The 116,058-nt window shown below is 35.4% G+C and overlaps 7 protein-coding genes and 1 long non-coding RNA gene across 21 annotated transcripts; 3 read left to right on the top strand and 5 right to left on the bottom strand.

Moving 5' to 3' along the window:
* Window positions 1-7,370: 7,370 nt before the first annotated feature.
* On the bottom strand, window positions 7,371-14,499 carry LOC147564387 (GATA transcription factor 24-like). Of its 3 annotated transcripts, none has more exons than XM_086645563.1 (8): window positions 13,951-14,499; window positions 13,459-13,778; window positions 12,476-12,565; window positions 12,256-12,389; window positions 10,767-10,880; window positions 9,846-9,951; window positions 9,391-9,465; window positions 7,371-7,743 (listed from the first exon to the last, which is right to left on the bottom strand). In XM_086645563.1, exons 2-8 carry the CDS (start codon window positions 13,774-13,776, stop codon window positions 7,678-7,680), a joined length of 903 nt encoding a protein of 300 aa, XP_086501689.1. In that variant the 5' UTR covers window positions 13,777-13,778; window positions 13,951-14,499; the 3' UTR covers window positions 7,371-7,677. The 3 variants fall into 3 exon arrangements, with proteins under 3 accessions (XP_086501689.1, XP_086501682.1, XP_086501697.1); XM_086645556.1 differs by having other exon boundaries at window positions 13,966-14,431; XM_086645571.1 differs by having other exon boundaries at window positions 13,459-13,805; window positions 13,966-14,309.
* Window positions 14,500-15,846: 1,347 nt separating this feature from the next.
* LOC147564386 (CLEC16A-like protein) lies at window positions 15,847-27,264 on the bottom strand. The gene is made up of 21 exons (XM_086645543.1): window positions 26,873-27,264; window positions 23,761-23,812; window positions 23,603-23,679; window positions 23,388-23,521; window positions 23,192-23,288; window positions 22,874-22,931; window positions 22,440-22,548; window positions 22,211-22,334; window positions 21,900-22,086; window positions 21,477-21,805; window positions 20,915-21,003; window positions 20,759-20,829; window positions 19,979-20,089; window positions 19,761-19,826; window positions 18,853-18,990; window positions 17,908-18,013; window positions 17,756-17,827; window positions 17,622-17,668; window positions 17,369-17,528; window positions 17,086-17,252; window positions 15,847-16,510 (listed from the first exon to the last, which is right to left on the bottom strand). Exons 1-21 carry the CDS (start codon window positions 26,923-26,925, stop codon window positions 16,136-16,138), a joined length of 2,622 nt encoding a protein of 873 aa, XP_086501669.1. The 5' UTR covers window positions 26,926-27,264; the 3' UTR covers window positions 15,847-16,135.
* A 1,681-nt stretch (window positions 27,265-28,945) lies between these two features.
* On the top strand, window positions 28,946-29,578 carry LOC147564385 (uncharacterized). Its single transcript, XM_086645529.1, has one exon. It carries the CDS (start codon window positions 29,126-29,128, stop codon window positions 29,333-29,335), a length of 210 nt encoding a protein of 69 aa, XP_086501655.1. The 5' UTR covers window positions 28,946-29,125; the 3' UTR covers window positions 29,336-29,578.
* A 2,044-nt stretch (window positions 29,579-31,622) lies between these two features.
* On the bottom strand, window positions 31,623-34,271 carry LOC147564384 (large ribosomal subunit protein uL30y-like). The gene is made up of 7 exons (XM_086645520.1): window positions 33,993-34,271; window positions 33,128-33,317; window positions 32,921-33,018; window positions 32,762-32,819; window positions 32,320-32,399; window positions 32,134-32,236; window positions 31,623-32,044 (listed from the first exon to the last, which is right to left on the bottom strand). Exons 2-7 carry the CDS (start codon window positions 33,308-33,310, stop codon window positions 31,829-31,831), a joined length of 738 nt encoding a protein of 245 aa, XP_086501646.1. The 5' UTR covers window positions 33,311-33,317; window positions 33,993-34,271; the 3' UTR covers window positions 31,623-31,828.
* A 27,464-nt stretch (window positions 34,272-61,735) lies between these two features.
* LOC147564383 (uncharacterized) lies at window positions 61,736-65,122 on the bottom strand. The gene is made up of 4 exons (XM_086673083.1): window positions 64,463-65,122; window positions 63,532-64,245; window positions 63,330-63,395; window positions 61,736-62,041 (listed from the first exon to the last, which is right to left on the bottom strand). The coding sequence occupies exons 1-4, from the start codon at window positions 65,120-65,122 to the stop codon at window positions 61,736-61,738; spliced, it is 1,746 nt and encodes a 581-aa protein (XP_086529209.1).
* Window positions 65,123-67,871: 2,749 nt separating this feature from the next.
* LOC147564382 (uncharacterized) lies at window positions 67,872-80,557 on the top strand. 12 transcript variants are annotated; one of them, XR_015227216.1, is made up of 8 exons: window positions 67,872-69,486; window positions 69,564-69,714; window positions 78,591-78,973; window positions 79,076-79,169; window positions 79,313-79,386; window positions 79,613-79,794; window positions 79,921-80,115; window positions 80,204-80,557. It is a non-coding gene; the product is annotated as an uncharacterized LOC147564382 (long non-coding RNA). The 12 variants fall into 12 exon arrangements; XR_015227213.1 differs by having other exon boundaries at window positions 68,438-68,609; window positions 68,731-69,714; XR_015227217.1 differs by having other exon boundaries at window positions 68,438-69,486; window positions 69,620-69,714.
* A 13,078-nt stretch (window positions 80,558-93,635) lies between these two features.
* Window positions 93,636-97,807, bottom strand: LOC147564381 (protein MANNAN SYNTHESIS-RELATED 1-like). Its single transcript, XM_086645505.1, has 6 exons — window positions 97,293-97,807; window positions 96,139-96,277; window positions 95,949-96,016; window positions 95,317-95,402; window positions 94,435-95,008; window positions 93,636-94,174 (listed from the first exon to the last, which is right to left on the bottom strand). Exons 1-6 carry the CDS (start codon window positions 97,392-97,394, stop codon window positions 93,878-93,880), a joined length of 1,266 nt encoding a protein of 421 aa, XP_086501631.1. The 5' UTR covers window positions 97,395-97,807; the 3' UTR covers window positions 93,636-93,877.
* Window positions 97,808-106,960: 9,153 nt separating this feature from the next.
* Window positions 106,961-112,909, top strand: LOC147564380 (coatomer subunit beta-1-like). Its single transcript, XM_086645494.1, has 5 exons — window positions 106,961-107,385; window positions 107,542-109,644; window positions 110,563-111,072; window positions 111,567-111,652; window positions 112,422-112,909. Exons 2-5 carry the CDS (start codon window positions 107,596-107,598, stop codon window positions 112,627-112,629), a joined length of 2,853 nt encoding a protein of 950 aa, XP_086501620.1. The 5' UTR covers window positions 106,961-107,385; window positions 107,542-107,595; the 3' UTR covers window positions 112,630-112,909.
* The last annotated feature ends 3,149 nt before the right edge of the window (window positions 112,910-116,058 follow it).

Raw genomic sequence — 116,058 nt, 5'->3', positions numbered from 1 at the left:
ATTATTGTAATAAAGTAATAATATACACATGTTATTGAATTATTAATAGATTTTTATTAAAAGAAGATAGATGTTAAACATTTTTATTTTATAAAAATCTAGATAAACTTTACAGATGAATTTAGTATTTACTATTATCCAATACATGTATGTGATTTGTTATTTAAAGAATTAACTTGATGAACATCTCCCACTCATACGGTACACATGGAATTATTGGGTCGTGAGAGTAATATACAGTTCATTGGTATCTATCTTCCAAACAATAAAACCTTATCTAATTTACAAAAATTAAAATAACTAAAAATTAGAAGATGAATTCAGAGAGAGAAAGATGTGGGGGTGGGTCGTTTGAGAAAAAAATGCAGAGAGAGAAAAACAGAAGGTTTACCATATAGTGTATAAGTTGTTATTTATTAATTAATCTCTAAATTAATTTTTTATTTGGTCAAAATAACATTTTAATAGGGGGTGGTAATTTCTTATTAACCAATTTTTAATTTTCTCCAAATAAAAGGTATCAATTATTAAATAATTTTTTATTTAGTTAAAAAACATTTTAATAGGGACTAATACTTTGTTTTGTTAACCAATTCTTAATTTTCTCTTAATATGTAAATGATTTTTTATTTAGTCAACAAACATTTCAATGGAGAGTGCTACTTTCTTTTGTTAACCAAGTCTTAATTTTCTCTAAAAAAAGGTATTAATTAACATGTAAATAATTTTTATTTAGTCAAAAAACATTTAAATAGGAAGTAAATAATTTTTTATTTACTCAAAAAACACTTTAATAAAGAGTTAAACAATTCTTAATTTTCTCTATAAAAAAGTATTAATTAGTATCTAAATAATTGCTTTGAATAAATAAATATCTTTTAACAGTGAGTGATACTTTTTTTGTTAACCAATTCTTAATTTTCTCTATAAAAGGTATCAATTAGTATCCAAAATAATTTTATATTTACTCAAAAAATATTTTAATGAGGAGTGATACCTTCTTTTGTTAACCAAATCGTTTATTTTCTCTATAAAGAACGAAATTAGAGATAATAGTTAAGATTAGTTATGATAAAAAATTCCTTAATTATCTCTATACATCTCTGCAACAAAGACCATGTACCACAAAAAAAGAGTATTAAGAAATCAATAGATAATAAAATAAGAGTAAGAAATACTAAAGAATGAGAATTTCAAAGAAAAAAAATATCTTTTTCGTGGATTCATGCAAATTAAATCTTCTTGTTACGAAATAAAGAACTAAGATTCTCATTTCAAAAAGAGAGGAGATTTATGGGTGGACAACTAAGTGTTGTTTCTGTGGTTAGAAGTCGATAAGCCGATCTCTCTCTGTCTTGGCTTGTCTTGTCTTGATTAAGACAGAGTTTTCTGTCTCTAATTTGTAGAGAGATGGACGATAAGCGAATAATGATGTATCAATGTTTCTTCTTTCGGATTAACCGAGTTAGACAAAAATTAATAGAGTCGAGGCAAGAATAAATTCTCTTTCCTAAGACATGTTGCACCCCCGTATCAGTACTAACAGTTAGGGTGTATGCCTTCAAGATACAACGACCATCCTTTCAGAATTTAAGATGGTACTTCTATATTCTGAAAGCGGCCGAACCTTCGTAAATAATATGAGCTCTTGGGCCGATGCGAGTGGGTCTTCTAGACGCTTGAACGTTATAAATTCACTCAGTTCTTCTCTCTTCAGAATTTCAGACACACACCGGAATACTTCTAAAATCAGATTTATATTTTAGACACATACCAGAATAATTATTTTAGAAGAGAAGAGAAGAGAAAAAGAGAACGAATTGAATGGTTTTTGGAATGAATTTGGGTTATTTATATAGGAATCGAATACACTTTCATTTAGGACACATCTTTTGATTTTTGGGACATATCACTTCACTTTTGGGACAAAACTCCTTGAGAAGAGTTGGTTATCTAATTGGTTTCGTCGGCAGCCTTCTGGGACGTCTGATTTTGCTGAAAATCTCGGAGAGAATGTGATCCATTGGATTAGTCCCAAAGTTTTCCCAACGCGCGAAACAGAGTTGTTAGATGAGATCTAGGGCGATCTCGAAGGTGTCCAACACGGAGCAGACGCGCAAGGATCCACTCCTGGTTGCGTCCCAACGCGGCCCCGAGAGGATCAACGCGCGTCTGTTGGATGCGCTCGGGTAGAGCGCGAGCCATCAAGTTTTGGATGTGCTCGTTCCGCCTAGATCTGGACATGCTCGCTCTGCCCAGATGGCTCCCAATCTAACTTGTCCTTTTGAAGTTTTAGTCCTTAACCAATTTTCGTTCAAACTTTAAACTAAAATTTCTCAATCACCCGGAATCGGAGTTGGGTGGCCAAAATCGGCTTTGGGACCCTTCATTGGGAAACCCGATACAGGCAAAACAACCTCGTCTGAAAAACAGGACGAGGGTTTCGGCGAAGGGGCCTCCCCTTTTACAAGAACCTAGGAGAGAGCGGAAAGAGAGAGAGAGAGTACGCATCATCGCTAGGAGCGTTAGAGCCTTAATTTTTATTTTTAGATGGATTAGCACCCGACGGACGAGATTACATCAAGTATGGTTGTAGGGATCTTTTCCTTGGTTAAAGCATAAATCAACATCCAACGACCTTGGGTGGTCCGTGGACCAACCATCATTGTGATTGTTTCCTCCAATAGCTACTGTGATTGTTCCCTCAATAGTCACAAGTTCAAAACTGTAGCTATTCCCGTCTCTAAAAACAATAAAAAAAACAAGCTGAAAAAGTTACTTGGAAATTATCAGATTTTTCCAGAAAGAAATCACTCAAGAGTTTATACTATTTACTTAACGTTCGAACAATGTCTGATTAGAAGTACCTATGATCAGAAAGCTAAAACCAGTTTACCTTGGGACGCACTTGGCCTACACTATTGGTACATAAAACATGGTGATTGACGTCTTAAGGGAAAAAGATCACTTGCCTCGGTTAAAAGATCTCATTATATATTTCGTTTTTCCTCTTCTTTCAACTTTCGATGGAATTGTTACTGATCGTTTATTCTTTTAGAAGGAATTCATAAACCTACTCTGTTTTTATAAAACATAAGCTAAATTGTCTATCTTTATTTTTACCAGAAAGAATTGTTAAGTCTATTTCTATAATTATAGAAAGAATGATAACGATTATTTCTCATTTGTATACTAACGAATAACAAATATTTTTGAAATCCTTGGTGAGAGGTCAGAATCCTCCACGAGGGCTTGAAACCATCCATATAAGGTTCACATAAAATTGTGAAATCATCCCCACATGATAAAAGTGAAGAGTAATCAAGAAAATAATGTTTAAGTCTTTTTCACCCATGTGGGGATGATTTACTTAAAGGCCACTTAAATCTTTACCCCACAAGTCAAATCTAAGTAACCAATTCAAACAAAAGTTACCAACTTCTACCCCCAGAACTTGCGCAACAAACTTAGTAGGAACTATCTGTCCTACTTAAATTCTTGTTTTATAAACACTTAAATGATCTTAAGTTACCAACTTCCACCACCAAGACCCAGTAATGACTTAAATTTGAATGATCTTAAGTTTCGCTACCCATCTATTTAGTTGTAAATTTCTATGATTTAGTGTTTCAATTGTCAACTTCAATTTATTTTTTAATTGATAATTTATATCGATTCCAGTCGTAAACAAAGATCAATTTAAGTCATCCAAACTTTGATTTTTTTACATTGAAAAAGAAATTGCTAAGAAGTTTAGCACAAAATTCATCATAAATGATTTTAGAGATTTGAATGAGCGACGGGTTCCATTTTGATACATTAAATTGAAAAAACTATCAGGCGTAGTAGTCCCATGTTATTTTTCTTTGTGTAATTTTGAATCGAATCGCTATATATTAAAATGGTTCGGCCGCCTCCTACCAAAAATCCTGGTTCCGTCCCTGACGTGATCGTAGGGAGATGAAGGCGATCGTAAGGAGACCAAGGAGAGAAGAATCTGGCCAGCAACACCCCTGTCCACTATCTATTTTCTAATTCGTTTGTCTTCCATGGAAGGAGAATCCTACGGCTACAAAAACGAAATCTGTGTTTTATTTGCTGAATTGGATGAGTTGTCAAATTATGTGAGAACTCGTGTGGAAAGAGGACGCCTCTAGCAATATGGGTTGCTCCCATAGAACTTTTCAAGGAGGTAAGCTCATCAATTGAAGCTGCCACATGTATTAACTTTCACTAATTTGGTCTAAATATCGTACGTAATTTATGTTTTCTTATCGAAGAAGACTATGGGTAGTAAAAACAGGAACGAGATTACTACAAAATGAGGATTTGAAATGATAAATATCTTTTCTTTCCCTAAGATGATGGGGACTTCATGGACGGTTTCCAGCTAAACCTTTCTCGAGGTCTGGTTCCGTTGAAAGGAACACTTCCATTCGCTGAAAACCCTCTTCTATGTCTAGTTCCGAAGAAGGGAACACTTCCATTCCGCGAACTAAGAGAAAGAGAGCAGGGGAGACTGAAACCGAAAGAGAATGACGGGAGAGAATGACAGGAGAGAATGACAGGAGAGAGAGGGAGAGAATGAAAGAGAAATGGAGATGAAAATCAATTCTTGAACTCAAAATGAAGTTGCCTCTAGGTAAAACCTAATTGACTGAAGTCTTTATTATTCGTTGACTTTTCAAAATGCCCCAAGATCGCGGCTTTTATTTTTCAACAACAAACCCCACTCTCCTCCCCAAAACAATTTTTATTGATATTGAATAATGTCGATGAACCTCCATTAACTGAAGACTAGAAGTCAATCGTTAAAGATTAGTTACAGGAACCGGATGAGGGACCAAAAAATGTTGTGTCAAAGCAGAAGCATGCACTACGAGCTCTTTGCTAGATTAATCGATGTTTAATGAAGGTTAGGGAGTTGTGGTAATAATCATAAGAGGAGTTAAAGAAAGAGCACAAGTCTTCTCACACAGAAAATGTATATAAACACACAAGAGGTTAAAAATAAAGAGGCGGTAATTATAAGGCCCAAAATGGGGAAGTTAAAGAGAATCAAGCCCAATACTAAATAATAATGAGGAAAACACCCAGTAGGTAAAAATATAATTTTACCCTCCAAAATGAAATTTTCTGCCCAAATCAAAGTCAAAAAACAATTTTGAACATTTCTGAACAATTCTTGGTTTGCTCTGAACAATCTTGTGAATTTCTGAACAAATCTTAGTTTGTCTCAATAATTTGTAAACTTCTGAACAAATTCGTTTTTTCTTAGACATTGTTTTGCCAAAATATTTCACATTTTTTTCTTTTGCATTTCACATATAGACAAACTGACAGGAACATTTTGGCTACAACATTTTTCAATTTGTCTTGTGAAAAAATAAATAGTTTCCGCATTTTTTGTTTTGTTTTCGACATAAATATTAAGACAAAAGCTTTTTTTTATTTGTCCTTTACAAAAATTAAATTGTTATGCATATTATCCTTTGTATTTAACAAATCCGTTAACGAACAAATAATATTTTGACTAATACATTATATATGTTGTTAAGAACATAATTATATATGTCGCCAACATTTTATAATAATTCGGTACATTATTATAGATATTGTCAACATTTTATAACAACACAATAATATATGTTGTCAACATATAAGGGTAAAAATAGAATTATGAAAAAAAATATGTTATCAACATTTTGAAAAATGTTCAAAAATGGGTTTTTTTTGGATTATTATTTTTGAGTAGGTTTTTTTTTCCTATTAGGGTCTAGAATTTTGGGTTTTTCACTCATTCTTTCAAAAAAAAAATTCTTCTACTCATAAATTTGCTTCTGAAACTTTGAACAAATAACCTTAAAAAAAAAAAAAACAAGTGTAATCTATTATGTCCCTTCACTTAAAAGACTTAGGTGGTGTTTGTTTTTTTATTTATGTCTGAATCTGAAATGGTTGAATCTGAATTGGCTGAACTGAATTGGCTGGATCTGAATTGATAGGATTATTCTCCTAGTTAGATGTTTGTTTTTTAAAATCTGAATCATAATGTCTGAATTAAAAATTTGACAATTATGCCCTTTTTAAAAATTTTGACAAACTAAACCTTAAAAAGAAAACCCTAAAACTTTCATTTCTCCTTCCTCCCCAGACTAGAAACCAAAGAAAACCTAAAATCTTTTCTCTCTATCTCCATCTCCATCTCCATCTCCATACAACCTCTCTCTCTCTCCCTATCAAAGATCCAGTACAAGGTTCAGACCCTTCCAAAGATCCGGCACTAAGGTTCAGTCTCTATCCGGCGGCAAGGTTCGGCCTAAATCCGGTGGCAAGGTTCTCTGTAAAGTTCGGCAAAGTAATCCCTCGCCAGATCCGGCGAGGGTTTCGTCTTTCTTTCACTCTGAAAAACTTGGACAAAAGGTTTCCTCTCAATCTCTTTGTCTTTCTTTCTCTATCTTTCTCTGTGAAGATTGACAAAGCAAACCTTCGCCGATCTGTCTCTTTTTTTGTCTTTCGATCTTGATCTCTGTCAGTTTTTGGTGGTTCGGTGGTGGTTATCTAATGGTCTGATTGTGGCGGTTTGTTGATTCGGTGGTCCACTTTGGTGGTCCGGTGGTGGTGATTTGGTGGGCTGGTGGTGGTGGTGGTGATTTGGTGGGCTGGTGGTGGTGGTGGTGATTTGGTGGGCTGGTGGTGGTGGTGGTCTGCTGGTCCGGTGGTGGTGGTGGTGGTGGTGGTGGTCTGCTGGTCCGGTGGTGGTGGTGGTCTGCTGGTCCGGTGGTGGTCTGCTGGTCCGGTGGTGGTGGTTGTGGTGGTGGTGGTGGTGGTGGTAAAAGTCCATAAGATTTGACATGAGGATATTTTTAATTGATGGGGGCATAAATGTCACTTAACACATTTCAGATTTTGAGCCCTTGTTTCAGATACATTTTGAAGTCTGAAAAATGTGGGTTAATTTTCAGCCTATTCAGACATTGACACAATTCAGCTCACATTTCAGATTTTATTAATGAAAAAAACCAAACATCTGAAATCTGAATTAGTCCCAATTCAGATTTCAGATCTGAAAAAATAAAAAAACAAACAGCACCTTAGAAGGAAATCTCTTCACTTTCTTTTATGGTTCATCTCTAGAACAAACCATCTCCATTTTCTTTCTAATGGTCATTATGGTTACAAATAGAACTTCACAAGCTAAACCATAGAAAAATTGCAATTATGTTTTCAATTTAGTGTACACTCAGCTGCCTAAGAAGTTAGAACCTCTAAATTTTGAAGTTCCTACAGTCTGGAGATGGAATTATCTTCAAAAGGATCAGTGTGCGCAACCAAAATCAGCAGAAAAAGGACTGAAAACCTAAAAATGATTTATAAGCGAACCAATGCATAAAGATACCTATAAATTATATATCCTTCTTTCTATGTCAAACTAAGAGAATAACATGAAACTCAACATTCTCAAACAGATATGCAAATATGGCCATATAATTTGGTTCACAACCACAACTTTTTTTTATGGGATGCCATTTCTCGCATGAAAAAAGAAATGTAAAATGGAAGACACGTGAAAGAAGAGAGATGCTAATTGAGCTATACCCACAGAACTCATCGTCTAACACGATTCATCATCTTCATCATGTAAATTCCTGAACCAAAGTAGCAAAAGACGTTCGTTCATGAAGAGTGATTGTCCTTTGCAGCAGGAGTGTTCTCAAGAACCGCAGCAGCAGCTCTGTTGTTCTACAATCCAAAAGGAAAACAAAAAATGATTTTTGTGAGAATGCTACGTTAGTATCTAGACTAACCTCAAAAAGAAAATCAAGAACTCAAAAAAATTGCTACTTGATATTAAGTAAAAAATTTAGGATCCATTGAAATCTTAAAGTTTTAGAGTTAACTCTATCTTGGGCCCCCTAAAGATGACCAATTCACCAAAATGGCACCCAAATCACCTATATGACAGTCCTTTATCTGCACGAGAGAGAGAGATAGAAAGAGGCAACTGGGTTCTCAATGGTGGTGAAGATGAAGACTGAAGGGATGGTGATGGAGATGTAGATGATGAAGATAAAGATATGTTCCCGCAGCAGCCACCCTTCCATCTCTCTTACTCCACCAACATCTCTATATCATCATCTCTCCACCATCATCTCTTCACCATCATCTTCATCTCCACCATCATCAGAAAAAATCTCAAGAACAACAACAAAATGAGCAAACACTACTTGTTTGAACCCTACCACTTTATAACGACTCAAATCCTTCAATTATTAATTACCAGTCTTAAATCAACCACCTGAACCAGAAACCCATAAAATCTAATGATTCACAGTTAGTTGGTGGTGACGATGACAAGTTGACTCATAGAATCAAAGGAATGCCGAAGCGTTAAAGATGTGGAGACTTGATTCTATTTTGTGTCTAAGAGATAAAGTGATGATGGTGGAGATGAAGAAGAGATGGTTGTGGAAGAAGAGAGATGGAGAGGGACTGCCCTCCCGCCGGAACGGGAGTCTAATCTTGCACCCTGCAACATCCAAGACAAAACAAGAACCAAAGGGATAACCCCCTACAAAGGAAAGCAAACCAGACTCTAAGCCACACAAACAACATCACTCACCAGCTTTCTATCTCTAGAAAGACCTGCAGCCCAGGCCAGACCAAGAAAAAGACAAACCCTAAAATCAAGTCTACATTAGCTGGAAAGAGGCATCAAACCGCCAATAACCCAATGACCCAAAAGACCAAAAACATCAAGGAAGAAGAATACCAGACCCTAATATCCCCCCGCACTGTATGAGGTTCTCTTTACAGTGGATTGCGTCTTGGAATTTTCAACAAGGGTATGTTTCTCTCATTTACTTTAGTTATTTTTTACTCTTCTCTGCTGATTTTATTCTTCAACAATCTCGTTCTTACTTTATTATTGTCTTGATCAGTTTTTTTTCAAATATATGTTTGAAGAATCTCTCTCTCTCTCTCTCTCTCTCTCTCTCTCTCTCTCTCTCTCTCTCTCTCTCTCTCTCTCTTCCTTCTATTATGACAAAACTTGACAAAAATAAGAAAAGGAGCAAAACTGGAAATGAGAAGTGGAAATGAAGTTACATGTCATCGGAAAGTCTGACAAAAAGGTGGTTCAGAGGGCCATTTAGGAAGCTTGTCATCTTTAGGGGCTATTTTGGTGAGTTGGACATCTTTAAGGGGCCAAATTGAATCACAAGTTTTACTATTTGCTATTGTGAGGATTATGCTACAAAACAAAAAGTTTATCCACGAACATATGTCGAGAGAGTCAGATAACCACGCAAGTGTTGTTTCAACAATTCCACATCACATAGTAATACAAAAAAAGAATTATTTGAAGAATAATATCGATAGATTGCTAACCTCCTCGGTCGAGTCTAATGAAGGAACATTCTGCACTGGCAAGCCCGGACCCTTAGAAAGGTCCCTCAGAGCCCCCTGCAGTTCACAAAGGTGTTAGGGAGTACAATCAAACTGCAAAAATTGATCTCGGTGCAGGAAGTAAAATGGGTAAATCGTAAGATAATGAAATTGGTTAAAACGCTCCAAATGACTCGAATGCGTTGCCTTTTACGACAAGCTTAGAATATTACAAAACAAAGTTACATGATGAAACACCCAAGTCCACTATGGTCACTCAAAAAAACACTAAATTAGAGAGGCAGCTGATGAAAAGACAAAATAGAACCTTTTAAAGTCTTGTTGGAGCCGTTGACATTTGACAACATAACCATATGTCAGACACACATGCATATATCCATGACACACGTGTTCACGTAATCTTGATCTTATAGAGTAGAAAAGTATAATAATCTTACCTTATTTGCCCACATGAGTCCACAGGCATTGCAAAGAGTTCTAGGTCCTTCAGGCCCTCGCCTCATCATTGGAGTAGCTTTCCCACTTGTGCCACAATGACGACAACTGTAAAGGAAGTGATTCAATAAACCTATCGAACTATAAATCAGAAGCAAGGAATGATGGAATTTTCAACGACTCCCCTAGACACCTTGATTTTATTTCGAATTGGGTGGACATCATGAAGTAACAGTGTCGCTGTGATTCCCCCTTTTTGCTGTATAGTCTCCCTTTTCTTATATTAATTCAAAATTTTCAAAAAAAATAAAAATAAATCAGATAAAGAGGAATGGTACATGAGGTGTTAAACTGTTAATGGCGATATTCTTCCCCTAATATGTGCCACCATATACCTTACCTATAAACAACCAGAAGAGTGCTAAGAGGGCAATAAAATTGCTGTAGATTACAATGTAATCATTTCTTACTGTATATTAACTATTTAGCTCTAGACACGAGATAGGTTGCATCGGTAGAAACTGTCTTGCATAGTTATTTATGTACAATATAGAACAATTTAATGCAAGATAAATATTAAGGTAAATGTTCATTTGTAACCATCAGTTGCTCAGGATAGCACCATTAATCCAAATAAAGAGCTCGTATAGTTTACAAGAGCATAATACTCGAGCATGATAAACAAACCCCACAAACAGTAAATGAATAATGTAGAATAAAATATAAAATCACTCTAGCCAGAAACAGTTCAAGATCATGAAGGAACAAGAACAATAATTTAAACAGTTACACACTGAGCTGACAACCTATTTGACTGATAAAAGTTGCCTAATCCACATATGAGGAAATATCGTTTGCCTCGAAAGAAGGCAAAAGCATTTGAATAGAATGATAATTATAATGACAAACCATATTAAGCTTACGTTGCTTCTTGTCCATTTTCACCCCAACGGCCAGAATCCAAATTTGTCAGTGCTGATCCAGATTCATCATGTGTATTTTTTGAAGAGGTGAATTGACCCTTGTGCCTTTGCATCCTACAAGAATAAATATCATGTATGTAAATACTTTGTTGTCATAGACGCGCTAGGAGAGAAAGGTACAAGGTGAGCAAGGTGGTCAATTCGCTTGGCTGTGATTTCCCCTTGTTTCCCCACGTCCCACCTAGGTGCGCCTAGGCAAGCGCTTCAGGTCGACAAGGGGAAGCCCCAGTCGGTTTTAGGCGACGGGGGTGCCTAAACTAATATTATATTTAAAAAACACAAGGCCAACTTAACAAACCCGACCTAACATCAACTGGGGTTAAAAACAAACAAAAGATTGTTTTTCACTCTAGTTTCAGCAGACACTGGAGAAGAAATGTGAAAACCGAGTCACTTTTTCTCATCTTCGAAGTTCAAAATCCAACAAGTACGTTTTTTTTACTTTTTTCTCTAATTGTTGAATGTTCAATTTTCCGTTGCTTAAATGTTGAGTTTGAGGTATTGTAAGTGATCAACCGAGTGTATAGATAAAAGATACAAGTAAAGTTAGGTATTCATAAATCTATTACATGGTATATCACTTGGGTTCATGGGGTCGGAAGAAAATGAAAGAATGAAGTATTAAAACTACAGTTGTCCTAATTGATGGCACGTGCCGCTTTTCAGAGGGGCACAAATGGATTTGTTCTCAAACATTAAAGAGCATATACAGGAAGATGGAATAGAGTACGATGAGGGTCAACTCCAAGTTATTTTCCAAAGGGGCACTATAGATGCAACTGCAGGGACTGAATTTAAGCAAAAAAACAAGATGAATCTGAACCTCATGCAAGTGTTTGTTTGAGACTGAAGCAGCAATACCTTCAGAAACGGGAACTCGTAAATATAGAGTAACTAAATATGAAGCACAGAAACAAACGATGGCTATAGCATACATTAAGTTGCTGAAACAGCAGGTCGAAAAGGTCAGATGCTAAGCATTAAAAATCACCACATAGCCTATCGACTAGGACTCTTACCCTAGTCAAATTGGGAAGTCAACTTAGTCAACGCCCAGGAGCCGCCTAGCGCCAAAATGGCTAGGCGCCGACTAAGACGGTGGGCTCAACAACTCTATATTTTTTCAAAATCGACTTTTTCTCAGATCTAGGTTTCTTACTTCTCCCTCTCAATCAAACTTCTCTCTCTACCCCTTCTTCACTTACTTTCTTAAAGTTTGAATGTTTCAACCTCCATTACCACTTGCTTGTAAAGTTTTCTTACTAACTCACTCACTCCCTCTAACTCGTTTTCTTCTCTCTTTAACTCGTGTTTCCTCTCACTCTCTAGTCTAGTGGTTAGTAACTTGTTTTTTGTCTCTCTTATGGTTTAATTTCTTTGTTCTTCTTCTTTATATCTTCTTCACCACAAAATGTAAATAATTTGTTACCTTAGTGCTACTTCTTTACGAACAGTATATCGAATTTTCTTATCAAAATTTCGCTCCTTTCTCTTCTCACGGAATCTGATCAAAGATGCCAATCTTTGAGGAACATTTAACCGTTGTGGGACATCAGATATGGCCTGCACCGAGACTCAGTTAGCGAGGCAGAAGAGGCGTCATAACCATAAAATTTAGAGTTTATCCACATGGACATAAAAGGAAATACCCTATTGTTATTATGTTGAGGTGGAACTGGAATAGCTGGCACGCTAGGATGTATTTCACGTCCCCCCAACAATAAAAGCACAGCTTGAACCTGTGAACATTATGCAAACCAAAATTAGACTAATCTTCATGCCTCAATCACTTGGCAAGCTTACTACTATCTACCGGAAAGTAATATGTTGGTTCTTTACAAGCTCTGGATAGTAGAGTTGATGAAACTATGTGCATGAATTTCGTGCCTACTCAAACCTCACCCCACTTCTACAGGAACTGAAGAAAAATTCATCAATTGCAACAATTGGTGAAAGTAAAGGACTCTATCAATACAAGTTCTAAAATCTTATTCTAAAAATAATTGTTTCTACAAAATACTAGAAACAGCTCAATTAACTCTGTGCACCAGGTTTCGATTCAGTTGCAACTGCCAGCCCATCATTGTTATTTCAGAAGAAATAGTTTCTCTACAGTTTCTTGTGATCCTTATTGAAGAGTGCACATCTAAACATAGACAAATAATTAATGGATCTCTCTATTCTTAAGAAGAGAACCCACTAAAGAAATTAGTGTTTTAGTTCATCTAGCATTTAAATCCTTGAGTCATGGAATCATGGATGTAAAACTATGTAGTATGCTAGAGCATAAAAATCTGCAATGATTCTAAATAGAAACAAGAAACAACCAGCCGTACATTAATCCTTGTCTTTTTCTTATCCGAAAGACACGTAAGGGGATTATTAAGTTCCTTCCTATGTAAGCTAATATTCGGGAGAGCGGTTCAAGACTATAAGGAATTCAATCTTCAAACTTGGCAATCAATTACCCATTAATCTATACCACTTCTAATCTAGACAAAACATAAATCAAGCTATGCCTCTTTTTGGTAGGTTAACCAATATACAATGATAACAAGTTCTCTTAGGTCATGTGGTTAGAAAATTTAAATATCATAAGAGATTTATATGGAAAGACAAAAAAAGGAGTTACCTTTTCGGGTGAGACAGCATCGAATACGTAAACTTCGCCCTGAAATGAAAGGGTTAGTTGATTCCTGCTCTGATCACCCCGAGTTATGATAGCTCCGGGAAGATCATTTCCATGATCAGAAGGAAAATCTCCTTCCATTCCCTCACTACCACCACCCTCATCCTGATCATCATCCATTCCACTACCATTATCGTTATGATGGACTACTAGTTCTTGATCTTCCTGCATGTAATGCCCCTGGTAAGTTTGAGCACTGTTGGCAAGTGGAATCGGTTGATCCCCATCATCAACTTCATCAACATGTCCCTGCTGACGCATTTCTGCACTTACACAGATAAACTTTATTCCTTCAGAAAAATAATAATAATCATTAGTACATTACCCTTTTTAACTGTTCAATCAACGCAAAATTTTCTTTTTCTCAATTTTCTCCATGAACAATAAAAATCCCAAAACATAAACCCTAAATATTTAAACATGAAAGAAATCTACCTCTCAAGAATTTACCTCTCAAGGTATAAATCTCAGAAAACACGATCACGATGGAACAATTGGAGTATTGATAACACAAATTAAGAGAGGTAAGTTCCAACAATTAACCTAAAGGCCCGATCTTTTTTTCTTTTCTGATCGGAGACTGGATAGGAGTTTGAGAACTTTGAGGGAGTTAAAGGTTTTGTAGGGTTCCGGCGATCTCCGAATGGGAAAACTCCAGCTTCGTGAAGATTGAATGCTGGTTTTTCAGGGTTTCGATGGAATTGTTTCTAGGTTACAGAAACAAACTGCGAATAGAGAGAGAGAGAGAGAGAGAGAGAGAGAGGGAAGATTGATCAGATCTCGATAAAAGAAACGAATGTAAAATTAAGGGCCAAGATGTTTCTATATATTACGAAGTTGTCCTTCAACCATTCTTCTGCTGATCACCTGATCTGCTGGGCGAAGTGCCATGCTCACGTGAGTCATGGCGTTGGTCAAGAAAAATATGTGACCTAGATTTTGATCAACTTCGGTTATTTCCCGTTTGGTCCCTTAGTTGTGATTATTTTTCCGCCTGACATCCTAGTTTATGCTAAATAGCCAGATGGCTCCCCCTATCTATTTTTAATACATTAACTGCAAAGTTAATATTCCACTTTCGTAAAGAGGGCTACTTAAGGAAAGTGAAATGTCGATTTTCTATTCACCACATTGAAAATATAAAAAAGATGTCATGTGGATATATAGGAAAAATTAAGAGGTCGGACAAGAAACTAGGTGTTAGTAGTTGGCTAACGAAAGTCAACATATATTTAAGGAACATGACTTTGTGTTTCGCACACGGTGTTCAGAAGGTAGAAGCTAACTTCATAACCACTTTATTGTTGACATTTTTCTTACTTTATTTCTCGTTACTGGTTTGTCAAATTTTCTTCCTAAATAATGGGATAAATTCTCGATTAGTCTAATTTTAAGCGACAAACTAAACAAAAAATAAGTTTGACGGCACTACATATTGAGAAAAAAGGGTCATTGAGTCCCAATGTGCCCTTAGAACCAGACTTAAGCGTCCAAAAATATTACATATAATGGTAAAAAAAAAAGATAAATTTGTTAAAAGATGATGCAAACGAGCCTTCTGGGATGCTACTGATACTGTTTGTTTTGGCACTTTTGCTCCTCACTATTTTAAAAGGCCTTAGTAACAAAGAATGTTTAACCTCTGGAAAAAGGATCACCACATTTTGTTTCTCACCGACGTGAGTTTTTACTTTTACAATACACCCTTCATTGTTCACACTACATCATAGTAGAGCAAATCGTTATGGTAACGTGTCATAAGATGATGCAGACTAGCCTCCTAGGCTGCGGGGAATATTGTCGTTTTGGAACTTATGGGCGTCACAATTTTAGAAATGCCTCAATAGGGAAAGATGATTAACCTCTTAAGAAGAGCTTCACACTTTGTCTTTCACCCGATGTGTTTCCACAACACACTATCCCAAAACAACAGAGCAAATCGTGATGATAACATTTTAGGGATGATGCATGATGCATACCAGACTTCTAGACTGCTAGTAATATCGTCTGCTTTGACACTTCTAAACCTCACGATTTTAAAGAGTCTCAGTAAGGAAGGATGCTCAACCATCTTATTGACAAACACAAAATCTTGCTTAAAAGCTTAACCCCATTAAGGTTGGTTACACCAATGAAGCTTAAGATAACCCTCTGATGACCCTACAAATCTTCAATTCTTTTTTTTGTTTGTTTTATGATTCCATGGTTTCGCCATGAGAAGAAAAATGAACAATGCAGCAAAAAAAGATTTAAGGACAAAATCACATCTCGTTTACGGAGGTGCTAAGATACGTTCGCTGTCATACAACATGCAAGAGTAGAAACGGGCAATTAAGAAAAAGTAATCGAATTGTTCTCTATGAACTGTCAAAGAATGATCAATAAATGACAAAACACTCACTGGTGAAAGAACATAAGAAAAAGGATTGAGAGAGAGAGAGAAAGCTAATGAACAAAGAATTGCATTGAATCATTTTCAGCAGGCTGAAACTACTCTACATTTATGTGCATCTAAAATGCTGCAGTTATGGAACATGTAATATACAGGAGGGTGAAAACTGACACGTGCACCCCTAAGCAAACTATTATTTCACAACTCACCATGAAGAAGAGCCGACACCTAAGAAGAATTGATTGAAGAAGCTTCAGTTAGTGTTGTTGTAGAGACGTCTGTTTGTGTTGTTGAAGAATCTTCCTTCTGTGTTTCTGAAGATGCTTTGGGAGGACTTGCTAATTCATCAAATACAGGTTGATTATGATTGACTAATGGCTGTAGTCTCTTTTCGACATCTTTGCTTTGTAAATCCATCTCCTCGAGTATCATAGACAAAGCAGATTTGCAAGAACCCTCGTCCCTAAATGCGAGGGTCCATCTTCCATCAATCAAAGCTTTTGTCTTTGATTTATAAAAGGGATCTGATTTGTCCATTGAAGGTAAAGTGGACGGGCGGATTCGTAAATGCAACCATTTCAAATGCTTTTCATCTATTCTTGGCTGAAAGAGAAAGAAAGTCACACATGAGCTCAGATCATGTTAAACGAAGTGAATGTCGAAGCTTATGGAGACAGTATAAAAGGGATCTAGTCTAACGTAAAAGATACACAGCAATCTTGTTGCATATTCAGTCACTTCGATGTGTCTAATGTGAGATATTATATGTGCATCTTAGGTGTATGTGTACTTGCACAAAATAGCAGCCGCAAAATACGACTCTAGGTTAATGTGGTTTGTGCATATAACAATGGTTAGTGGAAAAGCAAAAAAGCACAAGTAAAACAATAAAAGGCCTAATAGCTAAGACAAGAAACTAGATGTACGTTCTATTTTGGGATTTTTCTGTAGTCCCTTCCCTGTATTCACAACTTCGTACAGTCGAATATTTATAACTATACTGTGTTTTCCATGTTAAATAAGTGTACACTTTAAAACGAACGGGAAGAAAATGACGCCTAGAAGTAATTATTGAGTAATAGTCATCACGGAAGAAAAATATTGAAACGGGTACCAGATTAAGATTTTTTTCTTAAATAAAAAGGAAAATAATAACAATTTGATAAAGCTAAACATACATTAGATCCAGCCAAGGGTGCTGTAACACGCACAACTCCACTTTGATTCTTAAAGGGTTGGTCTTCTGCAAGCAGAACCCACCCTGACGTTCCCTTAGAGATTGCCAAAAAGCAAAAATGGCGTTCTTTCCCCTTCTCAAATGCAATTCTACAAGGCACTGCATCAACTGCCATATCGCAGTTAATGACGTTGATTATCAGCATTTTCCTTCAAGAATAAAATTGAACACCAAAATCCATACAGTGTTTCACATGATAAAATCAGAACTAAAGCAAAACCAACCTATGCTTATCTCCGTGCCAGGCTTTGGATCTAAGACATGTAGCCCAGCAGTTTTTGAACGGGCATGCACCGGGAGATCGGTTGGAAAGTCGATTGGAGGTTGATCAGGCAAAACCCCTCCCGAGGAGAAAAGTTGAAGCTGATGACGAAGTACATATACCTGTATAATACAAAGGAGGCACAAGTTAGTTAAAGAATAACTTCACAAAGAGCCAAGAGTACAAGCAGAGACGAGGTTAAGATCAGAGAACACCTTCACCATCTCGTACATTCTTTCACCCGCAGACAAAGATGATTCGCCTGTGATAAAGTAATTTTGAGGCGTATTAGATATATAACAGGTAAAGAAAAATAAATATCTCAGTAAGCTAAGTAAATTGATCAAACCATCAAAAGAGCATTTTGGTGGTGGTAATAGTATGCATTTCGGCTCTTTCAGAGGAGAAGAAGCCTCAATTGCTGCATTAAGAAAGTAGATCATATCAGACATATGTAATCATTGTACAAAATACTATTATATACACCAAAAGTATGGTTACCTCTTTTGCACTTCTTCCACTCATCAGTAAGGACTGTAATAAGAAAATCAGGCCAGACCCCTCTGACTTCTTGGAGAAGGGCATTGATGCAATTTTTGTATGAATCCTGTGCGCGAAGATGTTAACATGTCATCAAATAGCAGCATGCACCAAGGCACCAAGAATAGCAGAAACATTTTCTTTGACATGAATAACACACAGCTTCTTTATTCAAGATCATCTGGAATAGCATATATGACATGTGCTAGATTTGCAGTTGTAAAATAAACTTGGTCGTTGTTATTAGATTTGAATATAGTTCTGGTGCACATATATAAAAAGAACAATAATAATAAGCAACCAAGAAAGCAGCAGGCTCAGGTCTCCAGCAACTTTGGTACATAAGTAACCCTTCTTAGCTTTTCGAAATTTTCATCATAAAAGTTCATGGTAGTTTTGTAATTTTGTTTACAAAGGCATTTGGAGGCGGTACCCTGAGGCACACCTGCAGTAATTGATCATATTTTATAATTTGGTTGGTTATTGAATAGTTTGTTTGATATCTTTTAGTACTAACCTCACTGAAGTTAATGGAAAGCAATATGCCAACTTTAGTTGGAAATAAAAATGTTACCATATGCATACACAACTTCTTAACAGAGAGTTACGCCTCACTTAAACCACAAATGCCAATAGACATGCTTTTTTTGCATGTGGAAATTAAATTTTAGAAATTACATATCTGAAGTTATTAGTTTATTACATATTTCCAGTTATTTATTAGGCCTGCCATATAAAAAAATTATTAGTTTATTACTACCAGATCTCTTCATTAATCACTCGCAAATTCATGATGAACCATGGATTTTGGCATCTGTAAATTTTAACAGCATATCAAGCTTAGAAATATCTTACTCCATCCTTTACCATCTTGGTTCCATTTTATTGTTTAGATAAGGTACTTACTTTAAGCAATTTGAGATGTCGATTGTTAAACTCTGCTTCACTGTACGGTAGTAACTGACGCAAAAGCCAACCCCCATCCCACAATGTTTCCGCAGAGATATTTGACCGGCAGAATAGACCAACCAATGCATCAAGCACCTACAAGAGAAAATTATGCACTCTCATGACATGATAGCCCTATTTATAGAAACTACAGATGTTTGCACTCTATCCTCTTTACAAGCTGCATTTACCTAAAAATAAAAAAATTGACTGCAAAATGATTTCAAGAACAATGTTTGGAGTCCTAAAATATAATATGTTTCATCATGTACCTAATAAATATGATGAAATGAAACATAAGGTGATGTGAACTCAGTACCTAGAATCCTCCGGGGCACCAGCTAAGGGCCGGCTGCAAGTTTGGTTGGAGGTGTTCCTGTTTTATTAGTATTCAGGATCTCTTTATTTTTGTTTCTTCATTTGTTTTTAGGAGTGTTTCAAGTCCATGCAAGTTTTACTTCAAGTTCCTTGTGTTTAATTGTTTACTCAAGACTTCTACCTGTTTCTAGTTGAAAATTCAAGTCTACTTCAAATTTATGCAAGTTTTACGTCAAGTTCCTTGTGTTTAATTGTTTATTCAAGACTTCTACCTGTTTCTAGTTGAAAATTCAAGTCTACTTCAAATTTATGCAAGTTATTTCAACGTTATTTCAGACAGATTCATTTCAAATACTTCAGTTATTTTCATTATTTCTTCTAGCTTAGTTGAGAACTTCTGTTTATTTCGAGGTATAAACCCACATAGAAGCATCTGACTACGAGTTTACATGATAATAATGCTTGGTAAAGTCCTAGACATATTTTGGAGATTACGCTTGAAAGTCTTAATATAGTAATTGTTCAAGTAAAACCAAGTAGAGGAGAACCTGGAATCTATTTGTGCGAGGGCTTTCTCTCATCTCACTGCAAGAACACGACCATCCATACTTATCCTAGAGAACAAGTGAACAGCGTTAGGAGTGAGAAAAAATGATGGAAAATACAACAAAATAATGTGGTTTAAACTCTGAACTTGATAAGCAGTATGAGTTTATGAAGGTCTGCACGATGCCAATCACTTTGGTCTGCCTAATTGGAGAGATACCTTGATAGTTTGGAGATAGCTATCGATTTCACTATTGCCACCACATTCCAGCATGCTACTTCCTGAAGAAAAAAGCTGCTCTTCATCTGGACCCTCCCCCATCAAAGCTTGCTTCACACAACAAAATGTTCAGTATAGTATAACATCATGGACTTTAACTTTTCAAGTAAAAAAGCACCAAAAACAATCAGGGTTCCATTATTTATACATACTTGACCTTCAAAACATGGCATTAAATAGGAAAAAACAGTACAGCACTTAAAATCGTTCAGTTTTGTGAAATAGATTCTTTTTGTTTAGGTAATACAAACAATGTTTGGAAATGTATTCATTTTGAAACATGGGGAGCTACGATCACTTACTGTTCGACTCAGAGTTTCAGTCAGTGCATTGATGGGTAATCAGTACATTTGATTTTAAATCATTGAGAACTCAATTTTCAAAAGACTGTCTCGAAAGTATGTGGTTAAGAAGATGCCACGTCAACATCTGAGACAAATTCTGAGTAAAACTCTAAGGTAAAGAAGCATTTCTATTTTGAAATTCTGAGTATAGGTTGATAGTTTGCTAATTGAGTTCATTTGTTTTTGTTCTAAGTATAGCTCAAAAACAAAATTAATGTAAAAGCTCGTGAATTCCATTTCAGGATGATTGGAAATGCGATAATGTAGTTTAGCAATTCGATACAGAAAACAAACATTTTTTACTTATAATAGAAAAACCGAAATTCTAAAAGCAGGTAAGAATGCATTATAAACCTGAAACGGCAGTTACACCTACCAGCAGAAGTTTCTTATGCTGTTTCCTTTGGGGAAGAATTCCAAGAGCATCTAGCATTGATTCATCCAATTCTAGAAAAGAAAATGGGGTTTTTGTATAAGATATCAATGGACACAAGCAAGTCAGAGCTAAATTCGATGATTCAAGAAATATTACCCTTTGTTTGCAACAGTGTAGCCAACACACTCAAAGAACCGAAAACTTGTATTTCAGCCCCATGAATAATGTACGAGAGCAAAACCTCCCTACACAAAATTTTAAATGACTTAATAGTCAATACCCTTGAAAAAGATAAAAAGAAAACATTATAGAAGAATAAATTTGTCATTCATTACCTAACTCAGTTATGTGATCGTTAAAAGGGAAAAAGAGAAAGGGGAAGGGTCCTAAATCATAACTTGCTGAAACTTTTAGACATTATATGATTTGTATTAGATAACCATGGCTCAAATTCTCAGAATTGTTCACCCATTTTCAATAGCCAGTCAAATATTTCAGTTTTTAGTTATATTCAGTTTGACACTTCTAAACTGAACTTGAGAGCATGTTTAATATCACCATGAGTTCTGCAAATAACTGAACTATCTAGAAGAATTGACTTGCTGGCCCAGACAAGTTATTGTAGAACCGAAGACAAAAATTTCCAATGCATCAGATAGAAAGCTGAAAAGAGGAAAGAGAACAATTTAAAAATCTATCAGAACTACTATCAGCTTACCTCAAAGCAAGATGCTGACCGTTACAGTTATGTTGTAACGAGAAATCTTCTGCCGGCGATTGAGAAGAACTAGGTGAACTTGGTAAGGTAACTCTTAAAGGTTGAGTACATGTCTCTGTATCAAGGGCCCCGTTGTCCAAAGAATGGTTTTCATGAATTGAGCTATCAGCAGCTACATTCCCATTAGGTTTAATATCATACTTCGGAACAAAGTCCTCCAGCAAACAGAGCAAAGAGACGGAAATGGTATTTGCCATGTTTTTGGTCTTAAGGATGCGTAATATGCAACAAAGTAAATACAGCGAAGTAGTAGAGCCTATCTGTGTTTCCTGGAATTGCAAGTTACAGAATGTTCAGCAAAACATCAACAGTCTAGGAACATAAACAAAACAAAAGGCAGAAAAGGCACACGAAAAATCTCACATTTGTAGGCTTTGTTCTCAGAGATGGAAAAAGCAATGGAAATATCAAAAGCTGCAAAATGTTCTCCGTTATTAGTCTTTCAAGATTGGGAATGCCAGACGATATGACGTCACTAAAATAATATAGCTGGTCCTCAATTTCATCTACAGCAGCAAGAATGCATGAGGTTGATTCGGAGGATGGGTTCCTATCTCAGAAAGAGCAAATTATTTGTTAGCCACTACGAGATGATAACAACTCTCGCGAAAATAAGTTGTAAACGTAACATGGTAACTAAAATTTAGTAATGACTTAAAGTTTTGTTTCATTACTTTGCACATTCAGAGACCCATTCATCCAAGGTTATACACTGTTTGCGGAAGTATGTAACCAAATTGGAAAAATAATCTGCCAGAGATGTACTGGTCACGTATCTATTAACACATTCATCTCCAACTACAAGATCCATAAGAAACAGAAAAAAATTAGAGCACCAGGAAAAGTAACGTAATTAGCGAACAACTGCAATTCAAACAAGTAAAAAAGAAGCATCTAATTTACCATGGTAAACATTAAGTGTCAAAGCACGTACAGCAATGCGGACCATGTTTTCTTCATGGAAAGCAAACTGTATTGCCTCAGTGTACAACGGAAAGGAGACTACTTCATCCTGGATGAAAAATAAACATAATGTTCCTCCACATGATTAACAGAAAACAAAACAATGCAATATTTCTTCATTAATGTATTTTATAGGAATCAAGTATAACATGCAAACAGAAGTATCCTGATTATAGAAACCGTGGTGAAATTAGAACATCACACTGGACAACCACGCAAACTACTCGTCAATTTCTTTATCTGTAACACTATCAACTAAGACGCAGTAATCTAAGACGTCATACAGTGCTCATGTAAAGCTTCTGATACGAAACAGGGATATGACACATGTTATGATGAAGTAAACTAAAATAAATTCATATGTATTAACATACATTTTGAGTCTTGAAGAGCAGAGAAATTGTGCTTTTGTTCAGCTTCCCGCTTATTGCCCTGAGATAGTGACAAATTTGTTCAGATTAAAATTTGCTGAAAAGTACAGAGACGAAAAAGAATAATAAAAAGAGAAGTTAGCACATTGCGACTCAGCCCCAAAGTCATAAGTACCGATTCCTTGAGTCAAAATGATGTGGCAACATCTTGAAGTAGAACACCTAAAAAATTGTCGGTACATCACTTGGGACAAGGACTTGGTACATAATATTCGTGCGAGTAGACTAAGCAAAAAAAGTCAAGTTTAACATTTCACAGACCTTAAAAATGATATATAGTAAGACAGTAACTCCTCATTACGGAAGTCAAACGGATAAGTTATGAGGTCATTAATGTGTTCATTGCTGAAGATGTAATCTGCAACAAGAAGAACAATGAGAACCATCCAATACTGTTGAACTAAAGAAAACCCAAGAGACAAGCTTCAACAACGACCACCTAATATAATTGACTTACAGATAGCATTTTCATTTTTAAGATTCTGGATCATAATGCTCATTGTTTGTAATAACTGAAGAGCAACACTCGGAGTTCGACTAACTTTTAGTATACGCGCGAACTCTCCCATAACTTGCTTCTCCATGAAAAAACTGCAAAATGTCCTCAATTTCCTAAAGAACATTACAACTAAAAAAGAATATCAAAAAACAGAAGGTAGTGAGAATTCTCACTCAAAAAAGGTACGATCATGTTGGTCACCATATGTAACTATCTCAGAAATTGATCTCAAAGCCTCAATTACAATATCCTGCATTCCAGAACAAGAACACAATCAGAACTTCTAATACACAAGCAAACTCCCATAACTTGTCTCACACTAAGAAATTACCTTGTTAACTTCATTGACAATTTGAATTTTTTGTAGCTGATCTGTTAAATACCTGTAATCCATATAAATTAGAATTAAACAAATATAAATGTCCTCGGGAAAAAGAATATTGACATGCCCAAGAATGTTCCTTCAAAGTTACGACATGAACACTCCTTTTTAGTATTGTTCGCATACATAATTGTGTTAGAGCAATAAATACCCTCTAGGCTAACATTTTTTTGTTAAATAACAACCCAAACACACTTTCAGAAGATAAAATAATGAGAATAGGCATCAATCTTTTCTGGAAATATATAGCTGTATCCATTTTAGTTTTCTCAGCTTGTCGTCTCTGAAATGCCAATACACAGTACCCATGTTGGTGTAATATTAAATAGCTTGAGATGTAGGGAGGCGTAATGAGTAAAAAACCAAAAGTAATGCACATGTATTGCCAAAAGAAAATTATAGTTAACTATCTAAAATGGATATGAAACCTTTTCTATTGAAACTTGTTTATAGTTTGCCAATTGTAAAGATATAGTTTATAACCAAAATAATTCGCACACCAGAATATTTCTGTTCACTCCTACAGTTAAATATTTGTTGTCATAGACACCATTTACCTTCATCCACAGTATGAAAAATAGATAAATAAGCTTTACCTCCATTTTGAGAAGTAAGAAAATCCTTGAATAAAAAGTGTTATCATTTATTTATTTACTAGTATAAAAGATTAGGATCTCTAACGCCCTCAATCTTGGTTCATCCAGAGTTTCTAAAGCATCATCATTTATTCTCAACTTCTTCTGGAAGAAGAATCAGGTGATAATCGCTTACGCTAGGAGCCTAGGAATGAGATTGGGAGTTGATTTTAGATCGTTTTCAGCACTTCCTCTCATCTTTTCTTATTTAAATCAATAAAAGTATTTTCTTCATAGTTCTACTTCACCAATTAGAAAATGAGCAAGTGCAAATAAATTCCAAGCAAACCGGTAACTCTATTGTTTTGTTTTCGGGAAAAAGACAATTCTATTGATTTTTTGCACTTGAATAGAATTATTTGGAGGTAAGTGACTTGACTATATAGATTTAGTCTGGATACTTAGTGTAACTAGGTGGTCGTGTTGTACTTTAATTTTGACACACTAAACTCAAGTTGTTTTGTCATTTTTATGAAAACTCTTTCTTATAATGGCATACACACTTTACGTACATATATACAAATATTATACTATATCTACACATAAATATGTGCCTAACCCATTCTGACTAGTCCCCAGCTACTTAAACCTAGTTGTTACTCCCCCAGGCAACTGACTAGCCTTTGGTTCCTACTAAACAAAGTAAAATCCCTTCAAAAATTGCTCCTTCATATGCATCAAGAGAAGAGGAAATTTTAGCGCAACACACAACTTTCTTTGTACAATAGGCAGTCCAGAAAAAAGACAACTTCTGGTAATGAATATTATTTGCATATGGATAATGCTACTCAGACTCCCAAAGTACAGAGGAAGTCAAGAAAGTAGGCACCAGAAGTCACCAAATTTGTAAATCACTTTTACTTTGGGTGAAATGACATAAAACCCAGACTCCGATATGCGTACTTTCTTGACTTTTTCTGTACTTTGGGAGTCTGAGTAGCATTATCCTTATGAGCATCCATCTTTAATAAGCTACCTCATGCCCAACATGGCACATCAAGGCTTGGCCCCTTGAATAGCTCAATCCTCCTTATGGAATATGCTAGCACGGCGCACGCCTCGTCATGGCATGAGAACATGTAACATCCGTTCCAAAGGAACCCGCAGTAACCTATCTCCAGGTACTGTCCCAAGCCATCACTAGGACCAGAGCAACATACTCGTTTGCCTATCACATAGGCTATGATACCAATTGTTAAATGGGTATCAGAGTGTAATACATTTTCATCATGTTGCTCAGGCTCTGATAACCAATTCTCATAATGCTACTCAGACTCCCAAAGTACAGAAGAAGTCAAGAAAGTAGGCACTAGAAGTCACCAAATTTGTAAATCACTTTTACTTTGGGTGAAATGACATAAAACCCAGACTCCAATATGGCAGACAGATAATTCAACGGAACTTAATCCTCATTATAAATATTCTTCACATATATCATTCATTTTCAATTAAGGTTTTCTTATAATTTTCCACTTCTCAACGTAACTCAACCTTGCAGGAACCAACTTTCATGAAAATACGCCATGGAGCGAAAAATCTCAATAAAAACATTATAAAGATTGTGTATTGTCTATGTGAATAAGGGTCCAGCTAACCTCCTAGAATTGTGGATAGACATATATAACATGAATTCCCCCATTGATTTACACAGGAGAGTGTGTAGTTATCACCCTAGATCCTTAATAAATCAGCACTTCAGCAGAATATACAGCCATTGCTGCTGAAATACCAAATATGCTACCAAACTCACAGCTTTCACCAAGTATAAAGATCTTACGAGTAGTCGAGTACCCCGGCCTCTAGACCCGCTAACTCATCATACTTGACCAGTCTCCAAAGGTTTTAGATGTAAGTGAAAGGTATCCTTCACACCGTTTCAAAGCAAGAGTTACAAATTTTAATTTGGGCTTGTATTCGACTACCAATAACAAACTCTCAATTCACCCAAAAAGATAATGTTGTTGGAATCTTGGGATATTTCCCACTACCTAGTTCTTGAAGTTTTAGATTAATGTAGTCCGATACCCATTAAGCAGATGGGTCATTGGGTCATGCGACATCTCTCCTCTCTCCCTTTCTCTAACACTTAACGGTTTGAGTTTTGAGAGCAAACTGGCACAGACGTCAACTGGAAAAAATCATTAATTTCCAGCTGATTATGATACCATTGAAACTTGAAAACCCTATGATTCCACTTCTGGGCATTCTAAAGTTCACATAGCAAACTGGCATAGACATCAACTGGAAAAATCATTAATTTCCTATAAATTCAACCCGATAACTTAAATTCAACCCGATAACTTAATCTAATGGCTAGGAAAGCTCACCACTTAAAAATTATTCATCACATAATTCAACATTTTCCCTAATTCACATGAATTACGTAACCCTAAACAAACAAGAAAAAAGAAAAAAAAAAAACGAACCTGAGTTCTTCCAATGAGAATCGATTTCTGGGTCTCAAGAAAGAAAGCCACATCTTTAAACAATCAGATCTATAAAATTAACATGGCTGGCTTATCCCAAAAAAACCCCACAGATTGAAGCTCTAAACTTGTTCAATTTCTTCACCAAGTACAATCAAATTTCGAAGATTTTGAGATCAAAATTAAGATCGAATCAAAATAAATACCAAATTTTGTTGATGATTGATTTGAACGTTATCGGAAACACCAAAAATAATTAGTAACTTCTTTTTCACCATAATAATCCCTTTTAACTTTCTCTCTCTAAACTTTCTCCAATTTCTGCAAACCTCTGTTGTTCATTGGGTTCTTGCCGCTAACCGGAAAAGAATACTTTTTTTCTCTCTCTGTTTGGTTTTCATCGTCTCTCTTTGCTGGACTTAATTGACCAAATTTCAGCTTCGTTGGTTAATCTTAAGCCGTTGATTTATATTACCATCAAAATTGACTACTTTAAACGGTAACCATCTATGGGAGATTCTGTATTTTTGATCTAACGGTGGAAAATAGTTAATTAAAACTGTAATTTATTTGTGGGTACATGTTTAGGGGGGTCACATAAGTTTCAAAAGAATAGTGAGTGGTTTATAGGGCTACAATCATTCTAATTTACTAGATGTAATGGTGCTTTAAGCAATTTGACCCTTATCCTTACAAATTTTAGATGCGTCAAATGGTATGGGCACCCTGAGGACAACTAGGGCATGGTCTTCTTGAGAAGCGTTCGGCCCCAAGCCTAGAAATTTTTAATAGATTCGGTTATCAGAGGTCATCAAGTGGAAACCTGTATAGGGTTGGACTGACTTCAGAACATGTCCAACATAGGCCGAAGAACAAGAGAGGTGAAAGAGGCGGACAGAAGAAATGGTTAGGAGGTGGGGAAAGAGACTTAATGTACACATAGAGCGCGAGCTAGACATAGGAAATGGGCAGGGGACTGAGCTACCAGAAAGGGGAATATGAAACTTTTGTGAGAAAAAAATACACAGAGACACCGAGAAGAGTGGAGGAGAGAGAGAGAGAAACAACTAGTGGTGATGTTTAATGAGATAGAGAAAGAGTAGAGTTAATGAGAGAGAAATCTAAAATGGTTTGAAGATCTGTAAGATCTAGTATTCTAGTTATAGCTTACTCAGGCTGTGAGTTTGCATGCTCAAAGTCTGAGCCAACCAAGGTTACTAGTATGGGTGGGTATGAGTTAGGTTGCCCATCATTTTTGAGTTGGCTGGAAATGAACCAATTAAGTCGTCGGCTAATTAAGTTCGGTCAAGTTTGGTTTGGTTCGATTGGTCGGTTCAATCAATTCAAAATATTAATTATTACAAACTTTTAATTTCAGTATTGCTAATTTCATACTCTTATCTCAACGTATATTATTATTACATAATGATAAATTCGTAAAATGAGTAAACAACTTAATTTCATTCGGAAATGTCAAAAATTGCATCACACATAAATGTTATAAACTAGACAAAACATTATTTTGAGCGGTTTCAAATGCTCAAGCTGAAGTCAAACCAAGTCAATGAACTTCAATTTGGTTAAGCAGAAAGGGAGTTCGTTTTTAATTGGTCTGGTTTAGTTCGACCAATTCGGCCCAGTTGTGCTGCCCCTGGTGATTAGTCGTAGAAAACCCAGCCTCATGCAAGGCTGGCTTTGGGTGCGCCTAAATTGGCCCACCTGTTATACTACCCAACCGCTAGCTCGATCAAGGGTAGTATAGGGATCAGGGGGCATAGTTGGTTAAGGTGCAGCTCCCCGCTAGCTCCATCAAGGGTTCATTCTCTAAACGTGTGTGTGAAGCTGGCACGCGTTACTCGTGTCAGTTCGCTGACATCTTTTTGTGGTCATAAAAACTCTTATTTGTACAAGAAATGGAATCAAACCTTATTAATTTGTACCAGAAATATCTAGATGTTCCTTTTTTTTTTGCTGCAAAGAAATATCTAGATGTTGGGGAATGAAAACTCTTGGTCCTACTTGCAACAAAAAAAGAAATACTCTTGGTGCCCTTAAATTAAACAGTCCAACAGAAATCTCCCTCTCTCTGTCTCTCTCTTTCTATATAAGTACTGAATAACCTTTTCAAAGCTTATGCCAGATAGACTCATCTTCAATCTTTGTTCAATTTACAGATAACACCAACAAATCCCAAGTCTTCTACCATACCAAAAGAGGTTCTAGAGAGAGGTAATTTAGTGAGAGAGAAGAGAGATGTGTCTAGTGATGTTTTTGTGTGGTCATGAGGAAAAAATATTAGGGAAACAACAAGCAGGAGGAGCTTGTCCTTTCTGTGGAGGGAAAGTTGAAGCCATGGATGTTGAAACACAATGGAGACTCTGTTTTTTAACTCTATGTTTTAAAACAAAAAGGAAATTCTACTGTTTACACTGTTCAAGACGTTTAGTTGCCATCTACCCATGAAATAAGAACTACGAAGATTAATCAACTTCTAAAAATACAACAAATTCCTCAAGTGATTGAATAATTTCTTATAAGTTGGATGAGTTAGTGTAGATATAAGAAATGAACCAGATTTTATTAGTTATGGAAATTGATCTTATAGTTTGGGTTTTCTGTCAATGGTGATGAGTTTATCTTTGTATTTTTTTATTTATTTTTAAATTTCTCTTTGTTTAATTTAATCGAAGTTATAATGTTATAGGTTTAATCCCACTACAATACATATTGCCCATGAACTCCTTCACTTAGATGACAGGTGAGTTTGCCTGGCCGGAAGACGGTTATTGATTCAAGGATGCAAGGTAACCTTGCTGGTTCAGAATAAGGAGTAAATATACGTCTGAAGCCAACTTCTAAATACCCGTTAAAAGTGTGTAAATGGATCTAAAATCGACACGGGTTGATAAATAGAGAATACCTCCGCACACAAGAAAAGAACTAACAACCAAGTGACCAAAGAGCAAATATTTAACCTTCCAAGCTGAAAAGGAAAACTAAAGGATCTCCATTCATTCAAACAAGCTTAAAACTTTCCAAATTTTGACAATTTTTTTCTCAAATTCGCATCACAGTTACAAAGGCATATGAAACCAGAGGTAGCTAGCAAGTACTCATAATTGGCCCATGGTAGCCAACCAGCAACACTGCAACAGTAGTGGATCAAGTTCCTCAATTTGTTGACTTACTAAATCAACCCAACAAAAATAATATCTAAAATTGCTCTCCATTTGGGTAGACAAAGTGGGCTCACGGTGACTAAGATGCCATCACGTATTCAAAATAGGATAATACCCACATGACCAAATATCTTACTAATTAGTATTTTATCAATTTTAATATGCCTATTTTGCCTAAGATAAAACCATTTCCAATTTTTTGCTTACGAAAAAGCCATTTCCAATTTGAGTGGTTTATAAACCATATTTTCTTCTCTCTCATTATCCTTATCCATTCAAAATCTTTTGGATTCAGCATATCCAAAAAACTAATACATTATTTCAACTGGAGCTGCAAATTTTAAATCCAGATAAAGACTACATTATATAGAAAGACTTGAAGACATTAAAAATTCAACACTTATCTCGTAAACATAGAGTATTATATATACGTGTATATCTATTATATAAAACAGAAGGGAAAACGATGACTGGGACAAACATCCTTTTTTAATATGGGATATTGTCTAGAGGCTCTTCTCAAAATTTATAATATAGTCCTTTGTAGAGATAAAGTTACCTATTTAAAAAAACAATAATCGTTTCCTTCTTAGAAATAAAATAACTAATTTAAGAAAAAAAGAAACAAAATAAATTTCAAGGGTTAACAAAAGAAATTAAAATCTGTCTCACTCAATAAAATAATAACTAATTTAAGAGTGAATAAACAAAAGAATAATACAAAAAATAATACCTAATAAAAATCTCTCCCACTCAATAAAATATAACATAAATTTCGTAACATTTGATTAATACAAGTGTCCGTGCCCTAGGGCACGGGATGTACCCTAGTATATATATATGAAAAGGCAGATACAAATCAGTCTTATAGAGCTCATTATGTTTTCTCCCGGCCATATCTGTTTTTCGAGCAATGATAAAATGTACAAAACTTACTCATCTGTCTAGTTTGTGTTTCTGCTCCAAAAAAGAAGGCTAGTTCTTTAAATAGATACACCCGAAAACATAGTTTAACGGTGAAAGATAATAACACCCGTAAAACGGTTTAAGAGAAAAAGAAGCCAAACAATTTTTATGGTCGTTCTATATGACAATAACGTGCGGCTCCTAGAGAAGTTTTTTGTCATAATTCTCCTAATCAGACGAACCTCAGAATAATCTCAATTACAAAAACTTCAAGTTCATTAAATATTTCTAAGATTTAAGAAGCACAGGATCACCGGAATATTAAAAACAAAACACGAGCCAGAAACAAAATATACTCGAGTGGCACAAAACACCAGCCAGAAACAAAATATACTTGAGTGGTAGGGGACTCGATTACTTTGAATAAACTTAAAATAGGATGGATGCAAGCAGGTTAGGCCAGTTCACACAATTGCAGATAAGTCGATGCATTCAGCTATCTGGGAAATATCGTGGTAAGTTGGTAGACTACAAACAACTAAGGGCTCTTTATTTCGCTATTTCCTAGCGTCTAAAACAACAAGAGAATAGTTTCTAGAAAAACACACTAGGTAACAACTAAGCAGAAGAGGTAGAAAGATCATCAAGAGAAAGTAGTCACAAACTTAACAATAAATATTCTGAATAGAAAGAAATGGTATCAAATGAAAATGAATTTCTGTAACAGTATATAACAGGTGGGTTCAAAGCTTGAAAAAAGAAAAATCCGATGTTCAGGACAAAAACAATGGCTGGGAGAATGACTAACATTGCCTTAATCTACTATGAGTAAGAAGCAGAAATAAACTTAACTTCTTAAGTTTGGAAGTCACTAGTTCATCCTCCTGATGAGCTCGTTGATGTAATCTTCACGGTTACCAGCGTCACCTCCTTCCACGTAATGATTCCTCTTCTTCTTTAGGCCACCTGATGGTGCTGAGAGTTTAAAAGGCCATAGGAAGTTGTTTGCCTGCTTGAAGTGAGGTCCAACGGTCAAGATTTCGTGCACGAGATCTTCAATGCATATGATGCCATACTTGCCGAGAGCCTGAAATAACATAATAGCACCTTAAGAACTCCAAACTCATGATATAAAATGTAATACTACAAAACTAGTAGCACCAGTATAGCGTGAACCTGTTCGATGATTGAATTGTCAGTCAAAGCTGTTCTCTGCTTGTTCAGCTTTCCGTAACCTCTTTTGTAGATCAATTCCTTGACACTCTTCAAATTGGGGTATCTGAAATATAAAAAGGACCCGATCAAAATGGGCGTCGCTAAAGCATTCAAAGGACTTGTTTGAGAGAGATTTAATATACATACCCGTAGGTAACATATGGCTCTACCCTCTGCAACATGTTCATTGTTGCTTTGTTTACTTTAAGAAACACGCCATTAAATATCTGTAGTCAAATAATTTGCTTTTAGTTCATCAAGTTCTCATATGATAAGTAATAAAACTGGACTACGTTTTAACAAACTTATGTGCACATTTCGTATAAATTATTATAAATATAAAGTCGACATCCGAATGACATTATTGGGGTTAATATATACCAGGTTTATCATAACAGGCTACATCTTGAAGGGTTATGGTTACCATCATATATCATAGCAGGATACACGAGAAAAATTGGACTTTGACAAGGTAGAGGAAGCACAACCAGGTAAATCTATTCTTACAAAAAATGAAGTATGCAATCCCACATTTCACATCTACAGGAGTAAAAAACATCAATCCTAATTTAAAAAGAAGAAAAGTAACCTGTCTTAAACGCAAAAGCTGCAATATCTTTTTAGACTTTGGGTCCATTGCGTTGATACTATAAAACACCAAAGAAAAAAAAAATCAGAGTGACGAATTTAAATTTCAAATAGTAAAATAGAACTTCACAACAGTCACATGGTAGATGAGATATCATACCCTCGGATTCTAACAATGAAGAGTAGCTTAGCTTCTGGGTTAACGTAAAACCCTCCCTTCAACTTAGCCTCACGCTTCAAACGAATGAGCTCCTTTTGCTAAACAATATAAACTCATATCCTTAGTGTACTTAACGAATATAACTCCATAATACATATATATTTCTTTAGAGAAAATAACACTAATATTTGATCAAGTGTGTTAAACCTGCTCATCGTATTCCTGTGCATACTGTTTAGCTCTGTTAAAAATGAGCTTCCTGTTCTCTGAGTTCTTCTTCTTTGCGGATTCAAGTGCTTGCTTCTTTGCTAGCTCCCATTCCTCGCTCCTCTTCCTCTTCTTCAAAACTGATTCTGGAACCACCGGCCCAGCCTTAACTTCCTCAACCATCTCTTCTCTGCAAGCCATTCACACAATACTCAGGAAAAACATAAACAAAAATCGCAACAAGCAAACAAAAAGTTCCCTTTTCAAGAGATTTTGCCGTACGCCTAAATCAAGCTCAGCTTTGTTTCTTAATTTTTGTCTATTTCATAGATATTCATATTGTCTCTATTCAAGAACTCCGGCAAATACCTAATGAGACCCCATAAATAGAGAAACAGCCTAATCTCCGTTGGAAACATAACATTTTAGCTAATTGATACTCATTAGGCCTATATTTTCTTGAAAATTTATGCCCACCAGTCTATAGATCATTGGAAGCTTAAACCCTAGATTACCAAAGAATCCTAGTTTTACAATGAAATTTATTCATTTACGTTGATTTTCTGAAAAAGATGAATTTGTCATTTTTAGTGTGATTGAATTCAGAACCAAATACTAGAAACTTTAAGATAATTTAAAAATCCAATGCACTACTTCACTGATCAATTCAACCAAAACCCTAGAACTGATTTGAACCATCAAATAGTGAAAATAAACAAAAATACGATTATTACAATCGGCAAACAAAAAGAGTACCAACTAAAATCAGAAATGCAAGTCACAAGCTTCTTGATAAGATCTAGGTTTTCCAAACTGAGTTGTATTACGACAAGATTGATAGAAACCAAACAAGATAATCGCTTACCTCTCTGCAAATTCCGGTCCGATTTAGGGTTTTCGAAGTAGATGAGTCGGCTTTGTCTCTCTGAAGCTCCGTGAGTATACACAAAATAAGGTTTTTGTAGGGTTTGTAAGATCTGACCTAAATTATCTAACGGTAGTTATTCTCGTGAGAACATTAAGAGCGAATCTGGCCGTTCAAGTAACTAAGGACTATCAAAAACGAAAGTATTGGTGGAAGGTCCAAAATATGGACCCTAATAGCACAATAAGTCCACTATTAACATAAAATATGTTAAAACTCCAAAAAATACTATTTTTTTAAATGTACCAAACAAATCATTTTTCCATATACCACTCATGAGATTCAACAAAAAAAAACATTTGTACATGACATCGTTACCTTATTGCATCAAACAAAACGTAAATAACTTTATACATTTTATTGTTGAAATTCACGCAATTTAGTTTGTGTAGCGTGCACAATAAACCTATTCCTACACACATCTACATATTCATTAAACAACCAACGCATTATGATACATTTGTGTATTCGTACGAGACAAAATTAAATATTAAAAAAAATGTACTTTTTGCCTATTTTATATTAAGTTTGAACCTTAAACTCAATTTATTTTTTATTTTGGATTTTTTGCCCACGGACTCTATAAAAAATGTCTACAATGGGCTTCTAATATAAATTTCTTCTTTTTTTTCTGAAAAATAAAATTACAGTAATATTGTTCACCCTAGTGAAGAAATAACCACTATAGTAGCATTTTGTAAAAAATAGCCCTGAGATCCGTCGCCTGTAGGTATAACAGTCGGACCATGGGTCGACAATTGGTTGTCCAAGTAGTTCAATGTGTTGACATAAACTCCTAAATCCTAGAGGTCCCAGGTTCGATTCCCATACGAGGTGGTTTTCATGGTTTATCGAACTTGGGTTATTAAGGTATAAATAATGTTGTTGGGCTACAGGCCATAGTTTAGTTGGGCTATAGGCCCGTTCTTTGTAAGAGTTTCTTTATAAGAGTTTGAATTCAGTAGTTATCGTGTTTAACACATCATTGATGCATCAATATCATTGTAATGACTATCGTAGATCGTAGTCAATTTTCAAAAAAAAACCAGTCACATCATGGGCGGAGCCATGATTCTAAGTTTGCTAGGATTATAAATAATTATTTAAAGGGCAAAATTTCTAGTTGCAGCGTATATGCAATCACAAGTAGTATTTTAGAAGCAATGTTTTGCCAAATATGCTACTTTTCGAATTGTTATTGTCACAAATATCTCAACTCAAAACAAATGATTCTAGAACTTCCAATTAGAATAAACAAGATTTACTTAAAAGTTTCGTGAATAGTTCAAATATTAATAAGTTAATAAAAATTAGCCATTACGAGTTTATAATGTGTGGGATCATTGATAATTTGAGGACAAATAAATAACAAGAACATAATATGGATAGAACCCAACAAAAGGCGTAAAACTTAATTTAGCGAACACAAAAGGGTAATAAAGAAATTCAGATAAGAAATTGGCACCAAAGGTGAAAATATAAGGGGCTAATACGGAATTCACTCAAAACTTTGATAAAAAAACATGAAATTGACGGATGAGGGATTCGAACTTGAGATGCCAAGAGCATTGAACTTGCCAACAATGAGTAGCCCAGTTGCTAAATGCATATATTCCGCAATGCGGAGGTCCTAGCTCAATCTCATGGAAGTGTAAATCCAGGAATATTGAACTTTGGTATAAATAAAGTAGTTTCTATAGGCTTTAAGTCACTAATTTCGCCAGATTTTAGGCCATTTAATTTGTCGGCCTTTAGGCCATTGATATTTCGGCAGTTATCGTACTTATCACCATGCAAGGGCGAGCCCACATAGGAGCCTGTGGGGGTTCATCCCCCCACGACCCTAATGTGACTTGTATGTATTAAATTACACTTGTCGCTATATTATGTATCTATAGTTCCATATTTTAAACAAAATTCTTCTCTAGCTCAAGTGGTGAAATGCTTGGATTACAAACTGGGGGTCTTGGGAACGACCCACACACAACACTTTTTTTTCTTGAATTTCCACTACTTACACTTTTTTCGTAAAATGTCTATTATTTACGTTAGTTGAAAGTATTATTTGGTTTAAGATGACTGCTTATTGAAAATACTTTATAAAGTACATGTTTGGTCTAAAATTGGTTCTTATTAATTGAACTAATTCAATTTTGGTATCCTCAAAGTGACACTTAATAAAACGACTTCGTAGAGATGATGAATTTTCTAAATAACTCCCTTAATTTTGATTCTGTCTGATTTTTCAGTGACTTGTATTTTGGACTTCAAGATTGTTTTTTACACGTTTGTTATAGTAAACATGTTATTAGAAAGAAAAGTTTATCTTTATTTTTTTTCCATTACGATCACTCGCTCTTCATCATCTCCACCATCGTTTTCTTTATCCTCACCACTATCTCTTCATCCATTTCCTTTGTTTTTTATTTTAATATTTTTTGGGAATGCAGTTGGGGGAAAGATCCCCAAACGATATTGATGAGAAAATTATTACTTGTTGTACATCAAATTACCATGGAATATCAAAACTATAAATAAAATTTTGTTCAAATTTTGTTTTATGATTCTAGCTTGATCGTATATCATGGAATTCTTTCACTAACTATAACAAAAAAGTGTCCCCACTCATAAAATTTTCTGGCCTCGCCACTGTCACCACATATAATGTATCAATGCATTTGTAATGACTATTGTAGTCAATATTCAAAACAAAAAAACATTGAACTTGGGACCTACCCACCTGAGCTATCACTCACATTTGTTAAACTTCCAACTATAAAATAGAAATACTAAATTGACCCCTGGCTGCAGCCAGGGACCGCCCCACCCTGGCTCCGCCCTTGAGTCAGACACCAACTCAAGTCCGTCTGGGGAGTACGTATGACATGTGCATGTGTACTAGCCCCCACCACTAGGGACATATTTTTTCTTATATCTACCAGCGTATTCGGCACGAAAATTTGTTAAGTACTTTAATTGAATTGATTTAATAGAGTTGCATCATCATTCTAGATTGATAAAATTATTTTAAAAATCAATTTCGAACTACACACTTTTCTCTAAATAAAGCCACAAAAACAACAATTTACGAAGTTTAAATACATCAGAGATTGTCGAGGAAATCGATTTAGCAAAAGATGGCCGAAACGAGGTCGATTTAGGAAAGTTCAACTTAATCTGGACTGTACATTGATGGGTTAAGGAAAGAAAACCAATTGGGTAGGAAAGAAATTTTTGATGGGCTAGGGAAAGAAATCAATTGGGTAGGGAAGGAAAATTAACTTAATTTGGACCGTACATTGATTTCCCTACAATTTTAAAATCGAAGAAAAACTATATTGTAAATTTTGGGAAGGGCCGCTAGACAATATCCTTTATTAAATAAGAGGATTTGTCCCAGTCAACATAAATCCCTTCTATTTTATTATATAGACTAGGCATAACCCCCGCCCTACGGTAGCTGCATTCTTCTTCAACTGGAACACTGCCATTCGTTGCTTATATTCCTCAGAGCAATCAAATGCCACGAACATCCTCTCTATCTCCTTAAACCATTCATATGCCTCTACCGGTCCTCCAGTCCCATCAAATATTGGCGGTCCCATTTTCTTAAACTCATGGTAGTACTTCAACCATGTCATCTCAGTCGGTGGCCTCAGATTCACCACAGGACCCCCCGTCTCTGGTGTCGGATTTTACGCCTCTGTTTGTTCCCTTGTTTTAGCCTCTGCTGCAATGTTAATCAAGTTTTGCAACGTGGCTGCATCAATGGTCACTGTTGCTCCTCCGTTCAGATTAAGATTTGTGGTTTCATGACCCCCCTGACTGTGCCTGTGAACCTTGGGGTCCTCTAGACCCCCCTTCCTCACTAATAACACCTCGACCTCGACCTCTACCACCTCCTCGGGTGCGAGCACTGCGACGTCCTCTGCCATGACCAGTAGCCCCTCCGCTTTCCATAACTCTATTCACATCCAAAAGAGAAACTAAATTAAAACTCAAACAGTGAATAGCTCTGTATGGAAAATTACCATATACTATGCGCTTAACGGGGTTGAACCCTATCACACTGACCCTAGGATTTATGAACCTAGAGTTCTGATACCACTTTGTAACGTCCCAAATTTAGATTTCCACATCGACCGCCATGAAAACCTAAACTCAAAGCGTTTCTCCGCAGAACAGTAAACATAGTTGATATATCCATCAAAAGAGACAAATAATATCAAATGTGAAGCTCATAAGAATAAATAAATCATGTAAAAGAAATCCATTAAACTTTCTTAACTCAAGCAATTTTACTAAATCATCGACACGTAGGTCAGATAAGAATGAATGAAAGAAATAACTGTCTAGGAGGCGAAACTCCAAATAACTACCGAATCTCAAAAACGAAAACTAAGAAAGAAACTCCGAGCTGACGAACTGAGATCAAATGGCGAAAATCCCCTGTCCCTGTCATCTGAACAATAGTAGGCTGGGTCAGAACCCAGCTAGTAGATTTCTAATTACCTAAGGTCTAAATAGACCAATTCAACAACAAAACCAAGTATCGAACAGAAAAAAACAATAACAGTTTATTGTGTTACACCTTTCGTGTCAACACCACTAAAGTCAACCTGATTTACAGTTGAAGAGATTCAAACAATACAACTTTCCTTTTGGAGGGGCATAACCAATTTTGAAGTCCACGAGATAGCTTCACTTAGCATCCGTGTTTGCATCGACTTAAACCTCTCAATAAACCATGGATACCTCCCAAAAAGGGGATCCGTGCAACACGAGCACTTCTCATATGAGCAGGAGGCGAGCCAACCTCTAGTTGGTAAATTACTTCTCAAACTAGAAGTATGTGGTCCACAAGAATGAACTTGTGTTTGCATCGATCATCCTTTTGAGCCAACCACCTATGGATTACAACCGTCAATCCATATTAGAACTTGATGAGACATGAAACTGTCTCATCTGGATCTCTTAACTAAGGCTAGTTAGTCCAATTCGAGCAGTTACTCTGATGAATTATGTGTTTCTTTTGTCCAGGTGTCTTTTACAGAATTGAATGCGGAAAACAGATAAAAATCAAGGGAAAGACGCACTTGAGGGCATTTTGGTCCTCTGGAGGTTAGGGTATTCTGGAAATTTTAGTGCTCGAATGAAATTTAGAGTCAAAGACGGATCCGTAGTTGAAAACGGGAGTCGATTCGGAGTCCAGATGGGGAAGTTAGTACGAGTCAAAGTTGAGTCAAGATCATTTGACTAAAAGAGAACCAAAAACGTCTAGCAACACATGGCAAGCATTTGACGGGCGCGGGAAGTTTTCGGTACACTCGTGGGCGTCAGTGGTACACATTCGGGATAGAGAAATAGAGCTGATATGATACTTTGTGTGCAACTAACATTCGGTGCTCCCGCCCGAGTTCGAGAAATCCCTGATGAACACATGCATATCAGCCAGATCCAACGACCATTCCACCACGTCGTAAGTTATTCTCGCTAGCCCGCAATGCACAATATCAGCCCTACCTTGAGAGCCAGTACGTCAACAACTCACGTATTCCCTCTTTCCCTCTTTATCTCCTCAATATTTTCTGTGTTAGAAACTAAAACAGTAGAGAGAGAGAGAGAGAGAGAGAGAGAGAGAGAGAGAGAGAGAGAGAGAGAGAGAGAGTATGAAACAGATTTAAAGAGGGATCTTGAAAAGAAATAAATCTTGAGAGAGATTGTGAAGTGAAGATTGGAGGAGATTAAACCGAGAGAGAAGGAAAGAAAAGGATAGTTGTGATTTGATTCACTTTAGAGAGAGTATATACAGAGATGATTGGAGAGAGAGCTCGGTTGGAAGAGATAGAGAGAGAAGATTTGGAAATCATAAACAGTTAATGAGAATTTGAATCAAAGAGAATAAAATGAGAGAAACAGAGAGTTGTAGAAGGAAAGAGATGAACCGAGATTCATTCGAATTAGAGAGAGAGGGTCGGCTAGATTGATTTTTTTTATACTTCACTCGGCTGGAACATAGCTGGAGATTTGAAAACAAAGATAGAAGATTGATTTTCTCCCATTAATAGAAACTTTTAAAGAGATTTGATTGTGTTAATCTTAGAGAAATAAATCAGGGACTGAATTGGATTGGATTTTACTCTTCTGCTTCTATAAAACAGGGAGGACATCTCTAATCATAGGCATCTCGATTTGGAGGGGAAGATCATCATCTCAAGCTCAACCTATAGAGAAAATCAAAGAGAGAGAGAGAGAGAAACACCATTATCATCTACTTCTTTTCATTGTATTTATTGTTCTTATTTTAGTGAGAGAAAGTGATAAACAGAGAGAGTTTTGAGAAATTTATTTTGGTTTATTATCAACATCAAGATTGGTTTATATTCATTCTCTCTGTTATCTCATTAGTATTAAAGACAGAGTTAATTATCATTGTTAATTTGAGAAGAGAGAGAGATTTCAGAAAGTTAGAGAGACAAAAAGAGTTGGAGAAGATGAGAAAATCTGTGGGAAAATAATTTTCCCACAGGGAATCCATTTCCGGGAAGATGAGAAAATCGTGTTCCTTTAGGGTCTGTTTGGTTTGTCAATAAAATTATTTTCCCATCTGCTGGAAAATACTTCCCTAAGGCCCTGTTTGGTTGCAAATCAGCAAGAAAGTTAATTCTCTTCCCACTTTACTCTCGTACTTTAAATTGTTTAAATATTTATCTCTCCCACCATGAATAGCTAAAATATCTTGCTAGGATTTGTGATGAAGTTTTGACATATAATTTTGATATCTTCTTTATGCTTTAATATCTTGATGTGGTTTAAATGTAGAAATACTGAATTCTTAGTTTCGATAGAGGATGATTTCTTCATTGACCATGCTTTCGATTTGATACACTATACTTAGGTTTAGTTCTTTGATAGTGTATGCTTATAGATTGATAGTCAATAGTTGAAACTTTAATATATCAAGGTTTTAGAATTTAGACTTTAATTATTTTCGGCGTTAATTAGACTATTTTCCGGGGATTGGTACATTCGGTTACCGAAACTCGAGTGATAAAAAGATGTGCATGATTAGGTTTTCATGAGAATGTGTTAAAATGGTTTCTAAAATCCTAGGCTCTCTTCCCATTTGACTTCTCCCTATTTGAGTTCACCTTTTTAATCGTTTTAATATTTTATTTATTTTATTTTAAAACCAAAAAATCAAAATCAAAACAAAAAACCGTACCAATTCTGAGTTTAGAATAAGTTTAACTAGTCTCTGAGGAACGAACCGGTCTTACCGGAATTTATTACAACTTGACACCCGTGCACTTGCGGGTGTAGACCTATTTAGGGTAACCTTTTAGGCCCATCAGAACTCAAGCCCCTGGTCCACTGGGTTGTCCAATATCAAATTGACAAGCCCGTGTTTGCAATCGACCCACATGTCGAGCCAACTAGTCTTAGTTCAATCCATTAACGAAACTCAAGATCATGGTCCACCAAGTTATCTAATATCATACCAGTAAGTAGTGTTTGCAATCGACCCACATGTCGAGCCAACCATTCTTGGTTCCGACTAGCCTATGCTTTCTAGGTTAACAACCTAAAGCAATTTATCACACACAACTATTGATGGCACTTATGCTCCAATATCATACACATCATCACATACAATCAATTATCAACATCAATAACATAAACACAAACAATTCTTAATATTTAGGCTGTTGTCCGGGTGTATATATATACCATATTTATATAACCTAAATAACCTAGGTTGCTGTCCGGGTATATGTATACTCCATTAATATAACTATAATGGTCTAGGGTTACTATGTTGTTTTTGTAATTAGTTTCTAATCATAATATATCTCTATGGTATCACTAATTGGTACTAATATGATGGTAACCTAACAAAAATTCATGGTTTAAAGTTGTTATTGTTCTAACCATTCAAATCTAGGTTTGAAATTAAAGAGGGCTATGTAAACCCTAGGGAAGAAGAAACCTATTTGATAATGAAGCACAAAGATGAAGAAACCAAACCCTAGCAAAGCTTTTTGATCTTCTTCACTTTCTCTCTCTAAACTTTACTCTCTCTCTAAACCTTTTCCCACTCAATCACCTCCCCACTTCAAACTCTCGGGGTAAAGGAACAGAGAAAAGAAGATAAAAGGGTGGGAAGGGTTAAAGTGATTTAAGGGTTTATAAAGGTGCTGCTATTTGCACCCTCGTTTTGGCTAGCAGCACCCCTATAAAGTAAGGGTGCTACACTTAGGATCACATGCACAAATCTAGTATGAATAAACTTATAGGTTATACTAGAGAACATATACTTTTCAACGCTTCCTTACTATTTACTCGAGCAAGAACTCGCAAATCGCTCCTCAGGTAAGATATGTGAGAGCTCTAATAAAGATGCAAGAGCTCGATTGTAGTTCCTCTACTAGAGACGCACAAGCTCGAATCATGATTACCTCCAATTAGTTACGTAGGACTTTACGCAAGTCGTAATCCTCCTTTGATAGCAAGAATCTCAACTTAAGAAATAATTTTCTAGATCTAGGGTGATTTCCCGAATCCCTTTATAGCCCTAAAATATCCAAGACTAACTCTAAGGATAGGAAGAGAACACAACCTTGCATATGAACACTAAGAGAGTGAAAAAAGAGAAAAATTCAAAATCTCTAAGAGAAGAGAGGGTGAGAGAGTTGTGATTTGCAAGAGATGTTTGAACTTGGCATTTCCATTTATAGGGAAGTTAACGCCTCTCTTACTATGGGAAGTCGGTTAGTCGCGTCCTAGGCCCCTAGGCCTCGTCCTAGGATCATCCCGGGACTCATCCTTCGACTAGCACAAGGCGCATCCTGAGCCCGACCCTTGCCCGACCCTTGCCCTAAGCCTTGCCCGACCGACTATGACCCTTGTTAGGTCGGACTTTGTTCCAACCCAAGTCCTAGCCCCAAGGATCATGGTCTGACCCATGGACTTCTCTACCTTATGTTTCTCTCCTTATCCGTTCCATCATTTGAGACACTTAATTGTGGCCGACACTCTAAGTGTGTAACACGTTGTAGGATTTAGTCGTCTTTTTTAGCGAGTCTTCCAATATCTCTCGACGATCGTAGTCAATTTCTAACTAAACACTATGATCCCTAAATCGAGTGAAATCCATGATATTTATCATGTAATCCTTTTTACTACTTGGTCACATTGCCACCTTGACCCAATGACATTTCTTTCAAAAACGGCCCACCATGCATGACCCATGCCACAACCACACTAACCTGTTAAAAACAAGTTATCTTTATTAAATTTTTTCGGTAACAAGTTATTTTTATTAATTAAAAACTATTACACACTTTATTTGAATTAATACAATATAATTAATTATAACCAATGAAAGTGCGCTTGAAGTTTAATCCAATTCAACCTTAATAAGTTTTACTTGGCGTATACATCAAGTTATGGATAAATGTTCTTATGAAGGTTTCTTTTGTAATTTATTATCTAGGTCTCATCTTTACCCATTTTTTATGAGGGATTATATCTTTCATGTATCAAGTCACAATCATCTTCTTCAATATTGACCCAACTACTATAAAAAAAAACACTAATTTTTCCATCACCAAATATTAGTGGTGCTTAATTATCGATCTGGGCCAACCCGAAACAAACATGTTTAGGGAGTCACAATCGTCTTCTTCAATATCCCATAAATAATATAATATTCCATACGATCGTTTCTTTTTATATTTGTTATCTTTTACTTTTAGCTAAGGTTCATAAGGTATAAATAATATTCTAGGGAAGTTTCATAGGGTATAAATTAGATTCTATAAAATCTTTTCTTTTATATTTGTTATCTTTTGTGCTTAAATTTTTAGGTAAGTTTCATATGATATATATAATATTCTATAAGATCTTTTCCTTTTATATTTGTGATCTTTTACCTATAGGTATATTTCATATGATACAGATAATATTCCAATAGATTTCTTTTTTCCTTTTATAACTGTAAAATCTAACTGGTTGAGATCATATGCCTCTTCAATATTGTATCTCAGTCGTTGGATTAACCCCTAAAGCTTCCTTTCGTCTATAAATAAACCCCAGAACCAACGAAGCCACTCTTTCATCCTCTCTTCTCTTCTCACACCTTTTTCTCCAATCTCTATCATCTTATTCGCTCTCTGACTTAAATATTCATATCTTGTGCAAAGTAAGCAAGATCTCTCATCTCACCGGTTATTATTCTTTGTTGCCTGAAGCTCTAAACCGACGACGTTAAATAAATCTAAATCAAAGTCAAAATGGTATATATCTCTAAACTTATCTCTCATCTTGTAATTGTGATGTTCTTTTGAGATTATAATTAGAAGAGATGTGTCACTAATATGTTTGATCGAGCACATCTCAACCTTCTAATGTGCTCGATCAAACAAATTTGACTATATTTGATCTTCTAAATACAAATACTATATTTTTTTTGTTTAAAATAACAATTATGTCTTTGATATATTTGATCGAGCACATCTCAACCTTCTAATGTGCCTGCTCAAATAGATGAGGCTCGATTTGATCTCTTTGACCAAATTGACTCATATTTAGGGTATGTTTGATAAAAGAGATCAAAGTAGCATCTGTTTATTACCAAATCATGTCTGATTTTTTCTTTTTTAAGATAACAGTTGTATCTCTGATCCGTTTGATCGAGCACACTTCAACTTTCTAATGTACCCGAACAAACATATCCAACTATATATGATCTTATAAAAAAAAATCCAACGTTTATTTTTAGTTAAGATTACAGTTATGTTTCTAATCTATTTGATCGAACATATCTCAACTTTCTAATGTGTCCGATCAAACATCTCTAATATGTTTGACCGAGCACATCTCTAATATGTTTGACCGAGCACATCTCAACCTTCTAATGTGCCCGATCAAATAAATTTGACTATATTTCATCTTTAAATGCAAATCTTATATTTTTATTAAGATCACAATTATGTGTCTGATTGGTTTCTTCGAGCACATCTCAAACTTTTAATGTGCGCGATAAAACATCTCTAGACTGTATGATCGAGCACATATCAACCTCTTAATGTGCCCGATCAAATAGATCCAGCTATATTTGATCTTTTGAGTGAAAAAACTAATCTGTTTGATAGAGCACATCTCAACCTTTTAATGTGCCCGATCAAATAGATCCGACTATATTTGTTATTTTCAATGAAAATCTTATGTTTTCTTTAAGATCACAGTTATGTCTCTGATTGGTTTTTTCGAGTACATCTCAACTTCTAATGTGCCCGATCAAACATCTCTGATCTTTTTGATCGAGCACATCTCAACCATTTTTATGTGCCCGATCAAATATATCTGACATATTAGATCTTTTAACTGCAAATCTTATGTTTTTTTAAGATAACAAGTATGTGTGTGATTAGTTTCTTCGAGCACATCTCAACCTTCTAATGTGTCTGATCCAACATCTTTGATCTTTTTGATCGAGCACATCTCAACCATTTAATGTGCCCGATCAAATATATCTGACATATTAAATCTTTGAAATGCAAATCTTATGTTTTTTTAAGATAACAAGCATATGTCTGATTAGTTTCTTCGAGCACATCTCAACCTTTTAATGTGCCCGATAAAACATCTCTAGTCTGTTTGATCGAGCACATCTCAACCTTATAATGTGCCCAATCAAATAGATCCGACTATATTTGATCTTTTAAATGAAAATCTTATATATTTTTTAAGATCACAGTTATGTCTCTGATTTGTTTTTTAGATCACATCTCAACCTTCTAATGTGCCCGATCAAACATATTTGACTATATATGATCTTTTAAATAAAAATCTATTATTTTAAATGAAAATCTTATGTTTTATCGAGCATATCTAATCTGCCCGATCAAATAGATCCAACTATATTTGTTAGTTTAAATGAAAATCTTATGTTTTATCTTTTAAATGCAAATCTAATCTGTTTGATCGAGCACATCTCAACCTTTTAATGTGCCCGATCAAATAGATCCGACTATATTAGTTATTTTAAATGAAAATCTTATGTTTTATTTAAGATCACAGTTATGTCTCTGATTTGTTTCTTCGAGCACATCTCAACCTTCTAATGTGCTTGATCCAACATCTCTGATATTTTTGATCGAGCACATCTCAACAATTTAATGTGCCCGTTCAAATATATCTGACATATTAGATCTTTTAAATGTTTTACGATATTTTCGAAAAGATGATAATATAAACATTGATGTTTCGACATTATGAGAAATGATCACATAATAAAGATTGATGTTCTCACATTGACCAGAACCATAAAGAGTTAAAACACTTACTTTTCACCCTGTGAAGGGAATGTCGACGCCCTATAAATTCTGCCGTACTTTCTATTGCTACCAAACGTTGTAAACCCTGTCTTTTCCATGACATTTTCAACGTAAGCTGCAAATTCTTTTGCATTATACATCATGTTTGAGGAACAATTTCTGCAATTCTTAAACATTCTTGTAAATGTGCCAACATTATCAATAATGCTTTAACATTATTCGAATTGTTTGAGAAGCAATTGTTGTTATTACCTTGCACACCTAAACATTATTTAAAATGCTAGAACACTGTCAATAGTGCGAGATCATTTTCCAAACTGTGTACCAAAGAAATCAAATATCACTGGTTTCCATAACTTAACACAGAACCCTAGGAATAATGCCGCTTTTATCCCCAAATTTTAACTTTTTTCACAGACCCTTATGTCATTTCGTATGCATTCCTAAACATTATGCAAAATGTTAGAAAATTAGATAAAATGCCGAACATTATGCAAAATGTTTGAGAAACATCTTATGTCATTTCATATGCAGTCCTAAACATTCTTCAAAATGCCAAAACACATACATTAATGCAGGAACATTCATGAAACATACTCCAAAATATTTTGAAATTATGTAAAATTCTTAAACATTGTTTGAATGTTTAGAGAATATCTTACCTTGGTATGTGATTCAGTCACCTTTAATACTTTTTTTGCCTTTTTTAGTAGGCCCTGCATTGTTGTCTCTTCACTAGCCCTCTTTCTAGGGCTAGCTCTTTGTACAACCTGTTGTCTTGCTGATGCTTCTCCTTTTTTGTTGTTGTTGTTGTTGCTTTCACCATCGTTTTAAATGTTCTGCACAAAATGATATGTTTGTAAGAGACTCAACATGTTGATAACAAAACCAAAATGTTTCTACACAACCCAAAATGTCTACAATATACCAATTTTTACTCAGTAAAAACCACAAAATCTATCAACACCCCACTAAATGTTCACAGAACCCTAAAACCACAAAACCACAAAATCCATCTATTCATAACTTTTCATAGAACCCTAAGAATAAGGGTAAGAATAAGTGAAGTAACATTTTACAGAATCACAACACACTAGCAATTATGGGCAAAAATTATACGAAATGAGAGACCACAAACAATAACGAGAGGACATTCTCACAGATGTGTAGAAACTGTTATCCCCAAATTTGTTAAAATGTTTGAGATCTAGATAAAATGCTAAAACACACTCCAAAATGTTTTGAAATTATGTGTCATGTTTAAACATTGTTTGAAATGTTTATATAATATCATACCTTTGTCTGTGATGAGCTTACATTCATCATTTTCTTGCCTTTTTTACTAGGCCCAGCTGTGGTTGGCTCTTCACTAGCCCTCTTTCTAGGGCTAGCTCAGTAAAAACCACAAAATGCATCAACACCCAACTAAAGTTAAAAAAAAATGTCTCCAATATTGACCAAGAACAGAACCCAAAATGTCTCAACACAACCCTAATTTCTTTAACACAACCCAGAATTTTAAAACAAACCATTCATTTCATCAACAAACACAAACACCTAAAAATCGAAAACAAAGTACTAAATGTCTCCACAGAAACCTAATTTTCTGATCACAACCCAAAATGTTACAACAAACCCATAATATCATCAACAACCCTAACCTAAAAACTTGATGAAGAACCATAAACCCCAAAATTACCTTCTGTGAAGATGCATGCTTCCGAAATCAAAAACAAAATCCATAAATGTTTTATCACAAACCAAATTGTCGGCAACAATCACGAAGAACAACAACTTAAGAGCAAGTTAAACCCCAAAAAATCAAAATCAAAGTCCTAAATGTGTGAAACGAAACCCTAATTTTTTGAAAACAACCCAAAATGTTAAAACAAACCTAAAACTTGACCAACAACAGAGAGAGGAAGAAGATTTAGAGGAAGAACAGAGACGTACCTGTGTGTTAAACTCTGACGAACATAAATTAGGGTTTGATGATGCTCGAACAAGAGAGAGAACCATAAACCCCAAAATTACCTTCTGTGAAGATGCATGATTCTGAAATCACAAACAAAATCCATAAATGTTTTATCAACGACAGCAATCACGAAAAACAACAACTTAAGAGCAAGTTAAATCCCAAAAATCAAGATCAAAGTTCTAAATCTGAAAGACGAAACCCTAATTTTTTTAAAACAACCCAAAATGTTTAAACAACCCTAAAACTTGACTAACAACAGAGAAAGGAAGAAGATTTAGAGGAAGAACAGAGACGTACCTGTGTGTTAAACTCTGACGAACAGAAATTAGGGTTTGATGATGCTCGAACAAGAGAGAGAAGCACCGAATTTGTTGAAAGAGAGCGAAATAGAGAGAGAGAGATGAGAAGATCAAGTTGCTTTTGAAGGTTTAATAGAGAGAGATAGTAGCCGGTAACGTTTCGATTCTGAGAGTAAATAACCGAAATGGTTTCGTTTGATCGAGATAGATAGAGAGAGAGAGAGAGAGAGAGAGAGAGAGAGACACTAAAACATTTTGAATGAAGAGATAGAGAGGGTTTTAGTGTCTAATCAAGGCTGTAGAGAGAGAGAGCGTTTTGAGGGAGAGGAGTCTAATCACTCAGACTAGAGAGAGAAAAAGAGAGAGGCATGTGTTCGGCTGGCGCAATGACAGAGAGAAAGGACGTTTGGGCGGGAAATGGGTGAGGGACATAAGAGGTAAGTATTTCTTTTGGGGGGATAGGAAGGTAACATCACTTTTTGGGTTTTTTGAGATATTATTCCCTATTGGGTTGGATTTCGTATTTGAGCTCCTTTTTTGGGCCTTAGATTTTTCCTCTCATAAATAAAGTACATCCAGATTACATCGGATTTAAGCCCCTTGCGATGACCTTTAGAGATATATATATATATATATAATATATATATGTATACGCCGATGATGTCTTAAAAATTCTAGTGATTCGTGAATCTTGATACATTTTTACATTATTTCTTCATAATGTATCAATGTCTTGTAATGACTCTTGTAATCCTGGTAAAATAAAACAACCTAGTTGTGGTAAAATAAAATATCCAGAGGTAATTCCAGTTTGGCATCTAATTTATGTCTAATTATAAAACTCGAATCCATATTTATTGACGGTTCTAATTTTGCTCATAACATCGTATTTTCATTAATTAAATGTAGTAGTCAAATATCTTTCCCTTTTCATTTTTAAGTCAATGTCCTTCAACAAAAATAAAATGAAAATAAATACATTTCTCGTTTCTATTCACTGATTATTGACACCTGACATTTGATTGGTTTTATGTCAATGTCCTTCAAAAAAAATAAAATGAAAATAATTCTCTACTACTCTCTAATACTTTTACTTTTACATTTTTATCCTAATCCCATTTTGTAGTTTTTGTTTGATTCTTATTTATCCACCTCATCATTGAAAAATCCATTTTTGAGTTTTAGATTCTCAATATTTCTTTTGGTTTTCTCCAATATCTCCAAGTGTTCTTTTAAAGTTCACTAGGATTCCCAATTTTTCCTACATAACTACAATAGAACCCCTTTTTGAAAAGAAAATGGGAAGAAAATTTTGTTAACATTGAGTCTGAGGAGACTTCACACTTCCATGGTATCTTAAAGATGGGTGTTCATGAATATAATGGTTCAATGCATCAATTATGTTCATACTTGTTTTACTTTAAACATGAGGAATATAATGGTCCACATATCAATTTCTTAATGAGAATATTTTAGAAAATTCTATGCAAATAGTTTGGTTCTTATTACTTCTAGAATTATATAGAAACTGTAAAACTTGGTTGGCACATAATTAACACACATGTTATAGAGGCAGTACACCTATTTCATAGAAAGACAGACTTAAAGCATCTCTAACAGAAGACTCCATCTCTATCACATAGAGTACCACATAGAATTTTCAGAGTTCTTTTTATTTCACCCATCTCCTTTGGGGAGACTCTATTTGAACCTCAAGAGGTTCACATTGGGTCGTGCCAACTTGATTTGGGTTAGAGTCGAATAATATACATCGGTTCGAATAACATATTAAGTCATTCTACATTGGGCTGAACCTCAAATATAAGTTCATATAGTGAAACTGAATAACCACTTAACAAATATTCTTCCCAACATATAACATAATAAGCTTGTTATTTTCTATTAGAGTTAATTCTTATTTGACCCCTTAGTTTGTGACCAACTTCCTTTATGCCATTCTATTTTTCATAAATTCAAATATGGCCTTCTATTTTAGTGTAAATGTCATAAGTAACCTTCTTATATATATATTTTTTCGAAATAAAACTAATTATAATACATGAAATTTCACCTCACATCTCTCTCCACCTCACCTCTCTCTTCAACTCACCTCTCTCTTTCTCCAACTCACCTCTCTTTCTCTAACTCACCTCTCTCTTTCTCCAACTCACCTCTCTTTCTCTAACTCACCTCTCTCTCTCTCTCTCAAACTCACCTTTTTCTTCTCTGGCAAAGGTTGTTGGTCGGAAAATTTTCCGGCCGGCGACCCTAAACATTAAAAAAAAACTCTCATCTCTCTCTCTATAAACACTCCAGCGAAGGGGTTTTCCTTCGCCGGGGTCGGTATGTTCAAGAACAACTTTCAACTCATGCGCACATAGGGGTGCATTCATGTTCATAGTAGGAAAATTAGTAGGTTATTCGCTTGGGAATATTTAACGCAAACTTGCATGATTTCTGCAAGCCTAAATTGCCCTTATTTTAGGGTTCAAATTCCATGTTTAATAGTGAGAGAGAGAAGGAGACACTGAGTGTGAGAGGAAGGAAGAGAGATAAAGGCAACGAGATTGGGATAGACAGTAAGAGAGTGAGGCACATGATGGTGGAGGTGGTTGGAAAAGGTGGTCGAAGTTGGTGATGGGAACGGGAGAAATGAGAGAGAAAGATTTGAGAAAAAATTGTCAACTAAAATTGTTTCAATTAAAATTAAATAGGTCCATTTTAATCTACATAAAAAGGACAGTAAGCAGAAACAATGAGGAAAGATTTACCAACATAAGGATTTAAGGTTCGTCGTCCCATTTGTGCATAAAAGTAGATATAATAGCAAGAACAGTAATGTTCAGAACTTCATAAGATTTATTGTTAGCTCAACTATCAATTTAGAACTTAAGATACATATATTTCATACCATATGATGATGTTGATATGTCATTCCAAAGTATTTCGTTTGTGAATGGAGGTGCAAAATGACACTAGAAGTACTGCAAAATTTTTTTAAAAAGTTTTTACCCTCTGAAAAATATTTTTATTTTAGTCTGAAAAGGGGGTGAGTAAACAAAATTAAGAATAGAGTTAATGAGTCAACACATAAGTAATGGAGATCAAGAAAATATGGATACTGACTGACCATATTCCTCATAGTTATCATTGAAATAGCCATTTTTGTTTCTTAGATACTCAGTGATGTTTTTTCTTTTTCTCTAATATCTCAAAATGTTGAGATCTTTTTTCGTTTTCTCCAATATCTCAAAATGTTGTTTTAAATTCAGTAGTATTTCCATTTTTTCGTTCATCTACATTAGAATGACTTTTTCAAAAGAAAAATTAGAAGATAATAGTGTTAACACCGAGTCTAAAAAGACTCAAGACTTCCATCATATATTAAAGGGTGGGGATTCATGAATATAATGGCTCCTTGCATCAATTGTGTTCATATTAGTTAAGCATGATGAATGTAATGGTTCTGTACATCAATTTCTTGACAAGAATATTTTAGAAAACTGTATGCAAATAATATGGTTCTACTTCTACAATTGTATGGAAACAGTAAAATTTGATTGTCACATAAAAAACAAACTCAGTAAAGAATCCATCTAGGTCTGAGTTTTACGGGTACACTTGTTAAATTGTAACATGAATATGCGAAGTGGTTCTTCTACGTGACGTAAGTAGAGATGAAATTAGATGCAAGACTACGAGAAGCTAGTTTTCCATCTAATAAATTTTTTTTCTGTTAGTAACAATTTATGTGTTTATTTATTTGAAAGTGAGGTTGTGCATTTTGTCAAATACAAGGGTATAAAATTTTATAAAGAATTATAACATCTTATTTCTTCCACATCTCTGACCACTAAATCTGACCACCAACTTCGGCCACCACCTCCGACCACCACGACTATTTTTCTCTTATTTTTTTGCTCCTTTCTCTCAGACACAGTTCTGGCACCAGAAACGAACAAAAAAGAAAACAGTAACTCATATTTTGCTTCAGGTAGATATAAAGACTCTGCAACCAGAAATTAACAAAAAAGAACACTACTTCGTATTTTGCTTCAAGTATATATAAGACAGACAGTTTAGTCCGTGAACATGTTCGAAAATGACCCTTTCATTTATTCATTGTCCTGCACTGCCGCTTATCTGAACTACATTATTAGAGTGACTGATTGTTGTCAGACTCCCATTTTGACCTTTTTGGGATGTTTTTTTTAAAATAAATAGAATTTGGTCTATTGATCTAATGATATATTGTGTCTGTTATGATTGTGATGTAGAGGAATTGGCCGAGAAATACATGGATGAGATCGAAGCGGCCAAATACAAGGGTGACAGACTAAAACGGCCAAAATCGAAGCTACGGGTGTCGGAATTGGACGAAATTTTGAGGGATGGTCCGAAATAGCGTTCCGGTCATTCGTTGTAGCTTCGCCACAACGGACCCACTTTGAGGGGCAAATTCCATCGTTTAGGGCCTCAAAACGGACTTTTACTAGTTTTTTTTTCTATTTTTGGTAATTATTTTCAGTTTAGGATTACTACTATTCTAGTATTTTATTTTTAGGACTTTCTATTGGAGTTTGACCAAGATTAGGAAACCCTAAGTCTATATAATGAGGGCTTAGAAGTTGTTTCAGTCATTCATTCAATCAATAAAATTCAGTATTTTAGTATTCTTGTTATCAATTTCGGTTCAATAGTCTTTAGACGGAGTTCTAAGGCTTTTTATCAGTTTTTCCGCTGCGTCAGTTTGCTTGCTCAACTGTGATATTGCTGGTTATGCAGTTTATCATGGAATAACAGGAAGCGTTTTGCCACAGAAATGTGTTCAGTAAAACAACTTCCAACTTGTGGGCATGTACTGCTGCATTCATGTTCATAGTAGGAAAATAGGTAGGTTATTCACTTTGAAATATTCAATGCAAACTTTGGCATGATTAAAATTCCCTTATTTTAGGGTTTCGAACTCCATGTTTGACACAGGGAGTATGAGAGAGCGAGAGAGTGAGATAGACAGCGAGAGAGAAGCATATGATGGTGAACGGTCGGAAGTGGTGGCCGTAGTTGGTGATCGAAAGAGGAGACACGAGAGATAAAAATAAAAGTAGCCCCTTGCCGGAATAGACAAAAATTGTTAAAATTAAATTGGTCAATTTTTAATTATTACAGTCTTTCTACTCTTTACGTTTCAACAGGCTGGCCAAGATTTTTGTAGAACACACAACTCCACGAAGTTATTCCTCTGCTATTCTTCTTGTTTCATTATTTTGGCTTGGCTGGTGAGTTAACATGAAACAAAGTAAGAATTTGTCTTTCATTAACTTTTATCAATCTCTCATTACAATAATTGTTCTTTATATATTACAAAGATTGAAGCTAGAGAAAGAAAGAGAAAAACGATAGAGAGATAAAATCAGTTAGAGAGTTTGTTAGTTGTTAATCTGAGTTTAACAACTAACTAACTTCTAATTACCACACAAGTGACCAGCACATGTATGTGAGGTGCCTATAGACATCAGCAGAGTAAGGTACTCCAGTTAATGTATATAATAGATGACTAGAAATATGGATATGGTTAAGTTCCTCCTCCGTTTGACAACTAGAAACATAGATATACAGACATGTATCCGGTTGAAATAATCTATTATAGCTTTGAAATCCAACCATTTTTGGCTACCTATATTTCTCAGAATTATCATTGAAATATTCATTTTTGTATCTTTGATACTCAACATTCTTTTTTCGTTTTCCCCAATATCTCAAAATGTTGTTTTAAATTCAATAGTATTTCCAATTTTTCCTAGATCTACATTGAAGCAGTTTTTCAAAAGAAAAATGAGAAGACAATATTGTTAGTACTGAGTGTAAGAAGACTTCAGCCTTCCATTATATATTAACTTTGACTTCCATCATATATTAAAGGGTGGGGGTTCATGAATATAGTGGCTCCGTGCATCAATTATGTTCATATTCGTTTTATTTTAAGCATGAGAAATGTATGGTTCTATACATCAATTTTTTTAATAACAATATTTTAGAAAACTCTATGCAAATAATTCAGTTCTACTTCTACAATTATATAGAAACAATAAAATGTGACTGTCACATGAAAAACACACTGTTAAAGAATTTTACACAGAAAGGAAGACTAGAGTGCCTCCAATAGGTGACTCAATCTCAAACATATAGAGTGTCACACAGAATTTTTTTGAGTTTTGTAGTTTCATCTCTAGCGACTCTATTTGAACCTAGGTTCACATTGGGATGTGCCAACTTGATTTGGGTTAGTGTCGATAGTGTATATTCGTTCCAATATCATATCAAGTCATTCTACATTGGACTGAACGTCTGAACCTTAAATATTAGTTCTTACAATGGAACTAAATAACCACTTGACAAATATAACATAACCTTGTTCTTTTCTAATATATTTGAAATCATAATATAAGTACACTCAAAACATTTGGAAAATCAAAATCAATGCCAATCTTGAAGAACATAAATAGAGAACCCAGATTCAAGAAGAAGAAGAAATCTCAGTTTTTTGATAAGATTATACCTTATTATCTTTCGATATTCAATATTAATCTTGTTGCCCTCGTGTTGCTAATAACGTGGCCCATGATCTGGCTTCAAATTTTTTCCATCAACCACTTTAATTTGTCATAGTTTGTGTTGTTCATGTACTGTTTGCATTTTCGTTTTCTTTTTTGGAACGAATTGTAACTTATTTGTTTTTAGTGTTATTTCTGTTGGACTAATTAGTTTAATTGTCCTTCTCGAATACACAATTCGATAATGATTCCGTTCGACAAGTTATGTTACGAAATTAATAACAATATAAAGTATAAGTTTTATGACCGAGTCGAGTATTGGATACTCTCTCCTTAAGACGTTATTCGTCCCGCAATGGTGCTAAGCCGGGTTGTATATACGAATCGTCTCCCAGGATAAAACAGTCTTACCTTCTTGAAGCGCAGCACTTCGTTCTTCAAGAAACTTCGAACCAAATACGTAGAGAACTCTCTTAACTTCTTTGACTTCTAATGCAAACTCTTAACTTAAAAAACTAATTGATTTTTCTATATTTAAAATGAAATCTGATTATGTATATATAGAGATGATTGTGACTATATGGAGAGACATCTATATGGAAAGACATGATCCTAGGGATGTGTCTCTTTTAATTTTAATTCAACCAAGGCAATGGTTGAACCAAGGCAATGGTTCAAATTGCCAACAATCCCCCACATGAATTAAAATTTATTCTATATGAAGACTATGCAAACTGACAATGCATACAGACTAAGAGAGTTCAAATGGAAGTTGTTGCATCAGGAGAGGTGGCTTTTGGCTTTGAACCTTCCTTAGTGTATGACTACCGGACCTACTAATTGATTAGTGAACATGATGTCTTGAACTATTCAATTTTCGCAGTAAGTCGATACAATAGCCAACACACAACTTCTTCCGTACATATTTGATTCTTTGGTTGTGTCCTTTTCGGCCCTGGACAGCTCCTGGATTCATGAGTGCTTTAGAGAATTCCGCCTTAAGACATTCTCATAGAACCGGCATCAGTTCTACACTCACATAGGTGATGTCCTATGAAGAGTACCCTGACGTACCCCACTTGTTTACACAAGAATATAGGCATCATTAAAAGCATCGCTTATCCTATCACCTGACAGGCAACACTGATACTTAGGAATGGGTAAGAGAATGACTCTTTCAGTGTTACTGGCGAGTATTTCACATTTATGTTGTCCCTTTTGAACCTAGATCTTGGGATCTCCAGTCAACTAGGTTGGGTTTCTATTGCGATCTACTCATTTACTTTAGGCTTTAAGCCCATTCCCCTTGATAGTTTGTATATTTGCTCTTTCGATAACCCCTTTGTAAACGGATCCGCTAGGTTATCCTTTGATTTTATATAGTCAATTGTTATAATTCCACTAGAGAGCAAATGTTTAACGGTATTGTGTCTTCGACGTATGTGTCGAGATTTTCCGTTATACATTTTATTATGTGCCTTGCCAATTGCCGATTTACTATCGCAATGTATTTTAATAGCAGACACCGGTTTTGGCCAAATTGGAATATCCTCTAGAAAATTACGAAGCCATTCAGCTTCTTCTCCAGCTTTGTCTAAAGCAATAAACTCTGACTCCATGGTTGATCTTGCTATGCAAGTTTGTTTTGAGGACTTCCATGAAACTGATGCACCACCAATAGTAAAAACATAACCGCTTGTGGATTTAGAATCGTTTGTATCTGAAATCCAATTTGCATCAGTATACCCTTCAAGAACTGCAGGGTATTTGGTAAAATGTAACCCATACTCCTTAGTATATCTTAAATATCTAAGAACTCTTATCAGAGCACTCCAATGACTTGTATTTGGATTGCTCGTAAACCTACTCAATTTACTTACTGAGTATGCAATATCAGGTCGTGTACAATTCATCAGATACATCAAACTACCAATTATCCGAGAATATTCTAATTGGTTAGTACTATGACCCGTATTCTTAGTTAGATGTAGACTAAGGTCTACTGGAGTTTTTACAACTTGATTATCATTTTTGTTGAATTTCTCTAAAATTTTCTCAATATAATGTGATTGAGATAAAACTATTCCATTAGAAGTTCGACATATCTTGATTCCAAGAATTAAGTCTGCTTGACCTAAATCTTTCATATCAAATACTTTTGATAGCATTTTCTTCGTAGATTTAATCATATCTAAATTGCTACCCATTATTAACATGTCGTCTACATACAAACATAGAATTATAATTCCGTTGGTAGTAGATTTAGTGTAGACACATTTATCACACTCGTTAATACTAAAACCATTTGACAGCATGACCTTGTCGAATTTTTCGTGCCACTGTTTTGGTGCTTGTTTTAGCCCATACAATGACCTTACTAATTTACAAACTTTCTTTTCTTGACCAGATACTATAAACCCTTCTGGTTGTTCCATATAAATTTCTTCTTCTAATTCGCCATTCAAGAAAGCTGTTTTAACATCCATTTGATGTATCTCTAAATTATATAGGGCTGCTATAGCAATTAGCACCCGAATTGATGTTATTCTCGTAACAGGAGAATATGTATCAAAATAGTCTAATCCTTCTTTTTGTTTAAATCCTTTTGCGACAAGTCTTGCTTTGTACTTGTCTATAGAACCATCCGTTTTTAATTTTCTCTTGAAAATCCATTTATAACCCAATGGTTTACACCCCGGTGGAAGATCTACTAACTCCCATGTATGGTTCTGAAGGATAGACTCAATTTCGTTATTTACGGCCTCTTTCCAAAATTGAGATTCAGGAGAAGACATTGCTTCTTTGTATGTTTGCGGTTCTTGTTCTAACAAATATGTGAGGAAATCAGGACCGTATGTTTTGGCAATTTTTTGTCGCTTGCCTCTTCGGAGTTCCTCTTTATTTTCTCCTGCTTGTGGTTCTTGAACCACATTTTCTTTATCATTTTGGTTTGTATTTTCATTGTTACTAATATTCTCAAATTTCCTCTTTTGAGAACTTTTCTCATCGTCTAATTTACATGGAAATATGTCCTCAAAAAATGTAGCATTTCTTGATTCGATTACCGTATTGACATGTAAGTCTTGAATTTCAGATTTATGTATGAGAAATCTGTATGCACTACTATTATGTGCATATCCTATGAAAATACAATCGATAGTTTTTGGTCCAATTTTGACTTTCTTTGGTGTAGGAATCGCTACTTTTGCTAAACACCCCCACACTTTGAGGTATTTATAAGAAGGCTTTTTTCCTTTCCATAACTCATAAGGAGTTTTATCCTTTTTCTTATGAGGCAATTTGTTCAAAATATAGTTTGCTGAAAGCAAAGCTTCCCCCCACAAATTTTGAGGTAATCCGGAACTTATAAGTAATGCATTCATCATTTCTTTTAAAGTTCGGTTTTTCCTTTCAGCGACTCCATTTTGCTGAGGCGAATAAGGAGCCGTTGTTTGATGGATAATACCACTTTCAGCACAAATATCAGCAAATGACGATTCATATTCACCACCTCTATCACTTCGTAAAGTTTTGATCTTTTTATCGAGTTGATTCTCAACTTCACTCTTATATATTTTAAATTTTTCCACGGCTTCATCTTTACTTCTTAATAAGTAAACATGACAATATCTGGTACTATCATCTATAAATGTGATGAAGTATTTTTTCCCGCCTCTTGTTTGAACCGTTTTTAAGTCACATATATCACTATGTATCAGTTCTAACGGCTCCGTGTCTCTTTCAACTGAATGGAAAGACGACTTATTCATTTTTGATTCGACACAAACTTCACATTTATGAGTGGGATTTAAATCAAATTTAGGTATAAGGTCCATGTTAATTAATCTTCTTAAAGAATCGTAATTAACATGTCCTAACCTCTCATGCCACTTAATACAAGAATCAATAATATAAGCAGAATTATTAATTTTATTGATCTTAGGAATAACAGTCATTACATTCATCTTGAATAGACCTTCACTTAAATACCCCTTTCCCACATACATCCCATTCTTAGTAAGAATAAAATTATCAGATTCAAATACAAGTTTAAAACCATTCTTACTTAATAAAGAACCAGAAACTAAATTCTTTCGGATGTCGGGTACATGAAGCACATTTTTCAGAGTTACTTCCTTTCCAGATGTGAATTTAAGTATGACTGTCCCGGTGCCTTCAACTTTGGATGTTGCCGAATTTCCCATAAATAAAGGTTCAGCGTTTTCTACCTTTTTGTAAGATGAGAATACTCCTTTATCTGAACAAATATGACGAGTAGCACCAGTGTCTACCCACCATTCTCTTGGATTATTTACCAAGTTGACTTCAGAAATAACGGCACATAAATTAATCTCTTTGACACCATCAGACAAGTTATCTATCACTTTGTCTTCCATCTTTCTTTTCTTGAAAGTTTTCTTCCAAGTTTTGGAGCGACAATCTTTGGCAAGATGTCCTTTCTTGTTGCAGTTGTAACAAGTACCTTTGAACTTCTTAGAGTTCCCATGATATTTTTCTTTACCGGAAAATTTTCTTTTCTTTTTCAGCCCCCCTTCAACCACATTCACTTTTGAGATTTCAGAAGGCTTCTCATTCTTTTTCTCGGCAAGACGACTATCTTCTTCAACTCTCAATTTTAAAATCAAGTCCTCCAAGTCCATTTCCTTGCGTTTATGCTTAAGGTAATTTTTAAAATCTTTCCAAGATGGTGGCAATTTTTCAATGATTGCTCCCACTTGAAATGATTCACTAATAACCAATTTTTCTGCCTTTAATTCTTGTAAAATTAATTGGAATTCTTGAACTTGGCTAATGACAGTTTTAAGGTCTGTCATCTTGAAATCCAAGAACCTTCCTATGATGAATTTTTTCACTCCGGCAGTTTCAGACTTATACTTATTCTCTAATGATTCCCATAATTCTTTTGCCGTTTTAATCGGACTATAAACGTTGTATAAGGAATTATCGAGACCATTGAGAATGTAATTTTTGCAAAGGAAATCAGAATGTTTCCAAGCGTCTACTGCAGCCACATTCTCAAAATCCGACCCATCTTCTTTGAGTGAGGGTGCTTCTTCGTACAAGAGCCTAGCAAGGTTGAGAGTGGTCAAATAGAATAACATCTTTTGTTGCCATCTCTTAAAATCAACTCCAGTAAACTTCTCAGGTTTTTCTCCGTGAGAAACATGAGTTGGAGGGACAGGAACATAGTTTCCAGTATTGCTTGCCATTTGTCTGTTGAATACACAATTCATAGACTAATAAGCATATGGTAATAAATTGTATACCTTTCTTGATTGTATATCGTTTTGATGATAAATAATAGATTCAAAACAGAAGGCAGTCACAAACATTAGCAGAAACCAAATCAATGTAATACGTATACCAAGGACAATACTTAGATGATTCGAAAACCAACAAGATGTTTTATGTTCCAGGATAGATTATGAGTTTAACATAAGCAAGATAATGTTTCTATTCAATCTATCCTATATAATTTAATATAGGAATATAACTTAATCTAACAATTCACAATAGATTATAGCCACAAGATTAAGAAGATTTAAAACCTTTATTCAAGTTTCCAGAAGGTCAGTTAGTCATGCTTTCTGTTATCCCAGTCTTATAAGAGTCAAACATATATTAGTTCCAACAAAGACAAATAGAATAAGAGAATCAAATTAACCAGACCGTCACAACTCAGAGATATCTATATTAAAACTGGCCACTCTATTCTCTAAAGTATCATAAATCTTCCAATGGCCAACAAATTTCTACTGCCTGATAAATAAATAAACTAACCCAGACACATTAATTCTCATGCAAAGAAGGTGCATAATTAATTCCAATGCAAAGGCAAAAATGGACAGAGTGTTTATAAAGGTTTGCTCTCGTTTTAACAGAGACCCACAAAGAGAGATAATTGATAAGGTCTGACTCTGTTATTGAACACTAACTAAAAGAAAACAAGAACTTGGATTAAATAAACTACTTGACGAGCGAAATCCGACACACAGAATAACGTCTTAAGATTGTTGGACTAATTAGTTTAATTGTCCTTCTCGAATACACAATTCGATAATGATTCCGTTCGACAAGTTATGTTACGAAATTAATAACAATATAAAGTATAAGTTTTATGACCGAGTCGAGTATTGGATACTCTCTCCTTAAGACGTTATTCGTCCCGCAATGGTGCTAAGCCGGGTTGTATATACGAATCGTCTCCCAGGATAAAACAGTCTTACCTTCTTGAAGCGCAGCACTTCGTTCTTCAAGAAACTTCGAACCAAATACGTAGAGAACTCTCTTAACTTCTTTGACTTCTAATGCAAACTCTTAACTTAAAAAACTAATTGATTTTTCTATATTTAAAATGAAATCTGATTATGTATATATAGAGATGATTGTGACTATATGGAGAGACATCTATATGGAAAGACATGATCCTAGGGATGTGTCTCTTTTAATTTTAATTCAACCAAGGCAATGGTTGAACCAAGGCAATGGTTCAAATTGCCAACAATTTCTCCTCAAACAAAAAGAATATGCGAAGTGGTTCTTCTTTGTGACGTAACTCGTAAGTAGAGATGAAATTAGATGCAGGACCAGGAGAAGCTAGTTCGTTGGGAACGAGGATTTGGGTTTTACCAGCAGCGATTCTCTTCCCAGCAACATTGCCGTAAAATAGACCAGAAATGGCAGGAACAAAGACATCACTTTCGAAGCAGATATAGAAATCCAACGCTTTCTGAAGTTCAGCACTTCCTTCAGGTTTTAGAAACTTGTTCTTCTTTTCTGCTGGCATTATACTATGCTGCAATATTTCGAAAAAGCAAAAAGACGTTACAAAATCCAAAAGGGTTTATTAGTATAACATAATTTTATTTTTTAAATCTATATAACCTAGAAACTAATACGAGTATCAGTATCTGACATCAGTACGAGGTCACTACCAGTGTCAAAGAAGTGACAAAGTGGTATCGAAGCCGAGGAAAGCTCTTCGCTTAGGGTGGGGGATTGTGGTAGTCCACATCTCTCGCGAGATTGTCCAAAGACTTGAATATAGGTGTGCGCTCAAGCTTAGTAAGTACCGAAACTTTTTGGGTGGACTTGTAGTGCCTTCACCAAGAACAAAATCCCGTGCCCGTCGACTTGATATGGGGTGGCAAAAACGGAGACAACATCGATAACGGCTAAGGCTTGAGACGTCATAAGTGGTATCAGAGTCGAAGACGGCTCAAATTGTACGATTCAAAGCCTCAAACTGACCATCAGGTTCCCAAACCCGAGCTTTGACTTTAAATGAAGCTTCAAACCAAACCCAATACAATTACACTAACAGGAAGGGTTAATTTCATATTGGCCTCTAATTTGTGATCAAGTGGTCGTTTTGCCTCCTGTAAATATACGAAAGTTCCATTTTTTTTTTTTGTTGAAACTAGCTTTTCATTAATTAATAAAAACGTTATTACAATATTTATCAACTAAAATACAAGGAACATTTTTCCTCTTTTTTACTTCTATTCTTCTTTCTAGCCCATTTAGCTAACTTGTCTGCTTGCAGATTGAGTTCTCTCCTAGTATATTTGAATTGAACCACCTCGAAGTTCCTTCTGATTTCACGACTTTTCCGGATGTGGATCAGAGATCGCCATTGGACTGAATGCTTTTTATTGTTGATGTGCTTGATCAGATTGATGTTGTCGCTTTCAATGATAATGGACTTGAGATTTTGTTCTTTCGCCCATTCCAATCCGAATAATATAGCCATTGCTTCACTTTCTTCACTGTTTCTCGTCCTCGATGTTTTCACTTGAGCTTCGATGAATTTAGATTATGTATTGTGTGCAATTAAGCTGATTCCACATTGGATGTTACATTTATAAAGGATGCATCAACATTAATTTTTATGAATTGATTAGCAGGAGGTTGCCATTTTTCATTGGATTTTTGTTTGTTTTTCTCAGTGGTTTTGTTGCTTCTAGGAAAAGATGTAATCATTTTTATGATTTTATTTAGATCATTTATTTCATGCTGAAAGCAATGGTCACATCTAACTTTCCATAAAATCCAAAGGATACTCGCAAAGTGAATATCCTCACCGGTGTAACAGTGATTGGGATCGTCTTCCCAAGAGAATATCCAATCAAAGATAGAAGTAATGTTCTCTGAAATAATATTAAAATGAAACCAAACGTTCTTAGCAAGAGCACAGTGTAGAAGGGCATGTTCAATGGTTTCGATATTAATACAATTTGGACAATTCAGGTTACTATCGATGTATTTACCAATTTTTCCTCTTACCGGAAGAGCTTTAGTACAGATTTTCCAGATGAAGATTTTTATGCGCGGAACAGTGGGAAGAGACCAGATGAACTTCCAGTTTTGAGAGATAGGTTCCTGAGTGATATTGTTGGTGCTAAGGTGATAGTACATCGATTTAACAGTGAATTTGCCTGATTTGGTGAGCTTCCATTTGAGCTGATCTTTGCCTTCGCTATTCACAGGGATAGCTTTGATGAGGTTTTGAGTCGTTGCATCAAACTGGGCGTTGAGGATCTCATCATTCCAGTTGTTGTTAGTGATAAGTTGGGCGACCTTGTTCAGGCTAGAGTGATTGTTGTTATGCATAAGACTATTGATTTCTGGGATCCAATTATCCTCCCAGATATTAATGTCATTTCCAGATTGCACTGCCAAGGTGGCTAAGTCTTCAATGAGGTTGTAATGTTTTCTAATGGTCTTCCAACTCCAGGAGTGATGGGGCTTCGCTGGACCAGGTTTATCTGAGAGCGGAAAATATTTAGCTTTGAGTAGTTTAGCCCATGCAGTTTCTGGTTCAGTTTTGAGCCTCCATGTCAGTTTAGTAAGTAATGCGGTGTTGTCCAGCTCTGGCAAGTGAATTCCAAGGCCTCCGAGATTCTTCGGCAAACAAATAAGACCAGGCTTTAGTGCAAATACTCTTCGACTTACTCCACTAGAAATTCCTTTGAACGGACTTGATGCGTTTGCTGATTCCTTTAGGGATAGCAAAGCATTGCATCTGATATCGGGATACGGCTGCAACTATGGCCAAGATGACCACCGTGCGACCTGCTTGGGACAGAAATGAGTGATTCCATTTATTGAGCTTGTTCTTGATGTGATCGAGGATATCATTGAAAACTTTGGTTTTTTGGGCTCCTATAAAGAGTTGGGCCCCTAGGTACTTATCCGAAGTGGCCGCATATTTTACTTTAAGGGTGCGCATAATAAGGCGTTTAAATTTCGGATGCGAATTCTTGGAGTAGAAGATGTTTGACTTAGCATAATTGATCATTTGCCCCGAGGTATCACAGAATTCCTTGAGAATCTTCTTAAGGTTGTGGATATTGTCAATCGTGTTCTTGCCGAAGATGATACAGTCGTCAGCAAAAAGCAGATGTGAGATTTCCAAATCAGCGGTGTTAATAGGGAAACCCAAGAATCTATTACTACTATTATTATTCATCAGCTTACGGCTAAGGTCTTCCATTGCAATCGTGAAAAGGAAAGGGGAGAGAGGATCGGCTTGTCTGATACCCCTAGTAGGATAGAAAATGTTGCCCGGTCGACCATTCACAAGAACTGACATCGAGGAGGTAGAGATACAAGTATGTATCATGCTAATCCAGTGGTCGTAGTAACCCAATTTTCTCATAATGTCGGTAAGGAAATTCCATTCTATTCTATCAAACGCTTTGGACATGTTGAGCTTGAGGCCGAAATACCCTGCTGCTCCTTTCAGTTTCTTGTATGAGTGAATGATTTCTTGACCCATGATGATATTGTCAGTAATCTGTCTACCTGGGACGTAAGCCGCTTGGAAAGGAGTGATGACAAGGTTCAAGGTGTGCCTAAGTTTATCAGCTAGCATCTTGGTGATGATCTTATAGGTAGTGTTTAAGAGGCTAAGACAAACCGGGGTTTGGGGGATTGGAGTTTTGGGAATAAGACAAATGTGGGTATGGTTAATCTCAGGTGGGAAAGAGGTTGTCTTGAAGAAGTTTTGGACCAGTTCGTAGATATCAGGGCTAATCGTCTCCCAATTCGACTGAAAGAAAAAAGGGGGGTATCCATCCGGTCCCAGAGCAGCCTCCTTCTTAAGACTCTGAATCGCCTGATCAATCTCTTCTTTACTCGGGATGGCTATCAGATCTATGTTTTGCTCATGAGTAATCACCGAGTTGAAAAGGTTAAGGGTGGATGGGTCTTCTTTGGGGTTACTAGTGGTGCTAATATTAAGAAGATGGGTAGAGAATATGTCTTGGATATCTTTAATATCCCCCTTCCAATCTCCATTATTGTCTTTAATAGCTCTAATCTTGTTGGTTATGTTACGTTGAATGGCTTGGGAATGGAAGTATTTGGTGTTCTTGTCTCCTAGAGTGAGGAAGTTGTTTCTCGATTTTTCCTTCCAAAGGCTTTCTTGCTGACCGTAGAGTTCTTCAAGGTTATGATTCAGGCGGTTGTAATCCTCTTTGGTGTTGCGGTCTGGATCTGCTTGATAGTCTGGCTAATCTTGTTTTCAATGTTGCCGAAGACCTTTTTATTCCAGTTAGTGAGCTTTTTGCTGAGCTTCTTGAGGTCCATTTGGATGTTGTTAAAACATTGTTTGTTTTTAATGTAATTCCAATTATCTGCTATGAAATTGTGGCAGTCCGGGTGGGTCATCCAAGTTCGGATGAACTTGAAAGGTTTAGGGCTAAGTTGGCTGAGGTCTCTGTTGTCCAGAAAGATGGGCGAGTGATCTGACCCCACAGCATCAAGGTGGTTGACACCAGAAGTCTGAAAGTGCTGAAGCCACTGAAGATTCGCCAACCCCCTATCAAGTCTTTCTTGAATAAGATGAGCTCCGAACTGCTTGTTACTCCAAGTATACGATTTTCCTTGGTAACCTAAGCCACCAAAACCAGAAACAAAACAACAATACTATAATGAGAACAGGAGCTAAGATATAACAATATAATAAAGATGATCTCAAGAAGAAGATAAAAACAGAAAATATAATATATCAACAATTACTACTAAGTACAAGAAGTAACTAAAAATCTGCTAGCAGTCCCTAAACAGCTAACAGAAGAACCTAAACAAAGATCTAAAAAACAAAAAACCATCAGGCTGGAGTCTGGACATACTCCTCACAGGACAGTAACTACATTATGTAGACGGTAAAATGTCTACGGGTCGGAAAGTCTGACAGTCAACGGGTCGACGGTCAAATGTCTTGTCGGGTCGGGTCGGATGCTTCGGGGACCGGCTACGTGTCGAAAAGAACCTGCACACAAAAAGAGAGAAGAGATCGTGAAGCCTCTGGGACACCGGGATGGTGCCGGCCTAAGGGGGCTCCGACGGTCAAGTCAGATTACTCGATCAAATATAAATAAAGTGAAAGTGGGCGATAAGGATGTAACCGTCGTCGGAGTGCTTAGGTGTCTCGGCTCGTGGAGTTGTCGGAACAGATCCCCACGGAAATGATATACTTACTGTAATTACGATGGTAATGGTGATGAAATATTGGCGTTAACTCGCTGGTCGTAAAAGAGACTAGCAATAAGGTGCTGGTCGTAAAGGGGTCAGCAATAAGGTGCTGGTCGTAAATGGATCGGACGATGAGGATCGATGGATGGATGATGACGATACGCCAAGCGTCTTATCGCTAGGTGAGTGATGCGGTAAGGGGGTGGCCGTATTAAGATGGTGATACGGCCAGCTAGTTATCGCTCGATTCGTGACTACCAGACTCTTATCTCCAAACTTCTAAGATGAAGAGTCAGAGACTTTGAGAGAATCGAAAGACTTTTGAGATGCTTATGAGAGAGTAAGTGAGTGGAGAGAATGGATTAGACTACTCGAGTACTCTTGTCGAATGTTGGATGCCTTGGTCTGGTTGTAGCCTCTTGTATTTATAGTGGTAGAGGAGGGTCGTCTTGATGACGGTCAGCTCGTAACCGACGTAATTATTCTGTGACATTACTCATGGAAGTACGTTAAGAGATAGAGGATCTGACGTACTGACCGTCAGATGAGAATTCGAATCTCTTGGGGGACGGTCAGGATGCTACCGCGTGTGCGATAAGCTACTGGCCGGTAACGTCCGTCTTCAAGTGGAAGATACGGAATATTCACCATTAGTGCGGTTATGGATTGCGCGATAACCTTCTAGCCGTCAGATAGCTTAGTACTAGGAGGTGGTTATCGCGCGACACGTGTCAGATACGCTTAGTGTTAAGCGGGTATGGATCTGGTGATCATGCTAGCGTCTTGGGCCGTTACCGGGCCTCCTTATCAAGCTTCGCGGATTTTATCCTTACGAAGCGGTTGTTCATAAATTCTTCGGGCACCTCGTGGGGCGGATATTTGCCCATACACATTACACAAAAGGAACTAGAACTAGATTGTGCAGATCAAGGAACTATCAATAGCAAGATAAAACTAGAGCTTAACCACCAATGAGCAAGAGCCAATCTTCTCACTACTAACTTGATCAAAAGAAGAGTAAACTAAGATGAAAACCTATTAACAAAGGGAAAAACACATCACAACCATACATATATGGAAATAACTAGAGCCTGGAAGAGATAATCTACAAAGATATATATATATATATATATATATATATATATATCTATTATACAAAACACATCCTTGTGACTAGGACACAATAATTGCAAAAAAATATGACTAGGACAAAAATAATGTGACTGGACGTCCACCTAGATGTCTATTCTACATTCTACAAATCTAGCCGTGGGATCTTCCCACTTCAGTCAAATCCAAGGAATTTTCTTTGCCCCTTCTCATAACCCCTCTCTCATAACTGATTGCAAGGAACGGTTCATTTTCCTTCCCTTCCTCTCCTCAACAGTTCCACTCGCTCTCTCATCTCAAAATGTAACAGGAAGCTCTCCCACTTTTTAAATTCCTTCACCTTCCTACACTACTCTAGAAAGTAAGAGGGGATTATGGGGAGAGGAATCGTTCATTTAAAAAGAATGGAGAAGCATCTCAATAGGCAAGTGATTTTCTCAAACAAAAGGTTAGGGTTTCTAAAGAAATCTCATGAGTTCTCGGTTTTAATTGTCTTCGCCACTCATTCTGGGTACCCATTCTTCTCTTTGATCTGTCTAATTAGTTTATGTTTCATCTCTCTAATTGTTTCTGTTCTTTGTAATTCTTCTCTGATCCAGGTATTTTCTTATCTCTCACACATCCTCTTTGATGAAATTCATCACCCAATTGTAGTTTAACTTTGTAAAATTTTGCTTCCTTACAATCTTCAGTTTTATAATGTCTTCTGTGGAGTTATCTTGATGTCTTGTGGAGTTATCTTGATGTCTTTTGTGAAGAATTTCAGCCTCTTGGTACTCCCACTAGCTCTTCTTTCATTTCTTATTGTCATTTTACTACTCTTTTTAGGTATAGGGATTTAGGGTTTTGTTCCTTTTATTTTGATTTGTTTTTAATGGTTTCTTTGATTGGTAGTTCGATTCGATGAATCATGGCAGAAGAAATTCATTTTCAGTTTCTTAGCTCTGCATCCCCAAATCTTCTTTCTTCCCCAAATCGAAATGGTGAATCATGGTAGAAGAAATTCATTCCAAATCGAAATGTAGAATCATGGAGTAGTGATGTCTTCTGGAGATTTTTTTGGTTTTTGGATTAAAATTCGACTTTTTGTTAGATTCATACTTTATACTATTTTCCGATTTTTTTAAGTCTCTTCTACAGGTTAGGTTATCTACTTTCTGTTATGCAGTTGTCAGCAGGCATCGCCGGGTTCTTTATCCGCATCCATCACTCATCCGTTATCTCTAACCGTTAATAGTCCACCGTCTCCTTCCTCGTTAACATCATCTTGGCAATCTGTCACCCGTCCATCTTCGCCATCATCATGTCATGCATCTGTTACAAATATCCACGCCAGCAATCCTTGTTTATATCCGGATTGCCCTCGTTGCCTTCATCATGTGATGCAATTTGTTTATCCTACTTTATCCTTATTCGATTTGAAGAATATACTTTAAGTGGTTTTATGTATTGAGTTACTTGTGTCGAATGTCTTTTTGATTTGATTTGATTTGATTTAGGGATTTTTGTTATATTGGTGACTCTGTCCGTTTTTGTTTCCAATATGTGCGAGAAGTAGTTGTGCAATTCTCTAATACTACTCCATTCTCGGCACCCCAACGGAGCCCATTGTCAGTACCAGTAACAAAAGCACTCAAAATCTGGTGCAGGGTAAGTGCTATTACTGCCTTCATTGACAAGCTATAACCACTTGGTAGGCTTGAATCTTATTTACACATTTGATTTAGGGATTTTTGTTATATTGGTGACTCTGTCCGTTTTTGTTTCCAATATGTGCGAGAAGTAGTTGTGCAATTCTCTAATACTACTCCATTCTCGGCACCCCAACGGAGCCCATTGTCAGTACCAGTAACAAAAGCACTCAGAATCTGGTGCAGGGTAAGTGCTATTACTGAAGGAGTTGAAGGAGATGTCCTTCGACCAAGGTGACAATGCGAACAATTTGTCGGATAGGACAATTGATGTGGAAGATCATCAAGTCCGATTGATTTAGGGATCGTAGAGTTGTAGCTAGAGACCAACTACGATCGTCGAATTACGAAGTAATTCGCGGCTAACTTCGATCGGATCCTACAACGGGTTACACATAAGAGTGACAAATTGATCTAGGATATGACTAGTGGGAGTGAGATATAATCATGGGAGTGTCCCATAAACATATCTCATAGGCCTAAAAAGGAATTAGGCAAAGATAGTACAAAAAGGCCAAAAGCAGGGTTTTTGGGCCTAGGCCGATTCGGGCACTTTTAGGGCTCGGATTGGGCTGATTTTTGGAGGGACGTTTCCTTATGTTATGAACATTAAATCTGCCAATTTTGGCTGGGTTTGGACGTCATCTCCTTAGGGAATTGAGAAAATACCAATAGTTGCTATTTTCGACTATTTCCCTAAATCTTATTCTAAAGGGTGTTTTGGGAAACCTAAAAGGAGGTGGATTCTTATTAGGGTTCTATATAAACACTCTTAGGGCAGAGAATAAGGTGTGGAATTTCTCTCTAAGCTTTCTTACTCTACCACATCAAGTAGAGAGGAGAAAGTGAGCTAATTCCCATTAACTATCTATCTAGTCAAGCAAGAAGAAGGTCTTCTTATTATCCAACCACCATTGGTGTGCTAGCTATACAACAAGGTGGGAGATCAAATTGATTGCTCGTGTCCCAAGTAGAGGAGCTACACTTGAAGCTCTTGGTCTTCTTCAATCAATTCAACTAGTTTGAGGGAAAAGCGATTAAGGTAATCCACTATCTCCATTAGATTAATTACTAGTTTTGCATGTGATCCTGGGAATACTAGTGTAGACATTAGATGTCATATTTCCGCTATAAACACTAGTAGAAGGGTATAAAACCCTACAGTGGCGTCAGAGCCTCTTGCTATTAACTAGTTTTTGCTAAGAATCGAACTAGTTCATATTAGATATAATTGATAGTTTGATAAATTGAGTTTATAAAAATATTTTAAAAGTGTTTTAAAACTATTTAAACTCACAATTTGATAATATTGAATGGGATTCAATGAATTTCAAATTAAGAATCAAATTGATGATTAAAAGTGTTTTAAAACTCAATTAGATTGAATTTCGGACTAATCCATGCTTGATTAAGTTGATAGTTATGTTTAAAAGAGTTTTAAACATAAGAAATTGATTGATTTTGAATGGGATTCAAGAATTTTTCAAATAGATTTCAAAATTGTTCTTTGAAAAAGTTTTCAAAAACCTAGACTTTGATCCAAAATTGGTTTGATTAAGAGTTGTTTTCAAGTTTTGGAAACTTTTGAAAAACAAAGATTTTTGGAATTTTAGAAGTGTTCTAAAAAGAAGTGTTTTGAGTTTTGGGAAACTCTCAAAACAAAATTTGGAAATTTTAAAAGTTTCTACAAGTTTTGTAAAAATTTTAGAAGTGTTCTAAAAGATTTCAAAATTTTAAGAAAAGTTTTAAATTTGGAAAATAGCAACTTAGAGTTGCAAAAGAAAAAAAAAAAATTTTTGGAAACTAGGGTTTTGAAAAACCCTAGTGTCCGGCCAGGAAGCTTCCTGGCCGGACCGGGAGCTCCTGGATGCGTCCTCTGGACGCATCCAGAGCAGCTGCTGAGACGCGTCTAGGACGCGACCAGCAGCTGCGACAGAAGCTTCTGGACGCGTCTTGAAGACGCGTCCAGAGCAGCTGTTGGGACGCGTCTTGGAGACGCGACCAGCAGCAGCGGAGGGAGCTTCCTGGACGCGTCTAGGACGCGTCCAGAGCACTCGACCAGACGCGTCTTGGAGACGCGTCTGGGAGGTTCTGGGTGTCTCGGACTAGTCCGAGACACCTAGTGCTGGTCCGGTCCAGCATCAGACACGTCTAGGACGCGTCTGGTACATGGACTAGCGTCCTGGCTCCGGCCAGGACGAGACCAGGCCTTGATAGGCTTCGGCCAGGACATGCCGGCCTATGGGCCGTGCTATGTCCGGACCTTGTCCGAGCCCTTTTCTGGGCTTGGGCCGGGACTTGTCTAGGATTTGTCCCGGGCTTTTTCGAGGCTTTTCGGACCACAAAAAGGAACCATCATTCGAGTGGGAGTTTTTGCCAAAATTTCTTCCGATTCCAACCAAATAATTCCAAAATCAATCCGGGCCATCCAGAAGGCCAAAACGGATTTCTCTTTAAATTGATTTATGAAATCATTAAGAATCGAACCAATGTTTTTCCGAAATTGACCCGGGCTTTCAAAACCCGAAACGGAGTTTTTCTTAAAGATGATTTTAGAAATCATAAAAGATAAAACCGGAACGCACCACTAGTTGAATTCTTCGAATTTAGACTTAAGGTCCGTAATGTGACATGTGATGTCAACAAAAGTATCTCCCAAGATAATCATGCATATATAATTCTTAGCCTTGATATATTATATGATTGCATGTGATGTGAATGCGGGAAACTAGTATGGCCATAGATTTATATCTTTATTCTTGTTTTAAGCACGGATGGGTGCATGCTTTGTAATTAATTTTAATTTCAAGTTTATACGATCTGCGAATCGTTAGAGTCTTGTAATTAGAGTTTAGGGTCAATGAGTCCATTGAAGAAAACTCAAGGATGGAATCCAAAGGCGAGTGGGAGAAATCAATGGAGGTTCAAAGATGGAGATCTAGACGAACCAAAAGGCGAAACAAGAAGAAAACCAAAGGAGATTAGATCTTCTAGGTTAGGGGCCATACTAGGATCCATATCTGCCTGATTTACTTTCTCGCGCGCATTTACTTACTTTTTACGCTTTATGTCGTGGGTGTTAGTTAGGCTAAATAGTTCACTATAACAAACGCCAGACTAGCGTAAAAGTCCCCAAAACGTAATCTTGAGTAATCGCCTATCCAGATTAAGACACTCGTTGCGCCCTTGTTCGAGGAAGGTGGGTCGGCCTTCGCAGAGTACCTCCTCTACCTTGGGACAATGCGGGTAGGTCTATAGAAGAGGCCTACACGTCTAAATGGTTCTACTCAACGAGATCAGCAAGAGAGTCTTGGATACTCGAGGCAAAAGGATAGATTAGTCATTCATTAATGAAATCTATCAACCAAGAGTCATAAGGTATGATCAGTGAAGTAGTTCACTCACCCGGAACGACGGAGTCAAAGGGTAGGGCCTTCGTCCGCTTTACTCCGAAGAACTGGGGTCTTGGAATCACTTATTCAATCGGGGACGATTTTATTGAATAATGTGGGAAAACTAAGTTTTTTCAAAAACGATAACGAGTTTTAAAACTTTGTCATTTCTTTATGTAGTTTTTAAGATGACACGTAGAAACGGTTTCAACATTGAATCACACCTAAGGGAGGTGTTGATCCACTTCCAAGAATGGAAGAATGAATCCGAGAATAGTTCTCAGATTCAAAAGAAAGGTCACTAGAATACCCAATCCCAATGTTGACTCATACAAGAGAAGGTCAAAAGCCTTTTGCAAGCAATCGTATAACATTCTCTTTGAAAGAGCAATGGATGCTAGCACGACCATTAAGACAAACTGAGGAAGAAATTCCTACAAAAGTCATAAATGGAGAGGTACGAGACCTCCAAGGCAATCTGAAAGTCATCCTAAGGGAAGACAACAGAATACATCTATCACCCAAATTCAATATCGATTGAACAAAGATAGATAAGACCTTAAATGAGTCACTCAGATTGTTACGAACAAACTGAGCAGAACATACGGGAATATCTAAATCTTGAGATTTGGTACAAAGAATCTAAGAAAGAGATCTTGAGATTCAAAAGGGCAAAAGGATCAGTCAAGTGAGACAAACATTTGATCAAAGAAAAGCAGTTGCCGAGTACATGATCAAGAGTATTCCTCATTACTGTGAATGTTTCTAAAACAATGGCTAGACCATTTAAAAGGAAACTACCTTTAGCACCTGGAGGACAAAAGGAATGGAATTATGAATTCCGGTTCCGTATCCTTGCTAACAAAGTTAAAAACAAGTATCGTAAAATTCCTTCATCAGGTATTTAAGACCAGATGAGCGGCTCAGTGGGAGCTTAAGGGAATTACATACTTGACTAAAAGAAGTAAAAATCCAAGAGGGAGCAGAAGCAGTAATGCTAGGGATGCTGAAAGGGATCAAAGTCTTCTTTTAGACACTGATCTAGCTTAGAACTTAATAGTGATTATTTTGTTCTTCTAGAAACATATGATGTTTTAAACCAGTGGTAAAATTAACTGAAGGTTAACATTGATAATGGCTAAAATCAAGAGATTCAAACTCATTAAACTTCAGCATTGTCAATTAGGTCTTAAGGACTGAATTGACAAAGTCACCCTTTTCAAAAGGCATAGAGACTGGTAATCTATTAGGACTCATACAGTGTTATGCAGACCTATAAGTTTACTTGCAGAAGCTAACGAGAGAAACTTCAAATACGTACTCTGACAACTTCATGGAAACGTACAAATCATAAAGTATAAGTCGGAATGTTTGAAAGGTTCAAACAAAGTACAAACCGAAGTAAAAGAATCATTTTGACAAGAGAGTTTAAGTCATCCGATTAGATTGGAGTGATAAAAACTTGAGTCAAATACTAAATAACCATCAAAGGAGTTGAGAAAACGTTTCCCAACTCGCTCCATGGAACACATCTGAGGGATGGTGGATTCAGTGGGAGTAATCGAACATTGCTATGCATAATTCGATCAAAGATGGGTTTAAGCCAGTCTTCCGAATATTTTGGGACATATTTTATAAACGACTATTTTCACACTTACCAAAGTCCGTCTAACAGCTAAGCTTGTAAAAGCATTACAAAATTAGCTAAAGTCTGACGCAATTTCTTTTGAAAGAAATTTGGGCTTCTTCCATAACCAATCAAGAGAACAAAGTGTTTGTTGCTCATGATAGTATTCTTCTAATAATTAGCACTAATTATTACAAGAATAAGTGGGAGAAAAGTACAAGTCGATCATGAGAAAAATCATGAAGAGTCATGAAGAACAATCATGAAAACTTGTACAAGACGATTAAATTCGACCAAGAGCAACAAACTGCGGCTCCTCGGAAAAGGAAAGGTTTAAGATATGATCTTGTAAACCCACCGCACAAAAGCGAATGTCATTCGCAGGAGAACTCTCAAAGCGAGTGAAAGTGTCTCTAAAGGAATATCTCAAAGTAGTTGAGAAAATTCCAAATTGTTGTTCAAAAGCCCTGAAAGGTCAAAATAAAATCTTAAAGACTCAGAAAATAAAGGTTATTTCTGAAGAGATAAAAGACCTGCGCAGAAACGGAAACTGACTCTAGATTTTGGCTAGAAGCCAAAATCATCGTGGAATCCATATCTCGTCAAGACATGAAGCTTGATAATTTAAGTCAACAGAAGACCTAAATTGGTTTTCCAAAGTAGAAAACTGAGAAGGATGGAAACATTCATGTTTCCCGAAACGAGACAAGAAGAATAAAGATTCTTCCAATCAAGTTATGTCCACATGCATGCTTCAAAAATCTATCAACGGATTAAAAGCACGCAAGAGTTAGAATCTTCGATTCAAAAGGCAATCAAAGAAGTTTGATTCCTGAGGAATGAAGAAAATCTTGAATCACGAGTTTCAAGAAGGTAAGTGGGAGAAACAAACCTTCCAGGTCCGTATGCAGAGTACATACAAAAGATTGAGTACGACATAAGGTGTTGTATAACAGTAACGAACTGACTCAATAAAGGACCACACACAAAAGGATAAAATGCCATTTTGGGCATCTGAAGATCTATAAGCATAGATCAAAAGGATGATAGGATTAGAGAGACTCAGTACGCTGAGATGCTTGAGATCCGAAACAGAAAATCTAAGACTCCGAAAGTCTAAAAGATTTCGACCCAAAAACTCATGACAGAGGGCGTTGCAAAACTCGGAGTCTGAAAAGACACCGATGAGCTAGCACGCATGAGAGAGACATTTATGTTCGAAAACATAAAGTCAATCATGTTGGACATGATTAGCATCTAAACATCCGAATTCGGATTGGAAAACCGAAACACTACTTAGTACATCCTAGAAGGCTAAAGGATGAAGTAGTACAAAAGTTGAACATGTCATCGAAGCAAACTTCCAGACATGGAAGGAAAGTAGGCTAAAAGTGTTTTAAGCCGGGAACTGTTGCAAATACTACATAAAGAATTAAAAGCCTTAACTCTAGTAAAAGTTACTAGATATTATCAAGGTTGAAGTTAGCAATCTTCAAATTAATTGATAATAAGCAAAGTTTAAAACCGACTACCACGGTAGTCAAACTGAACTGTCACCTAAGACATAGTATGAGATTCATACACAGTCTAAGGCATGAGGTATAATTTTAAACCTCGACAAGTAAAATTGAGTGGGTAAAAAGAGTTTTACGGAAGAGGCTCAGATTTACAACTCTCGTTATCAGAAATAATAGAGTTATTTCACAAGTCGTCTAAATTTGGTTTAGTATTTAAACGACAGTCCATTGATGATAAAACATTCCGAATAGGTTTGTCAGATACGTGATCTGATGAATGAAACCCTATTAAGTGAACTTGGAATATTTATTATCAAATCCCTGGTCCAGGTCATTGCATGGACAACAATGACTCACGAAGACTAGCACGGGAGTCGATGGGATAGCGCAGTTTCATGGGCTATAGGAATAGTATATTCTATTCGACTACGTGGGTGTGTAAAAGGTTTATACACTGGATAACCCTCAAATGAGAAGTACATCACTCGTGATGAACGTCAATACTTCTCATAAAGACAATTGGAGAGATTCCTCAAAACATGAGTGCTCCACTCATCTTATGTAAGGAATGCCCGACTTTGGTTCCGTTAAACGCCGCGCCGTAAAAGGAGGTTATAAAGGCGGACACTGGGAAGGACAGGATAGACATGAAGTTAAGTGGGAGCGCAAGAATGGATTGTGTCACCCTAATCACATTAGGTACAAAGTGTCTCAAGGCCACTTGATGAGTAGCAACTGAAAATGCGTGGCCGCGCTCAAACGGATTAAAAGTTAATCGTTTGTCTTTTACAGTTGTACTCGGATATCAAGAAAGTCTGAATGACGTGACGTATCAGATGGGATACTAAATTGACACGGGAATCGAGGCATTGCACTTGTTCTAAGTCCAAGTGGGAGTCTGAAGGAGTTGAAGGAGATGTCCTTCGACCAAGGTGACAATGCGAACAATTTGTCGGATAGGACAATTGATGTGGAAGATCATCAAGTCCGATTGATTTAGGGATCGTAGAGTTGTAGCTAGAGACCAACTACGATCGTCGAATTACGAAGTAATTCGCGGCTAACTTCGATCGGATCCTACAACGGGTTACACATAAGAGTGACAAATTGATCTAGGATATGACTAGTGGGAGTGAGATATAATCATGGGAGTGTCCCATAAACATATCTCATAGGCCTAAAAAGGAATTAGGCAAAGATAGTACAAAAAGGCCAAAAGCAGGGTTTTTGGGCCTAGGCCGATTCGGGCACTTTTAGGGCTCGGATTGGGCTGATTTTTGGAGGGACGTTTCCTTATGTTATGAACATTAAATCTGCCAATTTTGGCTGGGTTTGGACGTCATCTCCTTAGGGAATTGAGAAAATACCAATAGTTGCTATTTTCGACTATTTCCCTAAATCTTATTCTAAAGGGTGTTTTGGGAAACCTAAAAGGAGGTGGATTCTTATTAGGGTTCTATATAAACACTCTTAGGGCAGAGAATAAGGTGTGGAATTTCTCTCTAAGCTTTCTTACTCTACCACATCAAGTAGAGAGGAGAAAGTGAGCTAATTCCCATTAACTATCTATCTAGTCAAGCAAGAAGAAGGTCTTCTTATTATCCAACCACCATTGGTGTGCTAGCTATACAACAAGGTGGGAGATCAAATTGATTGCTCGTGTCCCAAGTAGAGGAGCTACACTTGAAGCTCTTGGTCTTCTTCAATCAATTCAACTAGTTTGAGGGAAAAGCGATTAAGGTAATCCACTATCTCCATTAGATTAATTACTAGTTTTGCATGTGATCCTGGGAATACTAGTGTAGACATTAGATGTCATATTTCCGCTATAAACACTAGTAGAAGGGTATAAAACCCTACAATTACTGCCTTCATTGGCAAGCTATAACCACTTGGTAGGCTTGAATCTTATTTACACCCGAAATTTAAATTATCAATCTCTTCAATCTACGCCTCATTCATTTGTTAAACAAGTTTGAATGATATTTTGGTGGTCAATGTCATATTAGGACTAGGTAGTCTGACAATTGTTGTCAAACTATGAAGCATGATATCGTAATCGAACGAACCAAAGGGAAATTTATTATTTGTTAGGGGTATGGCACAAATTTCCTGGAATCGTAGGAAATATATCCATTTTATGTTTATGAATCAGCATATTGGAATAATATATGGTGATTATTCATCATTTACAGGTAACTGATCATCATCATCATTATCGTGAAAATACAAGTGAAATATCTTAGTCGAACATCAGAAAAAGTAATTGTAATTTTTTTTGTATAACGTGCAGTAGGGTAGTATGAGTAGTTTATTTAGACTGTTGGTTTCTTAACTCTTATGGAGTGATACGGACCTTAAACATTCCACCTATTTTCTCCTGCATTGTGCTTTAACTTTGAAGCTTAAGTTTTTTTTTTTTTTTTTAAATTACTTTGAAGCTTAAGTTAGCTAATCTTTTCCAATTTCGTCAATACATTAAAAATATCAAGAGCTAGATCTTAGTCTCTTTAGCCACCTCCCACAGTTACGAAACTGGTAAATGACACTGCGTATCATGTTCTGGTCCCGGTTCACTAGGGTCGAATAAGCGCCGGTGGATGGAAAAATATTCTTGCCAGACTTTATATGTCTCTACGGTATGTATTTCCTTAAATAATGAATGAATTTAATTATTTCTTCACTTGTGGTTTGAGAATTACTTTTACTATATTCGTCCTGTCATTAACGCATTAGTTTTGATCAATGGATTATAAGTTTGTGACAGCTTTTCGTATCCAGTTTCTTGAAAATCGTCACCGTTTCCTCGCTCCGTCTTCACGTTTTATTATAAGTTTAGTCTTCACCTTTGTCACGATCCACTCTCATGAAGACCTCCTTGCTATTGCATTTGAACATAAACTCGTGGAGGTTAGCATGTGATAACCTAAACATGGTTCTTGCTCTAAGTGATGTTAGAGATTATGTTTTATATCTTTATTGTTTAAGTAATTCATTTCATTTTCTGTGCAGTTACAACAGGAGAATAAACTATATAAGTCTCCATTCATGGTTACTGCCGGTGCAAATCAGGTGTTGTAGCTTGAGAAACTCTTATTTGCTATAGGTAAAACAAGCAACTATATGTATGACCTTCTATTATGTAGTTTCCGAGAGAAAATTTATTACTAAAATATACGTTTGTTAGGAAAGTTTTATGTAAAATATAAGACACTTGCTTTCATAGTGTGATTCACCTTAATTTTGCAGACGAAGCAAGATCCGTTCCGGTTCAGATTTCCTATTGAAATGCGTTTTGTCAGTCCTAATATTGATCACCTCATGTAGGCATCTCAGTTCTTCTTTAACTTCTCAGCTTTGTTAATTTTTTGCTCTTTATTGCTTTGTTCCACTCTTAGTTCTACACACACTTCCATATATGCAATTTCGACATGTTTGAGTTTCTGCCAATATTTCATTGCGATGAAGATAAACATCCAGATGAATTACCTCTATGTTCCTTTCTTTTAGTTAATATTTCAATTTCTATTTTAGTGTTGCATCCCTCAGACCTAACGAAGTTGAAAGAGGTTCTCGGTGGCCAGAAGAATGGCCTATTAGAATTCATAAGCCTGCGTATTGATTGAACAACTCTCAGAAAGGAATCTATGGACAAACCAACACCTGATGATTTTGCAGCAGATCATGAGCACTGGAACAGAGTATTAACCAAGTCTTATACGACATGGAGGGTAAGTAAATCTATTTCGGTCTTCTTCGCCTGATTGACCAAACAGATAAGATGATTATATGCGCGAAAAGTCTGGGGTGATATATATATATATATATATATATATATATATATATTCTGTTCACAGGTTTGCTGCAGCTCTGAAGGATCTTAACGTGTGGGTTATGGATGTAGCAAATGTAGACTCACCTGATACACTTCCTATTATATACGAGCGAGGCCTTCTCGTAGTGTATCACGATTGGTGTGAATCCTTCAGTACGTATCCTCAAACATATGATCTACTGCAGGCTGATCATCTCTTCTCGAGGTTGAAGAAAATGTACAGTTCTAATTTCAACACTATTTTATCATTTTCACTTTTCTATTTCAAAAAGTCATACACAAAGTATGGTTTTCGGACATTTCAGATGCAAACTTGTGCCTGTGATTGTTGGAGGTAGATAGCATTGTTAGACCGGGTGGTAAACTTATTGTTCGTGACAAATAAAACGAGCTCGAAGAAATTGAGAACATATTGAAGTCTTTGCACTAGGAGATCCATTTGGCATTTTCTAAAGATAGAGAAGTGATACTCGGTGCACAAAAGTCTGATTGAAGACGAGATACATATGTAGTTTCTTCCTGATTAAAGATCAATTTTGTAATTTCGTCTATTTAGTGGAGCTTCCAACCGTTTTTTTTTCTTTAGCAACATTAAACCATGAGGTATTGGTAAGTTTAATTCGTCGAATCAAGTGAGATAACTCTTGATCCCTTCTCATTGTCATGTTTCAGCAAGACACAAAATTGATGGTCTTCTCTAGGTTTCTGTCACCCTCTTTTCACTTTCCTTCTCACTTAACAGTTTTCAGGAGTTAGGGCTCACCATTACTGTTATAGAGAGAAGCTGGGAGAGATTTACCAAGAAATTGAGGAAGATGGATCCAGAAAAGTTGGTGAGAGGTTCGACATGCCAACAAATTGTAAGGCAAATCTCATACATTGGGAACCAGTGCTCTGTGTATTTCACCAGACATGTCAACCCACCTCCAAATGAACAATCAAGAAGAATTCTTATTTTTCTGCACAACCTGAAATTCAAGTATAATGAATTTGTGATTGTTTTTTATACGGTTGTTCAAGTTTCATCACTTAGAAAAAAATAGTTCATACTATTTCATTCTTTATCTGTTTTAGGGGTTAATGGTATGTTAATTATTTTTTTTGGAGTATAAAATTTTAGTCTTGCAAAATAAACAAAGATGTTCATTCTCATATAATTTCTTATGCTTGGCCACCATGATTGAGACATGTCTACCTGCTATTCCGTTACAATCTCCTTAAGATTCCAATGTGATCATCAGTTTGTAATTTATGTTTACTAAATGGTGTAAGGAAGTACTACACTTCAGTTTGATATTGAGACTTATTCAAGGCACTTTTCAACAGTACGAAAAAAAAATACTGATTGGATTTCATGTAGTTGTCGGAGGCCGACAAAAGATTGGCCTCTTAAAAGGTAAGAAGCAAGAGAACAAAATCACTGGTTTGATGAACTAAATTCGCATATTAAAGATACAAATGGTTAATTTTAGTTGATATAGTGATATGCGTTTTGAAAATTATGGCCCTCGACTTACTGCTTAACCACATTCACACTGTTTGAGTCTCGGGTTTGCTCGAGGAATGTCGTTCTCGAAGTAGCACCATCTACTATCCACTTAAGTGGTAACTATTTCATATAACTTAGTTACCACTATTTATCTTGTGACCTGTTTTTGTCGATGGAGGATAAGCCAAGCCTTATGACCTTCGACGAGGTAAGTTTCACATTAACATAAACATTTTTTTTTCTATTTGGTACTAAATTAATATTGTGGTATAGATAAGGAACATGTAAACCAGATCAGTATATAAAAGATCTTATACATCTAGAATAGTTTCATAAAAAAATACCTCTAGAATACCACGCTTATCTTTAGAGAGTATCAATCTGAGAAATTAAAACTACAATAAGAAAGTAACAAACGTAAAAGAAAAAACTAAATAATCTAATAACACGTCTACTTTCCCATGTAACGTAAAGGGCATAATTAATGCTTCAAATAACTTGTACCAAGAAATCAGGATTAGAACAATATGACTAGGACATAATTAATACAAAATAATGTGACTAGGATATGTGATTAGGACAAACTAACATGATTAGGACTAGGATATATGATTAGGATATGAATTAAATTCTTTTTATTTTCTTAATAATTATTAACCCCCATCTTTACCTCTACCTCTTCCATTATTAATTTCTTTGTAATTATTTCTCATTTTAATATGTACTTACTCCTTCCACATTTTCTCATTTTAATATGCACTTACTCCTTTCACATTATATCATATTTTAATTTTAATTACTCTTTCCACATCAATATGATTAGGACAAAATAAATAATCCTAGATGATTAGCCATAGACATATTATATAAAATACTTAAATTTCTATTATATAAGACACTTAAATTTCTGGCTGACTAGGATGAAATAAATCTTGCACTTTCATATTTATATCCAAATATTGAAATTGATATAACACTTCACCTTCCTCATTCCTTATGACCTTTATAAACACGAATTCTCAATTTTTTACCGCCACCTTTAGAAACGTCCACATATCTCTTAAACTGATTTTACTAATATATTCTTATGTGGCGACATAAAACAAAATATTATAACCAAGAATTCCAAGTTGTAGATGTATATTTTATCATATCTTAAGGTTTTAGACAAACCTTCGAGATGGGAGAATAAGAACAGGAAGACCATTGCAATCATAAGGTATTACTCTATCGTTCTTATGAACAACCACAAAACTAAACATTATAACCAACATATCCAGAGTTGAAGATGTATATTCATCATCCTTTTGATACAAAAAAAGACGTGTATTCATCATCTTGTAAATTGGTATAAATGTGTTGAATAATTTTTGTCTCCGTCAAACATTTATTATTTTTATAGTTCATATTTATGATTTTGAAAGCATATCAGAACAATATTGTTTGGGAAGGAGGTGAGAACTGAAAATTGAAACTTCTCAAAGGAGCATGTTTTAAATTAGTCTGTTAAAACTGTGAGGAAGTAATAACGAGAAAGTAAAGAGAGGATTTGATAATGAAAGTGAGGTACTATTGTTGATCCAGTTACAAGTAGTATTACTTTAATATTGACTCTCAGTTTTCAGGTTCATGATATTCGGTAGTTGCTCTTTAAAGTTGTTTCTTCGTAATTCTATCTTAAGCATGTCTATTTTTCGAATGCTAATGCAGCTATAACTTGCCTGGAAAATTTGATTTGGAAGACTAAAAAATAAAGATCAGTTAAAGGCACTTATATACTTTTCTCTATACGTAAACCTTCCAAAGTTGCACATTTTTTTCATCATCAAATATCCTCTTCGATCCGTTGTGTCAGACGCTAAAAGTTTGTCAATTTGTATTTTTATAGCAGTTGTAAATTGTCTGTGCTGAGATTGTGAATATCATATTTTCTGAACTTGAAAGAATTTCCAATAGGAAGGATCAATCACCTCGGGTTTTTTATTTTCGTCTTTATGCGTTTTTTCTTACATCTTATTATTTTCGGTGTTGTCAAATTTTATAATAAATGTGTATCTTTTTTTATCGGTTATTTTTTTATCTGTTTGTTTTTCTAAAAGGTTGAAGTTCATTTTCTATGTGCATGTACACTTTGCAAATTCATGAGTCGATGATGATATATTAGGCAGTTTAGTCTTGATGGTGATATATTAGGCAGTTTATAGACTAAATGCTTTCGTCCGCTATGAGACACCTAATTAGGACTTTAAATATTCAATTACAAAATGTTGACTAATTAATTTATAAACGTTTATGTATTTAAAAATGGCTTCAAATATTTTACTGAAATTTTTAACTCATGGAGACTAATATAAATTAATTTTTAAAATAAAAATCTAAATTATAGTTTAACCCAAGACTTTTTGTAGACCAATTTTCAGTCAAAGTTTGAGATGATCTTGAGCAATTTTAGAAAATTTCTTGGGTGAATATTTGGAAGCAAAAAAAAAAGTCCTCTTACCTTCTACTAATGAAGCATTTTTGTACATTTATAAACCATTTTGTTTCAACTTGTGAAGTTCATAATAACTTAATTATTCTATTACATAATTGAATATATTTGGAAATTTAATAAATTCACCAAATTCATACGATCTGCGTCATATAGTACGTAATTTGTTGTTTGATAAGGTTCAAGATGTTTTGTTTGGAGTAAATAGTTTTGTTGTCTCAAAAATCTGTTATAACTTAGGTTAAATCTTATACCAATAGAACAATACACTTATCTTTACGGAATACTAATCTCAAAAGTTAGAACTACAAAATGCAAAAAACAAAGAAAAGTTAAATGATCAAACATCCCATTTACTTTTTTCTGCGCTGCATAAAGGGCATTTCCCCGCCCGTAGGGCGGGGATTATGCCTAGTCTATTGTACAAAACAGATCCTTGTGACTGGGACACAATTAATACAAAAGAATGTGACTAGGATATGTGATTAGGACAAAAAAGAATGTGACTAGGATATGTGATTAAGACAAAATTAATATGATTGGAACTCTGATATGTGATTAGGACATGAATTAAATTATTTTTAATTTCTTAATAATTACTAACCCTCCATCTTTATCTCTCCCTCTTCCATTATTTTTCATTTTAATATCTACTTACTCCTCCCACATTATATCAATTTTTTTTCCTAATTTGTCTATTTCTCTCTTAGTTTAATTTCACTGTAATTATTTCTCATTTTAATATCTACTTACTCCTCCCACATATATCAAATTTTATTCCAATTTGTCTATTTCTCCCTTAGTTTTTTTCATCTTGAAACACCGGCCATTTTAGTTTCTTTGGATTTTAGAATATATAAAACTTCATATGAAATTTCTCATATATAAAACTTCATTTGAAATTTCTCATATATAAAACTTCATTTGAAATTTCTCACTACATCTTTCTATCTTTGCACAGTCTACATCTTTCTATCTTTGCACAGTCTGTTTGGCAAAATTTTGAAGTGAAAAAATTAAATATGTTCTGATGGATAGTTGTTATATCAATAACTCCAAATTCCTGTTATGTCGAATGCTATATTGAAGAGTCAAAAGATCTAGATGAATTTTTGGTCGATGAATTACAAATTTCATTGTTGGTGCATGAACAAATAATGATAATAGGTCAAGGCTTCCAACTCATGTGAAAAATTCTACAGGAGAATACTAAGAGGTTGGCGTACAATTAATACTAATTAACTCGTAAGAACCTTGAAATAATAATTGATTTCCATGTATAACATGATATGAACTAAAAATCCTAAAAAATTACATATGTTTGATCGAGTTAACTCTTATGCTGCGAGACTAATGTCTTTATTTTCCGACTTTCATAAATCACACCATATAATACGCCACCTCGAGTAAAATCCAACCGTATAGGTCCTTCATTTCTCTCTGTCCCACTTCTCACAAATCAAATTCCCACGTTGTCACAACTCTTTGGTTTTTTATCTTTTCCTCTTCTCCTCCGTCATGAATCTCAAATCTGTAAATCCCAGTTTGAAACCCAACTCTATTTCTCCTCAAAATCAAACATAATTTTCAAGTAGTCAAAGTTACACTAACAAAACTGTCGTCATCACCAGTTTATAATGACAAAAAATGACCAACAGGTGAACAATTTTTATTTCTCACAAATCAAATTCCCACGTTGTCATTATTTTTTGGTTTTTCCTCTTTTTTCCCTCTCATGAATCCCAAATCTGTAAATCCGAGAGTGCGGAACACAACTCCATTTCTCCTCAAAATTAAACACAATTTTCAAGTATTCAAAGTCACACTAACAAAACTTTCTTCATCGCCAATTTAGAATGACAAAAAATTACGAACAAGTGAACAATTTTTATTTCTCCTTTCTCCCGTGAAATAAATTGGTCTTTGATTCATTGCATGCATGACAATTCTTTCTTCGAATTTCTTGGCACCAAATCCTCCAGCTTCTTGTTTTGTTACAGTTGAAGTATGCAGATAAGAAAAATAGAGATCCTATCAGTGAAGTACATATCAAGATTTTCAATTCGAATTGAGTTATCATTTTTTAACTTAAAGATTAAATATGTTTGTTAATATCCTCCGCCACTAGGCTTACCACTTTAACTCGTAGAGAAGGATTCAATTACTAAGATGTACAACGGGAAGACGATAGAGTGTGTGGCCAGTTACTTGAAATTTTGTAGAGGTAAACTTAGCCGCCGCATAAAGAAGATATGATCTTTTTTTTTTTGTTTTTTGCACTTTAAATTCCTTATACTAAACATTGTTTTCCTACCGTTGCAGGATTATCCAGGTTGGTAGTCGTATCTTAAACCCATCTTACCGTGTGAGTGAGACTCTTTGTTTAGCGAAATTGTTATGTACAACAAACGCAACTAAAATTTCTTATACTAAGCTTTTTCTTCTTGTTGTTTTAGACCATTTTGTTTTGTAATATAGTCTAGGCAAAAAGAACACCAAGTTCGGAAACATTCAAAATTATCTTGGCAAAATGAGCAACAAGTACGCAAACATTCAAAATTATCTTGACAAGACCTATGAACTTGTTAAAATTGAAAATGTGGCAAGCATTAGATTCCTTGAAACTTTAAAAATTAGGAGCTTGCCAAGTAAAAGGTAGAAACTAAAACTGGGTAAGCCATCTGTTATAGGAGGATCACTAGAGATATCATTTGTTCTTTAATCAAGAGCGTGCATCTCTTGCGAAGAAATTAAAAGACACCCCTACAAGGTTCTCCCGCAGTGTAATTTCTCAATTCATCGCCTTTTGCAACCTTTTTCTTTCTTTCCCTGCAAGCTTCTTCATTACTTTTCGTTTATCTGAAACTCTCACTTATTATCATCCCCTCCTAAAAAATTAATCAGTTTAGTTATGGAGTTGCCACAAATTAAGTTCAGTACGTGTTCTTCTTTAATTTTTAGCCATTTGTTTGAACTTATGGTTGGAATTTCCTTGATTAAATGTTACATACAAATTAGTTTGTTCATTCTTTAGACCGTTGACTGTAATTTTGGTTTACATAGAGCTTATTCATGATAAACCAACTTACCAGGTAAATATGTTTTCTCATAAGTCGTTCTTGCATAATTCCATTTGAAGTTTATATCTTTCTCATGTTCTATCCTTGTTTTTATTTGTAACTCTCTCATTCGATCTTTGTCTCACTCTAATTATCTTAAAACCATTTACATCCATATACTTAAAAATTCAGTTTTTCCTAATAATTATATATTCCCTTTTGCTGTTTTAGATGTATAAACAAGTGCAATATATTCACACCCATGTTCGTAAATTGATTATTTTTAATGATAGTATTTATATTCAACATTCTATCTTCAATCTTTACTCATTTTGTGGTAAATGGGTAAATGTCACGAACTGTGTGTTGAAATACCACAAAAAGATTTTGAATCATGAACAACGTTAAATGAAGCTACTATAAATGTTGTTGGTGTTTTGTTTTATGTTGAACATATGACACTTTCAGGAGTTCAACCTAATTAAGTAACAATTAGATTTAAGTTTTTATTTGATCGTCATGGTTGTTCATATTAGTTTGCGTATATATGTCAAACAAGATAATTTAACACAACAAATAGTTTTGTTTACTTTGATCGTCATGGTTGTGCATCTTAGTTTGCGTATATTAGATCAAAATTTGTGTTTTTCATCTATAGGGTGGATAAATAGGACTAACAACATCGGTCTAAGAACTTCATTTAATTAGCATCTTGCGTTAACTCGATCTTTTATGCTGAAAAACTTATTTTATCTTTCCCTTTTAGTAAAAAATACTCCACAGGTAACAAATGGATAAATGTTATTCGATTTTAGGTATTTTGATCTTTAAATTTTTAATCAGAATCCTAACATACTTATATCAATACATGTCAAACAAGATAATCTGATCAAAAGGAACATTTCTATTTACTTCGATGTAAATTGTTGTTCATATTTTTGAATAAGTTTGATACAGTTTCGTGATTTTCTTGTATATGGTGGATTGATAGGACACGGCTGATGTTGATTCAGATACACCTGGTAAATCAAGTATGTTCGTTAAGCAATGGTATGGAAAAATTTCATCATTTATGTTGTAATGAGCATCACGGTAGCGAGAAATATATTTTCTTAACAAATTTAAGAACGTCAAATGGTTTTGTAGGCTCAAATTAAACCTTAAATACCTTAAGATAATTACGTCTTATACTTCTAGAATACTACACATATATTTAGACGATCTGAAAAGTTAAAAATTACAATGAGAAAATATTAAACGCGGAGAAAAAGAGGAAAGTTAAATATTCAAATATCGCTTCTATATTTGGCTTAAAAGGCATTTCCCCGCCCGTAGGGCGGGGATTATGCCTAGTATATATATATATAATATATGTATTGTTCCTAATAAACCAGGCCGGAAGCAAACTAATAAAAAAGAGCCAATCTATCAATCCTAGAATACTCCAACAAACACATAGTAATTAAAAACCTATTCGATGCAACCTACTTTGAATAAATTAAACATGCAAGATGCAAAAAGCCTACCAATTAAATCTAACATGCTTTAACCTATGAATTGAAAAACTATACATACATCTATCAGAAATAAAACAATTAATACTAAACATTAGATCTAGCATGGCTATAATCTATAAACTGAAGAACTAATCTTAAGAACTAACAGCAATAAATCAAGATAATAGTGCGGAGACCACCAGGAGATGATGATTAAACTGTGATGAAATATATATCAGAAAAGTAGAGTTAGATCAAGAGACTTTCCTGGTAGAAGAGAGCTGATGATTTGTTTAGGGTTTCCTTCTTGTGGCTGCCTTCTTCTCGATTGATTCCTAGACTCAGTCGTTTGCTAAGCAGAGATTACAGATAGCAAAATAGAGATCATCGAATTTTTGTATGTTTGCAATGCTAATTTCTAAAGTTGTTTTTTATACTTCTGTGACATGATAATTTTTGTAAAGAAAATTTTAGTTATTTTGATGATAAATGAAAATTTGATTTCTATTCGTCTAAATTTTAAAAATGATGAGTTAAAAAACAGTCTAGAAATGAAGTGTCTTATCGAGATATCTCTATTTAACTACCGCCACATCGCCTTAGAGATTCTGATTGTGTTTTCCATTGGAGAGAGTTTTTAAAGAAAAATTATGAATATCCTATGTGGCATTTAAAGTTTCTAAGATCGAATGTTTGCATTAGATAAGCTCTTAATTCACTCTCTCACTCTACCTCATCTCTTCCTTATGTAGTGTTTGCCTAAGCCCAAAGCAGCTAGTTTGGGAATCAACTTGATTCAGGGCCTCATACATTGGATCTTACAGACCACACTAGAAAAAAAGAGTTACTTTCTATGTGGACCTTTAGTAGATATTAAGTTGTAGCGTATTTCAACAAGAAAAAGTTTTTTGTTTTAGAAATTGACTACGATGTATGATAGTCATTACAATAACTTTGATACATCAAAGATGCGATAAGCACGAAACTGTCAAATTTAACAGGAACTATGGCTTACAACCCAATTAACTATGGCCTAAAGTCCAATTACATTATTCATACCCTAATAATCCCAAATTCAACAATCCAAAGATTCCACCTCCTTTGTGAGTCGAACCCGGGACCTCCAGAGACTTTTGGAGTATATGTCACCACCTTACACTCAAGCAACCAAGTGGTGACAAAAAAATTGTAGTTTGATAGAGGGGAGTTTGATTTTGTGTGTTAAAGGCATGGCCACTGACCAACATCACCCAAACCAAGTCCCTGCGCACTGAGCTATACGTTGATTTTTCCGAAAAATATAATTTAGTGTTATCTATTTAAATCGGGCTAGTCTATTAAACTCCGAAGGCCCCTCAGACTGCTTTGGGCCTGGACCATCCTGGTTGAAGGTGAGGGTTCAAATCTTCCCTAACCCATAGTTGGGTGTTCTATGTTCTTGTTTGATAAAAAGGACTCTGTTTTAGCTCCGCTTTAGGCCTCTTACACCTTTGGGGTAGCAATGCCCTTACGTTCTTCTCAAGTTTAATGTCGTGTCACGTAACACTTCGTCCACGAATTTTGTCGAAAATTAAATTTTTTCTCTTACTACTTCTCACCACCACCAACATCTTTATTTTCTTATCTTTTTCTCTCTCTTTCTTCCTCCCTCCACCTCTATCTTCTCCCTCCACCTCTTAAGAGGGAGAATCCCTTGAATTTGAAATTACCATGTGATATAATTGTTTTTTTAGTAATAATTTGTGCTTTTTTTTTTTATTATATCTTTATTTCCATAATAATTATAGTAGCTTTTTTTTGTTGAAATATCCATATAATTAAACAAAAATGATAGGGGAACCGACATTCGGCCGTCTTGCCGCGCTGGCGCACTCATTTGAACATATTACGTCTTTCTTACAGTTCAGTCCCAGTTTTTTTGTTCCTCACGTTTTGCCCCTTCCTGATGTGAAGGAAACTAAAAAACCTAAATTTCTTTCACAAGTCGATTTTAAGAGAGAGAGTGAGGGAGAGGGGGAGGGAGAGAGGTGACAGAAGGTTTCTTCACATCTCACTAACCCAAATTGAGCCATCTTGATAGGTAATGTTTCTTCACATCTCATTAACCCAAATCGTTTTGCCCCTTTCCTGTATTAATGCTTCAAACTCTGAAACTTTTTCATTATTCTAGGGTTTCTGTTTAATCCTTATTTAGATTTGTTATAGACTTATGTGTGGGTGCAATTTTTCTTCTTGTTTACCATGAAGGAACTCAATATTGTTTTTCTTCTTTACTGAAATTTTGTTTCTTGGGTAAAAGTTGTTTTGTATACTCTTTTGAAAGTTTATATTCATTTCTAAAAATTCTTTCTTCTATAGGTATACTGGTTTGTATTCATCTCTGACTTGTTATTTATTTTATTTTAGATAAGCCGTCGTCGATACATTGGAATAAATGAATGCTTTTAGATAGCTTCGATCTCTTGACGTCTAATTTACATCGGTATAATTCGAGTAGATAATTGTACGAGAAAGATATCAAACTATGAAGATTGGGGAAACATGAAAGTAGGCAACTAATGTTAGTCGATGCTAGAAACCTTGTATTTCTTGTTTTCATTTGTGTGGAGCTTAAATATATTGACCATCTACTTCATCTTGGTTAAATATATCATATAACTGATATCTTGTCAAGTGAATCTTATTGGAAAGATTCAAGCAATTAAAGAATCATAAAGTTGTAGGCTCTTTCTCTGAAATAATTTGCCGAACTGCATTTACGAGGTCTACAACATGCTTGTCTTCACAACCCATTTGAAGAAGAGCTGCATTTGGTTGGCCATCTCTTCAAGTGATGCAGGACCCAAATAGTTCATCGTGTTGAAAACCAGCTTTCCAGATTAAAGACCCATATCCAAAAATATCACTAAATTGTTATTATTCTACACTATTTTGTATTTATCTCTTATTTTGATTTTTTTTTTAAAGAAACATGTTTATCTCATATATTTCTTCTTTACTTGTTTTGTATTGTGTCTCTAGGAAGGTCAATCCAGAACATACAGTGAGATGGTGGGCATGGAGGTAACAAACATGAAAGTATCGAACATGGAGGTATCAGATATTGAGGTGGCGGAGAAAGAGATGATGAACATGAAGATAGTGGAGAAGGAGATGATGGACCTGAAGATAATTCCATGAAAACAACAAAACTTAGTTTGATATTTTTGTACATCTAGAAATTCTATTTGTTAATATTCCAAAAATAAAGAAACAAAATTTAGTTTTGTATTTAACTTACTCACATTTAAATGCTCAATAAAATCTTGTTATTCTCTCAATGGTGTTTGTCAAAACTTATGTGTCATGAGATGATATAAAAGTGATGGAAATTGCAGGTAAATTGGCGCGCCCAAGTGCTTGGTGTTTTACACAACCTACAGTCTTAAACAAAACTAATTATAAAAGCTAGAATTTGTTTTCTTTGACGAACAAATCTAACCCAACTGCTTGGATCTGGATAATTTTCACACTTCTCATTCCAGAATGGAGTATACTTTTCAGGACCTAATAGTCCTTGTTCAGAAATGGTTGTCGAGTTCTCAATACTCCCAGAGAATCCTTGAACAACAACAACCAAGCCTTCCAAAGCAAGAACATGCATCGATGATAGGGGGTGTTAACAGGAAATGCACTCCTCGACAACATTTTACAAATATCTTAACTTCCTGCACTTCCAATAACCATCAAAATGATAACTTCCCTCACTTCCAAAGATGAATTACATAAATTTCAGAGATATAATACCTTTAAAGAAGAATAAAAATCAAATCAAACAATATATATATATATATATATAACAAGCATTTTGGGAAATACTTAGATTTCAGATATGCATTACCCAAAATTTATCTTTCATAGGTTACCAATCAAGATGACTTGACGATTTGGTTAGTGAGATGAACTGTTAACCTTCTGCTAGATGTTGATTTCTCGATTTTAAACCTTCTTTCACCTCTCTACCTCCCTCTAGATGTCAATTTGTAAAAGAGATTCGAAAACCTAGATTGTAATGGTGAGATTGGGAGGAATTCTTCTGTCGATAAAAGAGGAAGAAGAGAAACGTGGATTTCCACTGCCTAAAAATTTTAGGTTTTCTGTTTCTTCAAATCTAGACCGTTAATAAACTCAGCGGTCCAGATTAAGTCGAAAGGAAGGGGCAAAACGTGAGGAACCAAAAAATTGGGACTGAACTATAAGATATGTTCAAATGAGTTCCCCTATCATTTTTGATAATTAAATCAGAAAGCTATTACAATACTTAGAAATTATAGTAGTTTTTCAACCAACAAAGAATTGTTTAGTCCCACAAAATAGCAAATCAGACTCTTGGTTTCACCTAAATGAAAATTTGGCCACTAACCATCTGTATGTTATCAAGTTGAAGAATTTAGGTTTGATTAAAAACCCAACCTATTTGGACTACCCATAATTGCTATAAATTCATTGGAATACTGTATTTTGCTATAGATTCTCAATATTCTCTTTAGTTTTCTCCAATATCTCAGAATGTTATTTTAAATTCAGTATTATTTCCACTTTTTCTTACATACCGGCATTAGAATGGCTTTTTCAAAACAAATATAAAAGATCTTGTTAGCCCCGAGTCTGAGGAGACTTAAGGTAATCTTGTTAACACTGAGTCTAAGGAGGCTTTAGACCTCCATCATATATTAAAGGGTGGGGGTTCATGAATCATGAATATAATGGTTCCCTGCATCAATAATGTTTGTATGTTTCAACAACAAAAAAGAAAGTTTCAACAAAAAAAAAATTATGTTCATAATCCTTTTATTTTAAGCATGAGGAATATAATGGTTCTGTACTTCAATTTCTTAACAAGAATATTTTAGAAAACTCTATGCAAGTAACTTGGTTCTACTTCTACAACTATATAGAAACAGTAAAATTTGACCGTCACACGAAAAACACACTCTGTTAAAGAATCTAGCTAGGTCGAGTTTCACTGGTCGCATCTCCAATAGGACTACAGGATAGGAGACTCGATCTCTAATATATAGAGTACCACATAGAATTTTCCAGAGTTTTTTTTATTTCATCCATCTCCCATTGGTGACTCTATTTGAACCTCAAGAGGTGGTTCACATTGGGTCGTGCCAACTTGATTTGGGTTAGTGTCGAATAATATAATCCGTTCCAATATCATATTAAGTAATTCTACATTGGACTGAACCTTAAAAATAAGTTCTTACAATGAAACTAAATAACCACTTGACAAATACTCAACCTAACATATAACATAAATCTTGTTCTTTTCTAATATATTTGAAATCATAATATAAGTACACTCAAAACATTTGGAAAATCAAAATCAATGCCAATCTTGAAGAACATAAATAGAGAACCCAGATTCAAGAAGAAGAAATCTCAGTTTTTTGATGAGATTATACCTCATTATCTTCCTCGCAGAAACATGAATATGCGAAGTGGTTCTTCTTTGTGACGTAAGTAGAGATGAAATTAGATGCAGGACCAGGAGAGGCTAGTTCGTTGGGAACGAGGATTTGGGTTTTACCAGCGGCGATTCTCTTCCCGGCAACATTGCCGTAAAATAGACCAGAAATGGCAGGAACAAAGACATCACTTTCAGAGCAGATATAGAAATCCAAAGCTTTCTGAAGTTCAGCACTTCCTTCAGGTTTTAGAAACTTGTTCTTCTTTTCTGCTGGCATTATACTATGCTGCAATATTTCGAAAAAGCAAAAAGACGTTACAAAATCGAAAAGGGTTTATTAGTATAAGTAATTTTTTTTTTTTAAATCTATATAACCTAGAAACTAATACGAGTATCAATATCTATCTAACATCAGTACGAGGTCACTACCAGTGTCAAATAAGTGACGGATAATACTTAACACTACTACATACCATAATTTTGATACTTTTACTTGTTCTAGCCGGATGGATCGAAAAACAGAAATGAAAGAGATAGATAGTTTACCTTTGTGTATGTTTTAGGGAACATTTCCTTGAGAGCATCCAAACTACTGTGCCAAATAGTTTGTGTCAAATAGATTGTAGTATCCATGTTAAAGCCGATCTTCCTCAAAAAGATTCCTATATCTTGTGGGCTATAACATATTTTCTTTCCATCGGTACTTCCTTGGCACCCTTTGTTTTCCAATATATCAATCCTCAAATCCACCGCCACAAACTGCCCTTTTGACTTTCTACTCAAAGTTCTTAGCCTGTTAATCATTAAGTCAACAACTTCACGCGCCTCTGGTTGCAAGTCTAGAGCCTCGTACATGGCCAAGCATGCAATAGAGTCCACATCAGTCTTCTGGTTTGTCTTTTTCATATTTACAGATGGGAAGTAAGTTGCAAGCCTCAAGTTATGGTTTGCTCTGAATACTGGTTCAATGTCCTCTTTTATGTAGCGCTTGGTGACTCTGTTTGGGACCTTGATTACGGTAACTTTTCGTGATATTTCAGCAGGATATTCCTTTACGACTTTAACCACACCTTTCAGGCTTTTAACAAATTTCTCGACATCATAAATTTCTCCAAAGTTTCTGAAAGATCATTGTTATCAGATTACAGTTAGAATGTGGAAGCAAAAGGAACAGCATTTAACCATGTTCATTACATTATTAGGATAAATACGACAGTATACTGCAACTATTTAAAGAAAAACAGTAGGAAGCTCACTTTCAGGTATCTAAAATTATTGATTAAGTAAACATAGTTCAATGAAGTTATTACGAAAAAGTTACTATATCGGATTTTCTGTAAAATAATGTTTAACGGGCAATTGCAACCATAAACAAAAGTGGGCTGCGCTACCAATAAAAAGAAGATATAATGAATTTGAAAAACTAGCCTGGTATCTTCAATGTTGCTTCCTCTGATGTCAGGAAGTATGAGTGTGGCCCCAAGATATCTCGCAACTACCACAGCATTAGCAATCTGACAAGGAATTAGCAAAAACAAACAGTATTATTAGAGCTCGTCAATGCACAATAACAATTTTACGAGTTGAAGAACAAGAGCGTAAAGAACAAATAATCATCATGATGAACCTCAATCATGATCAAAGAGAGCCAACTCGAAAATTAGTTTAACCAAGACCTACGTAACCTGGACGCCAGTATGTGAATTAGTATCCAACTATTGTACAAGGTGTTGCCTACATCGAAAGAAAAACTGAAGTACTAAGATAGCATAGTCTATCACAACTCAGACTACCAAGATGGACCGTGGACCAAAATTAAAACCTTTTTGGTATATTTAACTTCACCAGAAAAGATCCATCATAACCATAACTATATAAACCAAATACCATAATGTAACTAGAAACATGGGCAAGTGAATGATGATAATTAATCGTCCCTTCGTAGACTTTTGGAAGACTGTTCACCATTTTCTCACTCTTTACAACATATCCAAGGTCATCAATTAGGTCGGATAAATACCCTGATCGACAACAAATGAAGTAAAGGGAGCACCCCATACCTGTGAGACATGGTATCCAGGACTATTAGTCAATGAGAATGTGATGAAACCATTGGAGTGCTCAACGTCTTCATAAAGTCCATGAAAGGTGGTCAAACGAAACAATGACGACCAATAAGAATTAGTGCACATTTAGCCACAATAACACAGAATATTCTTGTAAAACTCAAAATATATAGGAAAAACTCACTCGAAGATGGCTTGGTCCAGCATTGCTTTAGTTTGGTGAAATCCTCCTTCCAGGGTTTTTCAAATACATTAGGAAGTGAAACAAAGCTTTGCTCTGAAACTGCATTAAGTTGGACACTCGACACTTCTGGAAGTTTCAGCTGACAATATTCGTGAAAATTAAAGTATAAGAACATATCAATAAATTTTCAAGTAGCAAAGGGTCGGAACAATGCATATTCAGTAGAAAATCCATGACGAAAAACATGGTAAATAACTGCTAACTCAAACAATAAGAGCATATAAACAAAGAAACAAGCGGGAAGTAAACCAAGCAACTCCTTTGCAAATAAACAAATGAATAGAGGGATCACGAGTAAGGGACAGAAAGATAAAAACACCAAACCAAAATATACTTGTAACCCTAATAATTGCACAAAAGGTGGGATCATAGAGAAATAATATTAGAACAGGCTAAAGGTTAAATTACCATTTGGTACAACAACTCAACAAGAATTTCAGGGGCTCCTTCGAATAAAGTAACATAAATATATCTAGCTTAAAATGAGCATACAACAACAAACCTAACTAATAAACTAAAAGAAACAAACCAAAATAAATATCAATTCAGTATAGATGAACTACAATAAAATTGAAACAAGAAAAAAAACATAAAGAGAGATAAGTAATCACATCAAAGTAATCAATTCAGTATAGTCGGATTAAACTGGAACTTAACCAGGAAAAAAGAAAACATCAACAAAAATTATTAATCACATCAGTCTAATCGACCTACTGATTCAGCTAGGGTTTGAACTTTTGATGGATCCCTCGTTCTGATTTCATGATAAACTACCACTTCGACTTAAAAGTCAAACTTGTATACATAGTTATACAGATCTAAGGCGAATCAGATACACGAGAAAAAGATTAGGGTTTTTCTGTTACTTACAACTAAGAAGGATTAAAAATTCAAGTAGAAATGAGGAACTGAATAGTTAGTAAACTAAATCTAACAATCAAAATCATGTTCATTAGCAACAAACAACAAAATTAGCTTAATCTCTACAATTATCGCAATAAATTGAGTAAAATGATGAATTGAACACTCAATTGAACAAAAACAAATAAATCTAACTAATAATTCAAATCAAATCAGGCAAAATTTCAATTTACCTCAACTGTATCGAAATGATCTCTCTTAATCATTCTACCAAGCATTGCGAACATAGTTAAAGTAAGAAAACCACTTAAAATCTGTCTTGGATCTATCGCCATTTTTTCAGATCCAAAACAAAACAGAAAGAATATAACTATAACACAAACTCCTCTTTCTCTCACTACTTCACTACTCTCTCTCTCTCTCTATTTGATCTTCTTCTCTTTAAGATCTAAAAATCAAACTTCATTAATCGAAATTCAACGATTATACCGACAAATCGAAATCGATAGGGATGTAATCAAATCTGTTTGGTAATAAAGAAAAGAAAATGATAGAGAGATAAAGACAAAGTTGTAGATGAAATGACTTGTTAGAGAGAGAAAATCGAGAAAAGTGTGTGAGTCTCCTCTCTTTCCCTCTAAAAGTAATATTGGTCTCAAACCACTATTTATAGTATAGACGCGCCGACGCATCTTTCTCTCTCTAAAAACATGACCACAAAGCAGACACCAATAGGTTTATTTCACCCATTTTAAGTTGGGGTTAACATCAATCATTTATTTGGCACCAATAAAAAAACATTTCCGATTAAAATCGAGAATCATATAATTTACTTATATGACTTGATAATTTTGGTAGAAAATATCACTGATGATTTTGAAGATTATTCAGTTGTATTTCTCATCGTTTAAGGGGGGGTAGTGGAGCAAGACTTTCGCGGACTCTTGAGAGTCCGCGAAAGTCTGAGGCATTCAAATCCAGACATTTAAGAGTCCATGAAAGTCTGAGGCATTCAAATCCAGACATTTGAGAGTCCACGAAAGTCTGAGGCATTCAAATCCAGACATTTGAGAGTCTATGAAAGTCCGAGGCATTCGATTGTAGACAAAATATGTCCCAGACTTTGGTGGACTTCATAGTTTGATGAATTTGTGAAGGATTTGGGACAAATTTGGAAGCCAAAATGTCTTTCAAAAAACAAGAGACATTTGAAGTCCATCATGTGATCAAACAACAATAATAATATTAAAATAATAAATGTCTACCAAATGTCCATCAATGTCCACAAATATTCACAGATGTTTACGAAAGTCGAAAAATATATTGAGTCCATGGGTATATAGACCAAAATCATTTTCATAATAGGTATATAGACCAATCTTCCCAAAATATGGACATTTAGTCCTTTTACAATAAGGACATAAATAACTCATACTTTATTGATAAATACCCTCCATGTCCCTCGTCTAAAAAATCCGGGGTTGTTAAATTTCGGAACGAATCCGGAAAGTTTCCCAAACCAGGGGGCGTGATTTGGGGGAGATATTTAGGTTACAAACTGAAAAGATTTAATAGGAAGTAACGGGTCAAGGATATTTTCCAAAACATATTTTTCAAAACAGATTTGGAAAACGGATATTTTCCAAAACAGATTTTCTCTCTCATCCTTTCAGATTTGGAAACCAAATCTATATATCACTTTCTCTCACTTAATTTTCAGATTTGGAAAGAGTATATTTTCTGAGATCAATTAGCGTGATTTGGGGGTTAATATTCAAAACATATATATCAACTTTCTCTCACTTAACTTTCATTTTTTACTCATACATAAACACACATCGAATACAAATTATGAAACAAGTTCGTAAATTATGTGTTATTTATGACGAGGAAACCATCATTTGTCATGTATACAACGTAATTTATCATATGCGTGTGAGTCATCCATTATGTACCATTGAATACTTAGATTATTTTCTGACATAAATTACTTATTTTTTATGTCATGTTAGGAAATGTACCATTGAATCCATTATGTACCATTGAATACTTAGATTATCCATTATGTACCATAAATTATAGTAACTTGTTAGGAAATGTAAATCTGAAATCATGTTTTTTGTTATAAAGTATGTGATTTATCATAAATTATGTATACTGTATAGAAAATAACACAACCTTTGTACGACTGAAAGGAAATTTTATTGAACAGTAATCTGTGTTTTATTGTAAATGAAAAGAACATAGTAGACTAGGTAACTTAAAAACAAACTCCGTCAGAATGTTGCCCGAGCTCTCGATCCTTACTGTCTTTGGTCTTCCAGGTTTACGGCGAATCAAACATGGTAGTGTTTTTGACTCTTCATTAAATGTACATGGTTCATCGAAGTTAGGGGCAGGGTTTATATGTTCCTTGTAAGTCTTCACGTAAGACTCCGTTGTCCAAACAGGATCATAGAAACAATCTTCTTCATCGTAATTTATACTTCTATAGTTTATGTGATGATTCTTTAAGAAATTCCATCAGTGCTGGTTTACTACAAGAAAAAAAAAATATATGTATTAGTTAAAAAAAATTATAATCAAATTTACATACATTAATAATGAAACATTTAATAAAAAACAAATGAGATGGATCACAAATAACAGGTACAAATCAATAAATTATGTATAATGTATGAAAAAGTACAATTGTTTATTAGGTTAAGTGAAGTTTTATATGCTTGTCATGGCCACTGTTCTGGTAAAAAAAGGACGTGTAATGTTGGATAAATTTTTCATACTTTACGAACCTTTGATCATTAATACTATCATCTTACGTGAAATGTATGCAGATTGTATCAGAAAGTATGGTAATTTATCGTAACGTAACTGTAATTTTTATTCTGTTACAAGAATCAGAAAGGATAAACATCAAGATATTATTAGCAAATTTTATCAGAAAACATGAAAAATTATCGTAAAGTACCTGTACTTTATATTCTGTTATAGGAATAAGTGTGGATAATCACAAAGATCAAGAACTGTACGGACAGATGATTCTGATCTGCAAAAAAAAACAAAAAAAGAAGAGGATTTAACGTAGATCTGAAGAAATATACAATGAACATTGGAAGGAGAAATAACGTACTAACATTGAACAAATCATTAAATAAGAAATAAACATCAAAGATCTTAAAGAGTTATGAAAGTTTTAGAGAGAGAAAATATAAATCTTCCATTCGAAGGTAGTTAAGATTACAGCAAAACAGATTCAAAGTTATTGAAATGGAAAACAAGAAAAGAAAGACCTAAATCAAGATTTGATGTTTTCAACGATTCTATATGAATCTTTAACCTATAAAGCAATAAAGATAAGATTTCAAACCTGAATAACAATGGCTAGAATAAAGAGATAAACAGTATAAAACCTAAATAACAATGGAGGTTTTGATGAAAGCTCTTGATTGAATATTAAACAATGAAATTTTTAACAGCTGGTGGTGAGATTAATTTATGTTTAATGAAGATTTCGTTTTTAGAGAGAGAGATGGAAAGTTACCGGATTTCAGTTACGGAATATTATCAATATAGTAGTTAGTTACAATTCAAACGTGATTGGAGAGAGAAAGTTGAGATAAAAATGGAAAAAATATCTTTAACAGTTTAGAATGTAAATCACGTTTTGATATTAAAGAAGGTTAATATAGGTATTAAATCTTTAATATGTATTATATGGATTTGTGTTTTCTCTCTAGATGAGACCAAAAGGACTAGATATCCATTTAAATTATTATTTAGGTTTTGAAATCCTTTTTAGGATTATAGAGGATTAAATCTCCTATTAGGACCCAATTTTTGGTCCATAGACTCAAAAATTAAAATATATTTTTGAAATGTTAGTATAAATATATTATTTCATGTGATTAAACAATAATAATAATATTAAAATAATAAATGTCTACCAAATGTCCATCAATGTCCACAAATATTCACAGATGTCTACGAAAGTCGAAAAATATATTTTTGAAATGTTAGTATAAACATATTATTTCATGTGATTAAACAATAATAATAATATTAAAATAGTAAATGTCTACCAAATGTCCATCAATGTCCACAATATTTACAGATGTCTACGAAAGTCGAAAAATATATTTTTGAAATGTTAGTATAAATATATTATTTCATGTAATTAAAAAATAATAATAATATTAAAATAATAAATATCTACCAAATGTCCATCAATGTCCACAAATATTCACAGATGTTTACGAAAGTCGAAAAATATATTTTTGAAATGTTAGTATTAATATATTATTTCATGTGATTAAATGATAATAATAATAATATTAAAATAATAAATGTCTACCAAATGTCCATCAATGTCCACAAATATTCACAGATGTCTACAAAATGGCGAAAAATATATTTTTGATTAGCACAAATATAATATGCATTACACATTTTGTCAATGGACTCAAGATCTTAAAATGTCCCCAGGACATTTTGTTTATGGATCAAATGTCTTGAAATGTCTATAAAGACATTTTGTCTACAAACTCTCAATGTCTTGAAAATGTCTATGAACACATGTTGTCTATAATAACTCATCCGAAATGTCTTGAAATGTCTACGGGACATTTTGTCTATGAAAGTCTGTGAAAGTCCCGCTCCACTACCCCCCCTAATATAAATATTGAATTGGACAATTGTAGATATATTAAGAGGACAATCTATTTTTAACGTCTACTTTTTTAGATTTCTAGAATTGACTATTACTACGGTCATCCTCATATCTAAATTGAATTTTCTCTTGGACATGTTTTAAGACTCAAAGATCTAATAACATTTAATGCGATTTGACTACCTAATTAGTTGAACAAATGTAAAACTACCGATGATTTTAATGAATGCAATTCTGAAAAATTCCCCGTAAATAAAAATGGGGTTTAGTTTATAATTTGTGACTAACAGACTGTTTTGGGTCCCACTAATGTGTGGTTCTTCATCTTGGCCCCTAAAGCCCACAAAATATCTCGTGCCCTAGGGCACATACACTTGTACCAATCAAATGTTACGAAATTTATAGTTATATTTTATTGAGAGAGAGAGAGAGATTTTTATTAGTTATTATTTTTTTTGTTTATTTTATTTTAAATTAGTTATTATTTTATTGAGAGAAAGAGAGAGATTATAATTTCTTTTTTTTAACCCTTATAATTTATTTTGTTTCTTTTTTTCTTAAATTAGAATATTTATTTCTAAGAAGGAAAGGAGTATTGTTTTTTAAATAGGTAACTTTATTTCTACGAAGGACTATATTTTAAATTTTGAGAAGGGCTTTTAGACAATATCCTTAATTAAAAAGGGTGTTTGGCCCAGTCAGCGTTTTCCCTTCTATTTTATTATATAGATTGTTACGTTTTATCTATTCTGTCCTCCATTTCATCTCTTCCTCACACTTCTTGTTCTTCTTTTACAAAAGAAGGTCGTCAACTTACAACCCGAACATATTTTTGTCTTCTCTTTCATCCCTTCCACCGTCCTTGTCTCACCACCATCAATTTGTTTCGGCTGATCTGACATGTTCTACATAATTTCCCACGCCAGTAGTTTTATATGGGAGTTCCTTATGATGTTAGAAAGTGGCTTCTTGAAAATCGTCCTTTTACCTTCGAGTTATTGTTCTTCTGTGCCGCCAGTAAAGAGATTGGGGGAATGCTCTCAAAGATATGACTCTGACGCTTAAGTCAGTTCAACGTTACAAGTGGAAAATAAAAAATCAAAGGGCGGGGATTAGATATTATATCATCGTAAACCTATGTTTTTGTATATAGATTTGTATGGCGGTGGTGAATCACTAGTTTAAAGGAAGTCACGTCGCACGTTGTTAACACAATCTTTATGATCATAGCGTATATGATCTTATATCAGGATATGACAAGCGAATCAACGTTATATGACCTTCCACAAAATTGAAATTTTTCTCAGGTAGAGCAGAGCTCAAGGTACCAAGCATACTTCTGTAAACCTCTCGCTTTATGACTTAGGTTGCAGAGCTGACTTGGATTGACTCTTTTGTTGGCCCTGAAGTCATGGCAAAACTCTAGGTGCCTTAGAGACTCGTGTCGACCTCCCATGTCAGGGTACAAGTAGAAAAGTTCTTTTGGGTTCCCTTAAGGTCTGATTCGTATTTAGGGATCTGACGTTTGCCGCCTTAGTGAATCAGTTGACTTCTATGACTGGTCGAAGGTAACTTATATTTGGTTAAACACGAGTCCCCCAAATACTCACAAAAGTGTAGAGATGCTAAAGAGTATAACTCAATACTTCTCCACTGTCCTGATTAGTCGTGGGCATTCATATTACCAACTATTCTAATTTAAAGAGGTAAATCATACCATAGGCAAAGAAAGAAACATAGTTGTGTTTATCTGTCTTTAGTAAGGTCAATTCTCGTTTGGCCTCTAATTTATTATCAACTCGCTGATTTTGCCCCTTTAACGGTATTTCTCGAAAAATTAGATTTTTTTATCTTTGAAGGCCAAATCGAACTGCCAAACACTTACGGGGCCACGACAATAAGTTGATCACAAATTGGGGGCCAAATTGAAATTGACCTTTTTTAAATTATTTTCATCGCAGAACTTCTATTCCGTAAGTGCATTTTCTTAAGGCTTAACACTTCTTGTCCGTTCCCTTACCAAACATTCAAGGTAATTTTCTTTTGCTGTCAGCAGGGCGACTATGTTAATTCTAAAAGTTAATTTTGTCAAGACTCTCAGGTGTTCAGCAACCCGTATGTCGCTTTTCTGTAGAGCATATCTCTTAATCTTCACATCTATCTGTATTTTGATGGATTGAATCTTGTGTCAATCAATAAAAAATCTTACTTCGAATGGATATCACATCAAAAATCTCTCTTTAGGTGAATATCGCACTTACTGCGATATTGTAGTTACTCCATTAAATTTCTAATGAAAATACGTTATGGTTTATGTGTGTTTGTTTTCGTAAATTAGTTTTTGAAAAATTTATTGTGAGCATTGGAACGGCTGGGGTCAAGTTTTGGAACATAGAATTGAAAATGGGAGAAAAGCAGAGAAAAAGAACTCCTAAATGGGACAAGGCTCGAACCTTGTCTCGCAAGAGGGCCGACACCCTCTCAGACTGGCTCGAGATATGTCGTGACCAAGAGCTGAGACATTTTTGGATTAGTCCAAGCGGTTGGGACGTCGCGGGTAGTTTAAGACACGCTCTCAGACAATTTCCTACCCAAGGAAGGTTTACCATGAGATTCTTGTTTCCTAGTGGACCACGATATTCCTGTGTTTGGTCTTGTGGTTGACTGACCAAGAGACCCTAGAGCAAAGTTTCCTCTTAAATGGTTTTCAGACAAAACACTTTCTCCATGGCAGAACAATGATAATGACAGATAGAGACATTTGAAGTTGTAGAGAGATATAACAGAGATAGGAAAAAGGTGAAGTTTTAGAATAAGGGGGAGTAGAGAAATTGTTGTGGTGGTTGGAGACGAGGAAAAAAAAAGTTGTGTTGTCCCAGAAAATTTGACAAAATCCACAATTTCCTTTTAGTTGGGGCGATTTCCTTGAAACTTTTATTAGATCTTCAAAGTTCTTAAAGTTTAGCTTTACTGATTCAAAACTTATTTTAAGAACTTTGAAGTTTCGTGTAATTCGTTCTGAATTTTTTTTGGATTATTTCCCATATGGCCCCCAACTTTGTGACGAGCTTCCTGCCTGACCCCCTACTTTAGTAATAATTCCTGTATGGCCCCCTTTTTTTCGTTGTCTTTAACATTCCTTTATTCTCTCTCCTCCATCTCATTTTCTCTCTCTCCCACATCATCTTAGCACGAATCTTTTTTTTATCCTCTCTCTCTCAATTTTTTTTATTTTCTCTCTCTAAAAAAAATTTGTTTTTTTTTAAATTACCTCTCTGCTCTCTCTCTCTAAGCTCAAGTTTGTTCATCACGAACAGACCTCTAGCGAAGGGAAACCCCCTTCCCTGGAGTTTAGAGAGAGAGGGAAATTTTTCTTTTTTGAGAGAGAGAATAAAAAAAAAAAATTGAAGGTCGCCGGCCGAAAATTTGGCCGGCCGATGACCCTCCCGGTGAAGATGATAATGTGTCGTGCTAAGATGATGTGGCAGAGAGAAAAAATGAGATGGAGGAGAGAGAGTAACGGAATGTTAAAGATAACGGAAAAAGGGGGTCATACGAGAATTATTGCTAAAGTAGGGGGCTAGGCAGGAAGCTGGTCACAAAGTTGGGGGCCATTATTGGTTCAACATTTTTTTTTAAGAACTTCGAAGTTCAGTCTTATAGGTTTACAAAATTTTTAAAAACTTTAAAATTCTGCATTGTTTGATTTTTTATAAAAACTTAAGAACTTTTAACCCAAATTTCGGCCGAGGAACTTTTGGTGACAAATTTACTCACAATATGTTCAATTCAAAGTTCCACCTGTTTAGGTGTATCTTTGAAGTAATAACTACCTGTTTAGGTTAATTCTATTTTGGCCTCAATTTGTGGTTAACTCGCTGTTTTGGCCCCATAAGTGTTCGACGAATCGACGATTCAATTCGCTTCTACGAACAAACTAAAAGATAATCATTTTTCCCAGAAATACCTACGTGAGCCAAAACAAAATTAATGTTAGACAATGTGAAAACATTAAATGCCTTGCCTTTCTCCTCATTTCTCCGCTTCATCCATCTCTCCTTTACCTAATCTCCAGCATTATTCAAAAGAATTAGAACTTTGAAATTCTAAGACTTTGAAGTTCTAGTAAAAAAGTTGTACCTTTAAGATTTGTACTATAAAAAATTTGACAAAATCCATAATTTCACTTTAAACATTTGTACATGGAAATTTTTTCTATTTCCCATGAACTACACCACTTTTATAACATCCACTCATCCGTCCACCAGTCTTCGGTGCAGTGGTTGGACACCTTTCTTAAGCTCATAAGATCGTGGGATCAAGTCTCAGTGGAAGCAGTTTGCCATCAAAATTTATCCCATGTATTTTAGGCTATAAATAAGTAAATTATGTAATAAATTTGTTGGGCTTTAGGCCTCTTTCATGTTGTTGGGCTTTAAGACTCTTTCATTCATGGTTTAAATTAGGCGGTTATCGTGCGTATCACATCTTCATGATCTAGCAATGCCTTGTAACGACTAACGTAGATTGTTGTCGAGATCTAAAAAAAAAGAACATCCACTCATCCTAACTTTTATGGATTGGAATTTACCCACAAGTCCCATTTGTTATTCATATTTCTAATTAAACCCACTAGCTATTAGGCTATGTTTGGCGCGCGGGAATCACGTGAGAATGGAATGTGAATCCCGGAAATCACATTCCCGACTACTGTTTGGCTCGCGGGAATGCAGATGGAATCCTATTCCTGGAGGAATGGGATTCTCCCCAAACGGGGTAATAGCAAATCCAGGGAGGGGGTGAGTTGGTGATTCCCATTCCCGGAAATGATTTGATTTATCTGGACAAAATAATCCTTGATAAAATATTAGAATGACTAATATTAAAATCGTCATTCTCATAATATTTTAACTAAAAAAATTAAAAATCTAGGATTTCAACCACCACCATAGCAACACATTCTCTCTCTCTCCCACCATCTTTCTCGCTCGAACATAACTCTCCATCTCTATCTCTCTCCATATCTCTAGTTTTTTTCTTCTCTCTTATTCTTTGTTCATAAAAAATCGATTCATAACGTTTAAAAAAGAATTAGTCGAGACCTTATTCATTATACATAAATCTTTAAATACAACTTAAATTAGTGTATTACGTTACTATTTCATATCTATAGATTTGAATAGATAATACTAATTAAAATATATATAACAAACTTGGCCTATAATTTATGTAGTTAAAGTAAAAAGATATAACAGGACTTTCGAAAAAAAATTACATTCTTATTTCTATACAAACCAAATAACAATTAAGAATATATCGGTCGAACCAAACATTAAACCAAAATAATCTAATTTCTGAGAATCCCATCGCGGGAATGTGATTCCCAGGACATCCATTTCCGTGCCCCCAAACGTGGCCTTATAGTATTATTAATTTCTTACTTCCAACTTACGGAACTAACGATATCGGAATTGCGGATCTGCGGGAGCACTTACACTCTCTCTCGTTCGATTTTTTCAGATCTGTCAAAAAATTCTGTGTAATTTCTCAGAGTTCCTTCGTTCTTCAGCGATCAGTCATTTTCGCATTTTTCGTATTAGCCTTCGATCTGGTTGGCATTATTATTTGCAGTGATCTTCTTGTTCTGGTTACTTGATAAGGTATGTCTAAATCTTTATATCTCTAACTTATTTGTTGTTTTTCTAGGGTTTTCAGAGTGAAAATGAACTCAAATTTTAGAAGATTTTGAGTTCAAACTTCGGTTAGATCTTTTAGAATTGTATTTTATTTTAATTAGGGATTTCCTGCTGAATCAGGTTTTGAACGATTAGTTGTTTTTTCTAGAGAGAGAGAGAGAGAGAGAGAGAGAAATGGAGAAATCTTGTAGTTTGCTTATTCACTTCGATAAAGGAAGTGCTGGTCTTGCGAATGAGATCAAAGAAGCTCTTGAAGGAAGTGATTTAGAAGCTAAAGTTGATGCAATGAAGAAAGCGGTAATGCTGTTACTGAATGGTGAAACAATTCCTCAACTTTTCATTACAATTATACGTTATGTTTTGCCTTCTGAAGATCACACAATTCAGAAGCTTTTGTTACTGTATTTAGAGATCATTGATAAAACTGATTCTAGAGGAAAAGTTCTTCCTGAGATGATTCTAATTTGTCAAAACCTTAGAAACAATCTGATACATCCAAACGAGTATATCCGTGGTGTGACTCTTAGATTTCTTTGCCGGTTGAATGAAACTGAGATTATTGAACCTTTGATCCCATCTGTATTATCCAATTTGGAACATCGTCATCCGTTTATCAGGCGAAATGCAATTCTTGCTGTTATGTCGATTTATAAACTTCCACACGGTGAACAACTTCTTGTTGATGCCCCTGAGATGATTGAAAAGGCTCTCACTTCGGAGCAGGATCCGTCGGCGAAAAGGAATGCCTTTTTGATGCTCTTTAATTGTGCTCAGGATCGCGCTGTTAATTACCTTCTCACTCATGTTGATAGTGTTCCTGACTGGGGAGAATTACTTCAGATGGTTGTTTTGGAACTTATCCGTAAAGTTTGTAGAACGAATCGTGGAGAAAAGGGGAAGTATATTAAAATCATTATATCTTTGCTGAATGCACCATCAAGTGCAGTTATATATGAATGTGCCGGAACACTTGTTTCTCTGTCGTCTGCACCCACAGCTATCAGAGCTGCTGCCAATACATACTGCCAGCTTTTAGCTTCACAGAGCGATAATAATGTTAAACTAATTGTTCTTGACCGACTAAATGAACTAAAATCAACTCATAGAGAGATCATGGTTGAAATGATCATGGATGTACTTAGGGCACTTTCAAGCCCTAATCTTGATATCCAGAGGAAGACAATTGACATTGCTCTAGAACTGATAACTCCGCGGAACATTGATGAGGTTGTTCAGGCACTTAAGAAGGAAGTTGTGAAGACTCAAAGCATTGAAATTGAAAAGAATGGGGAATATCGGCAAATGCTTGTCCAAGCTATTCATTCTTGTGCTATCAAATTCCCAGAGGTGGCAAGTACGGTGGTCCATTTGTTGATGGATTTCCTCGGTGACAGCAATGTTGCTTCAGCTAATGATGTTGTTGTTTTCGTACGCGAGATCATCGAAACCAACCCAAAACTTAGGGTTGCAATAATAACAAGGCTGTTAGACACATTTTACCAGATACGTGCTGCCCGGGTATGTTCATGTGCTCTTTGGATTATTGGGGAGTACTGTCTCTCGCTTTCTGAAGTTGAGAGTGGGATCGACACTATTAAACAGTGTCTTGGAGACCTTCCGTTTTATACAGTGAGCGAAGAAGGGGATGGTGCAGATGCGTCTTCAAAACCTAAGCAAGTAAATTCCATTACTATCTCTTCTAGGAGACCTGCCGTTCTTGCAGATGGGACCTATGCGACCCAAAGTGCTGCCTCAGAGACTGCTATCTCTGCCCCAACTCTTATTCAAGGATCACTGGCTTCACCAGGGAATTTGCGATCCTTGATTCTGACTGGCGACTTTTTCCTTGGAGCAGTTGCCGCCTGCACACTGACAAAACTTATCCTAAGACTTGAAGAGGTTCAACCATCTAAACCTGAAGTGAACAAAGCATCTACACAGGCTTTATTGATCATGGTCTCCATGCTGCAACTTGGGCAATCCTCATTTCTTGCTCACCCAATTGACAATGATTCTTATGATAGAATTATCCTTTGCATAAGATTGCTTAGCAATACAGGAGATGAGATTCGAAAGATTTGGTTGCAGTCATGTCGTGAGAGTTTTGTTAAAATGCTTGCAGATAAGCAAATCCGTGAAACAGAAGAAATTAAAGCGAAGGCTCAGATTTGTCATGCACAGCCAGACGATCTCATTGACTTCTACCATTTGAAGAGTAGGAAGGTAATGACGCTTCTTCTAGTATTTCCTTTATGAACTATCATCTGAGAAAACCTGTTAAACGTATGTTATTCATAGTTTCAAGAAATTTATATTATTCACGAGTTACATGGCAATTCTACATTTCTGCGAGTATGGTATTGGAGGTATGCGGATAGGCTAGCAAACATGTTCGTATTTCTCCATCAAACACAATTATTACATTTCACATACGATACTTTTATCAGCATAATAGATGTTACTTCACTTTTTGGGACATATGAATGATTTCTTAGGTTAAGTATTATTTGGATTATAAATGTCCTCTGTCTTATTCTCAGAAGAAGTTTTTGTATGTGGTGTTGCTACTTGTTAAAGTACAAGGCTACTAGCTATGCTGTTATCCGATTTTGTGTTCATTATCTGGATGAAAAGGTGTTAATTTCTGTCTGTTTACGAAAGGTAGTCGGTTGTAGTGGTAGCAAGTAGAGAAAATACGACCCCTCTTCCTGGATATGAGTATTTTTACTTTATCTGCTACTAAAGTTAACACATCCTTTCAGTTATATTCACTTTTAGCCTGACGAGATGATATAGGTAAGCATCTACTTATTTATTTATTTTGTGTATGGACTGTTTAATCCTACCTTCTGGAATATGGGGACCTTTTGTCATGTTTAGATAGCTTTCAGTCAGTTTTCTTCCCATCAGTGTCAGAATTTGTTAATATGATGCTGGAAGGATCTATATCATGAGAAATATCTAATAATAGCTACCTCAAGTTATCTGAAAAGGCAATCTATTTCACATATTCTTTATTTCCTCTATTGGGGAGAGTTTTGGTTTTGTTTATTTGATTTCTTGTCTTCCCTTTTAGGCGATCCTCAACTTCAGTTGTTGGAGTTTCTAAGTTATTATATTGACTTTGTGTACAAAATTCAGGGAATGAGCCAGCTCGAGTTGGAAGATGAGGTCCAAGATGATCTAAAACGTGCCACTGGAGAATTCACCAATGATGGAGATGATGCTAACAAGCTAAACCGCATTCTTCAGTTAACAGGATTCAGCGACCCTGTTTATGCTGAAGCATATGTTACAGTTCATCATTATGATATTGTCCTTGATGTCACAGTTATCAACCGAACAAAGGATACTCTCCAGAATTTATGCTTGGAGTTGGCAACAATGGGTGACCTAAAACTTGTTGAGCGCCCCCAAAACTATACACTTGCTCCAGAATCAACCAAGCAGATCCGAGCCAACATTAAGGTCTCTTCCACCGAGACAGGAGTTATATTTGGGAACATTGTTTACGAGACTTCAAATGTGCTGGAGCGTACAGTCATTGTCCTAAATGACATCCACATTGACATCATGGATTACATTTCTCCTGCTACCTGTGCTGATGTAACATTTAGAACCATGTGGGTTGAGTTTGAATGGGAAAACAAGGTACTTCTTTAATTATTTATTTGCATTAGAACTTTAGAAGTAGTATTTTGATTTTTATGCAAGTCTTTCTTTTGATTATATATATATATATATATATATATATATATGGGATCATCTTGCAACAATTAGATTGCTGCAGTATGAGTGAAAGGCTTTGAGACTTTGAGACTATTCAGACATTCATAAAAGCAAAGGAATATGAGCTGCTACACATGATAATTACATATGGGAAATGGGGTACCAGTTGCTGCCTCCATTACCACAATTATCAGTACTTTATATATATGTGATGTTATTGTTTTTTATGTTCACCCAACCAAGTGTGTCTCGTCGCAATGCTCTGTTACTCATTAGAAGAGAATGTATCGATGTGTCTTTCTTGTTTTTCCTTTTCTGGCCACTAATTTCTGCTCCTTGTATTGCTTGTTATTTATCTGTTGCATTCTTAATAAGGGCGTATTTATGTGATTTCCAACTCAATTTATGCGATTCAGGTAGCGGTGAATACTGTCATTCAAGACGAGAAGGAGTATTTGAATCACATTATAAGGTCAACAAACATGAAGTGCCTCACTGCCCCGTAAGTCATGCTTCTCTCCTCTACTTAAGTATTATTTAGTTGTCAAATATTTTTCCAAGAGAGAACAATGAGAAAGAGGGTGCAAGCCCAATCTAGTATCTAATTAGAATGGTAGTCTCTCCAGGATATTTGCATGTATAACTTCCTCTTAGACACTTCCTGTGAGCTTGCACCTTGACGGAGTCGATCCAACATTTGATTTGTTAGTCTATTCGTTCCCTTTTACTCACGATCATAACTCGAATCGGTCTTCTTTTCCTCTTTCATGCTTTTGGTAATTAGTGCAGGACTGTGAACCAACATGAACCATAACTGAGTTGTTTTATAACACACTCGTCTAATTTAAAAACCTTTCAGAAGATAATCCGTTGGAATATTACTTATTTATACCCAACTGATTCTTTTCCCACTTGATCAATTTTGGTTGCTGAATCTAGGTAGTTTAATCTGGCTTCGGAGTAACTTGGGTCCAAGTTCGCCATTTTTCTCCTTCATTAAGGTTCCTAGATAGAAAGATAGAAGAACTAAGAAGACCTAATAATAGCAAGACATACATTTATAAAATTTTCTACGTATCTTTCTTTCACGACTCCCGAGGGACATGGTTGGATCAACCTGAGCCTTGACTCCTGACCCTGTAGCCCAACAACTTAGACACATTTATTTGTTCGTGTTACGACTTCCGAGTTTGCTCAAATTTTGCTAACAATATATTGCTTCCCACTAAACTGACATTTTTTTTGTATTTGGTGGCTGGTTTCATTTTTAGGTCGGCCCTGGATGGTGAATGTGGATTCCTTGCAGCAAATTTGTACGCGAAGAGTGTGTTTGGAGAGGACGCACTAGTAAACGTTAGCATCGAGAAACAAACAGATGGAAATCTGAGTGGTTACATAAGGATAAGAAGCAAAACCCAGGGAATTGCTCTTAGTTTAGGAGATAAGATCACTCTTAAGCAGAGGGGAGGTAGCAGTTGATAGAAACCCACATTACATTAATATCTTATTCATACGATTTTAGATTTCAATCACCACAGGTCACTGTCATCATTATGAATTGCAATCTTTTACTGAGTTCTCGCTGAAGCTGATTTCTTCCTTCAACATCTTGGCGTTCATTTTTTCCTAGAGAGAGAGAGAGAGATAGTGGTCCTTTTTGTATTTGTTTTTTTTTTTCTGAGATGAGGATCTGATGCAGTAATATCTGGTATTTACATTTGTGAACTTATGTTGTTATATATAGGTATTATCTTTGTAATCTCTTGTTAGTTACGACAGCGAGCTTTATTCATTTGTGTCACAGACCTCTTAGCTTGGAGAAATTTAGGTTGCGTCGGTGCATTCATTTGTTGGAAAAGATATGCACGCTAGTGTCCCTCACCTAGAGACTATCCCATGTCAAAGGGCATGTTCACGTGTTCCCTTGTCCATAGGAAATGGATTCGGATAGTATTGGGTGATAATGGATTGCAGCCTCCTTTTTTGGAAAGGAATTGCATGTAAGTGCTTGTTAGCCTGACGGCAATACCCAGGAACTTCTACCATGGAGAGTATTGCGTTATTTAAGATACCAGTCCTTGATGTGCTTGAGTTGGGCTTGGAAGCTATGATAGCTTATGAAAGAAGGGACACTCTTTGCGCAATGTCCGACTAGTAACCGAGACACTTATAAGACAAGCTTAAATTAGAAGACAAGATCTCTTGTAGAGGCTTGGTATGCTTGCTATTATGCCTGGTACCCTTTATGATGGGCGAAGAGTATATGAATCAAGTAAGCTCTGAATGAGCATTGCTCCTACAGTGAGACTACGAGGACTCGAGGAGTCGTGCTACATTAAAGGTGAGTCAAGAAACTGAAGGTCTGAAGGAAACGTCCTTCAATTAAGATGACAATACATTTAATTTGTCGGACTGGACAAATGATGAAGATCACCAAGTTCGGTCAGAGATTGTAATGTTTAGCTAGAAACCAACTATTATCTGCGGCTCATTTAAATGGTCCGCAACTGACGACGACTGAATTCTGCAACGTGTTACACGTAAAAAGTGTCGACTTGATCAGAAGATGTGACTAGTAAGAATGAAACACAAGGTTCGGAAAGATTCGACCGATGGATGCTCAAGGAGCCCGACCCAAGATGGCTAATAGGTCGGGCCATGCACCCAGGCCAAGGCATTGGCTGGGCCTGGCCCATGCTATGGGGTGACCAACTAAGAGCCCCACCCCATGGGACTCCTCCTGGAGAGTTCCTAACAGATGAGGATTTTTCCTCATCCGAGGATCTCATTTTTCAGAAGAAGTTCTAATATATCCAGTCTATATCTAAGAATTTGATTATGGTTCTTTACGAATCCTTATTTGATTAGGATTCTAACTTTAGAAGTCTCTACAAAAGGACTTGATTTAATCAGAGAAGGTGTGGAAAATTTCCGCCTCCCTAGCTAAACTGGTAGAAGATAGAAAATAAATAATAATTCTCATAAAACTACCTAGTTAGTCAGAAAGAACTCTGAATCTTCAGCGCTAAAGAAGGATCAGTAAGAGTATTGGTTCCAGCTAACTTAAAAACTGGAGATCAAGGTGATTGCTTGGGTGTCTCAAGTAGAGAAACGGTAATTTGGAATTGTGGATCTTCGACAAAAGCAACAAAGTTTAGTGGGAGAGAAAGCGGATTAAGGTAATTCTAGATCTAACTATCTCATTATTAGTTCATGCATGTGATCTTTAAAGTAAAGAATGTTAGCCCTAAGACGTTTGAGATTCCGCTTTGAACATTAGAATGTTATATAACACAACAAGGTGGCAAGTAGAACTGAGATGTTCATGAACTGGTTAAGTAATAGGTGGGACTTCAGAGCACCCATGGTTGTTAGGGTATTTCAACAACTTTGGCCCATGTAGTTTCAAGTATTTTGTTAGATCGACCTAACCGTTGTTAGGGTATCATTAGTGTACATTCCAATTTGTGACCAACTAAAAAGTTGGCCCTATATTTTTCTACTAGTCTAATTTGGCTCCCAAGACCGTGATTTCATTAGTCAGACCTAACAAGCGTAATTTCTTTCTCCTTTTATCTTTCGTTTCAAGGTGTCTGCTTCTCTGTCCCAGTGGCGTGGCTCAATAATTGGAGGCCCGGTGCGAAAATTTTCATTGGGGCCCTTTATATCGCAATAAGACAATAAAAAAATGTTATACACCCAAAAACTATATACATTCACTATAATAGTATCCATACAACAAATTAAACATATAATTACAGAGTTTACATCAACAATAAACATTAATTATTTTCGCTTAAAGATTAATAGAAAATCATAAGCATAAGAGATTAATTTTATTGAGAAAAATTCGAACATATTAAAGGAGGATTGAAAGAGAAGGAAAGATAAGAGGATGGAGAGAAGAAAATTTGAAACGTCAAATGTTTAGTTTTGTTATTTTATGTTTGATTGTATTTGACTTATGAGATAACAAAGTTAGGTCATCCATAGCGCGGAACCAACTAACCTACTAACTACTTAGAAGTTAGTGGTAGTAATAGCCAACACACGGACCCGCTGGGCTAATATGTATTCACGTTTTTTATTGGCTTCTCTTTATATATACTCGTGCTATGTACAAACAAGGGGCCCTTGGGGAGAGGGGGGCCGGTGCGCCCGCACCTCCCACACCCCCTCACCCACGCTCCAGTCTGTTCTTTTTCTTCCTAATCGCCAGTAAAGGTCGTCGAAAAATTTCGACAACAACAGACAGAATGCTATTGTCGGCGAATTTTCAATTTTATCTTTTTCTAGCCTCTTTTTTCCTCTTTCCCTCACCACAACTACCACTACCACCACCACCACCAACATCATCATCACTCGTCTCTGTCTTTAAAGGTGGTGAGAGTAAGAAGAAGTGGGAAGCTGGAATATTCTATAAAGATCGTTGACAATGGCAATGCCGTTGCCGACGACATTTTCTGGCGACCCTCATCGACGATTAGAAAAAGTAAAAACAAACAAGAAAACAATTTAAAATAAATGGTAAAAACAGAAAGAAAATTTTGGCAGTTAAGTTTGACTAAGTATGCCTCATAAGTCAATCGACTAATTCTTTATGTGACGAAGACTTTTCTTTATGGCCAAAACTGCGGCCTAAAAAATTTTAGCGCTAAGAGTTCTTCAGTCGATCCTTAGAGCATCTCTAATCGGACACTCTACAAAAAACTCTTAAATTCTTAGTTGTCAAAGTGTCAATTAAGATTCTCTTTCTTAAGTGACAGTACAGAGACGTTCTAAACTTTTTTTTCTCTATTGGAGATCTTTAAAATACTTCTACTTAATACAAATGTCACTCTTGAATTCAATAAGGAAAAAGTAGTTAAAAAACAAGAGTTTATATTAATTAAATTTTAGAATGATACT

The sequence above is a fragment of the Eschscholzia californica genome, unplaced genomic scaffold (assembly GCF_041429995.1).
Source record: "Eschscholzia californica isolate CP2 unplaced genomic scaffold, dmEscCali1.0.p SCAF_1, whole genome shotgun sequence".
Classification (NCBI taxonomy): Eukaryota; Viridiplantae; Streptophyta; class Magnoliopsida; order Ranunculales; family Papaveraceae; genus Eschscholzia; species Eschscholzia californica.
Note: the sequence above shows the minus strand (reverse complement) of the source record. Positions and strands in the feature narration are given on the sequence as shown.

What these genes read in the sequence shown, in the direction of transcription:
- LOC147564380 (XM_086645494.1), top strand. Translation starts at nt 107,596, where the DNA reads ATGGAGAAATCTTGTAGTTTGCTTATTCACTTCGATAAAGGAAGTGCT. An exon ending in ACCATTTGAAGAGTAGGAAG is followed by an intron (nt 109,645 to 110,562) that starts GTAATGACGCTT and finishes TACAAAATTCAG; the next exon opens with GGAATGAGCCAGCTCGAGTT. An exon ending in ATGAAGTGCCTCACTGCCCC is followed by an intron (nt 111,653 to 112,421) that starts GTAAGTCATGCT and finishes TTTCATTTTTAG; the next exon opens with GTCGGCCCTGGATGGTGAAT.
- LOC147564385 (XM_086645529.1), top strand. Translation starts at nt 29,126, where the DNA reads ATGTGTCTAGTGATGTTTTTGTGTGGTCATGAGGAAAAAATATTAGGG.
- LOC147564383 (XM_086673083.1), bottom strand. Translation starts at nt 65,122, where the DNA reads ATGCTAGCTGATAAACTTAGGCACACCTTGAACCTTGTCATCACTCCT. An exon ending in TTATTATGCGCACCCTTAAA is followed by an intron (nt 64,246 to 64,462) that starts GTAAAATATGCG and finishes CTATCCCTAAAG; the next exon opens with GAATCAGCAAACGCATCAAG. An exon ending in TCTGTACTAAAGCTCTTCCG is followed by an intron (nt 63,396 to 63,531) that starts GTAAGAGGAAAA and finishes ATATTATTTCAG; the next exon opens with AGAACATTACTTCTATCTTT.
- LOC147564381 (XM_086645505.1), bottom strand. Translation starts at nt 97,394, where the DNA reads ATGGCGATAGATCCAAGACAGATTTTAAGTGGTTTTCTTACTTTAACT. An exon ending in ATCATTTCGATACAGTTGAG is followed by an intron (nt 96,278 to 97,292) that starts GTAAATTGAAAT and finishes GAATATTGTCAG; the next exon opens with CTGAAACTTCCAGAAGTGTC. An exon ending in TCCCTAAAACATACACAAAG is followed by an intron (nt 94,175 to 94,434) that starts GTAAACTATCTA and finishes GAAATATTGCAG; the next exon opens with CATAGTATAATGCCAGCAGA.
- LOC147564386 (XM_086645543.1), bottom strand. Translation starts at nt 26,925, where the DNA reads ATGTGGCTTTCTTTCTTGAGACCCAGAAATCGATTCTCATTGGAAGAA. An exon ending in GACACTTAATGTTTACCATG is followed by an intron (nt 22,335 to 22,439) that starts GTAAATTAGATG and finishes TGGATCTTGTAG; the next exon opens with TTGGAGATGAATGTGTTAAT. An exon ending in GAATGTACGAGATGGTGAAG is followed by an intron (nt 17,529 to 17,621) that starts GTGTTCTCTGAT and finishes TGTATTATACAG; the next exon opens with GTATATGTACTTCGTCATCA.
- LOC147564387 (XM_086645563.1), bottom strand. Translation starts at nt 13,776, where the DNA reads ATGCGTCAGCAGGGACATGTTGATGAAGTTGATGATGGGGATCAACCG. An exon ending in GACTCATGTGGGCAAATAAG is followed by an intron (nt 9,466 to 9,845) that starts GTAAGATTATTA and finishes TGTGAACTGCAG; the next exon opens with GGGGCTCTGAGGGACCTTTC. An exon ending in CATTAGACTCGACCGAGGAG is followed by an intron (nt 7,744 to 9,390) that starts GTTAGCAATCTA and finishes TTTGGATTGTAG; the next exon opens with AACAACAGAGCTGCTGCTGC.
- LOC147564384 (XM_086645520.1), bottom strand. Translation starts at nt 33,310, where the DNA reads ATGGTTGAGGAAGTTAAGGCTGGGCCGGTGGTTCCAGAATCAGTTTTG. An exon ending in AGCTTTTGCGTTTAAGACAG is followed by an intron (nt 32,400 to 32,761) that starts GTTACTTTTCTT and finishes ATTTGACTACAG; the next exon opens with ATATTTAATGGCGTGTTTCT. An exon ending in ACAATTCAATCATCGAACAG is followed by an intron (nt 32,045 to 32,133) that starts GTTCACGCTATA and finishes ATGTTATTTCAG; the next exon opens with GCTCTCGGCAAGTATGGCAT.